The following is a 144,179-nucleotide window of genomic DNA, read 5'->3' as shown; positions in this document are numbered from 1 at the left end:
AAGTCTACTCCTGATCTGTAAGTGAGCCGTCTCTTTAATGGATGTCTAGCCCCAACTCTCCAGTGATGGGATTGGCACTTGGTACTCAAGAGATAACTAAGTGAAAAATCTTTTAATTTGGTAGAGTCGAAGATATCTGAGATGCCCCTGCAGTTTGGTATTCTAAAATGTTCACCATTCTAGATGAGAAGTGGAGAGAGAGAGAGAGAGAGAGAGAGAGAGAGAGAGAGAGAGAGAGAGAGAGAAAGCTCAGGTGGGACTCTTCATCTCTGGCACATTCTTAAATAAGGCCTAGTAGCATCTTCATGGAGTGTGAGGCCCAGAGTTGTTCAATATATAGCTCAGGTCTCTGGGGCTTTGGGGGCTTAATAATCCTCTCACTTCCCTTATTGAAGAATACCTTGACAAACACATACACATTCCCTCCCTCTCCCCCTCTTTCTTTCTGCTTTCTCTCTCTCCCTCCCTCCCTCCATCCCTCCTCCCTCCCTCTCTTCCTCTCCTCTCTCTCTCTCTCTCTCTCTCTCACACACACACACACACACACACACACTCAGAGACATGCACAATGCATTTCTCCCTCCTTTCTGCTTTCTGCCACACACTTCCTCCCTTTCCCCTTTCTATCTGCTTTCTCTCTTTCTTTCTTTCTTCCTCCCCCCACATACACACACACACACACACACACACACACACACACACACACACACTCACTCCCATACACTCAGCCATATCTCCTGTTTCCCAATTGTCCTGACCCGAACACAGCCTCTATGGGGCCTTTCCCCGACCTCTTAGAGTCTGCATGTGTCCTACTTGGAGCCAAGTTTTGAACTCCACAAACAATGTTTGGCTTCACTGAGGGTTTCTTTGAAGAATAAGTTCTTCTGTGTTTAAATAGAACTTTATTTCCAGAAAGCAGGATTGAAGTCCAACTGCTGTAGGCTGGGGCTGCACCCTGAGGACAACAGTCCAAGGAAGTGGAGACAATGAGTAGCAACCCTGGTGCAGCAGAGCGTAGGTATTGGGCCCGGTCAGCAGCAAGAGAGGGGACTCAGGGACAGCTACAGAGGGATCAGGAAAACCCACCGCTGAGAGGCTGAGGAAAGAGCCTACCTAAATCCTTCCCCCAGGTCTGAAGAGCAACATCCAACCTAGGACCTGCTTCCTGAGGCCTGGGTGTCCCATGTGACTCAGGAGAGACTCTCTTTTCCTCACCTTCCCGCCTATTTGCTTAGTTTATTCTGGGGTTGAAGCTGGCTTATGAAACATGCACATCGCAACTTCTAGCAGCTTGGTGGTAAAAGGGAAGTCCTCTGGCTTGGCTAGTGATCAGAGAAAGCTACAATGAATCAGCAGGGACACCCTGGGGCTGACCCAATGTGACTTCTCCCTGCAGCTGTAGGCAGGGTTAAAGTGTGGTGGGAAGGGATGGAGGCGCTGCAAAACCCAGCTCACTGATACTAAACAGGAGACACTGAGATCACCTGCCTTGACCAGTCCTGCCTAGCCACTCCTGGCCTCCCAGCCGTGGGGTGCAGGACTCTGCCACATCCCATTCCCGTTCAATGGTTTCCAATCAAAGCTCAGGGCTAGATTCAGAGTTAATCTTTTGCTGACTCAGAGAGAAATCTATGTGGACACTTTTAAAATAACTCAGTTGTTTTGCAAATAAATCAAACAACCTGGGACCCTTTTCCATTTCCCAAAACTTGAGTTCCCGAGGGCATGAAACATGCAACCTAGCTTTTTAAAAAATCTATCTTTTTCTCTTCCATTAACGCAGAACTCTGGGCAGCCCCCGAGATAAGGAGTAATTAATCTCTTTTCAATAACTAATAGGAGTTCTCAGAAGCAGCTCTGACCAGAGGATCTTCATCGATACTGGCTGTAGGGTCTAGGGAAAGGTCTCTGGCTCCCAGGGCTTTGGTTTCTCACTGATTTTGCACTTGGCCAGTTGCTTCCCTACTGTGCTTCCTGGGATGAGAAATGGGGAAGACCATGCAGATAAGGCCCCAGGCTCTCTGCAAATCAAATATGAGCCTTGGACCTTAAGGAACCACTGTATAGGATTTCACTGAAAGGGTTTCAATAAGATAGAGGGTGTGAGTCAGGGATAGAGTGCTTGCCTAGCAGCGGGGAGATCTGGGTCAGAACCTCAGCACTGAAGAAAGGATCATGCTTTGAAATATTACCAGGAAGGCAGGCAGACAGGCACACAGGCAGGGAGGGAGGGAAGGAAGGTGGAAGGGAGGGAGGGAAGGAGGGAAGGAGGGAAGGAGCAAGAGAGGGAGCTCGGGAGGAGGGAAGAGAGGCAGGCAGGGAGGGAGAGAGGGAGGGAAGGAGGGAGGCAGGGAGGGAACTAGGAAAAAGGGAAGAGAAGCAGGCAGGAATGGAGAGAGGTGGAGGGGCAGGGAGGAAGGGAGGGGAAACCCTTGGCCTTGGCTTCCAGAATAAGTCAGATGGATAGGGGAAGAACATCATTTGTAAATGAGTGCACAGACATCCCATGTGCTCTCAAACTCTGACCATCCATTCTACAGTCAAATCATCCAGTCTTCAGCAGTCCTCGAGGCAAGGCCAATTTGAGGGTTACTTATATCTCACCTTGTTAATCTCAACCTTCAAGCCATTGCTCTATAAAGCATCAACTCTACAATAAACACAACTCTGAATGGTCATTAATAAATATTTATATTTCTGAAAAAAATCAAAACTCACCCAAAGACTTTGTTACACTGAAGATTCTTTGGCCTTTCCCACCCTATTTCTGTTTCAAGTCTCACGTGGAAAATGAGAATGTGGTATTTTCAGAAGATTCCCAACTCTTTATAAGCCCGGAGGTCCTTTCCTACAGACCTTACTCAAGGAACATGACCAAGCTGGGCAGACCCTGGCATAAAAACAGTATACAAGTGATTGAAGAATGAATGACTCCCAGGAGGAACTATCAGGAACACAGGAAACATGAAGAGGAAAGAATGAGGACATGGGTCATGGGGGGCCTAGCCTCAGATTGGCCTACAGACACATCCCTCAGATACAGTCCTCCTGAGTCCAGGAATCTGAGCTCCACACACTGCTCATCTTCTCTACACTGAGGGGAGGAAGCTCAGAAGCCATGAGTATCCCCATGTGCATGTATGGAACCCATATGTGAGCAGTCAACCAGGGGAAACAAGGTCGGTCACATGTTGGGATCCAGATGGAACAATCGGGTGAAGTAAATTTTAAATTGCAGTCTATCAAGTGGATCAGGCTCAGCAGGCTAGGGTTTAATTAGCCATTCAGTCCAGGGTATTCCATTGGTGAAAAATCCACACCAATATATATGAAAGCCAATAAAAGAACATGATATGCTCAGATGAGCACTTATCCAGGAATGCCCATTACCAAGGTTGTTCCCAGACAGGCTGGTGGAGTACTTGTCTAGTTTTCATCAGGCCTTGGATTTAATTCCCAATACCTTAAAAAAGGTTTCAGGACGCAATCATCCACAATCTTGTACAAAATTAAAAGTTCCTCAGCTACACCACTCCAATTCTGAAAGATGCATTTTCTATTCCATTTACATTGGATTTCTTTCTACACCTTTGAGGGAAGCGTTATGGACTAACTTGCCATTTGACTTCCTTCTGCAGTAAGGTGCTCAGCTGTTGACCTCAACTGACCTTTCCTTCCCAATCCCTTCCCTTCATGGCACCTGTCTATGTCAAAATTTCTGGCAATTACACCTATCTGTCTTTCAGAGACCCAGGCATAAATTCCTTGAGGTTAAAGGTCATGTCTAATTATCAGTACACTCCAGTGCCTTCAGAACAAACAATGCTGCAGGCTGTAGCCACAAGGTATACTTTGATAGTTCCATGCAAGCAAAGCTTTTCTAGATTTTCATTCTATTGTATTCTTTGATTAATCAATTGAGAATCTCTTAGGTGATTCTTCAAATGAATATTTATTGAGCACCTCATTGGTTCCCACCTTGACACTAGCTGGGAAGTTTACAAAATGCTGTCAAACAGTCCAAGTAGACTGAGTACTGAAGGTTTTTTCTTGTTTTGAGAAACAATGTTTAACATGCCTGAACCAAGAAAAAGGATAAGATCAGAAGAGAGTACAGTATCAACCAGTCAAGACCATATTCAAGTGCTCATTGTCAAGTCTACACCATAAAAGCTGAGCAACTGCAATAGATTTCCTATTCATGCCAGGTCTGAGCAGTCAGTAATGGCTGCATAGAGAATCATAGCAAGGTTAGTCCTAATCTGAGCTGAGTCAGTTCCCAGATATATTAGCAATGTCTTCCAGGGCAAGGAATGGTGGCGGCCCATTCAGGAGATGGCATACTCTCTGTGGCCAAGAATAGCTCAATAGAAGAGTGTTTTTGCAATCCAGCTAGTGATGGTAAATATAATGCCATTAACAATAAGGATGCCTTTCCAGAAATAAATTGGCTCTTCCCATATTGCCAAATATGCTCAAAAATAAACTGCCAACTTGGTAGAAGCCAAGCAAACTGTCTCCTAGAAATTGTCAAATCAGAGCTCATGCTGAAGGGCTGATGTACCGAAGTCCACCCTGGATAGAGAACATGCAGGGAAACTGGAAAAGGGAGGGGAACTAATCAGAATCAATATAGGTGGGGAAATCTGGGTAAAGGCATCCTAGCATCATCAGTGACTCCCCCAGGCTACTTGGGCATCATGGGTAAAGAATGTTGTGGGACACTGATCTTGCTGTCCCAAGGCTTGTCTGACTCCTGGTTAGGTAGGCTCCAGGTCAAGTAAGAAAACTGATGCATAAGAGAACGCACAGTGGACTTGACACACAAAAGAGGTAAGATTCCAGTATCAGATCTCACATTTTCTCCAGTGCAACTCAGAGCAACAGTGAAGCCCGAGCTTTGTCATGGAGGTACAAAGTCACTGTTTGTGACTTCCACGGAGATTATCTGCTCTTTGAGCCTAGTGTCTATTCTCACACACATTCTACCACCACTACCTTTTAGAGACAGAGTCTCTCTATGTAGCCATGTTAGTCACTTTTTGTTACTATGACAAAATATATGAGCAAATCAACTTTATGGGAAAAAGCATATTTTGGCTCTGTTTTAAGGTTTCAGTCCATGGTCTGCTCTATCCAGACATCAATTGGCCTGCAGTCAGGCAGAGTATCATAGCAGCTGCAGCATGTGACAGAGAAGGCTGGTTGCTTTCTGGAGTCTGGAAGCAGAGAGCCAGAGAAGATGGTGTGGGTAAGACATACTCTCCAAAGCCAGATCCTCAGTGACTTACTTTCTCCAATCAGGCTCCACTTTCCACACCCAATGGCCACTCAATTATGGATCTATCAATGGATCAATCCACTGATTAGGTAAGAGCCCTCATGAACCAGTTGCTTCCCCAAATCCCTATCTTGGTACATTGCACTGAGGACCAAGCTATCAATATATGAGCCTTCTACGGGGACATTTCACATCCAGCCCATAATAGTAGTCCAGGTCCATTTTGAACTTGAACTTGTGTTGCCCAGGCTGCCATGGTAGCCTTGAAAACACACTCCTCCTACCTCAGCCTCCCAAATTACAATCATCCTCCCTAATATTTAGGTCCAAAATTTGAGTGAAACTGATACCCCATTTGTGCCTTCCCCATTCCCATCCAGCACCCAAGCCACTCATTGAAGGCCTCTGATGATTCCTTAAAAGAAGGGTCCAAACTAGTGTCTTGGTAAATAATTAACAATGGGCTCAGTGATCAGTAAAAGTAGTTGCCAGTTCCTACCATGTTGCCTTTGCATGAAATCCTTAAACTTGAAGATGAGAGGCAGTTTTTTGTTTTTTTGTTTTTTTGTTTTTTTTTTTTTTTTTTGGTTTTTGGAGACAGGGTTTCTCTGTGTAGATTTGGAGCCTATCCTGGAGACTAGGCTGGCCTCAAACTCACAGAGATCCACCTGCCTCTGCCTCCCGAGTGCTGGGATTAAAGGCATACGCAACCAACGCCCGGCTAGAAGCAGTTCTTACAAGAGAATCTCTGGCTGGTGTGTAGACAACCCTGAAAATACTGATGCCTCAACCTAGCATCAAAATTATGCTCTGAGTAATAAAGCACATCTCTAGTTAGATATCTCTTCCTGTTTAACACCAACAAACACAGCTCCCTACCATGAGTCATTCAGCACAAGTGTTTGGCTAAAACCAGAGTTCCAGGAAGAGCTGATTTGTATGCCTTACAAAGGATTCCATGAAGCTGATGAAGATAACAGTGAAGGCCTACTGGGAGTGCACACCAGCCCTCAACAAGAGATTTCAGCTTGTCTGTTTAAGAATAAAGAAGAGAAAATCGGGTGTCAGTCAAAGGCTTCTGATCCACGGATTAAACAGTAAAGAACAAAGAGAAGTCTTTGCAGAAATGGCCAATGCTCTGGATAATTTTTACTCGAAAGGTAACTTTTTTAAAGATCCATTTATTTTTGTTTTAAGTATGTGAGTGTGCCTTGCATATACATTTGTGCATTCCATGCATGACTGGTGCCTGCAGAGGCCAGAAAAGGGTATGAGAGCTCTTGGAACTGGAGTTACAGTCAGTTGTGAGCCTCCATGTGGGTGCTGGGAACTGAAACCAGATCCTCTGCAAGAGCAGCCAGAGTTCTTAACCTCTGAGACATCTCTCCAGGCTCCAAAAGTAACTTTCAAAGTGAAACAAATGCACACCCGCCCCCTACACTTATCATTAGATAATAGGTGGGGGCGCATCTACACACCAGCTTTTCAACTGTCCTATTGGCAGATGTTGAAGCTTTTTGAACAAGACACATGTCCCAGCATTACAAGAAGGCTTCACTTCCTGTCTCTCCACAACCAAAGAGATTTTCTGTTGATTTGAGGATTGTATCCATTGCTATACTGCACATCAAAAGCTGTTAAACCTTTGGGATTTAGCAACCAAGTCTGTAAGGCTTCCACTATCTGGAGGGTTTTGACTCATTTCACCTGGATCGTATGTCCAAGGGTGACTGATGTTGACCTACTAGGAAGATCTCAGCTGAGATGAAAGGAAGAATTCAGTCTACTTCAGGTATCAGTTCACAGCCAGCAGGCTAGCCTGAGCAAGATCATAAGGTAGTAGTAAACAGGAAGAAGTCACAAGTCAAGCCGCCCAAGTGCCATCCAAGTTTGTGCATCAAACCCCACTAGCCAAAGCAAGTTGCATGCAGAGCCCTGATTCAGAGTGTGGCAGAGTCACAAGGTAAATGGTGGGAATGGAGATCTTGCCTCTTAATGCAATCAATCTACCAGGAATGTTGTAACGCCTAATTAATAAGGCAGGGAAGGGACTAGGAGGAACCACCATGTGACCACCAATCACTCTTCCCTAAAGCTTTCTTCAAGTCTTGAACACCAATAGGATGAGGGGGAGGGGTTACATTATTTTTTTTCAAGTGAGCTAGCTGAACAGCCCACATTTTCCCAAGGCTGTCCTGCTCTATTCAGAATAAAGACACAGGCAATAGGCCATGCTTGGATGCCTCAGACCATCTGCCAACAAAAACATAAAAAAAATTAATTATGAATGGTGTCTTCCCATGCTGATCATTTATTGTAAAGGATTTCTCCAGCTTGTTTATAATAGTGGTTGCCTAAGGGTGCATGCTGTATAAATTGTCTGATTACAGGATACAGAGAGCTTCTTAATAGGCCTCAGCTGATTAGGAGAAGGGAAAGAAATTAAAGAGGCCATTTCCCTTTAGGTATGCAAATACCTTCCAGAACAAAGGACAAAGATAGGATAGACCCTGGTGAAACCCACCCTCTTTTCTTTCTACCTTGAATTATGTAGCAGGCAGGGAGCAAGCTTCACTGCCTGTGTCAGCTGAGATGTGAATGGCCCAGTAATTGACACAGTACTCATGCCAGAAATGCATGTTACACGTGGATCTACAAGAGCCCCTGGGCAGCCCTGCCATGAATAGCATGGGGCTTGCCACTATCTGGATCGCTTCTGACTTTGCTCTCATTTTACTCTGGCGAAGGGAGTGAACCTCATCTGTGTCTCATTGGTCTTGCTGTCTCTGAATCCAGAGTTCCTTTGCCAGCTTCTGGCAGAGAGGGCTGTAGGAAGGTAGACTGGGAGTCACTGGGATGCAGCATGAGACTGAGGCGTCCTCGCTTCCCAGGCACACATAATTATATCCTCATACACAAATCTCATGGACGTGCAGAGCTGTGCGCACACTTGTATACAATCGCGTGCAATTGCCTGCACTCCCGAGGTTTCCCTTCACCCCTTGAACATGTTCATTGGCAGTTTTAAGGGTACATTTCACCTAACACAGTTGGCTTTTCACACTGAGGGTTCTATGTCTGCAGATTCAAGAGAAACAGATAGAAAATATTAAGAAGAAAACATCTGTTCGGAATATGCAGGACCTTCTGTTCTTAACATGACTGCCTGAATTCTGTAGAAAAACCACCATTCATTCACAAAACATTTATACTATACTACATATTACAAGTTGTCTAGAGTTGATTGACAGTAAATGGGTGGGGGGTGTGAAGGTGTAGCCAGAGGTAAAGTGCACTAAATCCCCAGTACCACATGCACAAAAATAAGTAAATGAAGATAAAGTAGATGGGAGGATACACGTAGCTACAGGCAAATCCTCCACCATTTATACAGGAGACTTGGGTACCTGTTGGTGCTCCATCTATGGGGTTCCTGGAACTCTTCCACAGTCTATAAACATGTGCTGGTCTGCTTTCCATCACTGTGACAAAAAACTTGTGTGAATCAAGTTTTAGAAGGATTTATTCCGACCTACAGTGGCAATGTCTCAGTCTGTGGCCACATGACTCCATTGTCTCTGGGCCCATAGTAAGGAACAACATGATGGAGGGAACACACCGTGGAGCAGAACAGCTTATCTCACAGAAGCTAGGAAGCAGTAGACAAGCGGCTCCAAATCTGCTGAAGTATGACTCCACCTATGCAGTCATGTATCTCTCAGACCAGAGACCACATGATCCCCCCACCCCCAGAGTGCCCCACCTATGAACACTCTGGTAAAACATGAAATTGGGTGGGGAGCATTGAAGACCATAACCAGCATGGAGAAACAGTTATGATTTCACTTCTTCAAGGAGTAAAGACTTCACAAGTTTTCATTTTTAATTAGTCATAAAGATTCAGAAGAAGATGGGGGTAGTGTGGCAATTCTTCAGTCAGGTTCTGTCGTGAGGGGTCCACAGTGAGGGCTCTGCAGAGATAGGGTTCTGCAGTGAGATCTCTAGAGTGACAGCGCTCTACAGTGAAGTCTTCAATGAGGAGTCTATCTACCAGGAAGTAAATGCCCCATGTCCTGGATTGTAGCCACCAATAATAAGTTACCGATAGAAGAAGGGAGATCTTGTTTGTTTAGACTGTTGGGTGTGTGGGTTTTTTTTTTTTTTTTTGGTTTGTTATTGTTGTTTGCTTTGTTTTATTTCAGACAGGGCCTCACACTGTAGCCCTGTCTGGCCTGGAACTCACTATGTAGCCTAAGTCTGCCTGGAATTGAGGAAATCCTCTTACTTCAGCCTTCTGGGTACAGGGAGATCAAACTCTCAGCACTCGCCTGGGTGGGCCTTCCCTGCTCCAAAGTTTAGTAAGCTCACATGCATCCTGTCAACACTTCATCAGAGCTAATTCATTTTCACTTGCTACATATGAATTACCCAGCCCAGCCCCACGGACCCGTACCCCATATGACTTAAACAGCAACCATCCAGGAATCAGGAATCTGGACAGCACTCAGCTGGGTCCCCTGCCTCAGGGACTCTCAGGAAGCTGTAATCACTGTTGACTGAGGCTCCAGCCTCAGCTGCAGGCTCAACAGGGGAAGAAGAGTACGCTTCCAAGCTTACTCCGTGGTTGTTGGCAGGACAAGGTCTTTATAGAGTTTGACAGATAACCACTCACTGTTCCTTCCTTGCCAAGTGATCTTCCTCCCTCAGAGTAGCCACACAAAAAGAACTGGAGAGAAGCCAGCAAGATACAGTAAGAACCTGGCATGATCTAGTCTCTGAAATGGCATAACCACCCTGGCTCTATTTTGTTGATCAGCATCAAGTCAGTGCCCTACCCACATTCAATGGACAGAAGTCACATAAGGACATGTGCACCAGGGGACAGGAGTCACTGGGAATCATGTTAGATAAGTAATGTTCACAAGATCCTTTTTCATCTTTTACTGTTTTAAAAATTCTCAAAACCTTTCAGAGTCTGGGTGGTTGTGCTGCATGACTTTAATCCCAGCATTCAGGAGGCAGAGGCAGGGGGGTCTCTACAAGTTCCAGGCCAGCCTGGTTTACAGCACTAGTTCCATGTCAGCTAGGGTTGTTACACAGAGAAACCCTGCCTTGAAAAACCAAAGCCTAAAACAACAACAACAACAACAAAAAAAAACAAAAAACAAAACAAAACAAAAAAAAACTCTCAAAGGACTGGTCCCTAAAGCTGACTCACGCTGTTGGTCTTGGCAAGCCAGAATCCCTCTTTATACTCTATAAATGATTGATTTGCTCATCACTTGAATACCAATTCAAATGCCACCTTCTTAAAATGAGCATCTTTCAACCACTGTGTAGAAAGTAGACATCTTCAGTCATTAACTTTATATCTCTCTTGATTTGCTTTGGGGGCATTGTGAAAAAAGTCAACTGCCTAGTCACTTGTTTGCCATCAGGCAATGGAGAAACCTGACCTGCATTGTATTCCTGGAGCAGTGCTCATAACAAATACATTACAAATATTTGGTAAATCAGGAATAAGTCAGTGAATCCTGTGTAATATGGCCTGAGTTCCAATGTTCATACAAGTCTTTTAACCTCCCAATGCCTCAGTTTCCCAATATATAAAAGAAGATTGCATGCCCTTCAGACTTCATTTTGCAAAGGAGAAGTTAGGGGTATCTGAAAAAAATGCTAACTTTAGTATATAAACACAACATCTATTTTTTTAAATATGTGGTTACTAGGACCAAAAGTTCTCTTATGAATCCAATCTAAGTACAGCAGAGCTTTAAGGAATCCAGACATGGTGGGAGCCACATATGGTCCCTGGGCTTGGGAGGCTGAAGCAGTAGGATTGAAAGCCCTACACTGATTGTAGTAATACACTGTCAAAAAAAACAAAAACAAAAAAGACGGGGAAAAGTGGGAGATAACTTGATGACAGAATCCAGAATCACTCTGGGACAAAACAAAAACCTCAGTTCTGGTGATGATTTTATCATGGACCATGAAGTTTTAAGCTAAAACAAAAGTTAGAGAACAGATGAACCAATAGTGCCAACTACATTTCACAAGGAAAAATCAAGCCACTGCATCTCAGCAAGAACTTTTTTAGGTGACTTCTAAATCTATACAGAAAGAAAGCTTTTGATGCTACCTAACAGAATTCCCTCCACATGCCGTGGTCCATGGAGCACAGAATGTGTGAGGCTGTGAGTGCTCAGGCAACAGAAGGGGGATAATTCCCACATCTGAAAGTCAGCTTCCTGGTCTGACTGTAGAACATAAATCCTGCATGGATGAATGGATGGAGCCATGGACAATAAGCAAGTGCTATAAAGTGTTGACTGAAGAACCTAGGGATTTGGCATGCAGGTGTTTATTGCAAAGTTTTCCATTGCATAGAGAAGGATATAATAAAATATTAGTCAAAAGGTAAGCTTCAGCATCAAGAGTGTAAGAACTCCAACCCAGTCTCTGTGTGTTCAGACACTTGGGGCTGCAGAGCCCTCCTCCTCAGACTGCTCCATGCCACCATGTTTGCTAGACTGTCACTTAGAGGGTGGTTCACTGAGAAAGCAATTTTCAGAGGCTATGTCTGGAAACTTCTAAGGCTGTCATCTGTGTGAGAGATGTTCCAAAGGCATGACAGGGAAAGAGCAGAGGAAGAGTCAGGGGCCACACTTTTGCATCCATTACTTCGTTTGACCCCAAAGAGAGGGAGGGTGCTAACAAAATGACTATCTTATCACCACGTTGATGCTAGAAGACTCACACAGGACACCGAGGTCATGGATTTGGGATACTGGGCACAAATTTATACACTTTTATTTTCTGTTTTATTAATCAATCAATCAATCAATCAGTTATCTCAGTACTGGGGATTAAATCTTGAACCTTGTATGTGCTTGGTAAATGCTCTATCATCAAGCTGTACCCCCAACCTCTTTTCTGATTTTGTGAGACATGGGTCTCACTGAGTTGCCCACACTGCCTTGAGTTCACCCTTTAGTCCAGGCTTGAGCTTGAAATCCTGCCTTAGCCTCTGAGTGGCTGGGATGACAGACATAGCCCAGGCTCCCTTGGGCCCCCACTTTTAGACTGGAGATACCAGCTAATGCTCTGCTAACCTTTCCCTGGGGAAAGCTGTACATGGTCTAAACTCAAGTCTCTCATCACAGTTCTAAGATGTAGGAACTGTTTTATTTTCCTCATTTCACAGAAGAACTAAAAGCTCAGAGAGGTCAACTACCTTGCCCAAAGTCACACAGCTAGGATTTTAATCTCATCATGGTCCCAAGGCATCTCATTGTGAAGAAAAGGATCTTTGGATTGCATTCACTGTCATTTCCAGGCCTCTAAGACTTAGCTAAATGCCAGTCAAACCACATTCCCTAAGTGCACTTGTATGATGAGTTTCTTAGTTTCTGCAAGCCTAACTTCTGGGAGTGGCTTTCTTTCTTCATCATCAGTACTCTACACATAATGCATTAAAATGACTACTGGCAACATGTATGTTGATAGAATCTATTTGCTCTCAATGGGAAAGTATGTGGCTATGAAAAAAAATGTGAGATTTTTAAAACATTTAACTCGCTATGGGATTATTTCAGCAGTGAATTACATTTGTATTCCCAAAGTAAAAACACTTCAAATGTCTATCTCCTGGTGACCAGATAAATAAAATGGGATCCACTCACAAAATGCAATATTATTTGACAATGAAAAGAAATAAAAACTTGATAGAAACTACAACTGGATGAACTTTGAAAATGGTATGCCATCCAAAGGCCACATGTAGCCTTCTCACCCATTTATAAGACGGACCCAGTCCAATCTACAGAGTCACAAACATTATCAGTGACTGAGGCTGGTGTGCAGGAGAGGTTTGGGACCACTTCCTAGTGCGTATACATTCCAGAAGGACACATTGTACATGGGAGATACAATCATTGCCTTTCATTTATAAAAAGAAAGCATGAAGAAATAAAGCTAAAGGAACCAACAACCTAAAGTCCCCAAGTGGCTCAGAAGGTTACAAAAGTAGGTGGGGTCCAGACAAAGTGTGCATCATGATTCTTTCAACTTTGGCTTTAAAACAAAACCAAGCACTTATATTTTGCTCTTGTTGGAAAAATAACTCTTACATTTCTTTCTTTCATTTAGTCATTTGAAAGTTAAGGATTTAAATACACACACACACACACACACACACACACACACACACACACATATATATATATTCAGCCCTCACTGACCTGGAATTCACCATGTTTGTAGCCAGACTGGTCTCAGTCTGGCTTCGAACTCACAGAAACCCATCTGCCTGGGATTAAAGGCTTGCATGGCTTTTCTACTTTAAAAGCTGAATGAAATGCTTCCCTGTCCTGGGATAGAATCTTCTTGCCAGCTGAAGCTAGAGGACAAGTGATGGTTGCTAATGCTCAGTGCACGTGTAAGTGTAAACAAGCTTCCACCCCTCCCCACCCAGACCAGGCCTTCCCAGAACTGGACCTGCCCTATCCTCTCTCTGCATAGACCCAAAGACACTTGGGGATGGATTCTGAAATTCTTGTTGCTAAAATTAAGCATGTTTTGTATCCAACTTGATGTTCAAGTGTGGGACATAGTGGGAGCTGGGCTGTATCACTCAGGGCATGAGAGCAAAAGGATACACACACACACACACACACACACACACACACACACACACACACACACACACACTCTCACATGGACACATATACACACATGCATACTCATGCATATACATGCACATATGCATACATGCAGACTCATCTATACACAGACATATACACACTATTGATTCTAGTTTTCTCTAATGAACTTGGACTAATTCACTCCAACTCTTTGACCAGAAGTTCTCAGGCTAGTCTGTCAAATGAAGTTCTTGCATGTGACCCCTGGTCCTGGTGTCTATTTCTGGAGCAACTAGAGTACAATCCCAAGTTTCTCTCTGAGAAAGAATGTGATATGGGTTGGGGTGGGCCTTGTGTGCAAATCTGAAAGGTGGTGACAGCATGTGCTCCTGTGTAAGGTCCTTGTGTACCTTGTGTTCATCCCTCAGCTGATCTTCTTGTTTGGGTATCTCTGTGCCACAGGCCCCATGGCCCCACTCCACACATGGGAAAGTGAACCTAGGGCTGACTCAGAGCCTACGCCTTAAATTATCCCTCTGGAGTGCTCGGGGCATCTTCATCTTATGAGAGGCTGACCATCTCAGCTGGATGCAGCTGTTGTGAAGGAAGGACCCACACCTGCCACCCTTTCCCACAATATGCCAGTATTTCTGGTGCCAGGAGCAAGAATTCCTGATTCAAAAAAAAGTGTACCCAAGAGATTGGGGGGGCAGAGAGAGAGAGAGAGAGAGAGAGAGAGAGAGAGAGAGAGAGAGAGAGAGAGAGAGAGAGAGAGAGAGAGAGAGAAGAGGAGGGGGCAAGAAAGAGCTTCAGGAGCCCTTGGAAAGCAAGCAACTTTTGTAAAGCAACATTTTGATGAGTTAAGTGCAAATGAATCAGGGATAATGAGAAACACGTGGGCTAAATTTCCCCTAAAATATACGAGTTTAAAAATTAAGAGGAAAAGTGCTTGGGGAAATGTGTTTTAAGTTTTACCCCAACTGAAAGAAAGCATCCACAAAGCCAGATGTGCTGAGCCCACAAAATGACCAGGCTGTCCACTGTGGGCAGATAGAGCGATAAAGAGCCATCCCTGAGGGGGGCAGCCTGGCCTGAAGCAGGACTTCACCATGGATCTGCTCCAGGCTTCCAGACTGCAAATGGGGGATTTAGAGCCATATTGCTTTTCTTTCATTAATTCGCCATGCAACAGGAAGCACTGCACTCTGGGCATAACACTAATGAATAAATAATACGGTCGTTTGAGAACATGAATTATATTCAGTGATTTTATTAAAGGCCTCTGAGGTCTATATTAATAAGAGGTCTGAGAAGCATAGGAGAAGCGCTGGGGCAAACTCTAAAACACCCATGGTGAGGGACTTAGCTGGTCAGCTTTGAGTGACAATGACAACAGATGACAACAAGGGCCACAGAGCTCATGGCCTGCTGCCAGTTGGGGCAGCCATTCTGCTCTGTAATGACCTGCTGGACACACCAATTCACTTTCCCAACCCCGAAATGACAGCATAGTTCTGTTCCCTCCATGGAAATCAAGGGAGGACACACAGGCTCCTTTACTTGCTCAGAAACAGAGACAAAGTTCCAGCTTTCTTTTGAGTGAACATAATCTTTAGGTAAGAGAAAACATAGTGTTTGGGGGAAGATTGACTTGGTTCTGAAGAAGCAACAGGCATGCCAGTATCTGCTTGGAGACATGAATTATAGAACCATCTCTGGTAACAACAGACCTAGACATTGCCAGAGAGAAGTTTTGATACCTGGCATGAAACTTGGGCCTGGGGTCATGACTGCACTTCCCTCCCCAAGAAGAGTAGAAAAGGGAGACAAAAGAAAGAGGAAGAAGAGGAGAAAAAAAAAGATGTGGGGAAGAGGAAGAGGAAACAAAAGAGGAAATGGAAGAGGAGGAGGAAGAAGAGGAGGGGAGGAAGAGGAACAGGAAAAGAGGAGAGAAGGAAGAGAACAAGAAGGAGGAAGAGAAAGAAGCAGAAAAAGAAAGTGGGTGAAGAGGAAGAAGGGGAGGAAAAGAGGAGGAAGAGAAAGGGTGAGGAAGAGGAGGAGAAAGAGAAGAAGGAACAGCAGAAGGCAGAGAAGAGAAGAAGAAATCCAGGCTTGGTGTGCACATCCATAGTCCAGCACTTGGCAGGCTGAGACAGGTGGATAATAGGCTCAAGGCTAGCCCAACCTGTATAGCAAGACCTATGTAATTAAATAAATAAATAACAAAAGGCCTGTGAGCTACTTGGATACTAATCCTTATCACCTCTCTTCTCCCTACAGTGACCTTCAGGGACATCAGATTCATTCAAGACCCTATGCTGAATGCAGCATGACCCCAAAGCCAAGGGGAACCCCAACACATATACCATGCTACAAGAATATTCAAAACCTGGAGATTTCAGTTGTGATCATCCAGGCCTGGACCAGGGTCCAGACAGAAGAAAACCATGTTTCTAAAAACATGTCCCCCCTTCCCTGAGCAGCATGACTGCATACCTGACCAACCAAGGTCATGGTCATGGGTATGGGGTCTTGAAAAGTTCAAAGGGCAGTTAGTCCAGGTCCTCTCAGTCTGAGTCGACCTAGTAGAAAGTAAAAGGCCTGACTGAGCTGCATTAAGCCAAGAGGAAAAGTTCAAGGTGATAGTTACACCAGTGAGTCCAGCACTCAGAAGCTGAGGCAGGAGGATTGCCAGTCCAAGCCAACATGAGCTACAAAATATGATCCTGTCTTAGAATGAAACAAACAAACCTACAAAACAAATAAACAAAAGCCAAAGCAAGCAAACAAGAAGACCAAAGGAGCGAGAATGACTTGATCCTCAAATTCTTGGGCTGAGCCGTGGTGGTGCATGCCTTTAAGCCCAGCACTCCAGAGGCAGGGGCAGGTGGATCTCTGTGAGTTCGAGGCCATCCTGGTCTACAGAGCAAGTTCCAGGACAGGCTCCAAAGTTACACAGAGAAACTCTGTCTTGAAAAACAAAAACAACAAGATAAAACAAAATAAAATAAAGTAAATGCAAACCTAAGAGTAAGGGGGCAGGGGACATTCGTGTGGAAAGGAGAAGGAAAAAAAATGAGGCTTTTTTTTTTAAAATAGAAATCACCTTCAGCACCTGATTTTTGACAAACAATCCAAATTTATATGCTGGAACAAAGAGAACATCTTCAACAAATGGTGCTGGCATAACTGGATGTGGACATGTAGAAGACTACAGATAGACCCAAGCCTATCGCCCTGCACAAAACTTAAGTCAAAATGGATCAAAGACCTCAACATAAACCCAGCCACAATAACTCTATTAGAAGACAAAGTGGGAAATACCCTTGAATTAATTGGTACAGGAGACTGCTTCCTGAATATTACACCAGTAGCACCGAGATCAACAATTGATAAATGGGACCTCCTGAAACTGAGAAGCTTCTATAAGGCAAAGGACACAGTCAGCAAGACAAAACGGCAGCCCACAGACTGGGAAAAGATATTCACCGTCCCCACATCTGACAGAGGGCTGATCTCTAAAATATACAAAGAACTCAAGAACCTAGTCTCCAAATCACCAAACAATCCAATTAAAAAATGGGGTACAGAACTAAATAGACAATTCTCAATAGAGGAATTTAAAATGGCTGAAAGACACATAAGAAAGTGTTCAAAATCCTTAGCCATCAGGGAAATGCAAATCAAAACAACTCTGAGACACCATCTTACTCCTGTCAGAAAGGCCAAAATCAAAAGCACCAATGACAGTTTATGCTGGAGAGGATGTGGAGAAAGGGGAACACTTCTCCACTGTTGGTGGGAGTGCCAACTTGTACAGCCACTTTGGAAATCAGTATGGCGACTCCTCAAGAAAATGGGAATCAGTCTACCACAAGATCCAGCAATTCCACTCTTAGGCATATACCCAAAAGAAGCACATTCATACAAGGACATCTGTTCAACGATGTTCATAGCAGCATGATTTGTAATAGCCAGAAACTGAAAGCAACCTAGATGCCCCTCTACTGAAGAATGGATAGAGAAAATGTGGTAATTTACACAATGGAGTACTACTCAGCAGAAAAAAACAATGGAATCTTGAAATTTGCAGGAAAATGGATGGAACTTGAAGAAACCATTCTGAGCGAGGTAACCCAATCACAAAAAGACAAACATGATATGTACTCACTCATATGTGGACTTTAGACATAGAGTAAAGGATTACCAGCCTACAATCCACACTGCCAGAGAAGCTAGTAAAAAAGTAGGACCCTTAGAGAGACATACATGGTCCCCTGGAGAAGGGGAGAGGGTCAAGATCTCCTGAGCAAATTGAGAGCACGGGAAGAGGGTGGAGGGAGCTATGAGAATGAGAAGGGAAGAAGAGGAAGAATGCAGAGGTCATGAGGGAGCAGAAAGGTTGAGTCAGGGGAAGAATAGAAGAAAGGGTGTGTGATAGGTAGGGTTTTAGTTGGGGGGGTGGTAGGGGAGGACGAGAGGGAGAAGGGAAGTGGGATTGACATGTAAAACAATCTTGTTTCTAATTCAAATTAAAAAATATGAAAAAAAAAAGAAATCACCTTCAGATTTAGAAGCAAACTCATTCTGTCACTTACCTGACAGGCAAGGCATGTGAGGCTCCTTCTGAGATAGTCTGGGCCCCCATATATCTGGCAGGCTTCAGAAGTGACACAGGTGTGATGTCTGCACTCAGTTATTGAAAGCCATTTGCTGTCACTCTTGGCATCCAATGTAGAGAAAGTGCTGCCTGCAAGTACCTGGATGCAGACACTTGGCTCCCCCAAGTAGAGCAGATTGGGTTGGAGGAGAGCAGCAAGTTCTTAGTAAAGCATGTGCCTCCCTCACAGTGATGATTCAGGGGCTGGGGGCATTTGCAAAATGCCTGAACTGACGTCTCCAGCCTTAAAAATAAAGGAAAACAAAGGCAGTGCTTTCTCATTAAGCAATACAGAGAACTGCCCCCCCCCCCCAGAGTCTCTCCCACTCAATATATGGAAGGGGCTAGGTTCTGTGGGAATGGAATTTTTTCTTATGATGCTTTTTGGGAGTCATTCAAGAGTGCATCCAAATCTTGCTTGTGGGCAGTGCATTCCTGAGCACTTGAAGGGTCTCAGTACTTGATCAACAAGACTTGGGGAATCAAGTTCATCAGAATATCACTTGGTTAAATCATTGCTAAGCAAGCTTTTGTTTATTTTGTTTGTTTGTTTTGTTGTTTTTAAAGATTTTATTTTTATTATGTATACAACATTCTGCTTCCATGTATATCTGCACACCAGAAGAGAGCACCACATCTCATAATGCATGGTTGTGAGCCACCATGTGGTTGCTGGGAATTGAACTCAGGGCCTCTGGAAGAGCAGTCAGTGCTCTTATCCTCTGAGCCATCTCTCCAGCCCTTGTTTTGTTTTGTTATCTGATACAAGGTAGAAACCTATATAACAGTCCTGGCTGTCCTGGAACTCACTCTGTAAACCAGGCTGGCCTTAAACACAGATCCGCCTGCCTCTGCCTCCTGGGTGCCGGGATTAAAGGTGTGTACCACTATCACTGCCTGCGTGGCCCAAGCTTCTTTAGTAGACTTGAGTATTTAAAGAACCTGGGCACTGGTTGGGGTTATTCCTACGAGGACCTGATCACAGTTTTTGTCTTGGGTGTGTGGAGGGGACAGGTGGGAAGTAGTGGTGGAGTATTTCCTGGTCCAAAGACTCCATCTTGGAATCAGAGCCCACATCAGCACATTCTTTCTCTTCCCCTGGTCTTGAGAGGAAATGGTCAACTTAATTACCTTTTGTGGTTGCTGTTTTCTGTTTGTAAACCTCTGATTCCCGAACTGAGTGCACACCTGAATGTCTCAGGCATTTTTTAATAACAATGATAATAGTAATAGTAATTATTTTAAACTCTGGAATCCCATGATGAGTTTATAGCTTCAGAGACCTCTGCCTGAGATTGTGGGACACTATTGGAGCTGCTACCCAACTCAACACCCAGAAACCCTTTCTCTGCCTTGTGCCAATAGAACTATCTTTAACAAACCCTTGTCATCACAGCTTCATAGACTGGGATATAAAAAGTGACCTTTGATGGCTCTATCCCAAAGGGAATTTTGAAGCCTGAAGAAAAGTCAGTATTTTTTTCCACTCTCCAGACCCACATAAGAGCAATTATTGACTTTCCCTATAAACCATTAATTCTATATTTAGGAAACTAAGGGGGGAAAAAAGAAGAAGAAAGAAAACCCACCACAACCTCACACACAACGAAAAAGATGGTAGATTCCCCATGGCTATGCTGGCCAGGAGTGGTGCAGTGGCCTTCTGTGAGGTGTTACCACACTGGGCTTGGATTTTTCTTTGGGAGAGTAGGTGATTTCATTTTTCTTGGATGGAGACTCTGCAGACAGGCTAGAGGTCTGGTATCTTCATCACCTCTGGAGGTGGCGCAGCCTGGACATGCCAAGTCCCACGGATGCCTGCGAGCAGTTTTAAGAGGTTTTGCTTAGCTCCACTTTTATTAGAATGAAAGCTTTGCACAAGTGAGGGGTTTTATAGGAGTTATTTTTAAAGTAATGTGTTTTTATTGGTTTCTGGTAAGATCAGTGAAATCACATGGCATTTTTAAAGAATTTTAAACCGAAAAAAGATGTTCAAAAAACTTGTCTGAAACACAAGAGCTAGGAAAGTCAAAATAAGGTACTTGAACACAAGCAGATTAATCCTAAGATCAAAACAGTGCTGGGGCAGCAGAAGAAAGGACTGAAGGACTGTGTCCAGCCTAGGACAAAGACCAGCTAATTCATTATCTAAGCTGTCACTTACTTCTTGATGATGCAAGGGCACTGGTCTCTCTGCCTCAGTTACCCTTCACAGACCCAGGATTTGTTGTATGTGAAAAGCTCATTAGAAGAGAGAACATGCTGTGGATGCTGATGTTTTAAGACAATAAATCAAAAGACACAGGGAGACCCCAGGCAATAGATAGAGCATGTGCTGGTTTTCAGACAAATCCCAGGAGACCTTGCTGGAATCCCACCTTCAGGACCCTCTACCTTTCTTGAGCCTTCACTATAATCCTGGCTGTCTTTTTTTGATTCCTAAAGTAATACATGCTCACTGTAAAAAAAGTCAGAGACATCTAGCTCAGCTTATAAAAGAGAAGGCCATTCTTCAGACGAGAAAACAACTCTAAAGAGAAGGATGGCTTGCCCATGGTCCCCAGGGAGTTCCTTGGCCTTCTAGACCCAGATACCTTTGTCTTGGGAACTCTACCTGTTCATATAATGTGTCATTCTTATATTTAATAAATGCACGTGTGTACATATTGGCTGTTGGTCTGTTTCTGTGCCTTTTTGTGGTCTGAATATGGGTGTCCCTCTTAAATAATCCTCCTCCTCCTCCTCCTCCTCCTCCTCCTCCTCCTCCTCCTCCTCCTCCTCCTCCTCCTCCTCCTCCTCCTCCTCCTCCCTCCTCCTCCTCCTTCCTCCTCCTTCTCCTCCTCCTCCTCCTTCTTCAGCCTACATGACCTGGAACTCTCTCTGTAGACCAAACTGTCCTTAAACTCAGAAATCTGCCTGCCTCTTCTTCCTGAGTGCTGGAATTAAAGGCTTGTACCACCACCAGGCTCCTTCTAAATTCTTACGTTGCAACCTAACATTCATTGTGATAGAAATAGGGTAATGAAGTCACAGGAGCACCATCCACATGAGACACAGTATCAAGGCACCATCTGAGGAACAGAGAGCAAGTCCTTATCAGAAATGAAGCCTATCAATACCTCAATTCTGAATTTCTCAGTCTCTGCAACTGTGACTGATAAAGTTTCTGTTCTTCATAAGCTGCCCATTCTGAGGCATTTTGTTACAGTAGCCTAAATAAATTAAGATTGCCATAAAAAAACAGAGCTGTGTATACAGCAACCAATACAGTATGTCCATAAGTTCCCTGAAGGAAAGGCAAAGCCTTTGTATTTCTCATACGGTACTATAAGCCAACCCACTAGCATGTACATGGTGCTAGTAAATACATGGATGATTTAATGAACGGATCTCTCTCCAGTGTTCTTTCTGTCAAACTCTTGTGTCTAACAAAAGAATACAACCAGAGCTGTTAATGGGCTATACTGTCTCTAAGGGAAGTCCTCAGACTTCTTCTTAATTACATAAAACATCTGAAGGATAAATACCTTCCTGTCCATTAGAAAGGATGGGATCAAGGCAATAACATCTACTAGGAAGAGAACAGTGATGGTCTTCTGGAGACTCGGGTGCAAATTCTGCCTGCACCACTGTATTTGTGTGCCCTGTGGACTCCCCCCTGCAAAGGTGACAAGGGTTATTACTCATACTGTTCCCCTTACGGGTATAGGGATTAAGTGAGACACTAATTTGGAGAACAAAATTTAGGAATATTATAGGAATACAGAATTCAAAAAGAAGGCACCTCTTTAGTAGATTTCTCTGCTCACCTAGGAGCTATTCAGTGAAGTTCCACCGAAGACAGAAAAATGATTTCATAAAGTATCCATTCACTGCATTAGTCAGCCATGACAAAATACCTGAGGCTGAGAAACGAGATTTATTTAGTTCCATGTTTGGTAGTTTAAGAGAGTATCTCTAGTACTGGTTTAGCTCTGAGGAGGACCCATGATGTCATAATAATAGAGACAGGTTGCCAGAGAGAATGGCCAGGGTTGATCTGGGGTCACTTGAAAAATGACATTAATCCCTTCTGAGAGCCACACCCACAATGAATCAAATACCTGGCTCTACACCCTACCTCTGAAAGGGTCCATTCCTCTCACCTTGTCCACAGTGGACACCAACCTCTCAGCCTAGCACATGAGTCCTTGTGCATGTGCTGTGAAGGCTGTGAAGACGCGAGGCACGCCCTCAGAGGGTCATCCCTGAGCATGGCAGGAGTGAGATGCTGCTCTTTCCAGGATGTGTGGGTGGGTTCCACTCTAGGAAGCTGGTGGTGAAGATGCTAGGGGGGCACTTGGAATCCTCCTCTGCAGCTCTCCTCCCGATACTCTTCCTGCCCCTGCATCCTGTTTCCTGGTAGCCAGGTGGTAATGCCTGGGTGAAGAAAATGTGTCCTGCAGAAATCTATCCTGAGCAAGACAAGAAGGTGCTACAGGACATTTACATGTGACTGTTAATCTGCCTAGTCTTTTTATCTTGCATGTCTGTTTCACTTCAGGGCCTTTCCTTAAAGCCCTAGCCAGTTGTTTCAGTGGTGGCTGGATTTCTGCAATCATAATCCCTAAGAACTAAGGATAGACACCATGTTAAACAGATTTCCAGCTCCAAGAGGTAGAGGAATCTGTGTGTTTGCTTCTCTCCTTGGTACTGATGAAGTAACACTTTCAGGCTCATAGACTGCTAACTAGGCATAGGAAGAACTCCCTCCGGAGGACATGAAGTCCCAGTCATTTCTGGAACAGAGAATGTGTATAGAATCTGAGAGTGGGTCCCAAACACGGATGGAAGGCAGAGCCCTGAGCAACTAGATGCCATTTGTCTGTGGAGAGCAGAGCAGAGCAGAGGTGGGAAGGGGACCAGGGGTAAGGAGGCAGAGTGAGCACACAGAGCATAGGAGCATACCAAGGTCTGCACTGGGTTCCTGAAGTTCACCACGGGGGTGGGGGTAGGGGGGTTGCCTGCTGGTCATCTTGCCAGTGGAGGCTAAAGGCTAAGACAAAAGTTCACATATGTAACTCAAGGGCAGAAGCAAGAGAGCCCCGCCTCAAAAACAATGTAGGAGGAGAGAACTGACTCCCAAGAAGCTATTCTCTGACCTTCACATACACGGTGTGGCAGGTATACCATCCCATACAAATAAAAAGAAAAAACAAGGTATCTATAAGGCATAAGACAAAGCTAGCCATGTCTGTGCCCGCTGGAAGCAAAAGGAAAAATTTAAAAATCATGCTATTCAGAATTTTATACTCAGCAGGAGCTACAACATCTGTAAGTATATGGGGGTGGGGAGCAAAGATGCTTTCAAACATGTAGGACTCAAAAGCTTTTTAATTCATGTACATATTCCAAAGTTTTACTTGACAATACATGCTAACAAACAGAAAACAAAGAGATGATGTCAATGATAGATGGTACTGTCAGAAGCATCTCGTGTGATGGGGTCTATATGGTTCTAACAGGTTCCAGAGGACTCTCAGAATGCTAAAATGAAGCCGACTCTTCATCAGATATCCTCAGGCCCTTGGAGACTCACCTTCCACTATTTTCCCACTCACTCATATCATCTCACCTTGCTTTGTTTTCCAGAGCTGCACCACCACCCTGGGAATTCATGAAGCTGACTCCCACCACAGGACCAGCCTTCACCATCCCTTTGTTTTGTAAGCCCAGAAATAATCTCCCAGATGTAGTTTGGCTAGCTCTGTCTTGTCATTCATGTCTCCTGTCAATGGTGACCTTGGCAAACACTTTCCCCAGCCAGCCAACAAGAGTCTATGCCTTCCTCTTTATGACAGAACTCAAATCTGTTCTCTGGAGAGCTCTTGGAGTCAGTTTCCAGGTAGGTGTGCTTGCTCTGCTCACTCAGCTTCCTAGGAGGGAACAATTTAGAGCAGGCACATGCCCTGTCTTTGTAACATGGAGAGCAGGGCTTGGCACCTGCAGTTACTCAGTAAGAATGACCTCGATAAGCAAACACTCCAACACTGTCTACATTTGCAGTGCTTAGGGAACTCCCTGGATTATGAGGGAAACAACTTGTTTTCAAAGAAATTAGGAGACAAGTTCTCAATTTTGAAATAACTCTGTCAACAACTTAACTTAGTGATGCTCAGTTTATGTTGCGATACAAAATAGTCTAGAAAAGCTAATGGAAGCCATGGTCTTCTCCCCAGGAGGGGAAAAACTGCAGGATTGTCCCATTGAAGAGAAATAAACCTAACTGAGAAAGCCAGGTCTTGTTGTCTCTTCTCAGGTGTAGAATCTAGTGTGTGTGTGTGTGTGTGTGTGTGTGTGTGTGTGTGTGTGTGTATGTGTGTGTGAGACATGGATGCATAAGGACTGCTTGGGAAGAGGCAGGGGATCAGCCTATTGGTGGAGTGAACATGATCAAGGCACATGTATTCAAGTGTCAATGAGCCCAGTGTTCTGAACAGTGCCCACTAGAACATGTACATAAAAGGGTGATCCATGAGTGTGTTCTTTACATGCACACAGATTCTTCGCTGAGGCTGTCACCCACTTTGTGGGACAGGTGCAACCATCTGGATATGGAACAGGCTCAAAGGTGAGTGTTGGTGGAATGGCTACTGATTTTTTTCTCCCCTGGATGGCCCATATCATTTAAGTATATCTGGCTAAGTGGGGGCTGCCTCATGGATCAGAGATGGTGGGACACAGACAGGGGGTGTGAAGAATCACCCACTCCCTGGCAGGGCATGACTGAATTTCTAGACAACTTCACTAGGCTCCAATCTTATCAGATCTCTCCTATCCTCAGTGAGCCTCTCTGAAGAGATGAGCCCATTGAAAAATAATTTACCTTTAAACACATCTGCCCATTGCACCTGGCAATCAGATGCTTGGAGGCAGGTTTCTATTTGTGAGTTAGTACAAAATGCCTGGCTTATAATAAAGTAGATCCTAAGTCTCAGAAGCAAGCCTACATTTTTCCACTAAGATCTATGTGAACACACACACACACACACACACACACACACACACACACACACACACACAATTTAGCCACAATCCTAAGAGAAGCTCCCATGGTTTATTTGGTGCCTTATTTATTGTTTGCCTTTTGCCTTGAGGATGTAGGTTCCTTGCATCAGCAGTAACCATGACCCACTAAGCCTGGCTGAATAGTAAAGGACCAGCTGTGAACAGCTATGTGAGGACTAAACCCAAGTCTAGACCTTGGAGTTACTCACCTAAGATAAACAAATAGAGAGCAAAGGCAGACCAGAAATAGATAATTGTATCAATTCATTGTGATGAATGACCAGAGGCAAATCCCAGCAAAGCTGTTAATGAATATGAAAATGACTTGAGGTGGAAGAGTGCTTTACCAGGAGAATGGTGAGGGAAGCCTTCCTGGAGACAATGGTGTTTAAACAGCAACTAAAGGATGTGCCCTCTAAGATTCCAGGGTTTCAGATGGAGGAACACTGAGTACAAAGACCCTGAGGAGAAAGCTTAGCACAGTCAAGGAGCGGAAGGAGGGTGGCTGTGCCCAGTACCAGTTCAGATGAGAAGCTTGGGGACACTGGCAGGCACTATATCCTGTAGCATAAGACTCTGCATATTGGGGACCACACAGTGCCTTCAAGTAGGACGCAGGCCTTATGTGAAGATCAACCAGGCTTCTGGTGGGACAATGAACTGTAGAGACCTAGGAAACACAGGCCAAGAATCAAAGACTTCCTGGGAAGGGCTGGCCTCAGCCCTGTCCTGTTCATTTATAGGTTGGACTAGTTGTTTTGATATTCAGGCCTTCATTTTCTCATTATTAAAGAAAATGAGAACGTTTAGGGGGGTTAGTATATTTTTATTTGCAATTTGACATATAGTATTTCTTTGTATTTATGGGACATGGTGAGACATTTTAGCACTTGTATCCAGTATGATACACATGTTATTATTATGGCAGCCAAGAGTTCATCAGTTTTTGTGCTGAGAACATTTTAAACCGTATGGCTATTCGAAAATATTCAACTTCTGTCAGCTATGTGACATCACCCTCCTACCCAGCTCCACCTATTAGAGCTATCTTTGAGGACACTTCCAATCATGGCATTCTGTGACCTTCTAACCTTTACTCCTGCCCTTGTCACTTAGCCTCAGAGACAAATACAGACCCCCTCAAATAACAGGGAGGCCACTACATCCTGCCTTCTTGGTGCATCCAAAAGACAGAGACCTACAGCTTGTCAAACAGCAGCTCCTGGCTAGTCTGGTGGACTTTCAACAGATTTGGTTCTTTGTTCCCCTGAGAGTATAAGGCACCCCCAGCATTCCATGTGCCCTATGCCATGAGGATGTGCTTTTTCCAGGCCAGTTCTCCAAATGTGAACCTAGTGATCTGACCTAGGAGGGACAGGCTGGAGCTGGCCTGAATTGAATCTGGCTCTTTCTTGGTCTGCCCCCTGCTTCCTCCTTTCCCTTTCATCTCCCGAAGTGGTCCAGTGAAGAGAGCCTCTCACTGGCTGGGTCAGGTCCCTCGCCCTCCTAACTTCCCTGCTCCCCTCTTGCTCGGACACTTGCTTGTGCAGCTGCTCCATGAAACGACTCGCATACGTCTCTGGCCAGCCCGTTTATTTTTATAAACAATAAATAGGACGACATTCCATGGTGTCCCACTCCGTTAGGCCTTGTTTACAGAGCCATGGAGACAGTGATGGGAGATTGCTGGGGTTTGTACAGATGGCGGCCCACATGTCATAAATCGTGAGCTGGGAGAGAGGGTTTTGTTTCTTTCCTAAGAAATACAAACAACAACAATTTGCTCCCCCCACACCGGTTTTCTTTCCCTCCCCACGGTCACGCGGCATTACCAAGGCCTACAAATCACGGCGGGATGATATTAAGCTGCCTCAATAATGCTCGCGATCCCTTCCGGTGTGTGATTCTTCTTCATTAGAAACGATAGCCCACGTGCCCCAAATCCTCTTTCCCTCACCTCAAAATTTATAGATCACAGTCTCTAAACTAATTGTTAGTTGCACACTAGGCTGCAAGCTGTTCATCTACAGAGCAATTACCTCGGAGGCCTTGATTAAAGGCAGGGATGCAGAAGGGCAGAGCGGGCAGGGTCTCCTGGTACCCACTAACAGGAATGAGGCATGCCCTATCCATCACTAACCATTGTTCAAAGGCCAAGAAGTGACAGGCGGCGGGTGCAGGCTGCTGACTTCCTTTATGACATTGTTGGCCGAAGTAGCTTACAGCTAACACTCTACCAGAAGAGGAGCCATGGCTCAGATCCTCTGCCTTCCTCTCAGGCAGTGGGACTTCCCACAGCTTGTCTATTCACTGAACTTCTGTGAAGGAAAAAAACAAGTGACCCTTTGCAACAAGCCGGGCTCCATGCTTCCTCCACTTCCAGAAGGTTCTCAAAGTCTGGCACCATCCAAGCAAGTGCACAGTTCTCCTCTCCTAGACAAGGTAAAATCTGAAAACCACACTCAGAATTACAGACACTTTCTCACGGTTGCTTGGTGGGGTAAGGAAACTGAGCCTCAGACATAGGTAGAGATTTGCCTGACCTTATACAGCCAGCTAGTGCCAGAATGAGGTGTCTTGACACCATACTCCAGTGCACTACAGCTGAGAAACAGCAATGCCTTGGAACCTGCCCTTTGGAGGCTAAATTTCCTGCCAAAATGTCACAAGAGAGATAGGCTTGCTTGTCTGACCCCCAACTCTAAGTCACTCTAAGATTCACTAGCCATGTGTTGCACTGTGGAAAGTTCTAGTTTAAAGAGTTTCTCCAAGTGCTTACTAAGTAGGAGACATGCATTACTCCAGTATTCCTACAGGTGCTGGTCAGTTAGCTTTTTTGTCAACTTGGAACAGGCCAGAGTCATCTGGCAAGAGAGAACTTCAATGGAGAGTTGCCTTACAGACAATGAGAAATTGTCTTAATGACTGATGTGGAAGGACCTAGCCCACTCTTGGCAGTTGTCCCCTTGGGCAGGAGATCCTGGGTTGTATAAAAAAGCAGGCCAGGCTGTGGTGGCACAAGCCTTTAATCCCAGCACTCAGAAAGCAGAGGCAGATGGATCTCAATGAGTTCTTGGCCAGCCTGGTCTACAAATTGATTTCCAGGACAGCCAGGACTGTTACACAGAGAAACCCTGTCTCAAAAACAAAACAACAAAAGCAGGCTGAGCAAGCCATGAGGAACAAGCCAAACAGTGTTCCTCCATGGCTTCGGCTTCAGTTCCTGTCTTCAGGTTCCTGCCTTGAGTTCTTGCCCTGACTTCCCTCAGTGATGAACAATTGATCAGGATGTGTAAGACAAATAACTCTTTTCTCTCCAAGGTGAATTTGACCATGGTCTTTCTCACAGCAATAGAAAGCCAAACTAAGATGTTGCTCTATCTATCTGGCTTCTGGGATCAGTCCATGACACTGAACTTCAGACAAGGACCCTGCTAGTGGCTAACCAAACCCATTTGCTACTGTCTCCTGCCAGCACCTGAGACTGTGCCTTTTCTAACCAGAAGTAGATGTTCCACTCTTGTGGAGCTGAGGAGAAATGAGGACTAAGCCCTGGAGGAGCAGTTCTCAGCCAGAGAGCTTCCTCCCTCTCCAGTGAATACCTCTGAGCTCATGGGTCTCCCAGAGTTCCCTGTGATATCCACAGACATCCCCTACTCCTTTACACAAAATTACTGGCCACCTTCCCTTCCCTGTTTCAAGTTCTGTTATGGTTAATCTTGTCAACTTGTTTGAGCTGGGAGGAACCTAGGAAGTTAGCAATTCATACCTCTTGCTGTGTCTCAAAGGCGGTTCCAGAGAAGATCACCTCAATATCCCTCAATCCCCCCCATCTCTCTCAACTACCATGATCTGAGCTGTTCTTTCCGTCACAACCTCTCTACTTTAATAAAATAAAGCTTCTGAAACCTTTAACCAAATCAGTCTTCACCTAAGGCAGTAATTCTCAACCTGTGGGTCATGACCCATTTGGGGGGTCATAGACCCCCCAACATCCTGCATGTTAGATATTTACATTAAGATTCGTAACAGTAGCAAAGGTATAGTTATTAAGTAGTAAGGAAATAATTTTACGGTTGGGGGTCACCACAACATGAGAAACTGTATTAAAGGGTGGCAGCATTAGGAAGGTTGAGAACCACTGCCCTAAGGTGCTTTGTTCAGGGATTTTGTCCCAGCCTCCTCACTTCCCTACCAGCCATTCCTGAGATGACAATCTAAATAAATACCTCCTCTTCAAATCCTCATCTCAGGCTCTGCTTCTTATGGTCTCAGACCAATATCAAATCAAGATGCTTCAAAACTGTTTTGTTTCTGGCAAATGACACTGACGCCAGTTTAGCCTCCCTCCACAGCCAGAATTTAAAATTTGGGACAGTGACAATAATCAGGAGTTCTGGCATGTGTATACAGTGTCCCCAAGCATGATCTGGGGACAGCTGACTTCAGTGAACCTGTTGTCTCAACAGTCCTTACTGGGCCCAGCTGCCTACTTTCATGTCAGCAACCTGGCCCCCACAGGGAGTTGAGTTTTTGAACTCCAGATTTTTATACAGTCCTGGGATTTTTTCTAGTCAACTGTGAACAAATCGAATGTTTCCTTGTGATATGAACTTCCTCTCAGAGATTTGGAGATGCCCACCTTTTTCCTCTCTTTTTAATTTCAGGTTTTTGCAATGATTATTCGAATTTTTTTACAGCAAAGGCAATTCCTCTAGGATGTTGGTCAGGCATTCTCAGCACACTTTATCTAGATTAAAGAGGAAACAAACTGAACACCTCCTCTTTTCTCCTCTGTTCACAGTGGACTCTTGTGCATCCCTTGCCCTAGAGTAGATGAACTTTGAAAAATCATGTCATCTTTGCCCCACCTCACATTCCACAGCTATGTGTCTCCATGATCATTTCCCAAGCTGAAATCCATTCTCTTTCTTTTATATGGAAGCATTGCATGGCACTGCCTAGTAATGTAACCCAGCATGCCTTTTTAATCTAAATATGCACTTTAAAACACATGTGTTGGGGCTAGAGGAATGGCTCAGCAGTTAAAAGCACCTGCTACTCTTGCAGAGGACCCAGGTTCAGTTTTCAGCACCCACATGGCAGTTCACAATGGCCTATAGCTCAAGTCCCAGAGGATCAATGCCCTCTTCTGGCCTCTGAAGGAACCAGACATGAACATGGTGCATACACATACACGTCACACATGTATATAGAGACAAAACACCTATAGCATACACATAAAATGACATAATAACAGATGCACATGTGACCTGATGTTACACTATAGCACAGTAAGTACATTGTAATAGAGTATGTTATAGTGCTGAGTTCTATCAACTTAGAAAATTGGGTGTTTACCTGGAAGGGGATGTGACTTCTAGTCCATGGATTTGGATCTTCATCGGTCTCCTTTTGTTTGCCAAAGCCGTAAGTAGTTCAGTCACAGAATAAGAAGCAGGGGCCCATTCTGTTGTATAGGCAACCAGTCTACAACCTCTCCAAAGAGCCAGACATTAGAAAGTTGTGCTTCTGATCATTGTTGCCTGTTGAAGCACAACAGACTACTGGTGGTATTCTGAGGAGCACCTGTTCTTGGAACACCCAGTCACAGGGCCACAGGACCTCCTTATTCATCCTCTGTTGTGACCTCATGAGGAACATACCTTTGCCCTACATCCACTCACTCTGCAGTAGGAGCTCTGCAGGAACAGGAAAACCCAGAGTTGGAGCCACAGCTTCCTCACTTCTGGCCAGCTCCAGCCAATGAGTGAAAGCCTTGAGCAAAGCCCAGGACTGAGGGCTGATATGCTTAGTGGATGATTTCCAAGGAGAAGTTATAATGGGAGCATCAAAGAGCCACCCCAGGATCCTAGCATGGGGTCAGAAGCCTTAGGGACACAGAGACCACCAGCAGACTCTGCAGTGGGAGCCTGAATTTCAAAAGGCACACACTTAGCAGCCCCACAGCCCCACCAGAGAGAAGAGGAGAAAGATGGGCAGGGCCTGAGGAGAAACCTCAGAAATCTGTCAAAAAAAAAAGTGAGAATAGGTCTCAGCTGTCAAGACTTCCTCCTGGGAAGACTAGGGAGACTCACCAAGGAGTCTTACCTCAGGCTAGGCCTCGCCTCTCCCTTCATAACCACTTCAAAGGCTCTCATTGCTCTTAGGAGAAAGTCTCAACTCTTAAATTGGGCCTGATGGGCCTCTCCTAGTCCCTCACTGGCATCCAAATGTCTGACTGGAGAGGGCTGGACCTGGCGCCTTGGTAAGATCCTGGTCCCCGCCTTCCAGGAGCTCACAGAGCTGCAGGAGGGGGAGAAAAATAAGTGACAATTAGGTTATAGAGAAGGCTTGGTAAGGCCTGTGAGAGCTCAGAGGTGAGAAGAAAGGAGTGGCCAGACCCTTGTCATGGGGAAGGGATGGCTTCAAAGGACTCTCAAAACTTCCACAACAGAGGAACAACTAACTCTTCAGAAGACAGGTCTGGGGGAGATTTCAGGTCTGGCATGGAGAATGGCTCGACCCTTTTGATAGAGGCTCTAGACTGCCTAGGATACAAGGAATTCAGTTAGGCATGTGACCATGAGGCACACCCAGGGGCCTGAGTCCACGATATTTAGACCACATTAGTCTTTCTTCACCAGAAGACAGGGGTCTGCTTGTGTCCCTGGAAAATCCAGAGTGTATGTAGCAAAGCCTCAGGCCTTCCTAATACCTCTTGGGCCATCTATCCTCCTTAGCACTGTTATTCAGCCAACATGTCACCACAGGGTGACAAAGATGGCCACCAATACCTTCAAAGATTCAAGTATGAGGTTAACTGTCTGGACAGTCAGTGACCTTTCCCCCATGAGTTTCTGCGTGACATTCTAAGCGAAAGAATCTTACTACTCCCTATTCTGCAGTGTACCTTCCTCTACGCTGTCTTCCACAGCAGGAAAATGCACTATTTTCAGTGGCCATACCTGAGTCCTAGGTGGACTTCTATAATCAGAGGCGGGGCCCCTCCCCCATCTTGTGAAGACTTCGAGTAGTAAGGACTAGCACCCCAGGAAAACTTAGAGTGCTACCGTCACAATGACAACACATGTATTGATGTACTTTCTCCTTCCCCGGGCGAAAGCAGGCCTTCCCTCCAGATGTGCAGTTCCTGCAGAGGACAGCATCCCTCTAGCCGAAAGGTTGGCTGCCTTGACTTTGATGTTCCTCAGTTTCCACACTTTCCTTAGCTCTCCGGCCAGAGCTGCAGGCTTGTCTGTTTTGTCTGGACAAAGTTCTGTATCTCCATCAATAAGACCCACTGTTTTGTTAGTTTTACCAAATAGCAGAAAGTCTGTGCTGCTTTCATGCTCTCTTTTTTTTTAAATCTCCAACAGTCTCAAAGGAACTGTTTTCCAGAATGTTCCTTTCAGTGTGTGCTGTCAGCATCACCCAAAGCCCCTTTCAAACAAAGGCTTGCTGGGGTCTTTGTGGCAACACTCACATTCCCCAGTGAATTTGCTCCCACCTGATAGGGGGCTTATGACTTGCACTTCTTGAAAAAAATGAGACTTTTTTTAATCAAAGGAGTGTGCTGAGCAGCAATTATCACTGGCACTCATAAAATAGGTGTTCAAAGCTCCTGAAATGCCTTGTGCCATGATCTTCCCAACAGTCACTTTGTCTGGGTGATGTCACACAATGTGCCAGACTGCAGAGATATCTATATGTTTCCTGTTCCCTTCCCTCTTTCTTCATTTCTTCATCAAAGACATCTTGCACAGTCCCTTGGTTTGACTATGAAATATGCCCCATAAGCTCACATATCCTGTACTTGATTCCTAACTGGTGGCACTATTTGGAGAAGTTCCAGAAAATTTAGGAGAAATTTTGTTACAGGGATGGAAAAGTAATAGGCATCTGATTGCTTTGCATATTGCAGTGACAAAAGTGACTTAAGGAAAGAAGGGTTTCTTTTGGCTCACAGTTCACAGAAGGCACAGTCTATAATAAGGTTGGGGAGCCATGGTGTCAGGAGCTTGAGGCACATGGTCACATCGTATCCACAGAAGAGAAGCAGCGAATGGTAAATGTTCCTTCTAAGCTATCTTTCCGTCTTTAATGCCTGTGGAATGCCACCACCCACCTTGAGGGTGGGTACTCCCACTTCGGTTAACCAAAATAATAACCCATGAATGACATTGGGGGCTTGTCTCTCTGGGGATTTCAGATTCTATCAAGTTGACAATCAGTGCTAACCACCCCTTGTCAACTCCATACCCAAATGGATTATTTTTAAGCCATGACTTTCCACCCTTGTCCTCATAATTGCATGACCATTTTATAACACAAAAATACATTCCATTGGGGCTTTTACAATTCCAGTACTACTTCCAAGTTCATCTGTGATGTAAAGCCACCTGTGAACTCTGAGCTCCTGTAAAATAAAAAGTGTGTTATGTACTTCCAGTATACAGTGGCACAGAGGTAAAGAAGGGAGCTCAGCAAGGGGAAATCAGGCCAAACCAAGATCAAAACCTAATAGCACAACAACCAAATCCTGCAGTTCCATGTCTGGCATGTGGGCCTCCTGATGGAGTCACCTAGGTTCCAAAGGGATTAGGTAGCCCCACCCCTACATTTCTGCTGCCTGACACACTCATACATAATCACTCTCTTAGGTTGGCACCACTTTGAACCTATAGCTTTTCTCAATGGAGAACCCATGCTGTGGCATCTGTAACATCCTGGGATTTCCAATGCAATTTAGGCTTCACCTTCACAGCCTCATATTATGTACTCTCAGAGCCTCATATGTGGGGATCCCTTCTGTAGTGTGGCCTCAGCTGCTCTCTGAAACCACGGAGCAAGACTCCATGACACCCCCCTGCCTCGAGCTTATATATTTGGCACCTGCAAAATCAGTATTATGTAGATTATACTAATAGAATAATCCTGGTAGCTTTTCCTGGAAGTTGTCTCTAGGTGATTCCAGATCAAGTCCATGAACAACACTAACCATAGCAGATACTAAAAAGATAGGCTAGTATTTATTTCTCTCTTTTTTCTTTGAGATAAGATCTCAAATGTCTTTCATACCCACACAGCTAGTGTGTGTGTGGTGTGTGTGTGTGTGTGTGTGTGTGTGTGTGTGTGTGTGTGTGTGTGTGTGTGGCATTTTCAGAAAATATTAGCATTTTCATCCGTGAAGTGTTAAGATTCCATTCCACTTCATCCAATCACTTGAGGCCCCAGATGGAACTAAAAGGTAAAATGGGGGTGAATTTTCTCTTGTCCAAACTTGGACAATTGGCTTCACCTGCTCTGGATCTTCTGTGCCTCCAGATCTTGGACTTTCTGACTGAGGGACATAGAATATCAGCCCCTCTGGCACACCTGCTCCCTTCGGATATGGGACAAAGACTGGTCTATCTTCAACCACTCTTCTGGTTGCTATTTGAGAAGAGCAGACTGTGGGACTTCTTAACGCCTGTCAGGAAATTATTATAATAATTCTCCTCAGACAGAGGAACCAATAGGTGTGTAGGTGATAATAGATAGATAGATAGATAGATAGATAGATAGATAGATAGAAGATAGATGATAACTAGCCAGACAGATATATAGAGGATAGATAGATGGACAGACAGGTGATAGATGGAAGATAGATAATAGATATGTGATAGATAGATAGATGATAGGTAGATATATGATTGACAGATGATAGTAGATGGATAGATAGATAGATAGATAGATAGATAGATAGATGACAGATAGGTAGTAGATGATTGATGATAGCTAGATAGATAGGTGATGCTAGATAGATGATAGGTAGATAGATAGTAGAAAATAAATAGATGATTGATTGATAGATAATTGGTAGATAAATGATAGATAATTGATAGATAAATAGAAGATAGATAGATAGATAGATAGATAGATAGATAGATAGATAGATAGGAAAGATATCTGTATTAGTTTCTTTTCTCATTGCTTCAACCAAATACCCAACAAGAAGCAACTTAAGGGAGGAAGGGCTTAGTTGGGTTCACATTTCAGGGCAGTGGGGTGGGTACAGCCCATCATAGCAAGGCCTGCACAGGAGGGTGAGTCAACTAGTCACATCATATCTGCATCAGGAAGCAGGGAGATGAAGGGTAGTGTTCAGCTGCCGTTCTCCTTTGTTCAGTCCTGGACTCCAGCCTGTGAAATAGCACTGGTCACATTCAGGGTTAGCCTCCCCTCTTCAGGAAACACCCTCACACACAGACCCTGATTCTAACCCGGCAACATAACAATGAAGATTAGCCACCACAATGCCCTATGGATTTTGTCACTGTGAGGAACCTTAGTAGAGGTGTCAAACATCAGCCACATTCTACTGGGCAGTTAAACATCCAGTCAGGGTTGCAGAAGGCAGCTGCTACAGTTTAGACATAAAAGCACATGCGGTAAAGGCTTGGTCTCCAAGGTGGTGTAATAGGGACATAATGAAGCCTTTAAGACATGGGGCACCTTGGAAAGGCTTTCCGTTATTGGGGACATGCCCTTGAAGAAGTCTCAGAACACTAGCCTCTGCCTCTTCCTTTCCCTTACTTCCTAGCTATGAGCTGAGCCATTTTGCTCCATCATGAATCTGTGCCATGGTGCCTTGCTTTGCATAAGCCCTAAAACACAGGCCCTGTGACTGTAGCCTAGGAACTCCAAAAGCCTGAGGCAAAGATACCTCTTCTCTCTATATGTCCATTGCCTCAAGCATGTCATTGTTCACTCTTAATTGTTTACCTGTCACATGGTGTTGTCCATTTCTCTCAAAAGGCATTTGCAGCAATTTTTCCTATTTTTTGCTCCTGGCACTGAAGTCCTATTACAAGAGAAATTTCCAGGGGCCTTGCCACTATGTTCAGATCTTGCTTGGATGTGGATAGCTATAGATAGTTTGTGTAATCTCTCTGCACCTATTTCTAGGGTGTATGAAGGAGTTCCTCCCAAAGTCTATCCCACTGGGTCATGTGATCATCTAAAGAGAACCTTCCACAGGCCCTGGCACAGACATGATGCAAAGAAAGCTGCTGCTCCATTCCTTCTTTGTCAGACAACACAGTCATGATCACAAAGTCACTTTGAAAATGCAAGCAGCAAGCCAGAGCCAGTTATCAATGCAATAATAGTGATGGCCAAAGAGTTCGCCATAGGAACTCCCTCCACAATCTTCCTAAAGCATTTTGGTTGGTGTTTGGAGGCTACTACCATTCTGGTTACCAGAGAGAGCATTAAGGAGCAGCTGAGGAAAACATAACCCATTAGCTAGACAGCTCTGAGCATGGACGGCAATGGCATCCCGTTCCAGTTGGAAAGAGGCCACAAGCTGGTCATGGAGGAAAGCACTATTAGCAATAATTGCACACACACACACACACACACACACACACACACACACACACACACACACGTGTGTGTGTGTGTGTGTGTGTGTGCATGTGCATGCAGGCTTTCCACAAATAAATCTATCTACTTCTTTATTTTTCTTTGTTTTGGGGAAATAGTCATCAGCCAGCAGAGAAGGTGCCCTGAGTATGCGTTGGCCATTCACACCATGCAGCTGGATCTATTTGTAGCTAAAATCACAGCATGGATTTCAGTACAGCCCCTCTGCCTTCTCCAGTCTGACTGAGAACTGAGTCAGGATATAGGGTAACTAGAATTTTCAGAAGCCTTTTGCTATCAGGGCTCATGTCTGACTCCAGCCCTCATCTCTGCTATTTGGGATTTTAGAAATCAGAAGCTCATGCCCTGTCAGTTTCTAATGAATAAGACAAACCTGGAAACAACAACAACAACAAAAAAAATGAGGTGCTAGTGACATCATGCCCCAAATCCAGCCTTCTAACACATAGAACAAGGTGGCTCTAAAGACACCAGCATAGTGTAAAACTAAGTGTGAGCATGGGCAGATGAGTGTGTGTGTGTGTGTGTGTGTGTGTGTGTGTGTGTGTGTGTGTAGGCTTATGCAGATGTGAATATGTGTGCACTCACCCTCTCATGTGCATGTGCACTGGGAAAGAGTCTTCTTGAGATGTCTGTAGGTGAGGGAGTGTGGAGATGCTGAGTGCCCACAGCTATCCAGAGACCCATGCAGAGGGGAAGGAATGCCAAGGCCCTTTCCAAATCTCTAATGTCTTCCTCAGCACAGTTTACACTGCAGATAAAAGCCACCTGATGACCAGCATCTCTTCTGGCTCTGTGACCTCTTGTGAGTTCCTTGAGAGGGAGAGAAGCAGGAGTGCAGGGAGGCAGGTGGCGAGATGCACCACTCCTCACGCACTTCTCCACCTTCCTCCCTGCATGGGGCGCAGTGTTTGTATAGAAATGGAGGTTAAGAAAGACAGCCTTTCAGGGCACCAGACAGAGGGCCTTTCCAGTACCCAGCTTCCCCAGAGGAGGGTCCACCCCCTGTTGGGATTTGAATCACAACTTTTCAGAAACAATCTCCCTAGTGCATCTGAGACCATTGTTATGTAGCTTTGGCTGGCTCAAAACCTACAAGGTGACCTCAAACTCATAGATATTCTCTTACCTCTACCTCCCACGAGCTGAGAATGTACCACCATTGTCTGGCTTAGGAGCAAATATATATATATATATATATAATTATATATATATATATATATATAATTTAGTTACTTATCAAATATCTTTAATGCTAACAGGTTTTTACAACTCCTTTTGGATTTCATAAATACACAATCATATTAGCAAAATAATAGTATTTATTTTCCAACATTCATATCAATTTCCTATTCTCCCCTCATTGCTTTCACTGGACTCTTTGAAGCAATGACTTATTTTGACTTTAGAGACAGCATTAGTACTTATAAGTAAAACATTTGTTATTAGCTTTTGATATTCTATCTTATACAAGTAATTTCTAACTTACTGTTTTGTCAGATCCCACTAAAAACATATACACTAATAGAATGTTTTGTCTTTCATTTAAAAACCTTTATTTTGGCTGGAGAGATGATGGCTCAGAGGTTAAGAGCACTGGCTGTTGTTCCAAAGGTCCTGAGTTCAATTCCCAGCAACCACATGGTAGCTCACAACCATCTGTAATGAGATCTGGTATCCTCTTTTCTGGCATGAAAAGACACATGCAGGCAGAAAACTTTATACATAATAAATAAAAAAATAAAATTAAAAAAACGTATATTTTGAAATAATTCTAAACTTGCAGGTATAATATGCAAAGTGATACAGATATAATATCCAAAAATAATATGAAGAGTTTCACCATACTCTCCTCAGATTCCCAAACACTGACTTTCTTCCTCTGTGCATATAAGCACGTATGGAAAATTAAGATTCCTAAAATAGTCCAAACTGTCTTTACCTTCATTTATATCTTCTAAAATATTGAAATTCTCTTCGGTAATCATAATTGTAAAACTTAAATGGACATTATCTGTCTATAGAGAAATTGCTAACATTTGCTCTTCACGTGGCAGATTGATGGCTTTGCTGAGGCAGGGCTGCAGCTGCACAGCTGCATGAGACCGGTGTCTACAGTTCACCCGACTTGGAACTTCTGCATCCAGTCAAAGGTGACACTGCGATGTTCTTTTGGTCAGTTTCAACAAGTCTGAGTGTATATAGGCCTTTTATTTATTTTGTTCCACAGGGTCTCACGTAGGTCAGGCTGACCTCATTGTAACCACCCAGGGATGATCCTCCTGACTCCACTTCTTGCAAGAGTGTGACAATGTACACCCGCTGCCTGCATTTGAAGTTAAGGACCCATGTAACTCAGGCTGGTGTTTAACTTGTAGCTGAGGATGACCCTCAGTTCCTGATCTTCCTGTGATCATCTCCCAGGGCTGGTAGGCAGGAACTGAGGCAGAGACCATAGAGGAATGCTGACTCCTAGCTCGGTTCCCCTGGCTGCTCAGAAACTTTTATTAAGTAGTCTAGGTCCACATGCCCAGGAATAGCACTGCCTGCAGGAGGGGGGACTACAGGTCAACCAGAGGCAGGCAGTTCCACAATTCCTCAATTGATGTCCCCCTCTCCCGGGTGACCATAGTTTGCCTCAAGTTGACAAAACTAACCAGCATATGCATAAACGTAGTTTAATTGAAAACTTTAATTAAGGGGTAGAGAGATGGTTCAATGGTAAAGAGCTTGTTGTGCAAGAATGAAGGACTACGTTCAGCACCTAGCATGAACATGAAAACCTCAGTGTGGTGGCACATGCTTGCAACCCCAGCACTAGGAAGGGAGACAGTCAGCTCAGCCCCAAACTCCAGTGAGAGACCCTGATTCATAGACAGAAACAAGGCACCAGTGGGAAGGCTAGGCAGGTAAAGGCGTCTGTCTCCAAGACTGGGAACTACATGATGGAAGGAGAGACTTGTCCACTTTAAGCTGTCGTCTGACCTCCACACACATGTCATAACATACAATTCCTCCCCCTCTCCACACAGAAAATAAGTAAAAATGTGACTATTATCATCATCATTAAACCCAAGGTAGACGGCTACTGAGGAAGAACACCTATGTCTGACCTCTGAGTTCTACACACACACACACACACAAACAAAAGCACACACACACACACACACACACACACACACACGCACGCACACACACACGCACACGCGTACATGTGTGCACACATACATTAGTGCAGTGGGAACTACTTTTTAAATAATTATCTGCAGTGATCAGTTTTGGGTGACAACTTGACTGACTGAGAAATGCCAGGAGCTCATGAAGCTGCCCCTGCATGTGTCTGTGGTGATGCTTCCAGAGATCATTAGCTCACGAGGACTCTGACTGTGTCAGTCCTTGACTCCTGGGAGGGACAGTGGTTGAGGCTGTTGGAGGAAGTGGTCCCCTGGGAGGGTGTCCCTAGGTTCTGCCTGTTTCCTGCACCATTCTTGTCTACTATGAAGTGACACACTCTGCTCTTGTTCCTACCGCTATAGTGTTCTGCTCAGGCACAGAGAGCCTAACAACCGCAGACCAAGCTCTCTGAAACCACAAGCTAAAGAAAATCCCTCTTTGACTTCTTTCTATCACAGCAATGAAAAAAGCACTTGGTAAGCTACCCGGAATCCCAAATCAGCACCGCATTCCCTCAAAACACTTTTCATTGCCTCAGTGAGGGGCCATGAGGGACACCAGTCATCAGAACCTAGACAGCCAGCTTAAGAATGTTTTTGACAAGTTGTCAACTTCCTGCTGTACCAGACTGCTCTTCTAGCTAATTTGCTCTGCTTCCAGCCCAAGGAAAGACAATCCTACTTACCTACATGATGTCATGGTCCTCCATTACAGCCACTTACGTCAGGGTATTTGTTTGACCCTAAAAGAGCCAAGCTATTGGTGGCCAATGAGCACTAACATGTTTTACTGCCTGACAATTTTGAAAAGTTGAGGGAATTTTGAACTGAGCCAAAAAAGCATAGAACCCTAGAAACCGGTTCCAAGTTTTCAGGAATGAAGCCCCCTCACTGCCTTATGTCCCCCCTTCTCAAGTCCTGTTTACGTAAGTCTGTTGATTCAAACCAGAAGGCAATGGCAAACTTTCGATGGCCCAGCCAGGTGCGGCTTGTTAGGGATTCAAGTTCTCCTTCCAGGTCTGGAGAGCTATAGTGCTGCTGTTAAAACGAAAATGTTAAAGACCATAAGCAGCAGAGCCAGGTTCTGGCCACAGAGACCAAGAAACCCAGAGTCACAGAGTCCACCTGTGGCCAGGACCTAGAAGAGAAAACCTACAGAAGGATACTCCTCCCTCTGACCCTGGCTGACTCAGTTTTAAAACTTACGTGTATATAACTCTCTATATATAAAATCCATATGTGTGTATATCCCGTATATATCATCCATATATATAATATCCATATACATGTTTATATACATATATAAATACTCCTTCCAGTGCCTACATATATATTTACATGAGTAAAAAGTTGTCTGTCATCACTCAATCCCTGTCTTTATTACTGTTCCATTTGTATGTTATCCCTATATGGTTTCATATAGCATTATGAGTTTTCTTTTAAAATCTGGACAAGATCTGTTGAATGACCCTCACCACCCACTTTCTGGCTACACACTGAAGACCACCATGTTTGGCAGCACTGACTGGGCTAACAAGTGAAGCATTAAAAACCAAAGCAGGCCCTCTGGATAGAAACAGAGAAGCCTACACGCACCCTCCTGCTCCATCTCTGGTGGGATATAGAGATCATAGGAGGGCAGAAGCCAGGAGAAGTACAACAGACCCAGGAGGCAGTGACCAGCATATGCACACAGCTCAATGGATCTTCTCACTATGAGCCTCCAGTGAAGCCAGCACCCAAGAAGCACCTCTGGCCTATATCCAGACACTGCTTCGACACCATCAACACAAGGTCAAAATAATACCAGACATTAGCTATTCCCGTATCTGAATGCTGTGTGCATCAAATTCTATAGGCTGAGCTATGAGTCTGACTTCTGCTTGGTCAACCCTCAACCTCAACCTTGATATAACTGGTCTATTCATCTTCCTTGCTGCATTGTAGTCCACTGTACAGCTTAACCTCATTGAACTCTCTGCCTTAGGTGATTGCATGGCTGTGGCTTGGGGCTGTAAGCACTGCTCTAACGAATATTCATTTCTGCTCAGTGTCTACTCAGCAGGAGCTAGATGACATATGACATATGCAGAGATGCAGATTTGGGGAGTGTTAGCCAAGTAGTTTGCAGGCCAGTTCTGAAAAAAATAAACACAGTGATAGATTCTCTTTCCTATATTCAACATGAACATAGTCTATGGGAATTCCTCTGGGCATTAAAAATAAACAATCTAACAGCCATAATTATTCTACCCAAGAAAAGAGTTGTGAGAAAATCAGACCTCTTTCCAGACACTAAATAGGAAAGCTTGGAGAAAGCTTATTCCTAGTTTGCCACTTTAAAATGGAAACATGCCATCTGGGGACACCCAGGAGACTGCAAGTGTCTCAGATCCTCGACTCCAGCCTGTTCCCAAACCTCTCCCTTTCTGTTTTCAGGCTGTGGATGTGTTTTTTTTTTCAGTCAACATCTGTAAGCATCAGATTTGAGGCGCTGTCTAGAGAAGGCCTGGGAGCATGGCTTCCTAATTCCAACCCACCAGGCTTTGAGGCTGACGCCCTAAGGCAGGCATTCTGTGCAGGACTTCACTTCTTGATCCCAGGATCTTCATCTGAGAAGTGGGTACAAGAATGACCCCTCGCCCCTTTGCCCCTCACCTTACCAGATGAGAAAGCTGATCCTAGGGGGTCACAAGAGTTGGGGAGCTGATCCTGCCCCTTACCAGTTGCAGCACTCAGGAGAGCCAGTCCTGCCCCTCACCCAGGCAGCATAATAGGCCTGACCCTGTTGATGGGGGTACCAGGTGATCTGGCCCCACCCTTCATCTGCCATATGGTGGAGTGGGCCAATGAGAGATGCCCTCCCCCACCACCATCCGTTGCCTGTGGCAGATATGAGAGCCGTCCCTGAGGTCACAAGTGAAACCAGCTGGCCCTGCTCCTCTCCAGCTACAGCACTGGGAGAAGAGTCCCTGCACTTTGTCCAGGTAGCACAGTAGAGCTGACCCTGTTGGTGGGGGTGTAGGTGAACCAGCACTGAGGGTTTAAGAGCGGGGGAGCTGACCCTGCCTCCCCCTCATACGTCATGTGTGGCAATGGTGACAGAAAGATGCCCTATTCCCTGTACCACTTGCCACCTGTGACAAACAGGCAAGCTGGCCATGGGGGCATGAAAAAGGAAGAATTGGTCCTACCCCTCACCAACTGCAGCTCTTGGGAGAGCAGGCCCTACACCTCGCCTGGGCGAAACAGTAGAGCTGGCCCTGGTATTGTGGGTGAGGTTGAGCCAGACCCGAGGGCATGAGAGCAGTAGAACTGGCCCCACTCCCTGCTGTCTGTTGCATTAGCCGAGGCAGTGCTGGAGAACTTACCCAGGTGGCAACAGTGAGGGAAAGCTAGGGGCTGACCATCCCAGCTACCACCCAGGCCCTGAGCCAGAGCTGAGTTAGCCCACCCCAACAGCCACCTCATCTACGAACTTCTGGAGCACATGAAGGGGCTGGATATGCAGATCCAAAACTGCAGGATCTCCACGACACAGGACAACAACTGTATATCCCAGAGGAGCCCCAGGGAGGGCCCAGTATCAATAGTATAGCAGAAGCCAAAGGCCTGGAACCAGAACAAGGATTCATCGCAGTGAATTGCATTGTAAAGGTGAATGGACTAAAGGGTAAACTGTGTGACTCACTGGGCCACAATTATAGCTTCCATGCCAAGATTTTGTTTGATTTGGTTTTTCTTTTAAGTTTTGTTTTATTTGTGGGTGGGGGATTGCAAGGGCAGAGGGTAGATACGAAGGAATGGGGATATATATGGGATTGGGATGCATGATGGGAAATCCACAACGAATCAATAAAAGAAACGGCATCATATCCTGAGAAATACCCAAAAGATGGGCTGAGATGCCAGGATGGGGATTAGCTACATCAATTCCAACATCCACACAATTAGCCATTACTCCCATTTGTTTGCTGTCAGATGAGGGGTGACCCTGGGTGGCCTCCTTTTCCTCCTAGCCAGCCACAAGCCTTCACTTCCCCACCCCCAGCTCTCAGCAGTAGCAGCAGCACCCTGAAGGCCAGCTCTGGAGTCGCACTGCACTGAGCCTGCTAATCTTCCCCCCTCAGATGTGGTTAAACTAGGGATGGGACAACAAGCCGGGGACGGCCTCCTCAGAACACAGGACAGCAGAGCTGAGCTCCCTGAAGCCGGCAGCCAGAAGCAAACAGGAAACAAATTAGTTTAATCGTGGAATGTAAACCAGCATGGGCAGGGAGGCTCGGAAGAGCCATGCAAAGAGAGCTTGTTGCCACTTCTCACGCAGTTAGCACAGGAATCAATGTCAGAGTCAAGGACCGTGGAGAAGACACTGCACAGCCTGTCGGGCCCCCAGAATGTAATGTCAGGTGCTGTGGTCCACTTTGGGGCAAGGGGATGGAACGTGTGCCCAGATGTGTCATGAAAGCTAGGATGCTTGGGAGTCCTGCAGTAGGGCTCAGTGAAGGGACATTGAGTGTTAGGGCTGCAGGTTTATAGTTCGCAGGTCTGTGTGGGGAAGGCAACAGTGGCTAGGTGGGCGGCCATCTTTAAACAGGACTCTCAGCTGTGTCAGCCATTTGACATGGCCATTTAGTGCAGTTTCATTTGTCTAATGAGGGTGATCGTGGACAAGATTTGTTCCAGCTGCAAAGACAGGACCACAGTAGGTCTTTCTTTCTTTCTTTCTTTCTTTCTTTCTTTCTTTCTTTCTTTCTTTCTTTCTTTCTTTTTTTCTTTCATCTACTTCCCCCCTGCTTCGTACACTGAGAAGTCAAGCACAAATGAATGGAGCAGGCTAATTCCTTTGTGGATTTTCCTTATCCATTCATCTACTCACCAACAAACACTGGTTGCTGTGGGTGTGTGCAGTGCTGTGTGCATAGCAGTTAGGCAGAACCTGACTTAAATTTTATTAAAGAACTTTAATAGAAGATAAGCATAGACCGTTCATAAGGCTTCTTTTAGTCCAATGGGAGAAATGGACATTAAATGGCCTGAGTGTTCTTTACAGCTAAGCAACAGTAAGCAAGAAAGAGTGAGAGCCGTCCTGGAGGAGGATTCACTGACTTTCCACAGAGGTAGAGAGATGCTCTGTGCTAGCGTCTGAGCTGGCCCCACCCAAGTGATTAACTGTGGTGGCAGGAACTTGAATAACTCAAAACTCACCTTCCCTTAAGAAATCCAGCTTCAGTGTCCACCTCAGGAGGGCCAGCAGCTCCAAGGCCTCTGGGCCTTTCCTCACATCACAGGCTGACCCCACCACATTGGGAATTGCAGCTGTCAGCTGGTGAAGCTGTATAGAGGAGCAGAGGGAGACAGGGCATGAGCCTTGTCTGGGTTTTTATATGAAGAGGGGAGAGGGGCACACAAACTGGCAACAGACTCTAGCCTAATTGGCCAGATCAGCAGAGAAAAGACTAAGGTAACAAATAGAAAAACTGTTAGGGACAGCTGCAGGTCAGCCACGTCACCAGGTATCTGCCCCAGGGAATTTCCTATGTAAACTGGCCTCAGGACAAAGTCAAATTGCTCCTAGTCTCAGGGTATGTTCTGGTGGTATCTGTAATCCAGGAAGCCTCTGGAATGCCCGGTCAGTAGATGCTCAGGCATCCGGGTTACTACAGCTCAGCTTCAGCTATGTGAATCTTCCGGAATCTTCAGGCTCTAGACAACATCTAACATACATGGCATAAAGGCTGCTTCGGTCATTCTCATGCAGTATTGTTTAGAGACAGACAAGAAAAATAAAGGCCTCACGTGTTCCACACAGATGCAGAACCCAAGTGCCCAGAGAGCCAACTGTGGTACAAACTGAGTGACTGAAAGACAGAGCTGTAGGGACCCACAGCCTGAGGCTGGAAGTCTGAGAGGGGTGTCAGACAGAAGTAGCCTTCCAGGACTCAAAGGAGAAGTTGGGTTGGCCTCTTGTTGGCTTCTGGTGCTTGCTGGGTTGGCCAGTTTTGGTGTTCTTTGGCATGTAGAAACTCCACCTTGGCGTCTGTTCTTATGAGGAAGTGAGAAAAATCCCCCATTCTGTAAGGAGGCAGCCAGGTATATTACCACCCTCATGACCTCATTTAACCTTGCCACCTCTGTGAAGACACTGGCTCCAGATGAGGTGGCATTAGGAAACGTTCACACACTAGGACGCCAGCATCTCTTGGGACAGGGACTGTGAAGAAGATGCAGCTCAGCCACAAAGCCTTCTGAGTTCTAAAAGGATCGGGAGTCCTTCCCCAGCAAGTCCTGCCCCACCTCCAGTGACTATAGGCATTTGGTCTGTGGACCTGAAACGGCAGCCACACCCCTTTGGGTGTGGCTTCAGGCAGATGAAAGGAGCTTGAGGTGTGGCTTTCCTTTGTGTGCTCTTTTGGTGGATCAGCGGATCTGGTAGGAAAAGCAGGGAAACACTCAGGCAGTTCTTTGTATTTTTCGGTGCAACTGTCCCCAATAAATATCCATTTATCATTTATCTTGAGTCTAGTGATATAATTAATTGCATCCTTGCCTTCAAGTGCCAGCACTAGGGAACCTGAAACAGGAGGATCTAAAGTTCAAGACTAACACAGCAAGCCCTGTCTCAAAAACCCATGACTAGAGATGTAGTTCAGGGGTAGAGCATTTGCCCAGCATGCACAAGGCCCTGGGTTCCATCCCCAGCACCAATAGAAAATAGAAAAGGTAAAAAGTAAACAAAATCTGCTGCAGAACCCTAAGACTGTGAGCCCCAGGGTACTTCAGTTTGGAGTTTGGGCCGGGGGGGGGGGTGTGTTATTGAGTTGGTAGGACTGTCAAAGGTTGAGGCTTAAAGGAAAGTGATGGGTTCTTGGGAGTTCAAGTGATGTTGCCTCTTGGGAGTGGGTTGGGTCTCACAGGACTGGCTAGCTCCTATGAGAGCCTTGTCACAGGACTTGGAGCCTGGCCTTCCCTGCTCCCTCTTCCTGTTCACACTTAGGCTCTTTCTTCCAGAAACTGCTCTCCTATGGCCAAGGCCATGCTGTAGATGTTCTTTCTATCCACAGGGATCACAAGTCCAATAAGGGTCCTTATAAACTATTCACATTCAGGCATCTTGTTACAGCAATGTGAAGACATAAGGACATTCACATCAGGAAGTACTCCATGGCTGGCTCAGAATAAGGATTCAATACACAGGTACACAGGTACCATGGGTGATGATTCCAGGCACTGTATGTCTATGGCAGAAGCCTGGGTCCATCCAAAAAGGGAAGATGAGGATCAACCAGAGAGACCATGGGTATATATATAGTGCTCAAGCCTGCCCATGTCCTTGAGGTGATAGTTTCAGGTGAGTTCACAGGATGGATGTGGCCCAAGACCCATTGGGGTTCCTCATGTTCCAAAGCCACTGTCTCTAGGTTGAGAGGGACTCTCACCTACAGTCCCCACATCTGTGGTAGCCATACAAGCAAGGAAAACATGAAGGCACTCCACCCTAGCTCAGCAGTCCCTTCTCTCTGGGCTGCAATGGAGGAATGTTGGTCACCTACCCTCCCGAGGTCACTTGTTCCAACCCTAGTTGTTCGGTTTCCCTGCTGGGGTGTTTTCAGTAAATTACCAGGTTTGAGGGGGCCGGGGCGGGGGCGGGAGGTGGGGGCTTATTGTTCTTCCAGGACATCTCTCTTTGTCAAAAAACAAAAACTTGTTGTAAATGGCACTCTTTTAGGTTTACCATGCAGACAGACTAATTGTATCTTTTAATCTGGGTCAGACTGCTCTTGCTTATTACAAATTGGCTCTGACTCCCACAGAGAAGGGAATGTGAGGAGCTTTAGCCAAGAATGCAGAGGCAGCTTTACCTGCAGACCTGCTGGTGTTCATGTTCCTGGGGGATGCTCCAGGATGCAGGGCAAACCCCAGCAGCAGGTTCTGGCTGCTTGCAGGGACCTTAAGTCAGCAGGCCTCCCTTCTGCAGCTGGACATAGGCCAGAGATGGTGATTAGATTACACTTTCCAAAGGAGCCAGTGCCACCCCCACCCCCACCCCACCCCTGGGGCCTGTTTGTTAAAACTGGACTACCTTACTGGGAAAGGGGTCTAGGGACTTTTGCTGGATTGGGTGAACCTTAAATGAAGTCTAAAGAATTCTTATGACATCGACTAGAGAGATGGCATGATGAGGCCACACAAACAAAGACATGTTGGCAGTCACTCGAACCTGGAATAGTTGAGGAAAGCCCTTGCTAATGTCTTAATCTGAATCCAGTGGAAGCAATGTGGGCTCTGACCTCTAGAATTTTAAGAGAATAAATACATTACTGTTGTTATCATCAGTCAGACATGAAGTTTCTGAGGCTCCCTTAGGAACTCAGTGTATAGGGGCACTCTGGTTGGTGGCTCTTAGTACCCAAAGAGGACCTCCCAACATAAAGTGTTGTAGAAAGAATGGCCTTTGAAGAGGTATTACCCCTTTCCACTTGAGCTCTAGCTTCTGTTTCAGCACTGTCCAGCTGTGTGTCCTTGGACCAATGGTTTAACTTCTCTGAAGGTAGTTTTCATTACCAAGGCAGTAACCATACCTTGTCACTGTGTTGTTTGAGGGTTACAGGAGAACACACGTATAACCGAAACCTAGGCATCCAGCTGCCTCCCAGTGTAGATAATCTGGTTTTGTTTTTTCAATTTCTGTTGTCTGCTGACTTTCTGGAAGTTGATTTTTCAGCATTCTAGAGCTTTCCTCGGGTGCTGTAAATTGTGTTCGTTCATATATTATATAAAAACAAATATTTTCCAAAAAACTCCAAATGCTATCTATGAATTTCACGAACTTGGATCATTGAGGACTAATTTCTCGTAAGCTCCAAACACTTGGCAAACTTGAGGCAGAGGCAGGAGGGTCAGAAGGAATTTGGTTCACCTTATCCACCAAGGAAGTCATTTTGACAAGGGCATCAGTGAGTTAGTTAGCTTCACAGAAGCAGGCTGGTCATTCTCAGCTGAGAAGATGGTGTTTTCAGGGACTCCCTGTGACTGCCTGCCTTCTAAAAAACACCACAGAGTCCCACATTGACTTATCTCTTTGTTGAGCAGAGGATCAGTAACCAGCAGTCCTCAGCTAGAGGGTTAAGAACCTAGAAATGCTCTGAAAAGAACATCCATGTGACTAACAATCACAGTACCTGTGTGCTGCTAGAATCCAGGACATTTCCATCATCATCATCATCATCATTATCATCATCTGCCTCTTAGATTACAGATGAACTGACTTGCAGACGAAATCTCCCATCCCCGAGGTCCCCTTTACACCCTATAAACTCCCGAGCCCCCAGCACCAGATGCACACACTCTGCATCCCTTGGAGAGACTGGGTCCTTCAGTTGTTATGACTGAAGACTGGTTCTGTCTCTGGAGATTCCTATCTGCTTTCCCTTATGTCCTAGTCACCTCCATCAGTCCCCATCTAACAGCAGCCGCTAGTGCATCAGTACAGTTAGAATCACAATCTGGTACTGGCTTCCCCAGAAGGACACACTGGGCTTTGTCTTGTAAGGAAATTGCTGTGTTTCTCCCTTGGCTCTCCCTAATCCAAGTCTGTCTTCTGGGTGAACCACTTTGACAGGGCAGATCTGACATAACTAACTTCCAGTGGGAATGAACTGGACAAACTGGAGTGGCTGTGCGTGCATACATGTGCACATGTGTGGGTGTGGTTGTTTACATTATTTATTTATTTTTTTGCTAAAAACTAATGGAGTCAATGACCACAGATTGTAAAACACTCCAGACTTAGCTAGCTGTGCTGTCATCTACTTCAGTTCTGGAAGGTTGTTGATCTGAGAAGTTCACTAAGGAAATGTGGGAAGGGCTAGCTTCCCAGCGGGGGATGCAAGGTTCAGGAACATTTCTGATATCTGTCATCTCTCAGCACAGAACTACGGTCAGAGTAAAGTTACTCTGCAACATGTTCATGATGGAACTGCACAAATGCTCACAGCCTATGGCGGTTCTCTCCTGTGGGGAACACTGTGGATGATGACCAGGTAGACCATGCCTCTCCAGTTTCATGCTAGGGACATAGGGTCATAGTTCTACTTGAGGATCTGTTATTTCCAAAGCCCCCCAAAAGAAAAATTTCCAAGGAATGAACCATGTCATTTGTCAATAACAACAAACTATCCAGGGTCCTGTGGCAATGAGCTCCTCCCAGGGATGCTGGCTCTATGGGACTCCATCCCGCTGTTTCTGTCTGCTGTTTCTGTCTGCCAGTAATCTTGCATTAGATTAGGGAGGGAAGAAGACAAAAACAGGAGGAGGGAGAAGGGAGGGATTCACACTACCATCCAGACCTATGTGTCTGCCACTGTCCATCTCCTGTTTCTCCAGCCATCTCCGAGCCAGCCTTTGGGAATTGTACTTCACAAGTGAGTGATAAAGCCATTTTATCAAGGAAACAGACATAATAGATGCAAGGTGTCAAATCCACATTCAACCTGGCTGAAGAACACCGCCTTCCCCATCAGTCACATCCAGGCTCCAGCCACCACCACCCTAGCAATAGGCTTGTGTGTGTGTGGGGGGGTGTTGAGTCACATTGAAATGCTGTCAACCATAATATCTCACAGGACGATGCCCACCATGGGAACACACCTGACAGTGTGGGTAGGTACTGAGAACTCTGGTCCTTCCTCTTGCTTCTGGTTCAGGGCTCAACTGACAAAGTGGTTCAGCAGCCAGGACCCTCCCTGGCTAACCCCAAAAAGCTGAAGCACACTTGCCCCCATGCACAGAGGTGACACTCTTAGAAGTATATAGAGCCTTTAGGGGTGGGACCTGGCTGGCAGAAGGGTGTCACTGGAAGTGAGCCAGCTCTTGGTGTCTGCTACACAGTTTACCACCTGTCATGATGTGAATAGAGGAAACTCCCTCACACATCCCTGCTGGGTAATGCTCTGCCCAGGCACATTGGGCCAAGTGAGCACAGCTGAGCCCCTTGAAATCATGGGCTAAAATAAGCCTTTCTTCCCTTAAGTATTTCTGTCTCAGTGATGCTAAAGTAGTAAACACACAAACTAAGCCTGGAACCACTAAGGAGATAATGCATGGAAGCAGACAAGGTGACCATGCTCTAGCAGACCCACCAGCCATCAAATTGGACTAGACATCATGAGTGCTTTGGAAACAGTACTGAAGAGATAAACAAATCTAAAGACATGAATGGGAAAACCGAGATGATGGCTACAGCTAGGGAAAGGGGGAGGCAGGGGCTAGACAAAAGATCTTGTAAGTATGTCTTTTCTTTCTCTCCTGCTGTCCCCCCATACCTCCAAAGGCAAGTGCTCTACCACTGAGCTACATCCCCTCTGTTTTGAGACAGGGCCCCATAAACAGTCCAAGCCAGCTAGCCTCAAACCCTTAAGCCTCCTGCCTCAGCCTCCCCAGGGCAGTGATTACAGACAGACCTGTGCCTCATGCCCCATCTATTTTCTATCCTATACTTATACTGGGTATTCTAATATTTATGAAAATACTTTCTATGGCTTTTCTAATGCTGGATATATGCCAATAATACATTTTTAAGAGGCAGAGCAGGGATACTTCCTGTAGGAATTGTCCCTGGGTGTAGTGGGGAGGCTACAGAGGGGCTGAGGGAAGCATCTAATTTTCTACCACTTGGTGAGAGATGCTACAGTTGATCCTTCCAGCCACCAGCCACAGGCAGCAATGTCTGAGAGCAGCTGGCTGCAGCCTCCCAGGGAACCACCCATGGGCAAGACAGAGAGACTACTTGGGAAGTCGTGCTTCCTCAGGGTGAAGGATGGGACCGTTCCATCTCTGTCAGCTGCTCAGAGAAGGAAGTGCTATAGAGAGACAGATTAGATCATCTATTATCAAGGAGGCAAAGACAGACTGAGGAGGAACCTGCAGCTTGCCAATTATCAGAGTCTGTAGGGAAGGCTGCCTGGCTTTCCCCTCCCTGTCCACTGAGCCCATCCTCTCCAGAGAGCATAGAACAAGAGCCAGTTCCTCAGAACCGGCCTGATGAGGGGGCATGGTAAGAAGACATTGCCCAAGACAGGGGGCTGATCCTCTGCTCAGGCCAGAGAGGGAGGAACAGGACAGATGCCTCCCATGGTTGTTGTCATCATCTCATCAAATGCTTACTCTCAGCTGAGAATTTGGCTAAGAGTTCCATCCATTCCCTTCCTTTGACTTCTAGCAGCATCTTTACAAGAAAAGGAAACTGAGGCAGACAGAAACAAGTCATCACCTAGACTTTTTTCCTTAAGTGGCCTCCTCCAACATGCGGCCTCTACTTCGTTGTTGACCTGTTGATGAGGCTTCATCAGGCATCAGCATTGCAGATGAGGAGAGGGGGTGTGGTCCAGTGCTACCACAGGCTTTGGTGGGCCCTGCCCAGGGAGACAAATGGTACCCAGCCAGGCTGTCTCTGAATGGGGAGGTCCCAGGGCCTTGCCTTCAGGCACAGTTCTACAACAGGTCCTGGAGCTCAACATTGCTCAGAACTCTGGGTTTTCATGACTGTGGATCTCTGAGAAGAGACACCTGAGCCTCCCAAGGCCTGTAGTCCCTGGGATCCTTGATCCAGAGACACTCCTGCTGCATCCCTCTGCAAATGGCCAGCCACACCTCACCAGCTACAGTGGGGCCCTGAACCTACCATCCTCCAAACCCCTCACTTTACCACCTCATCTGGGAATCATTTCTTTTTTTTTAATTCTTAAAGTTATTTTTATCTAGAATGTTGGGGACACATGTGTCAAAGCACATGTGTGGAGCTGGGAGAACAATGGGTCTTTCTCTCCATGTAGGCCTGAGGATAGAATTTATGTCATCAGACATGGCAACAAGGACCCTAAAGCAACCCTAATCTACTTACAGATTTGACACACAAAGTCTTGGGCTATAATACAAGGTTCTTTCTGGTGGGAACTGGAGTTTTGGAGAGGAGAAGAATAGAGTAACATTCAAGGGAACCCCACCCCCTGCTTGTAAATCCCACCTCATTTACCACCCCTAGGAAGATGGCAACAGTCTGTTCCTCACTCTCTGAACCCCAGATCCTGGATTATCCCCCAGGGAGAGGACTTTTGCAGGTAAAGCCAGGAATACACTTGAGATAGATCCCAGGTGGCCACCTCCAGTTAACATAGCCTATAAACGTGAATGGCATGGTGTTAGCGGGCAGCATGAAGAACCATTTGCTTAACAAAAAAAAGGAACCATTATGATTTTAAAACATTTGCAGTGTCCAAGCAGAAGGACCTGCATATATTTCCAGCAACTTTCCTACTTCATCCTGCAGTTCATAGCCATAAGACAAGGGAATTATACTATGTATGAAAGGAAGCTTTGACGGTGATGTCCTCCCTGGTTCCACTTACACAGTGTTTATGTATGAAAAAAAAATTGCAGAAGTTGTTCCATGCACCCTTAGCACAAAGCTATCATGGTTCTAACAATCACTTCCCCCATCCAGCTCCTTGGTGCCTTGCATTCAACAGTGTCTAATTTATCACTTGTAGGCCATGATCTAATCAACATCTGACCCAAAGTGGGTGCTAGACATTAGTTTGTAGGCTGAATGCCTGACTCCGGTTAAGAAAGTATATGGAGAAGCAGAAACAGCAGGCACACAGCCCGAATGTTTAGAATTGACTTCAACAACCCATGCACTGACTCTCCAATAGAAACCCACCAGTTGCCCCTTAGAGGTTTCCAATCAGGAATGGGCCAGCTACACACCTGATAGCTGGATGGAAGATATATAATGATTCAAGGGAAGCCTAGCACTGGGCATCCAGCACTAGACCCATTTGCCTGAAGGATTCTACAGTTTAAGAAAAAGTGACTCTGGACTTAGGACTTCAGGGGAGCCTGGGATCCATTCAGGCACCAATGTGCCCTCAGTGTTCCACCCACTGACTGCTTGCTTTCTCCCAGTATTTCCTTAGCACCATCGTCTGATTTCACAGAGCCTAGAGCTCTTCTTCCTGCAGCCAGGGACCTCTTGCCACAGGGGTATGTGTAAAACATTGACCCAGCATAGACCAAGTGAGCCTGGCTTCTGGGAACCAGATGCTTTTCTGGAGTCCTGTGGAAACGAGTGGACAGACACCAGCCAGATCAGCTTCATGAAGCAGGAGTCTCACTAGGCTGGCTTTCCCCTCCCGGCCAAGCTAGAACTTGATAGGTGGGCCTGAACTCTGTGGTCTTAAGAAAATGGAGCTGAAAACACTTAACCTTGACTCAAAAACAGAAGCAATAAATGAGGGGGGCGGCTGTGGCAAGATACTAGAAGACAACAGGAAGACTTGTTGGGCTATGACAAAGTTCTCCATGGAGAAGCTGGCCTCAGAGCCCAGGCTGAAACCACTGAGTCATTGTCTGAGCTCTGCCCCATGGAAACGCCCCTCACTGAGATTTTTTCCCACTTGTCCCCCAAAGCCCAATACCTGAAAGCTTTCTCTTCCCCCATCAAGGGAAACATGGTGCAAGCTCTTGGAGTATCCTGAGAGATGGCTAATTCTAACATTCCTCTAGCTGCTAGTGCCACTGGGAAATTTGTGTTAGCATGCTGGCCGTCCTCCTGACTGCTGTGCTGAGAGCCTGAGTCAGGTGTTGGTAGGAGCCAGAGAGGCAGAAGCAAACGAAGACAGCATGCACTTGGTTTGTAGCTCTCCTGAGCATTGCAGGAAAGTGCATGTTGATCTACAGCACAGTGGCATGATGGTTAATCTGAATTAGTCAATTTGATTAGATTTAGAAATGTCTGGATTAGTAGAGTACACACTTAATTTTGTGGCCAAAGACAAGTAGATCATGTGGGCCCTCATGTAATAAATGGATTCATCTATGGATGGATTATTACTATGATAAATGGTGGGGCCTTTTTAGAGTAAGTAGGTTAGTGAGAGAATGTTCTATGTCCCTTGGTCCCTTCCTGTATCCCCTCTCCTCTGCTTCCTGCCCTCCATGAGGTGATGATCAGCCTCTGCAACAGGCTCCTGCTACCATGACTGTCGTCTTCCCTGAGGGCCCAGAAACAACAGAGCTAACTACAATGGCCTCAGCCTTCGGAAACTGTGAGCTGAGGTAAATCTCTCCTTCCCCAAAGTGTTAGACATTTTGTCAAAGCAACAAGCAAGGTGCCTAATTTATTGCCTTCTAGCAGAGCTCAGTTCCTTCATGAAAACATTCAGGGAGGCCTGTGGGAAACAGTGTTCTAAGATTTTTTTTTAAAAAGTGTGCATGGGATGGATGGGAGCAGAGAGTTTCACACTCAGCCAAGGAGTCCATCTTGATGGCTGTGCTCTGGTTTTGTTTTTGTTTTTGTTTTTTTCCCAGACCTGGATCTTGGGATGACACAGGCTGACTGCTGGCTCTGCTATTCAGGCACATGGAAGGGAGTTCTGCTTCTTCAGAGTAGTTTTAACTATGGAAATTTCTCAGATACAATCAGAAGTGTGGAGGACAGTCTGGTGAGCCCCCGTACCTCTTCCTTGGCTTCAACAGTCATTAGCTAGGGGCCATTCTCTTTTCATCTCTAGCCCCACCCATCCCACTCTACCCCAGATGACTTTGAAGAGAACCCAGACCTCGTATATCTTGGAGATGCTCAGATTGCAGGGCCTTCCAAGAGCTGGAGATCCCATTCTCTTAGGGAAGAAAGACATCCCATCTGTTATTACCATGCATTGTTCAGCAAGGGGGATCTGGCACATCCTCTTCCACAGGCGTGGCCCACTTTCCTCACTCCACCTAGACTTTGCTTCTCAGAGGAAGGAAATTACACTGTGCTGATTCTTGTCTGGGATGGTTGAAATGCTACCTGCTAGGACATCTCCACTACTACTCTGTTTACCATCTTCCTCCGTGTCTGCCCACCCACTACTCTGTCTACAGCCTTGGTTCCTGACATGGTCATCTCCTTCTACCTGATCTAGCATGCCACTTTCCCAGCATCCCAAGACACACAGAAGGTTCAAAGTGCAGCATGTTCCTGCTAAACTCCTTTTCCCATTGCATAATCCCAATGGAACCTTCTCTGCCCTGAGTGCTGCACTTCCAAGATGGTACAGATGCACAAACGGAAAGAGGCATTTGGCTGCTAACATAAACATGGGCTGACCTTGTTCTTTCAAACAGTTTCTTATCTCTGCCTAGCAATACTCCTTGAATAAGTAATAAATGCCAAAGAAAGTTATGAAGGGGAAAAAACCTAACAAAGATTATTATTATTACTTAAAGAGCCAGGAAAAGATAGCCAGGCTCTTCCACAGTTATGGCAGCTTCTTTCGCAGCTGTGGGGTATATTAAAGCCAGGGGCCGGGGGAGGGAAGACAGTGTGTATTTCAAAGCTGCCTGCTGCAGGAACCAAACTTGAAGGGGGGTGTTGTGTGGAATATGCCAAGTGTTTGAAGTGGACAAGATTTGTAGCATGTTGCCTTGATGCCTGTACATACTTAATAACAGATGTTTGGTCTCTCTAGACAGATAATTGTCCTGCTGTAAGGTTGACTTGACCTGCCTGAGCGTCCAGCTTCGAGCGCCACAGCAATAACAAACGATCGGAGCGCCTCTTTTTTTGCTGGGAGAATGCTCAGCCACGCTTCCTTTTAAGCACATAATTACTCGGCAGCGACCGAGGCCCATACATCGCCCTCTCCTAATGGCCACACAGCCATTCGGCCATAATTTATGAGGACAGGGTTCAAAGTTTTAATAATATTTGGATAATATCATTGCCCACACGTCGGTGGTGCTGTGATGGATAGAAGGAGGAAGAGCTTATTTCGATTCCATGCATGACAGTGCGCCCGTTAACAACTGGGTACCCAGCGTGGCCTTTATGGAAACTGCCACCAGGCCATCAGCTCATGAATTATAGATCTGGGTATGTGGGATTATAAACAGCGGTGGGGATCACACAGGGACGCTGCTCATGAGGCACTGTCCTGTTAGCGCCTCTTCCTTATGCAGATAAATGAATTGCAGGGCATACCAAAACGGCGTGAATAAACCCTTAGTGGATAACATATTAGCACATCAACATAAAAACCCGGTGCAGGGGCCTGCTTGGAGATATTTATGTTTATACTCTCTGCTCAAGTGGCTTCCTGGTTTTTGGCTTCTTATCACTCACCTCATAATTCCCACATCCTAACAGCACCTCTGGGCACATTTCTTGGATGCTCTGCGGAGCCTGTTGACTTTTGTACACAGTTCGCTCAGAGGCATGCCTTTTGGGAAGGCAGATGGGTAAAAGCTGCTCGTCAAGTTTAAGGCAGTCTTAAGATTGCTTTGGGGAAATCATGATGCGCACTCAAGACACAGGCTCAGTTCTGGCCAGTGCTGGAAGTGTTGGCATCTGCATCTCCAGGAGCAGAAGGAAGAGGCAAGCTGTGAGCTAGAGATGGCCAGGCTCTGCTCACACATTAGGAGAGCAGGTGGCAAAAGTGAAATGCAAATAGGGAAGGGACTCCCCCACGACTGTAAGACTTTGTTGCCAAGCCAAGATTCCCAGCTCTTGAGAGCTGCCTTATCTGGCCTGAATTTTTCTCTCCCCAAAATGTAAACACCCAACAGCTCCAAATGATAGTGTTAAGACTCTGACAAGGCTTGCCAACTTCCTCCTGTTAATCTAGACTTGACTCACCCTGAACTTTGACAAGCCTCGCGTGCCATAAGCCATCCTTAAATTTGCACACTCGATATCCATTTAATCTGAAGGATTTATTTGGAAAGAAGAGCAATTATAGCCGCACCTCAGAATAACTGGGAAACATGGGTTTAAATCTCTTTAAGGAGCTCTCTGGAGTTGCTAAATAGCTCCCCACACTCAGGTTCTAATTCCAAGCCATCATTGACTTGGGCCTTGGTGTAGAGGCAGGAATGCCTTAGGGTGTATCTCACTCATGTTGGGGGACGGTTCTGTCCTTTGAGGTCCTGTGCAAAAGTACTTTGTTTCCACAACCCCAGGAAAGTAGGTGAAGGCAGAGGCCAGCAACATTTATCCAGCCTCCACCGGCAAAAATAATGACTTTGGAAAAGTCACAATTTTAGCACATGCATATAATCATATAACCATTGTCATGGAAGCTTTCTGTGAATGATGGTATAACATGTTTATAATGTGGGAGACTGAGGCACAAAATGGCTACATGTGTCATTAGGAACCAGGGTCTTTGGGAAGTGATAAAGGTTAGATGAGCTCATGAGATGGCTTCCTAGGATGACATGAGTAGTTTTATAAGAAGATCCACCTGTATCTGCCAAGTGATGCTGCCATGCACTGATGCAAGGCAATGCCCTCACCAGATGCCAAGCAGACATCAGTGCCCTGCCTTTAGACTTGCCAGTCCACAGACCATAAGCCAAAGAAACATCTGCTTTTTATAAATCACCTAGTCTCTGAAGTCATATAATAGCAGAAAAAAAAAAAGAAAAAAAATCTGACCAAAACAATAACCCAACAGAGTAGCTGCTAGCATTTTGTCCACTTTGCAGACAGGGAATCAAACAGCAGAGAAGGCATTTATCTTACCTTTGGTCATGAAGCAGGTTAGTCAGGAATCACTGATGAGCCTGGAACAGCCCCAGCCTTTGTTTCCTAGTAGGAAATCATATTCCTAAATGCCTCGGCAAATATGTCAGAGATTGAAATCCTGAAAGTGGTACAATGGCTGATGAGAGAGCAGGCTGTGCTGGCGGCCAAAAGACATCAGGCATGATTGGAAGCAAAACAGAAAGGGGTCCAGGGTCTCTGACAACCACATGTTACTGAAGATCACTCACAGAGTTCTCACCCCCACACACCCCATCCCCCCAAGGGAAGTGAGAATTGAGGAAAAGACAGCACTTCACATGGAGACAGTGGAGGCAGTAGGACATCCCTGGCCTCTCTACCCTGCCTCATATCAAGGCCTGGGGAGAAGAGCAGATCTGAGACCCAGAATTAGTTGCCATGGACCCCTTTAAGACTACTGGCCTCCAGGACTATGACTGCCTATGAGCAGAGCCATGGACTCAAGTGGGGGAACTGAGGTCTGGAGAGAGAATTGCCTTTTCCAAAGACACACAGAAAACAAAGAAGAGATGCAGTACTCCAATCCAGATCCCTGACACTCAACAAGTACTGAGCACCCAGCGCCAGTCCCTGGCACTTTCTAGAAGCCAGGAACAAGCGGCAATGAAGACACGGTCCTTGCTTTCACAGAATGTTAGTCTGGTCATGGAGAAAGACACTCAACAAGTGTTTGTGGCAAGTAGATCACTTAGCACTGTAATAAAGATGTTCTGAGACTCCCAGAGAGTGGATTTCCAACTAACTCCAACATGCTTCCACTTCTGAAAGCTCCAAAGGCCAGGAAGGCATCCTGTAGTGGAGGAAGTTGCTATGAAACCTCTCAGGCAAATCTGTGTAATGTGTAGCATTCTACAGTTTCTTATTGGGGATCTTGAATCCCGGCTCTCTGAATTGCATCTGCTTCCCCTCTCCTCCAACCCAAATGTTAAGGACTGGTGGAGACAGCAAGGGAAGGGTATGGGGTGGGACTAATTCCTTTTCTCATTACAGGATCCAGATACATGACAAGAAACAACATAGGGAAGAAGAGTTTCTTTGAGCTTATAATTTGAGGGGATACACCCCACTGTGTATGAGAAAAGCATAATAGCAAGAATGTGGGGCAACTTGTCACATGCACAAATACAGCAAGTCAGATAGGTCTGAGAGTCCTCAAAGCCTGCCCTGAGGATCCACTTTCTTTAGCAAGGCCTTAAGTCTCCCCCTTCCCACCCCCAAGGGAAGGCTTCAAACACAGAGCTTACAGGGGACATTTCTCATTGAAACCACAAGGGAGGTTTGTCAAAGTCTTGGGACATAAAGTGTTTCATGCTTTCTGTTGAAGAGCTCATGGACCTTTCACAAGAAACAATAAAATCAACTGACCAGTCAAAAATATCTGTGGGAATACTCCCATCTCACTAATGAAAGAAATAGAATAGTTTTGTGAGCTATGCCAGATGGAGGGCCTTGGCTCTCAGAGAAGAAATACCAGCCCATGCTAAGTCAGCCGTCAAAGGCAAGGGTAGTGTCTCAGGGTTTCTATTGCTCTGGTGAAATACCATTACAAAAAGCAACTGGGGGAGGAAAGGGTTTATTTCATCTTACAACTTATACACAAGTCATTGATGGAAGCCAGGGCAGGAACCTGGAAATAGGAATCAGAGCAGAAGCTGTGGAGGAACAGTGCTTGTTGCCTTGCTCTCCCTGACATGCTCAGCCTGCTTTCTTATACGACCCAGGAACATCTACCCAGAAGTGGAGCAACTCACGATAGACAATCTGTGGCCTCCTCCATCAATTACTAATTAAGAAAATGCATCACAATCTTGGGTCATGTGAACCAAGACTGGCCAATTAGTTTGACCAAAGTCAAAACAATTGACCAAGATAAGCATCTGACTCTTACCTACCTGACTCAAGTCACACGATTATCTTGGTCAATTATTTTGACTTAGGTTCAAATTAATTGGCTAGGCTTGGTCACATGATCGCTAGACTGGAAGAGAGTGGAGTGAATGGTGACTCCATTGGAATGACAGGCAATGGAAGCAGAAGAGGGTGGAGGTCCCAGTCTGCTGAGCCCTGCCCATGCTATCTCTGATATCGGCAAAATGTGTTAGATGTCATTATTAACCCAGAAAGGAGGCATCAGGGATTTCCTCATCAACTGCAACAAGGCTCAGCCCCTCTTCAGCATTGTGGATAAGCGCCAAAGGCACTTGGGGTTATGGAATGGAGAAAGGCCTTTGCCACAGCCTCCTGCTCATGAACCTAGTTTCTCCAGAATGAGGACATGTTGTGTTCTATCACTCAGTGAGTGAATTCTTGCCTTCAAAGGGCTCACAGTTCAGTGAATGTACAGATCACCTGAAAAACCTCTGGAAGGTTGTTAGGATAGCTTGCCTGAAATTACACAACAAGGTACCATCACTATAGTTTTAGGGTATGAAATAGACATGGAGGCTGAACTGGAGGATGTCATGGTGGTACTGGAGGTGATGGTGATGATAGTGTCAAGTTTTTGATGCTGGTAAGGATGATAGAATTGCAGGTGGTGGTGTGAAGGTGGTGATGGTGGTGTAAGTGTTGACAGTAGTGGTGATGATGCTGTAAGATGGTAGTATAGGAGTTGATATTGGTGATGATGATAGTGTTGAGCTTTTGATGATGGCAATGGTGACAGTCTTCGAGATGGTGGTAGTGGAGGTGATGGTGGTGCAAAAGGGGGTGATAATGGTAATGAAAGAGCTGACGGCAGTGAGGATAGAACTGAAGGTGATGGTAGTGAAGGTCATGGTATAGATGGCAATGTTGATATGATGGTGCTAGGTAAGGAAGAGATGGTAACGGACCAACAGCTTTCACGGAACATTCTAGTCTGAGGCAGTATTTTCTATTTGATGGGAGAACATTCAGAGTAGACCAGGCACAAGATTTGAGCAGGGTCAATTTCTATTTACAACAATTGGAAAAAACTGGTATATTTTAGAGTCTGACTCATATTAGCTGATGCTATAAAGAGAATTTATTGACTCATACCTGCATGGTTCAAGAGTGAGAAAAAAGGCCTCAAGCATAGCTGGATCCCAGAGCTCAGGCAACTATGAGAATACCAAGTTTGCTTTCTTCACCATGAGCTTTATTTTTAGACATAATCTCTGCACTGGATGGCAAAGACGGTCTCTAGCAACTGTCACAGTTTTTGTCAATTTGACACAAACCTAGACATAACCTAGGAAGAGGAAATCTCAACTGGGGGATTGTCAGCATGAATTGCTGTGGTGGCATGTCTGTGTGGGCATTTTCTTGATTACTGATTAATGTGGGAGGGCCTAGCCCATTGTGGGTAGTGTCATTCCTAGGCAAGTGGGCCTACAGTGGATAAGAAAGGGAAGCAAGCCAGTAAGCAGCATTTCTCTAATGTAGACTTCAGTACCTGCCTCCAGGTTTCTGCCCTGAGTTCCTATCCCGGCGTCCCTCAGTGATGAATGGTGACCTGGGAATTTTAAGATGAAATATAAAATAAATACTCCCCATCCCCAACTCAATTGGTTATGGTCAGTGTTTTATCTCAATAGAGAAGCAAACTAAGGCAGGAACTTCCGGCTTATTTGGTTTGTATGCCTGGATATTCTGAAGAAAGGCGAGACTGTTGACCAAACATGATTCCTAGACTGGAAGAGGATAAGGTGAAGGATGCCCCATTGGACTGACCGGGAATGGAAGCAGAAGAAGCTAATTCCTAAGGGAATTTTGTAATACTTTTCTATAAGTGATGAGTAAAGGGCTAGAAGCAACTAGGAAGAAAAGTGTGGCTTAAGGAAAGAGCTAGGGGCAGCTGACTAGAAACAATCGTATCTTTACTAAAATTGCCTCTATTCATATGTGTATGGGGTGAGAGTAAACATCTACACTCCCTGTCAGTGGTGAGTTCCAGGTCATTCTATCTTTTGTTCTTTTGCTGCATGGCAGTATAGCAGAGAAGGCAGCCATCCTGATCGAATCCTACCTCTTCCAAGCAGAGGGCTCTCAGTTGTAAGGAACCAGGTGGCTGTAAACTAGACCTCACTCCTCCCTGACACCTACTGGCTACCACAGAGTATCCACTGTTACTACAACTGCTTGTGCTGGCTAGTTTTATGTCAACTTGACACAACCTAGAGTCATTTGAAAAGAAGGAACCTCAATTGAGAAAATGTCCCCACCAGATTGATCTTGGAAGCTCCAGTTCTAACGATGTCACTTGCTTACCAGTGTTGTGCCAAACATATCAGAAGCCAGACAATAGCTGCTTACTGAAATGATTTTGTTTTACATACAGATTGAACATCTCCAATAAGAAAAGAATCCAAAAATCCCAAACCCCTTTTTGAGATTGATAAGATGCCCCAAGTGGAAAATTCCACACCTGATATCATGGATGTGTCAGGGTCACAGTAAAAGTGCACTGAAAACATTGTATGAAATATTTATAGGCTGTGTGTGTACGGTATGTTTGACACAGAAACTCGGTGTTCAGACTTGGCTGTGGTTTCTCAAGTATCTCATGAAGTATATACAAATATTCCCAACCCACAAATGTCCATTATCCAAAGCACTTTTAATGGAAGCCTTTTGGATAAGGGGGTCTTTGTCTGCTGTTACTGTGTTTAAGCTTAGAATGAAATAGTCTGGGAGAGAGGGTCTCTACCTGGGAGTACATCAGAAATCATCTGGAGGACCATTTCAAGCACTGGTTACTTCCTGATCAACAGGCTGGGGAGACCAATGCGAACTATTTCTAGCAAGCACCTAGGTGATATGGACCTTGCTTATTCAGAGACCCCACAGTTCTCAAATACTGCCTTCCCATTTAGGAAGGGAGAGGGAAAAGCCAGGAAATCCCAGCTCCTCTTCCTCCAGTCTTGCTCCCCCTAATGTGCAGGGCCAAACTTGGGGCCTCAAGGAAAGCAGCTCTGGGGAGGACCCTACTGGGTGGGGATGTGTCCTGGGGGGTGAGGGCTCCTGTTTGGCCAACAAACAGAAGGGGCTAAATCCCCAAGCTGAATTCAGGGCAGGGCTGCCTGTGTAAACAGGCTTTGTCTCTCCATGGATTAAGGCTGAGCTGGGGCTGGACTTTTTTTTTTTCTCTTTCCCTCTTTTTTTTTTTTTTTTTAAGTGCTGAGAAAAGCCATTAAGGGATTAACACCCCGATTTATGAAAATGGAGGATGATAAAGGAACAATGGGGTGACAGCATTGTGTAAACGACATTGATTCATTTCAGAGACAGGGCTGTTAACTGGGAGAAATGGAGAAATAAATGGAACAATGAGGAGATGCTTTTACCAGCTTGTCATTAATTAGCCCAGAGTACAATTGTTTTATTGTCCTTTTTGAAAAATACAAAATTGGTAGGAAAATACAAGCACTGAGTAGATCGATGGCTGGGTGTCTCGGCTGACATCTGCTCTCCTCTCTTGAAGCTTTGCCTCCCGGAAGTGGCTTTAGAAGGGCAGAAAAGGCACTTTCTCCTAGCAGAAGGGTCTGTGGAAATTGGGGTAAAATGCCACCCCCATAAGGACACCCCGATCTTCTTAGTAATGGAAAGCAGCATGGAAGTCAGAGACCAAAAACCCTTTCTCCCTCCAGAGGGACTGGAGGGAACCACGTGGAAGAGGGCAGAGGGACAAGGAGCCTGAGGGATGGGAGGAAGACTTCAGGGCCAGCGAGGCTTACACCACGGTCCCCACCTGATGGATGACTTGGCTCCCACAGCTCTCCAGATCAGGATAAAGCTCTCCCCTCCCTGCCAGTTATCTCCAACCAGGCGCTATGGTCTGCCAATGCTGCCCACCTGGGATGCAGATAATAAAAAATGTTCTCCAGACAGCCAGCTGCATGTTAGATGGAGTGCCCAACCACATGGCCAGCCATGCTTTGGGACAAAGGATATATCTCTGCCCTGATTGAAACAAGACTTGTGGGCCAGGGGCAGTTCCTGTTAGCATGAGGCAAAGGTGTGAAAGACTGACAGGCATGGAAATGAACTGGGCAGCTCTCAGCATTGCTATGAGAAGCTCTGATAGGTAAGGTACAACGTGGGCCAACAGGCTTGTGCTGGCCCAGTGGCTAGACAGGTACAGTGTGGAGAAGGGAGCCAGGCTACCTGAATGATAGCTCTGTCATATGCTACTTGTAAATCAGGGCACCACATCTGGATGCTGCCCCACCAGTCAGAGAAGAGTTGGCTGACTGCACCATTTTAAGAAATAATCTAGTGATCCCACAAAGAGTTAATATCACTTATGAAGAAATGGAGCTCAGGGAACCAGCTTGCACCACAAGGAAACTGTAAACAGCTTTCCCATTGTTCTTGCCTGCTCTGACTACTGGCCATTGTTTGGCCTTTAATCTGGAAACCCTACAGATACAAACATAGCTATCTTTATAGCATTGTGTCCTTACAGTTCAAGATCAAACAATGCATTGCTATGTCTCCAAACTTTACATTGCTATAAAGATGGCTTTATCCAGGAAGACTCTATACATACATCTTGCCTATAAATGCTGACCAATCATAGACTTTTATGCATTCATGCCACACATCCAGCCTCTCCTATGTGCCAGGCACTGCTCTGGAGCAAAATACACAGTAATAATGAACACAATGTGAGCTCCACCCCACCCCCGTGGCCCTGAGGAATTTACATTGCCTGGTGAAAAAACAAACAGGTAGTCAGAGAAATGGTCACCACAGTCAATACTGAAATCATTGAACAAAATGAAAAAGGGGAGCCAGTGGGGAGTGGGGGCTGAGGACTACTTTAGAAAGAGGGCTGGGATCAGTTGAGAAGGGAAATGACCTGGCTGCAGGGGTGAGTCTAAGAGGAGGCCAAACCATGGTTGAGGTCTTGAGGTAGGCACATAGGGGGTAGGTATGAGGCACAGAAAGAGCCAATGAGGCTGGAACAGTAAGGAAAAGGAGAATAAAGTCCAACACAAGGTCTAAGAGGGGAGAAGAAGGGATGAAGCTAGGCTGGGCCTGTGGACTGGGACCTAGGAAGGGCACTGACTGTCTAGAAGGTAGTGGACACAGAGACTAGGAGAGCAAAGCAGCGTGGTGTGTGGCAGGAGCTACAATTGCTTCCTTGGACAGAATGCCACCATTGCGTGCATTTCCTGTCCCCAATGGGGTGCTAACGGTGATGATGATATATATATATATATATATATATATACATATATATATATATAATTATATATATATATATGTATATATATATGCGCATTAACACAAATATGGAAATATGCAGTATACCTAAGTTGTTAAAGAAGATTTTTTGTTTTTATATTTGAACAGGTAAAAAGCATCTGTTAACTTTGCAAGTTCATTTGGACTGTACAACCAAACTGCTATCCATGCCATATGGAAGAATGACATGAGAACTCTGAAGCCAACAAGATTTATCATGTCTCATCCAGTCTTGGAGGTGTTCCTATAGTAGAAGGATCAGCGTGTATGTCGCCTGTCCTGCAGTCTTTCTTGATTTCTTTCTTCAGTCTGTAGCCAAGATTTTGAGGTCCCCCTCAAATTTGATCTTCATTATTTTTAAGAGAACCATAACTTTTTGTTTCCTGTATAATCAAAGGGATAACCTCTCCCCGGATACAACACATTTCCTAACTTCCATTTTGAAGCCAAGACATCTCTCAAGTATACAGGCTAGTTTGAATCAGCAGTCCCAATCATAATCCAGGGTCTTTCAGCAGCTGTTGTTCAATCAACAGCAATCAAGAATTTAAAGTTAACAAAACACCACACAGGATCCAGATGCCCTGGATATTTTCCATTTTTAAGTGACCTTTTTCTTTTATATTAACTTACTCTCTTTTTCAAGACTTTATTTTTTAAAACTACTTATTATGGCTGTCTATACCATTTTTTTACTGTACCCGTTTAAAGGTTTTCTCTGCATACTTGCAGCCTTCTCTGATCACATACTGCACAGCTCCTAGCATGGCACTAGCTGGCTCAAGCCTGCAGGCAGCAGCTGGAAGCTGTGTAGGTATACTGTGGCCTGCAGGACAAGGAAGACATCTGTTTTTATGTTTGTGTGTTTGAACATTTTTTAAAGCTTTCTCAGGTCCTATGTGGAAATACGTGCCCACATGTTGGGTGCCATATATAATGAGTCTTTTTTGTCCTCTCAACCAGCTCCCAAATAATGACATAGAGATTTCTTATTAATTAGGAAAGCTTGGACTATAGCTTGGGCTTGTTCCTAACTAGCTCTTATAACTTAAATTAACCCATTCATAGTAATCTGTGTTCTATCACGTGGCATTACCTCTCTTCCATTTGCATCTTCTGTTTCCTCTCTGTATCTCCTCAAATCTTCTGCTAGCGTAGATTCCTCCTCTTCTTCCTTTTCTTTCCCTGGAAATACCATTTATACTTTCTGCCTAGCTATTGGTCATTTGGCTTTTTATTGCAACAATTACAGCAATACATCTTCACACTGTGTACAAATATCCCACAACCGCCCACATTCTGAACCTTGGAAAAAGCATACTCTACTTCCCTCAATAAAAGATAAAAACAACCACGTTGAGTCTCAGTAAACCTCAAGTACATTAGTTTGGTTTAAAAGTGAGAGGCTTTGGAAAGAGCTACTGCAGGGAGGAGCCTTCTAGAAAACAACTAACTGATGGGCATGCCAACTACCTTCAGATCTTCTCCATGACAAGTCCTTACTCAAGGAAAAATAAACTCCTCACACAGTGAAAGAGAATGACTATCAGATGACATACCTAATGCCTACTGTGTGTTCTCTTGGTCCCTTCTCTCTCCTACAAGTGTTTTATTCTCTAAAATTACCCACAGCCATCTGCTTTCCCCCATGAAGACATTATTTAAACCTCAATCTGCTTCTTCTCCAAGCCTCCTATTTCACACAGTTCCATACACATTATCAGTAGTACATTTGAATGCTTTTTCGTCTGCTAGACACTCTACTGTCCATTTATTTCAGCAGAGTTAAATATTGAACCTCTAGAAGAAACTTTCTAACTTCCTTGCAGCAAATTTCCCCCTCCTAGGATCCCTTGCAGCTAAAACAGAAACATGTGACCTATGGTTCACTAGTCAGAAGCATCCATCCCAGGGTGTTTTGTTGTTGTTTTCTGGATCCTCGAGATACAAAAAGGATAGAACTGGGAAATACTGAAGGATGGCAGTGTGTGGGAAAGAACACAAGCAGCAAGGTCATCCCAGTGAGGTTAGCTGTACATGTTGACCATAAGAGTGTTCTCCTCTACCAATTCTTCTTGTAAGATGATAAGCATCCCTTGGACCTCTGCCCCCAGAGTGGACTTCTCAGATCTCTTTGTGGCATGGCGCCTCCCATAACCTTTGACTAATTTCTCTCCTGCTTATGTCAGCCATTCTGTTTCTTGTGGTTCCTTACAGGAAACAAGTCTCGGGGATACAGTGGTACAGGACAGAAGCACTGTTTGAAGTTCTGGAAGGACTTGAGTTTCAACACTTTGAGATTATAGACTCAATGAGAAAGTCTTTCACCAATGGGCATTGGGACCCTGCAATGGGTATTGAGAGAATGGACCTCATTCCAAGACAAGATAGATCATACACAGCCCATGCTGTCATGAAAGCTTTGATAAATCAGTTTTGCCAACTATTATCTCACTAAGGGTCTGCCTGTAGTCCTCAGGGAAGAATGAGAGGCAAGAGGAGGTGTGTAACAACAAGGAGAAAGGAAGAAAATCTGGACCGTGGCACAGTCTCTTCATTCGGCTCCAACCCTGTACTGTGTGAAGGTACAGAAGGATGTGGCAAGGCTAGCCTGGCCTTGCCTGGGAAAGGCCACCAGAGGGACAGAAGGCCAGAACCAGGCTTCCCATACGTCAATGGTCGGTAATAATCAAGAAGCAGGAATCTTTGACTCTAAATGCTGTTTTGCAGCATCAGAGGCCTCATAAACTCACACTGGGATCACAGGCATGTGTATTCATGGGTCAAGCCTTCCTTGAAGATTACAAAACTTGCATAGAAATGGCCTGGCAAAGAGGTCAAAGCCTTGGTGAGCACCAAAATTACAGTAGTTGCCAAAGGCAGGTTCTGTGAAGTCCTGCAAACTAGGATTCATTTCTAGAAAATTCCCAGGAGATGCTGAAAACCACAGGCCAAAGAAACCATTCAGCTTCCTTGTCTGTCAGATGAGGTCATGGACTCTGTTCCCCAAGGGGAGCCTCTAGATTGTCACATTCATGGATGAGAAAGTGCTGTGCACCGAACCTGACCAGGGATGCAGGAGTCCTTCACAGTCATGCTGAAGAAAGCTTCTTGGTGTTAGGTTCACAATGGCTAAATAACACAAGCAATGTGTCTCTGCAGCTCCTGCAATGCACTCGTCACTGCTGAGAACACAGGAGAACTTTCCATACTTCCCTTACCTCACAACAGCACCTATTGCTCCCATTTGCTTTCCTTTTCCACACAAGGCTACAGAGGAAATTGGCCCTAAGCCCTGAAGGGGCCACTCGAGTGGGCACATTCCAGGGACTAAACTTCTCCCAACATGCCCTAGGCCTCTTCCTCTCAGGATCTCCACTCCCTCATCCCCCTCCCCCCACCCGTGGTGGACTGAGAACCAGTTGTATCCTTGGTGACCCTGGCATTCTGACCATAGTTGTTGGATCAAAGGCTGACCTCTGACCTAAACTGGTCCAATTAGCATCTCTCTCCTGGGAGTTTTGATCCACTGCTGAGAGGCAGCAGCTGAGTCATATGTGTGGACCCTTGAAGGCCACTAGGGAAAGTGAAAGAGAGTGAAGAACCCCCCCCCCACACACACACAGAGTAGATACAAGGACCAGAATGTTCTAGAAAGTCTACATTTCCGTTTCCATAAGTTTGCTGAGGCTCACTACCATGGTCAATTTTTGTATAGGATAGAATTCATGGACAGCAATGTAGTGAGCTTCAGAAAACTCCAAGAAGCAGGAATCAGAAGAGAAACATTTGATGAAGTATTAAGTCACAGAGGGAGCATGTTGGCCACTTTTAAGACCTCTGTCCTTAGCCTCCTGACATTAATGCATGTGCTTGTGTATATATGTGTATGTGTATATGTATATAAAGAATTTAAAATCTTAAAGTAACATGCTTTATATAAAATTTAAAGTTAAAAATAAAGGACTCTGAGACATACATGGTCCCCTGGAGAAGGGGAAAGGGACAAGATCTCCTGAGCAAACTGGGAGCATTGGGGGAGGGGGAGGGACCTAGGAGAATGAAAAGGGAGAAGAGGAGGGGTGAAGAGGACATGAGGGAGCAGGAAGGTTGAGTCAGGGGAGGAATAGAGGAGAGCAAGTAAGAGATACCATAATAGAGGGAGACATTATAGGTTTAAAGAGAAGTCAGGCACTAAGGAAATGTCCAGAGATCTACAAGGATGACACCAACTAATAATCTAAGCAACAGAGGAAAGGCTACCTTAAATGCCCTCCCCTGATAATGAGACTGATGACTAACTTATATGCCATCCTAGAGCCTTCATCCAGCAGCTGATGGAAGTAGAAGCAGACACCCACAGCTAACACTGAACTGAACTGGAATCCCATTACAGAGAAGGAGGAGTAACGAGCAAAGAGGTCAAAACCAGGCTGGTGAAACCCACAGAAATAGCTGACCTGAACAAGAGGGAGCTCATGATCCCCAGACTGATAGCTGGGAAACCAGCATAGGACTGATCCAGACCCTATGAACATGGGTGTCAGTGAGGAGGCCTTGGAAGTCTATGGAGCCTCTGGTAGTGGATCAGTACTTATCCCTAGCATAGGAATGGACTTTGGGAGCCCATTCCACATAGAGGGATACTCCCTGAGCCTAGACACACGGGGGAGGGCCTAGGCCCTGCACCAAAGGATATGACAGACTCTGAACCCCCCCACGGAAGGACTCACCCTCCCTGGGGAGCAGAAAGGAGATGGGATAGGTGGGGTGTTAGTGGGGGGGAGAGGAGGAGGGAAGGGAGAGGGACCTGGGATTGACATATAAAACAATCTTGTTTCTAATTTAAGTAGAAAATGGAAAAAAATAATACAAAAATAGACAATTTTTTTTGAGATAGGTCTTTCTGTGTAACAGCCCTGGCTGTCCTGGAACTTGCTTTGTAGATCAGGCTGGCTTCAAACTCACAGAGAATCAACTGCCTCTGCCTCCAGAGTGCTGGGATTAAAGGCATGGGCCACTATCAATAGTCATAAACAAATTTTTTAATTAATTCTTATATTACTTGTGTCTCATTATAAATAAAAATAAAAACCCACTTATTTCTTTTTTAAGATTTTATTTATGTATTTATTATGTATACATTTGCCTGCATGTCAGAAGAGGGAAGAAGGCACCAGATCTCATTATAGATGGTTGTGAGCCACCATGTGGTTGCTGGGAATTGAACTTATGACCTCTGGAAGAGCAGCCAATGCTCTTAACCTCTGAGCCATCTCTCCAGCCCAAACCTGTTTATTTTTAATGACCCCAATTTAATAAGATTTAGTCACATTGCTAGAAAGCCTTAAGATCTTTCTGATTTTCCAGAATCCTGGCTAATTTAGTGACTGAAATAACGTGGTCATGAATTCACCCTCACTTCTCTATATTCAGTCATTTTCTAGGAAAAACAGAATCATCCTGCAGCTCCAGGCTTCCTGTGCTGATAGTGATGTGAGTACAAGGGCTCTGGTTTCACACTGTAACACAAGTTGACCAAAGTAGGAGGGACTCTTAGCTGGTCCTCCAAAAACCCTGGAGTTTGCTCTCATTAGTCCAAAGTAGGCACATGCCCATCTTTGAACCAATCATTGTGAATAGAAAGATGGGACATACTACTTAGATTAGACAATCAGGACCCTCCCTGGTAACAGAGGGGTGGAGTCTGCCCTCTGACATTTTCATAATTGAAACTAGAAGAAAGGAATATTCACAGAGACTCAAGTACCTTTGATGGGAGCAGGAAGCAAAGGGGGTCTTAAAGGCACCCAACATAAGGACACTGTGACCTATAGCTTTGATAAATACCCTTCTTTTGCTTCAACTTTCTTAGGCAGTTTTAAACTTGTGAGCAAAGTCCTCACACAGATATGAACCTCACTCTTCACCTTCACACCTTTACATTCCTGGGCAGCTCATAGAGGGCTCTTGGCAAGACAGAGAGAAAAGAGAGGAAAATACAATCTTGTTCCAGATGCTGGAGAGAGGCTCACACAGATGTAGTCAAGATCCTGGTCTCCACAAAGAAAAAAAAGCAATACAAATGTAGTTTCTGAGACATTGATGCACAGCTGTTTGCTCCCACATTGAAATATTCCATTCTTCGGGGAAGCTCTTTTAGACAGAAAGAAAACAACTTAAAATCGGAAGTCCCTGAAACTGACCAGATTCACTAGGCTTCTTCCTCTCTACAAGAAAACAACAAAGACTACTCAGAGTCGCTCTGAGACAAGCCAAGCTACAGAGAAGACTCTGAAACACGATCAGCTGCCTGGAAGAAGGAGAAACTAGCTGAGCTGCCTTGAAGAGGTTCAGACCAACTGAGGCACTGGGCAAGGACACTCTTCCCTGCAGGTTGTGTGATGTGCTCCAGGTTTCCAGTTTTTGTGAGCTGTCATCTGAACTGTCATCCATGCTGGGGTGGGCTTTGATGATGCCGCTGTTTTTGAGTCAGTTTTGCTCCTGTAAGTAACCCCCTCCTCCATATTACTTTAAGTCACTCCAATAAACTCATTGGTTCACCAAGTTGGACTTTGGTCAGCACCCTTACTTTGGTCTGTTGAGGACCCCTATCTGGGGTGAGTAGACTTTGTATGTTGTGTCTTCCTGGGAAGCATCAGTCACAGAACAGATCAATATCAGACTGGAAACAAATGATCCTAAGTAAAACTGTGAGAATTAGAAGAAACCTTTAATAGCACAAACCTGCATATTCATTAACCTTCATCTGTGATAAACCACTTCTGTGAAGATCCTGTAACTTGACTCAGAGTGAAGGAGCTCGAGTAATGGTGGTCCACAAGACTGTTTTGTTCTCTAGATTCCTTTTATTCATAAAATATTCACAGAGGGAAAACCTTCAAATTCTAACTCAATGAAGATCATGAATACCATTTCAGAGCTACCATAAATGACTAAGCTGCAAATGATGCTGTCCAACGTGGGTGGAATTGGAAACAAAATGGCAGAGAAAACAGTCCAGTGTCCTTTGGGAGATGCTGAATCACCAATAGGCGCAATGACATGAGGAACACTTATAGGAAGAATATAGACAGCAAGAATCTAGTGCAAAAGCCATCTGAAAGAAGCAGCCACATCCTACAGTGATGATTTAGAAGTACCCTCCTCCATGTATTTCTCCTTTGGGTTTCTGAAACAGAAATACATGGTTCAAATGAAAGTCAGACATGGTAGCACATGCCTATAGACTTGAACTCAGCACTCAGCAGACCAAGGAAGGAAGATCTTGAGTTTGAGACCTGCATGTGATATATAGCAAGACCCTACCAAAAATGAAGAAGAGGAGGAAAAGAAGGAAGAAGACGAAAAGGAACAGAAGCAAGGGGAGGAACAGAAGGAAAAAGAAAAAAGGAGGAGGAGGAGGAGGAGGAGGAAGAAATTAAAAATAAAAAATCCTGAATCCATATCTTAATCTGAGTGTGCTTACAATCAACTTTTTAAAAAATTCTTATAAGGGAACACCGTGTGATGTGTATTACCTTATCAACATCTTGAACTTGATAGAGACACCTCAGTTCAGGCCTTATAACTCAGATGTTTGGCAGCTGACTACCTGATTGTTACTTTGGCCACCTTCCTGCCCCATATCCGCTTTTTTTTCTTTCTTCTCCTCCTGTGTACATATCATTGTGTGATGCTTAATGTTCAAGCATACCCACTGGCCAGGATACTACAGTCACCATTCTGTCCAACAGGGTGGGGGTGCTTTACAAACAGTTTTACAACAGTACAAATGCTAATATCTGCAAACTATATTTGTTGCCGAACATCCTATTTTATCCTCCAAGAATCTAAGACCTATAAAACAAAACATATCAACCAATTTTAAACACATTCTCATTTACTGATAGGCACCGATTTGTCTGATGCAAATGGGGGAACAGTTCAAATAAACAAATGCTTAGTGATGTCCAATGAAGTGTAAACAAGATCCAAATAAATGAGTAGGCACATTGGCTTCCTGCTCTGCCTTTGCTTCCTTATTAGTTCATTTTGAGCGATGCCTTCAGTGCCTCCATTTGGATAGGATTCATCAGCCTTTCAGTGCTGGCTATTTCTAGAAATTAATGCCAGAATTAATTCTAGAAACATGTTAAAGCATGTTCGTGACTCTCAGCAAATCCTCTTTCTTGTTCATGGTTTATCGTTCCATTACGTCATAATTATCATACAGCTATAGCGTAAATACACGGTTATTTCCATCCCTCCGTCCAGATGGTCGGTTACACGATAATTACAGTATGTTTGTACTTACTGGGTTTAATTACCAGATAATCAGGAAGAACATGCAAATTGCTAGGTTGTAACACAGTACATTGAACCAAGTAAAACCTGTGTATTGCATAAGTAAACAAGCTCTTACAGGCGACTGTGCCACTAACCTGTGACGACAAGAAGGCTTGAGGCTGCTTCTCATGCATTGTGTGGGTTAGCATTACATTCCTTGACCTTGGATTAATGTCCAGATTACAAGGAAATGTAATGAGAGAGACATTCATGTTGCCACGCCTATGTGGGGACAATGGGAACCTAGCCACAGGAGTGGCCAAGCAAGGTGCCAACTCGTGGCTCTGGTATCCATTCCAGAGACACCTGCAAGCATGTGTTCTCAGCCCAACTGTGTACCTGCCCAAATGCTGGCAAAGAGACTGTGAAATCCCAACCAAACGCTCTTCTCCTGCTCTAGGCAGAGGCCAGCTCACAGTCCTCACACTGTTTGCACCCAGCCACCAGTAATTTCCCCCCATTCACCAAGGGAAACTGCTTTGATGAGTGTTTTAGGATTACCATCAGGCAACGGATGCACATTGGTTAGTGGCCTCCATAGCATGTATCCCTGCTTTCCCTTTCTTGGTTTCTACTCAAAAGTGTTCTGGAGGAGTCAATTTCTGTCATTCCAGGAGACACCAGACTTTCCCATCGTCTCATTCCTTCCCCGTAGCCACGGTCATTGACAGGAAGCAGGGCAGAAGCCACCTAAGTCAGTTTTACAATAAAAGAATTTTCAGAAATGCCAGAAGCAAGGTATTTCCCTCTTCTTTTCTGGATTCAATAATGAGATCTGAAGTCCCCAAGGCTACTTCAAAGTCACTTTTCAGTCATAGGAAGAAAGCCGGCCTTTAGTGAGATCGCCCAGTCTCAGCTTGAACCCTTCATGGATAATTTCCAAGCACCGGTATGAACAACAACCTGTCTTGCTTATTCCACTTTGAGTTGCTGCTTTCTAGTACTGACAGCTGTGAGCACAATACCTTTAAAGTTGCCAAGCATCTCTGCTTGGCTTACCACTGAAAATCCTCTATCAGTTTGCTTTGATTTTTTATTTCATTTTGTTTTGAGAAAAGGTTTTACTGTATAACCCAGACTCAGGGTTCCCCAGCCCCAGCCTCCTGGGTGTTGGGCTCACAGAAAGACACCATCCTGTCTGACCCTTCAAGGCTTTTGCATGGAATCTTCTGTCCCACTCCTGGGCATGAGCAAACTTCAGCTCTGACCCACCATCTTGGAAGCTTACATATTAACTGCCTTCTTTGTTGACAGATGAGGAAAGAGGTCTCATACTTGAGGAAGGAGCAGGTAGGATGGGATGGGGCAGGACTTCGAAGGGCCTTGCTTTTCTTCCATGATGTCTAGAAGGGACAGTGTGAGTGAGTGCTCCTTGAGGTTGCTCAAAGTCATTGACCAGGATGGGCAGAATCCAAAGCACAGTGAAGAAGACAAGTTACATAAACCCAAAGGACAAAGGAGGGCCATGCCAGAGAGCTCGGCTCAGACTGTAAGGATCTCTTGCATCTATGGGTGAAGACTGGCTTAGGTGGCTCTGAGTGATGGCCCTGTCTATCTGCCTGCTTCAGAATCAAGGTTGGAAGTGTGGATGCTCTTTCCTCACCCACAAACTCATCAGACCACTAGCCAGAGAGAGCCATAAACCATCCAGGACATCAAATTAAAGAGACAGGGGACTCCCATGGCTCTATTCCTCTGGAAGAACTTTAAGGTATGGAAGGAGTATAGAAGATACAGGAGAGAAATTTAATGAAGTCTCATTTGGGGGAAACTTCTTGTCAGAGAAGTCAAAGGTTCTGAAGCCTGTCTGGGAGGGACCCTGGGGAGCATCAAGAGCATTGTCAAGGGAAGGAGCCCTGGGGCACAGTCAAGAGCATTGTCAAGGGACAGGAGCCCTGGGGTGCACTCTAGAGCATTGTCAAGGGACAGGAGCCCTGGGGTGCACTCTAGAGCATTGTCAAGGGACAGGAGCCCTGGGGTGCACTCTAGAGCATTGTCAAGGGACAGGAGGCTTGGGTGCAGTCTAGAGCATTGTCAAGGGACAGGAGGCTTGGGTGCACTCTAGAGCATTGTCAAGGGACAGGAGGCTTGGGTGCAGTCTAGAGCATTGTCAAGGGACAGGAGCCCTGGGGTGCACTCTAGAGCATTGTCAAGGGACAGGAGACTTGGGTGCAGTCTAGAGCATTGTCAAGGGACAGGAGCCCTGGGGTGCACTCTAGAGCATTGTCAAGGGACAGGAGGCTTGGGTGCAGTCTAGAGCATTGTCAAGGGACAGGAGTCTATAGATCTGGGAACTGGGAGGAGTCTGAAGCAGGAGAGAGATCTGGATAGAGAAGGCAAGCAGAGTCACAGCCCCAGGCCCAGGCAGCAGTTTGCAACTCGCTTACCTGGAGGCCACTTGCACAGGCAGACCACTCAGCAGTCAGCTTTGCCTTTTAGGAGGTAATTGCCCATGCTTGCTCTGTGATTGGTTTCACTGCATTCCAAAGGTCTTTGGGGAGATAAAGGAAAAAGGGGACTATGTGGAGGGTAGCATTTGTATATGATGTTAATATTTTCTTATTACTGAAATGCCATCACATGGAGATATTCTTTGTTCTTTCAATGGCTTCAGAATGCTTCTCTTTGTGATACATCCATAGCTATTGATCTGTTCCTGCCTATCTGTGGAAAATCCCAGAAAAAAATACTAGGAAACTCAGTTTTCATCATAAGTTGCTTAAAATGTAAGAGTATATGAATATTACAAACATCTTTCTGGTCTATAATGTATCACAGTGAGATGAATAAAGCAATCCCCTTGTCTCCAAAACACCAAAAATCAAAAAGAAAAGCCAAAAAAAAAAAAGAAAAGAAAAGAAAGAAGGATCAATATCAACACATCATCAAAGATCTGTGTGGGCAGCACCGCCCTGCAGCCCAGCTACTTGGGAGGTTGAGACAGGAGGACCTCAATTTCTTGACCTTGCCCAGGCTACAATTAGTTCAAGACCAGATTGAGAATCTCAACAAGATCTGGACTCAAATTTTGAAAAGCTCTCGGGTAGAGTGCTTGCCTAGTGTGTTGGCTATTCTTGGTTGTTTACATCTGGAATTAGCTAAAATCCAAATGAGTGGACATTCCTGTAAGGGATTTTTTCTTAATTAAATCATTTGAAGTGTGAAGACCCACTTCCAATCTGTATCTTTAAGGTGGGAAGATCCACCTCTAGTCTGGGCCATACATTCTGCTGACAGCCTATATAAAAGATACTGAAGAAGGAAGCTGACTTTCTCTTCGACTGCTTGCTCTTGCTCTGGCTGACAAGTCCATTCCTTCATTGGCATTACAGCCTGTCTCTTTAGGATTCCAGTGTTTACTGAAGAGCAGCTTAGACATCCAGTCTCATGGACTGAACAACTACTAGATTCTCAAAACTTGTTTGCAGACAGCCATTGGACCACAGGCTGTAAGCCATTCTAATAAACCCCCTTTTTATACTCTCTCTCTCTCTCTCTCTCTCTCTCTCTCTCTCTCTCTCTCTCTCTCTCTCTCATACATATCCATTCTGTAAATTCAGTTCCTCTAGAGAACTGACTACCACACTTAGTATACTCTCCAGTTTTAGGCACTGAAACAAAAATAAATAACCTGAACCTCCTTCCTATAACCCCAAACCTCTTTCTGGTGACCCCAAGTGGAGCAAGGCACATTCCATGGCCTCAGATACATTTAGACAGCATCAGCCTCTTCACAGAGCTCTGATGTGCAAGACACCCTTGAAACACTCAATAAACCTTTTCAGGAAGCCCTTTCTCAGCATAGGAGGGGGTTGCAAAATTGAGCATTTCCCAGACTCTAGTCATCAGGCACAGTTACTTCCCTCTGGCCAGGATGCTTCCCCTATGCAGACAGATGTGCAGTCATCTCTTCTGGTACTATAAAGCTTTAGTGGAACATTAGTCCACAATGCTATCCAAAAAGAACAACACATCTCACATCAGATGACCACAACTATACATGCAGCTGTATTCTTATGGCCCAAGACAGATGACAAAGGAAGACAAGAAAAATACCTTTGTGCCACGAACTGTTGGTGTTAATATGTTTTGGGTTTATTGATATGGTCCCCTTAGCTCCTACCTTTTCTATTTTTTAATGTGACTACTAATAGTAGAGATTATTGATATGAAATAAGACAAAGTTGGCAACCACTTACTGAGATTATAATGTGCCGTGATAAAAACTAGTCACCTGAAGTAAATTATCTTAATATTCACAATGGCCTGTGAGACACAAGACATTATGCTCCCATTCTACAGAAGAGAAAAGTGCAGGCTAGACAGCCACACAGAGGCTGCAACCACAGTGAAGGTTTGAACTCAGGGCACCTGACACAAGCCAATACAGCACATTTGGCTAAGGGAAGACATCCTTAGGAATTATGGACACAGATCTCCATCCATTTGCTTTGGTGAAGCTCTGCACAGGACAAATGGCCATCTGTTTCCCTGCATTTCTTTTTGGTGAACTCCCAGTGGAGAACCAGGACACCACGCCACAGCACTGAGCCAAGTTAGGCCCCATCACCTGGGCCAAGTTCTCATTGAAATGTGTGTGTTGGGAGGGGTGGGGCTAATGATTATTTTCAGTCCTGGTTCCTGATTATTTGGTTTAGGTTTTGCACAATTAATTAGGAGCCTAAATTAATGCGAAGGGAAACACGTGTCCAGCTGGTCCTCCAGATGTTCATGGAGAGAAGCTCTCCAATTTGCACAGCGTAGCAGTGTAAACACGACATGGGGAAGCTGGAAGCTGGTGCTGTACACTCTCCACCCTGCACTCCTGGTGGGGAGGCTCCCTGGGCTGGATGGGCAACTGCTGCTACACAGGTCTGCAAAGATGCCAGGTGGCAGTGCCAAGAGGTTGCCACGGTCACACTGGCTCACCTGGGTCCTAAGCAAGAGCGGAAGAAGGAAAGCCAAGCTGCAGATGAGGAGGAGAGGAGAGTGAGGAGCCGATCTCTGAGGAGCGGAGGGTGAGGGGTGTCCTTAGAGACTTGGGCATCCTATAAAGCCCCATCACCTTATGATTCTCTTCCTCTTCTCCCCATAATCCATGAGTTCCTTCTGTTAACATAGTGACAAAGCTCACCTACCTCCCCAGGTTTCCTTCTATTTGAGATGATGAGATGGAATGATTAGAAGTGGGGGTTCACAGAGGCCACTCAGCATCTCTCCATCTCACCTCCCTTCTTTTGTCTCTGTGCACAGAAACCATGGAGAAATGGGCAACACTTGAAAGGACAGACAATACGGAGGTGGGTGTCCTCCTCTGAGAGTTGTTCCCTTCATCTGATGCCGGTTCCCCAGCCCTACACTGGGCCAGGAACTGCTACTATAGCTTCACTGGGTCATTGACACCAATGCCAAAATTCTGTGTGTCAGCATAAGGTGCTCTCCCCTGCAAGGGAAAGAGATGCTGGCGGTGAAGACAGGATGGCCCTCCATGATGAAAGTGAAAAGGTAAGGCGAGACATAAAAGGCTTCAGTGGGTAGTACAGTTTCTCTGAGATTACTGTAAATGTCACAGGCTTGGAGACCCTGGGAGTAGACCTGCAATGAGTGCTGGACCAAACAGAGATAACTGGAAGCTAGTGTTTAGTGGGTACTCAGTCCCCATTCAGCATTAGAAAGTTCTAGACAAAGGTGATAGCTGGTTACAATGGGAATTTAAATAATGCTACTTAACTTACACTTTAAAGTGGCTAAAATGTTAAAAACTTATGTTATGGATGTTTTACCATTATGAAAAATAGAGCACCCCCCTGAGGTAAAGCCAGCTGCCAGACAGTCTTCTGAATGTGGGCAGGGTGCTTTCCCCCTCTGTAAATGGCCTGCCCTCTGTGTGCTCCTCCCTCACTAAATTTAGACACCAGTAGTTTTTGCAGTATTCATTCATAAATATTAATGGTGGTCTAGCCCAGCAGTTCTCAACCTGTAGGCTACGACCCCTTGGGTTTGAATGACCCTTTCAATGGGTCACCTAAGACCATCAGATAATAGAGATATTTACATTATGATTCACAACAGTGGCAAAATTACAGTTAGAAACTAGCAATGATAATAATTTTTGGTTGGGGCCACTGCAATGTAAGGAACTGTATTAAAGGGTTTCGGCATTAGATGCTGGGACTGTGGGGGGAGGGGCAATCTGCCCTATAGGACTCTTCACTCAGCTTTCACTTTGCTGGCATTTATGGGTGGAGAAAGGAGTCTTTTAAATGTCCCCGTTTAGTTTGGAAGTGAGTATTTAGATGTTTATAATGAAAGAAATACTCTAAAACTTCTTGATCTGTTTTAATTGTGCATGATAGGGTTCTTATTAGTGAGTACTAATTGTACAAAATAATGGGTTTAATTATGACAGTATCATACATGTATGTAATGCACTTCGATCAGCCCCCACATCATTCCCCCTTCCTATTCCCTGGTAGTTCCCTTCTAGTTACATGGGCTTAAATCTAGGCTCCGCATATGAGAGAAAATATGACATTCGTCCTTCTGCACCTGGCTTATTTCACTGAGCATGGTGGTCTCCACTTCATCTGTTTTTCTGCTATTACATGCCTTTTTTTCTTCCTCATGGGAGGAATAATGCTATGTTGTGTATATCTGCTATACTTTCTTTATCCATTTATCCATTGATAGGAACATAGTCTATCCCATGAGTTGGCTATAATGAACAGGGCTGCAAAAATATTACAATTAAAATTTTGATAAACATTCATTAATGAAGATAGCTTTGAGCTATACTGACATATTAATGTTTTATAATCTGTGCAGATGGGACGCGTTTCTACTCCAGCTTCTTCCAGCAAGGTTTTGTAGATTCCTTACATAGTCTTTTCACATTCTTGGCTAAATTAACTCCTAAGTATTAAATGATTCTTTAATGTTCTTTATTAATATATATTAATTATACATAAAAATGGATTTTGCACATGACGGTGGTAGCACATGCCTTTAATCCCAGCACTTGGGAGGCAAAGGCAGGTGCATCTCTGTGAGTTGCGGGCCAACCTGGTTTATAGAGTGAGTTCAGGAACAGCCAGGGCTACACAGAGAAACCCTGTCTCAAAAAATGGATTTTACTATCATATTTTCAACATACACATATTGTATTTCTATCATGTTCTCCCCATTCACCTTTTCTTGTTTCCCTCATATCTCTCCCCTCCTCTTTAAATTTTTTTTTTACTTTGTTTTTTGAGACACAGTCTCTCTCTACAGGCTGTCCTGGAATTGAAAGAGATCTCCCTGCCTCTGCCTCTTGAGTTCTGGGATGAAAAGTCTGTTCCACCATGCCTGGCCTTCCCACACATCCCATCGAATTCTCATTCTTTTCAACTATAGAACTGCCAACAATTGTCATATTTTTGTCTTTGTCTTTTAAATAACTCAATGGGTTTCATTGGAGTTATTTGCAGGATCTTAGGTGAGAGTTTGTTTGCATGAACATGGATACCTTACCAGGAGCTACATAACCAAAACCATAATTCACATTACCCAACTAACCACTAAGTACATACAAATCCTCAGGGAGGAGTGGACCCAATAAGCCACCTCTCACTCCATGACAGGATGTTGACAGGTCCAGTTGTATACAGATCTTGTGCATGTAATCACAGCTGCCATTGTAAGTTCAAGAGTGCAACAACCTAGCCTGGAGAGATGGCCCAGAATAGTAGAGAGCACTTACTGCTCTTGCACAGGCCTCAGCATGGCAACTCAGAGTGATCTGTAATTCTAGTTCTAGAATCTGACACCCTCTTCTAGACTCCAAGGGCACCAGGTATAAACATAGAGTACACATACATACATGTAGGTAAACATTCATACACATAAAAAAATAAATAGATCTTGTTTAAAGGAGTGCAACCACTCTGTCATACCTACAAGTCCATGTTCTACATGAATCTTACCCTTCCTCTAGTTCTTACATTCTTTCCGCCCCTTCTTCCTTGATAGTCTCTGAGCCTTGGCAAAAATAATAATACAGATGTCTGCCGGCTGAGCATTCAATAGTCACTTATTCTCCTCACTTTGACCAGCTATTAGTCTCAACAGTTACAGCTAACATCTGAAAAGGCAGGTTTCTCCTGATTATTTTGAAAGCAATTCAGCTGGCCTATCATTTCCATTTAACAAAATGACAACAGTAGTGTCTGAGGTCATAGTGAAAAGACACTATGACCACAGCAACTCTTATAAAGGAAAACATTTAATTGGTGACTTATGCAACAGGAAGTGAACTGAGACACTGGGCATGGCTTAAGCATATATGAGACCTCAAAACCTGACTCCACAGTGATAAACTTCCTCCAACAAGGCCATATCTACTCCAATAAAGCCACACCTCCCATTAATGCCACTATCTTTAGGGACCTTTTTCTTTCAAACCTCCACAAGTAGCCTCCCCACAAGGGCCTATGGCCTCTCTAACAGCAGGAGTAGGCTTAATTCCTATCAGAAGGTAGTTGATACCTTCATAACAGACTTGCCACTATCACATCTTACTTGGCACCATTTGTTGAAGAGGCTATCTTTTCTCCAGTGTGTATTTTTTGGATTCTTTATAAAAGAAATCATGTGGCTGTGGCTATGTTGGTATATATCCATGTTCTCTGTTCTGGTCCATTGATCTGTGTTGTCTACCTTGTGCCAGTACCATTCTGTTTTCACATGCAGACTCTTAGCAAAATTTGAATCCAAGTATGGTAATACTTCCTGTGTTGTTCTTTTTGTTCAAGATTATTTGGCTATCTAGGATCTTTGTGTTTCCATTTGAGTTTTAGGATTTTTCCCACATTTCTGTGAAGAATAGTGTCACAGTTTTCTTAGGGATTGATCTGAATCTGTACACAGCTCTGGTAAGACAGACATTTTCACAATATTGAACATGAGAGGGCTTTTAATCTTCTAGTGTCTTCCTCAATTTCCTTCTGCATTGGTTTAAAGTTTTCACTGTATATGCTTTCACTTCCTTGGGGAAGGTTAGTCCAAGATTTTGAGTGCTCATTCATTGATTTGTGTTGAGGTTATTGTGAATGAGATGGCTCTCCTTACTTCTTTCTCAGTGTTCTTAGCATTGCTGCATGGAAAGATTACTCGTTTTTGTATGTTGATTTTGCTAAAAATGTCATTCAATTCTTAGAGATTTCTTGTGGATTATTTATGTTTTCTTATGTGTAGACATACACCACCTACAAAATGGCAACAACAAAAAATGGTATTTTAATTTCTCCTGTTCCTATTTGTATCCCTTCGATTCCCTTTTTGTCTTATTGCTATAGCTAGAACTCAAGACCCATACTGAGTAAGGTTGGAGGAAGTGGACACCTTTGCTTGATCATCATCTTACTGGACATGAATTGGGTTTTTACCCCCACTTAGCTTGATGTTGCCTATAGGTTGGCTGTATATAGGCTTTATTGTGTTGAGACATATTCCCTCCATTCCTAGCCTCTCCATGGCTTTTATCACAAAGGGATGCCAACTTGATTATGGTCAATGATTTTGTTTTGTTTTGTTTTGTTTTGTTTTTGTTTTTTGAGATAGGGTTTCTCTGTGTAGCTTTGGAGCCTATCCTGACACTCGCTCTGGAGAGGCTTCTGCCTGCCTCTGCCTCTGCCTCCTGAGAGCTAGGATTAAAGGTGTGCGCCACCAACGCCCGGCTTGGTCAATGATCTTTTTGATGTGCTCGTGAATTCCATTTGAGATTGGTCTATAGTTTTGTTTTGTTGTAATTGTGTTTCTATCTTGTTTTTGATACCAAGGTAATACTACTGGCTTTTAAAAAGAACTTGGAAGTATTACTTCCTTTTCTATTTATGAAATAATTAGAGAAAGAAATTCATCTTTATTTAGGGAGGACAGGAGGTAGAAGGAAACTGGGATTGTCATGTAAAACAATCTTGTTTCTAATTCAAATAAAAAATCTGAGAAGAAAAATAAATAAATAAATAAATAAATAAATAAATAATTTATCCAAAAAAAGGTTCAATAGAATTCTTTAATGAATCCATCTGAGAAATTATTTTATTACTATTTCAGTTTTCATTGCTTGATATAGGTAAGTTTGTATTATTTGTCTCATCTTAGTTTAACTTTGGTAGGTCATGTGCATCTAGAAATTCATCCATTTATTTTAGATCTTCCAAGTTAGTGTAATATAATCTTTTAACACATGTCCCTATGGTTTTCTGAATTTCATTGTTATCTGTTTGTAATGTCTCCCCTTTGATCTATTATGTTATTAGTATAGGTTTCTTATTTCTTTTGGTTGGTTTTGTTTTGTGCCAATTTTGTTTGTCTTTTAAACAAACCAACTCTTTGTTCTATTGATTTTTTGCATTATTTTATAATTTCTATTTTATTAATTTCTACCCTAATCTTAATTATTTTTATATCTACTGCTTTGGGGGTTGGCTTCTTCTTGTTTATCCAAGGGTTAAAGTGTATTAAGCCATTTATTTGAGACTTCTCCATGTTGTTTTGTTATGTTTTAAGTATCTAGGCACAGCTATGAACACGTCTCTTAACACATCTTTCATTGTATTTTGCTACTTTGGTATATTGTTTCTTTATGTTCCTTCAGTTCTAAGAGTATTTTTATTTCTTCTTGATTTATCCAAGGAACCATTCATTATTCAGCAAAGGTCTTGTTTAATCTTTGTGACTGTGGATTTTCTATAGCTTCCCATGATCTTGATTCCAAGCTTTATTTAGTTGTGATCAGGTAGGTTATATGAAGTTATTTCAATATTCATGTATTTTTCTGAGACTTGGTTTATGTCGTATGTATTTTAGAGAACATCCCATAGACTCCTCAGAAGGGTGTGTATTCTGTTGTGGTTTGGATGGAATGTTCTCTAGATGTCTATTAAGTCCATTTGAACTCTGATGTCATTTAATTACAATGTTTCTCTGTTTAATTTTTGTCTGGATGACCTTTCCACTAATTAATATGGAGGACTGAAGTCTCCACTATTGCTTTGTTAAGGTTAATCTGTGGCTTTACATCTTGTAGTGTTTGTTTTATGAAACTGGACATGGCAGTAGTCAATACATAGATGTTTAGAGTTATAATTTCTTCTTGCTGCGTTAATCATGTATGAAATGAAGTTTTTGTCTGATATAGTTTATTACACTATAACATTGACATATATTTACTCATTCCATTTGCTTAGAATACCATAGGATAGTGTCTACCTTTGATTTTAAGGTATATTTTGGGGAGACAGCAAATAAATGGATCCTGCTTTTAAATTCAATTTACTAGTCTGTGTTTAAATTATTGGGTAATCAATGAATATTCAGAGTTAATCTTGGAAAGTTTGTATTGATTACTGTCATTTTGTTTGTTTGTCCAAACATTTTATAATGTTTGGTGTTTTCCTGATTCTCAGTTGCTTTAACCAATGTTCTACACTTTCTTTTCCTCTGTAGCCTCTTGGATGTGTTCATCAATCTCTTCAGTCTGAAGAATTTCTTTTACTATATTCTGTAGAGCTGACTTGGTGGTCATAAATTCCTTTAGCCTGCTTTCATCATGGAATGTTATTCTTTCTCCATTATATGACAAATACCCTTGATGTGTACAGTAGTTAGGGCTGCTAGATATGGTCTTCAGAACTTGAAACACACCATTCCCTGCCCTTTTGTTCTTTAAAGTTTCTATTGGGAAATCAGCTGTCGTTGTTAGGGCCCTGCCTTTATGTGTGATTTGTCATTACATTTTTGCAACTCTCAATAACTTTTCTTTGTTCTCCATACTTAGTGTTATAACTATAACATGGGGAGTTTCTTTCTAGTCCTTCCTGTTTGGTGCACTACATGCCTCTTTTCTTGGAAGGGATTCTCTTTCTCTGGATTTGAGGAAATTTCGGCTATAATTGTATTGAAAATATTTTCTACGCCTTTGGCATGTAATTCTTTCTTTATTCCTATCATTCATAGTTCTAATCTATTCATGGTGCTTCTAAGGTCTTGCATGTTACATTAAGATGTTTGTTTGATTGTTTTTATTTATGCCTGTCCTTTTCTGAATGTCCCAAATTTTCTACCTTGTCTTCAACCTTTGACACTCTGTCCTCCCCATGTTCCTATTTATTGATAAGCCCTTCTACAGAGGCTTTTATTTGATTTAATGACTGTTTTCATCCCCAGTATCATTTCAGTTTGGTTTTTTTTTTCAGTCTGTATTTCCATCTCTTTATAGAATTCCATGTTCATATCCTGTATTACTGTTCTTATTTCACTTAGCTGTTTGTGTTCTCTTAGAGTTAACTCAAGAGTTTTCTCATTGACTCAATTTCGTTTAACATATTTTGGCTCATCCTTCGAATTCTTCATTTTGAAGTATCGTCAAAGTCACTGTCCTTGGTGACCATGACTGAGGCGCTGGCAGGTTTTTATGGAAACAAGTCATCTTAGTTTTTCATGCTACTTGAGTTTTTGCATCAGCACTGTGTTTTGGGAGTCAAGCCCTTTGTTAGTCTTGTTGGTTTGGGGGTCTTTATTTGTTTTTGTCATCTTGCTGTTGATAGTGTTTGCAGTGTTTAAGAGGGACTGAGTTATAGTAGGAATGAGGTATTGTTTTCCTCTAGTACACTGGCTTTCAGGGCAACAAGCTGTATCCCCATCCTCCTCTGAAAGTAAAATACTGTCTGCATCAAGTGTTATGAGCCAAGAATAAACTAGAGTAATGGCAATCACATCTAAAGTGTTTATCATTATAGGGAGTAAAGGAACATTGGAGGTACTTGATGTATTAATACATACATTTTTGGTGTATGAGTGGAAAGTAAGTGAATAGAAAAGGGAAGATAAAATGTAGTGAGACTATAAGTAGTGAGTTGGTAGAAACTGGAGGTGAAGAACATAAATAGAAGCAGGTACTTACACATAAACAAGAATGGGAGAAGAGGGGGTTTGAGCTAAAAAAGATGGACTGAAAGGAGGCAAACAGATGCAACAGAACCGGCTCTCAGAGATCCTGCTAACCGGGCCAGGCTACAGAAAAGGAAAAGAAAGGGGAGAATAAAGAGAGAGCAGAGTGGCAATACATGATAAGAACGCAATAGGACCAAACGAGCCTGATACATTAAATGTTAAATAAAGGTAGAGCATGTGGAATGAGAGATCTGGGGGTGGACTGGAAGCATGTGATACGAATACTGACTGGCCTGGGTGCTGGATTCTGTCTAGATTCTCTCCTGTTTCTCCCCCAGCTCCTGGAACCTTGTCTAACCACTGGGAGTTCCTCGGCCATGGGTGGTCCTGCTTGCCCCCCTATTACACAATTTTTGATGTTATTATGAATTCTTTTCATACTTTTTAGACTGTTCACAGCTAGTGCATGCAAACACAAATGATTTCCTGGTGCTCATTTCCTGCCCCGCTGTGTTACTGAGTCACTTCTTAGTTCTAACATCTGGTTTGTTCTGTGGCTCTTTTTCTGTCTTCTCTAAGTGTGAGAGCACATCTGCAAACAGCGATAATTCTACTGCCTCCTGTCCAATCAGGATGCTTTGTATTACTCCTTATGGGCTAATGGCTTTTTCTAGTAGCCACAATATCCTCTTAAATAGAAACTGTAGAGGTAACCCTAACCCTAACCCCTATCTGTCTTTTTTATCTTTTACAGGGAAAATCATCATCATTTTGCTGCTTAATCTAAAATCTGAAGTCAGCCATGACCTTATGATGTCAACAGTTTCTTTCTATTCTTAGCCTGCTCAGTGTCTGTCAGGAGGGGGTGTTGGTTTTGTGAAATGCATCATTGCATCAGCTAAGGTAATAGAGTGCTTTTTTACCCCTTTGTTCTTTTTCATGTTGTTTTTCTCTGCTTTATATTTTTGTATTGAAATTCTTTGAGAAATGCTTTATATATTTTGTTGGAAATTCTTCAAGTGTATCATACATTGTATTTTGATGATATTCATCCCCCTATCTCCTTTCAGATCTACCCCCCACCCATACCTACCCAACTTTGTGTCCTTAATGTTTTCTGGTTGGTTGGTTTTTAAGTCATTAGTTCTGCCTATGTACTCTTGGGTAAGTGGCCATCCCCTGGAGTGTGTTAGATCTACCCTAGACCACACCCTTAAAGAATGCCAACTCTCTCTCTCTCTCTCTCTCTCTCTCTCTCTCTCTCTCTCTCTCCTGGCAGTTGTCAGTTTCCAATAGCGCCTCAGCCAGGGTGAGCCTTCGTGACCACCTACCAGACCCACCCTTGGATTTTGTCTGGCTTCAGCTTACACAGGTATTGTGCATGCTGTCACAACCACTGTCAATTATATGTGCAACTGGCCCTATTACATGGACATCCAGTGACCCACAAGGAAACAGTGTTTTCCAGACACAATACTAGCACCTCTGTCTCTTAGAATCTTTCTGCCCTTCTTCTACAGTGCTCCTGAGCCTTGGGAGAAAAGGATATGTTATAGATATCCCATTTAGGACTAAGCACTGTACGGTCTCTTATTCTCTGCACATTGAACACTTGTGGGTCTCTGTGTTAATCACCGTCTACTGCAAAAAGAAGCTTCTGTGATAGGGTTTGAGAGATGCACTAATATATGGGCATAAGAAGAATTCATTAGGAGTTAATTTAATACTATGTCCTATTATCAGAGTACTAATAGGTTGTCTCCTGGGACCTATGACCTTTCTATCCACAGTTTTCTCTGCTAAATAATTGTTCAAATTATGGATTCCAATTTGTGGAATGAACTAAAATCCATTCATAAAGTGGTTGGTTACTCTCATGTCATTCATGCCATTAGTTATATATTGCCAGGGAAGTAATTATTGTAGTTTGCAAGGTTCACAGATGGATTAGATTAATGATTACTTTTCTCCTTCAGTAGCAAGCATAATACATTCAAGCATTATGAAAGCTAGTACTAGAAACAAGGATTCCAGGTAAATACTAGCTTGATTTCTCTATGTTCTATGACTCACATATGTGTTGCCTTCAGCAACAGGGTCTTCCCATCGTGTTCTGAAGGGTAACCAAGAGCAAAGGCAATAATAGCCTGTAATATTTGGAGGTCCATGGAACCTGTCTTACTTAGGGTTTCTATTGCTGTTAAAAGACACCATGATCTCAGCTACTTCTATATAAGAAAACATTTAATTGGGGCTGGCTTACAGTTCAGAGGTTTAGTCCACTATCCTCATGACCAGAAACATGGCAGTATGCAGGCAGACATGGGGTGCTGGAGAAGGAGCTGATAGTTAATACATCTTGATTCGAAGGGAACAGAAATTGAACTGAGACACTGTGTGTATAGTTTAGGCAAAGGAGACCTCAAAGCCCACCTCCACAGTGACATACTTTCTCCAACAAGGTCACATCTCCTTATAATGTCATTCCCTATGAGTTTATCAGGTCCAATTACATACAAACTACCACAGTATTTCACTGGCCAATAATCCCAATAAGAGTAACTGATTCTTGCCATGGAGCTTTCATTTGGTATTTTACATTCTGATGGTTTTCACATGTTTGCTACCCTTACATTTCAGTAATGAACCCCACTTAGTCATGGTATATTATTGTATATTATTGTATATTATTATTTTAGTGCTGTGGAATCAGGTTTGCTGTATTTCCTTGAGGATCAGTAGTCATGAGGGATGCAATTTTAAGTGTTGTGTAATTTCTTTGTTTGGTTTCAGTTTTATCAGGTTAATACAGGCCTCACTGACTAAGGAAATAGTCTCCTCTCTTGAATTTATTGGAAGAAACCGAAGAAGGAGGAATGATGCCAATGATGTCCGGTTGACAGGATCTAGAATCATTTCAGTGAATAACCTCGAGGCATTGCTGTGAGAGGCCATCTAAATCAGGGTAACTGAGGTGAAAAGACCCATCATAACTGAGGGGCACCACCTCATGGGGGGCCCTGGGCTGCATAAAAAGGAAAAATCCAGCTAAGCATCAGCACTGGCTGCTGTTTCCTGACGGTGGATGTGAGGGCCCTCCTTTGCTGCCATGATGGACTGCGTCATCTGCAGCTCTGAGCCAAATTAAACCCTTCCTTCCTGAAGTGGCTATCAAACAACAAGAAAAGTCATCAGTATATGTGGCTGTTGATTAATCTTCCGGTCGATTGAATTCACCAACAAAACCATTTGGAGAAAGGTTTTTCTCTATTCGGGGGTTTTATTACTGACAACCCTCTCCCTAGCTATAGGTCTTTTCTCAATTTCTTCCTTATCAGCCTAAATTGGGTATATGCTTCTGTTTAGAATTTGTCTATTTCATCAAATTTTAAGAAAACAATTGTTCTCAGTATTGTCTGTCATTTTTATTTCTATAAAACCAATAGTAATATGACTATATTCATTTTTAAAAAATTGTGGTAATGCATTTTCACTTTTTCTCAGCTAGCTTAGTAAATCTTTTCAAACAATCAACTTTTGGTTTCATTGGTTTGTCTTTTTTGTATTCTGTTATTATCAATTTAACTGCCTTAGATCTTTCAGTTTGTGTGTGTGTCTACATATATCATGAGTCTCTGATGAACAGTACATAGTTAGGCCATGTATTTGAAACCATTTTCCCAATGTGCACCTTTCTTTGAGAAGTTTAATATATTAACATTTAAAATAATAATTGAGAAATAATATATTTCTGCCATTTGATTTGATTTCTCTAGTAGCTATTTGTCTTGCATCTCCCTTGTAGCTTCCTTTGAATTTTAGGGGACTGTAGTTCTAATGTTTTTTTGCTTACTTGATATTTTAATGACATATTTTCACTGTCCTATCTCCTTTTGATTATATTCTACAGGTTGTTTGCACACATGTGACTAACATGGAAGTTAGGCTCAACATCTAAATATGCAACAATCTACTTGAATTAACACCGAATTAACTCCAGTCCCAAAAACTGCATTCAAAAGCTGCACAGTTGTAGAGCACCATCTTTGTCCCTAGTTATTAATGTGTCTTTGCATGTTGTATAATAATCACCACATTTATGATTATTCTGTTCATCTTTTGAGTCCTATAAAACGAGACATAGAATTACATACTAAAATAACAAAGTTTTACTTGTGGTTGCCTGAGATGCATGTGTGTGGAGGGCTTTTATCTGGAACAGGATCTTAGAACATGGCTCAGGCAGGTCTTGTATTCAGTGCCCTCCTGCCTCTGCCTCCCAAGCACTGAGGTCACAGACATTTCACAGCCATGCCCGGGTTTAATGGTTGTCTTCATATTTACTCAAATATTCATAAGAGGTTTTTTTTTTTTGGTTTTTTGAGACACGGTTTCTCTGTGTAGCTTTGGAGACTATCCTGGCACTCACTCTGGAGACCAGGCAGGCCTCACGCTCACAGAGATCCGCCTGCTTCTGCCTGCCGAATGCTGGGATTAAAGGTGTACTCCACCAACGCCCAGCCATAAGAGATCTTTATATACAGCTTTGAGTTACTCAACAGTCCCTTTCATTTCAGTCTGAAGGACTCCAAGCAGCATGTGTCTAGAGCAAAGTGTTACAGATCTCTGTCTCCTAGGCATGAATGACATGGCTGCTGCTGTCCTGAGATCAGAAAGCTGTGTTTAGCATTGTGTGACACTCACTCAATTGGCACAAGATTGCCCCTCATGGAGAGAAGCAGAGCTCTTGAGGCATCACACTAGCAATACAGAAAGCATGTTACATCAGCTCACAGGACAGCACACTATAAATGCAGAAGGCATGTACCAGGGGCTCACAGGGTGGCACACTAGCAGTGCAGAAGGCATGCACCAGGGGCTCACAGCACAGCACAGTTAGCAGCAACCCAGTGGTTCATGAGGCTTGTAGAATACTTGCATGAGGTTTCAACTGGCAAGAGCTTGTGAAGCACATGAAGCTCCATCTCTCTCCATGGATAAATAAGTAGTTAGCAATTAATGGCCACAAAGATGGGGTTTTTTTTTTGAGAGAGAGAGTATAATAACCCATAAGTTACCTTAGTTAAATTTGTTGATTCATCAAACTAAACTTGGGTAGAACATTTTCTTTGGTCTGTCTTTAATGCCCTATTTTCTGTAAATGTTTGTTTATGTGTCCTCGGGGAAAGTTAGTACCAACCCCAACAAGAACATGACACACCCAAAGATGAATTTGAAAGAAGAACTTGCCTTGTCTCTACTGTTGGATAAAAAAGTGTACAACTAGGGCTTCTTTGAAAGAGGAATACTGGTTTTAGCAATTCGACAGGAAAAGTCACTAAATAATCAGACTGAAGAGGGAGAGCGCAGGAGAGAAATTATAGACGATAACTCTCAGAGCTGACCTTTACATGAAGAGAAATTAAAAGATCTATGATTCAGCTTGCAGAAAGGGCCAAGTACAGGAAACTATGGTGATCAGAGAATACTTGGCCTCTGAACTGTTTCTGAATTAGGAAACGTTTTAAGGTGTGTGTGTGCGTGTGTGTGTGTGTGTGTGTGTGTGTGTGTGTGTGTGAATGTGCGTGCCCCTCTGTGTGTGTATATATGTGTGTGCGCCCCTCTGTATGTGTGTGCCCTTCTGTGTGTGTGTGCCTGTTTGCCTGTATATTGGGTCATATATGCCACAGCACACAAAGAAGTCAGAGGCCAACTTGTGAGAGTCAGCTCTCTTCTACTATCAAGTGAGTTCTGGGAATGGAACCTATCATGGGGCTTGAGGACAGGAACTTTTACCCACTGAGTCATCTCACTGGGATGGGAAAGATTTCTAAATAAGAAATGAAAGATCCTTGCACAGACTGCAATGAACAGTTTCATCTATTACCACCTGCTGAAGTCCCCTTGCGTATGAGAAGGGACAAGCATTACTGAAGAACCAGGTACAAGAGAAGTAGTGTTTGATGCTTATAGGGCTGTGATCATGGGAGAACTGAAAAATAAGCTGATTGGCCAGCATCTTGGGACCCTGATATGAAGCTTCGGTGGCTCTACTGAGCCTTGTTGTGGGCTAATATGCTTTATAAGGTCAGAGACTCCTGGCAGATCTGAATGGCTTACATCACTGTGTAAGGGTTAGTAAGTGTCTTAGGGTTTGCATTGCTGTGGAGAGACACCATGACCACGCAACTTTTATAAAGGAAAACATTTAATTGGTGCTGGCTTATAGTTCAGAGGTTTAGTCCATCGTCATCATGGTCAGAAACATGGCAGCATGCAGGCAGACATGGTGCTGAAGGAGCTGAGAGCTCTACATCTTGAGTCACAGGCAGCAGAAAGAGAGCCTGTCATGTGGGCATGACTTGAGCATAGGAGACCTCAAAGCCTGCTTCCACAGTGACACACTTCCTCCAACAGGGCCACACCTCCTAAGAGAGCCACTCCCAATGGGTCAAGCATTCAAGAATGTGAATCTCTGGAGGCCATAGCTATTCAAACCACCACAGTAAGGTACTAGATCATTGAATGGAAGATGAGGAAAGGGGATAGCAGAAAAAGTGCCTGTCCAGTTCATTCAAATGTAGCAAGATTCGTGCTGGGTCAAAGTCCTCCAGGAAGTTTAATAGAAAGCCAAATGTCCTGGGATGAGCTTCTGGAAGGCTTTAGGGCCTGAGCAACTGGCCACCAAAGGAGTAAATGACAGAATGAAAAAGACCAAGCTTGCCCCAAGGGTGGACAGTTCTCTCCCTCTTCAGCACAGCTACGTACCTTTCTTCTTGAAAGAAATTATCCTGGGGTGGAGACTTCACCCTGATTGGAGCCGTTTCTAGAGAGGTGGGAGCCATGGTGACAGCCAGAGCCTGTCAGACCCCAGGAACTAATTCCAGCAGAGCATGGCTTTGTTCCCCTTGGCCTTGTGCCAGGCCAAGTAGCGAAAGCTATCCCTGCCAAGTCTGTGAGGAGTAGGAAGATGCCTGGCAGCCCCAAGGCAGAACTCCAGAATGAGCAGGCCAGATGGGTCATGAAGAACATTGTCTAGCATCCTGGTCTTATACTCCATACACCTTTTAAGGAAACAAATTGATACAAGAGATGAAGTCTTTTATGCTTTCTTGGCCCTTACATTTTACGTTAGTTACATAGTATCCCCTTAGCCTCTGAAGACCAATTGACATTTATTTGAAATGGGCCAATGAGCTCACTAAGATCCTGCCTACTCTCTGTAAAAAGGTTTCATTATGTAATACTATCTTCTTTAAAAAAATATTTTATTAATTCTATAAGAATTCCATACAATATATTTTATTTATATTCATCCCCAACTATTCCCCTGTAGTGTTAACTCTTGGATGTCTTATAGATCTTGGGAAACATCTACAAGAACATTTTTTTTTAAATTGAAGGATTTGAATAAAGCACATGACACTGTGTGGCAGAAGGTACTTTCTAGGAGCCACAAGACTGTTAGGGGGAAATCCCAGTGCCTGGGTTCCCTACTGACATAAGCTAATGACTAGAGAAGACCCTGAAGCCACAAACCAGAAAGACTATTGTCACTACTGTCAACTGAATGGCAGAACTAGGTAATAAGACCTGTTGCTAAAGACATCCCATGCTTGGGTTGAAAGAGGTGAAGATGTCAAGCTAGGGGACAGTGAGGTGGCTAAGTATGTAAAGGCGCTTGCTTCTAAGCCTGAAAACCTGAGGTCCATCTTTGGACCCCACATGGTAAAAGAAGAACATAACTCCAGGACAATGTCCTGAAGCTTCCACACATGTGCATCTACACACACACACACACACACATACACATAACAGAGAGATGTAATTTTTTAAAATGAAAGAAATCAAGCTGGGATTAAGGTGGACATTTCCTCCCTGATGACTGGCTTGGCTAGTGCCAAAGGCCACTTATGTAGACAGCCAATAGGGATTTGTAACCAATAGTCCTTCTCAGCTGTGGACCTGAGTGCTGCACCATCAACATTCCAGATGAAACATGATCACTTGTGCAAAACTGGCACAATAGTTACAGGTGCAACCAACTGCTTTCTGGATTTAAGGCCTACCCAACAGAAAAAACTCATGTCTGGTACTATAAACTAGGGCAAAAGTCCTTGGTTTAAGAGGTAATAAACCCTAAAGGAAAGCAATTGCTATTGTTTTCTTGAGTGGATGTGACACACCTATCAAATTTCCTTCTAAACACTTGTGATTTTCCCGTAGATTATTGTTCCTGTTGTCCCTGATCACACTGACTTTTTTTGGAGAGGGAAGCAGTTACAGCAGAGATTGCAAGGAGGTCAAAGTGTTAAGATTACCTGATTATTGAATGTTCAGCCCTAGATGGAGCCTCTATATCACTCTCTCAGCCTCACCAAACACTGCAGAAGGGGAACAAAAAGAATGTTAAGAGCTAGGGAAGGGGTAGAATGGGTTTTTATCCTCAGAGCATAACAAGACTATCTTAGTTAGGGTTTCCATTGCTGTGAATCGACACCATGGCCAAGGCAACTCTTATGAAGGAAAACATTTCATTGAAGAGGCAGCTTACAGTTTCAATGGTTTAGTCCTTAATCATCATGATAGTGAACATGATGCCATACAGGCAGACATGGTACTGGCGAAGGAGCTGTTATATGTTACTATGCAGGCACCAGGAAGTAGACTGAGACTCTGGGTGGTATCTGAAGTATACACGAGACCTTAAAGCCTGCCTCCACAGTGGCACACTTCCTCCATCAAGACCATACCTACTTTAACAAGGCCACACCTCTTAATAAGTAATGCCTCTCCCTTTGGGGGCCATTTTCTTTCAACCACCACAGTGACTGTTGCTTTTTAAATCAGAGTGAGACTGTCACAAGATTGAGCCTACTAACATTCCCTCATGGAGGGTAGGGTGGGCTCAGAAGATGCATGAGGCTTTACACAAGTAGCTCACAAAGGGGCACATTAGGGGCTACAGAGAACTCGTGAGGTGGCTCATGAGATACACAAAACTTAACCCAGCCTACCAAGGATGTTGGAGTTAGCAATTACCAGGCAGGGTAGGGACTCTTCTTTAGTGGTACAGCCACCTGCAAGTTACCCATGCTTCTGTGGGTAACTTTCCTCCATGCTTCCATAAATGACCCCAGTTAAACTCATTGGTTCACCAAGCTAGACTTGAATAGAAACTTTAATTGGGTGGTTACTGGTGCCCTGTCTGTGGAAAACAGACACTCATTCATGTCCCCCAGGAAAAGCAAACACAATTATTCATCAGCTTCTGTTCATCTGGAGATGTCTTACTTGCTCCTCCCTCATCTCCACCCCACCCCTGTATAGTTTTGTAGATACAAATTTCTTGGCCAATGGGTCTTGTTGATGGTATAGTGGTGATGGTGGTAGTTTGTATAGTACCTTAAAGATATTGCTCCATGGCCCTGCAACCTCCTGATTTTCCATTGAGCACCCAGTTCAACTGAGAATCCTTTACCTGAGGCAAATCCTTCCTCTTGCATTGCTTTGGAGAGTCTCTTTGTCATCCAGCAGTGCGATTATGTACCTTGAAGTGAGTCTCTTTGGGCTTATCTTACTAGGAGGTTAACAAATTTTAAAGTTTTTATATCCAGTTATTCAAATTTGGAAGGCATTCAGTTATCTTCTGTTTAAAGAATTATTTGATATTTGTATGTGTTTATATATGTGTGCATTGGCACCTGTGGAGATCGGAAGAGAGTTAATGAATCCACTAGAGCTGGATTACGAGCAGTTGTGAGCTTCCTGGCATGCGCACTGGGAGCCAAACTCAGATCCTGTGCAAGAAGAGTGAGCACTCTTAACTGAGAAGCCATATCTCCAACCCAATTCTTTATTCAAATGAGCTCACTCTCCCTTTCTCTCTCTCTTCTTCTAGGACTCCCAACATGGCATTATTTTAAGTCTTTTTCTAGTAAATATGAAGTCTCTGTTTCATCAAGAACAGCTTGGATCACTTTATTGCTGTGTTGTCCTGTACATAGTCTGACTCAGTTGTTGAAAAATCAGATACTTGATAAAAAATAATTAAAAAAAACCCATGGCAGCCAACCTTTGCAAAATAATTAACAAAGGATATCTTTCATTAATTTTCTAAGTTAGGGGACCAGAGGAGAAATCTTAAAATCTTCTCAGGTCCTCTCTGACCATATGTTTTCAGCACTGTATGTAAACTTTATTCTTTTCTTTCAATTTACTGTGTGTGTGTGTGTGTGTGTGTGTGTGTGTGTGTGTGTGTGTGTGTGTGTGTGTGTGTATAAATATGTATGAGTGCCTACAGAGGCCAGAAGAGGGCATTAGATCCCTGGAGGTAGAGTTACAGACAGTTGTGAGTTGCCTAAGATGGGTAATGAAAATTGAATTTAAGTCCACTGTTAAGAGCAGCAAGTGTTCTTAACCACTGAGCCATTTTTCAACCACTGTGTGAACCCTTTCCAATGCTTCCCTTAAATTTTCACCCCAGCTTCTCCTTAGATGACACTGCATTTCCACCAACAATTTCTTGCCCTGAGTCTGAGGACTGGCTCGCCATGCAGCATGCTGCTTCTCACCTGAGACCTGCCTTAGGCAAAACAAGAGCTGTCCTTCAGAAAATCCCCCAGAGAGGCTAGCAGTAGCAAGAAAGAACTCTGTTCTCTCTTTGTTTGGTTTTGGCTTTGGTTATGGTTTTTTGAGACAGGGTCTCTATATAGCCCTGGCTGTCATGGAACTTGCTCTGTAGACAAGGCTTACCTAGAACTCACAGAGATCTGCCTGTCTCTACCTCCTGAGTGCTGGGATTAAAGGTGTATGCCACCATAACCCAGCCAAGAACTCTGTTCTTTCCAGTTCAGAGAAAGAGAAGGAACTGGAAACCAGTATGCCACCTTCTCCAGACCCATCTCTCCCTCACGTGGTACTTGCCTGTGCATGTAATAGTGTCCTGAACTCATTTTGTAAGAGAACAAAGCCACTTGCACCAAGATGGTGACACTGAAGATGGACAAATGAGCTAGTTTGAGATTTAAGTCATATAGTCGACACTTTCCATAGACCAAAGAAGCTGTAATGTTGACCACATTGTATAACAACCTAATATTTTGGAAGTAAGTTGGGACTCGGGACTTGCTGGTTAATTAGCTGCAGAGTGCTAATGAAAGGGAAGGAGTGGAGATGGTTTTGTGAGCTTTTCTGAGTAAGGAGGGCTGCCTGCTCAGCACAGAAGGAGCCCAGTGGCCCCACTTCCCCAGCTTGCCTTTTTCTCAATTCCTCTCTCTCCCCCATCTTTAACTTTTCAAGGGACACAATTACCACGGGCTACATGTTTACTATTAAACATGCATTTCTTCCACCTGGCTCCCTGTCTGACGTTTTAATGGTTTTGCTGGCTTAGCTTTCATGGGCAGGACACACGGAAAGAACACACTTTCAGCGCACAGTTTGAAGTCCTTGCACACTCCCTCGATGTTAATGCCATAGCAACGAGCCCTTAACTTTTTATTTCTCTGAGCCCGACCCTCATCTGGAAGGGTTCTGGGCCACATTCTCAAGCACTTTGGTGCCGATTATCGTGAGGCTCCTGAGTTTATGGAGGGAAGGCTAGGAACGCATGCTGGAGTCTATGCTCAAATTACTATCCTAAATGACTCCATGGGGGGTTTCCTTCAGGGGTCACTGAAAGCCAGAGTGGAATGTTTTTCCTTCTCCGATTTATCCCAGGCCTTGGGGCACAAGCACCATAAATGCAGGTAATGTGTTTAATAGCCAGATTCTCTTGGCTCATTTTCCCCCTCTCCCGACCCCCAGTGACAGTCATGAAACTTCACAAAACTGGCTGGGGACACACTTTGCACTGCCCTATTTCTGCCAAGGCCAAGAGATTCAGGTGGCTGAGTGGAGTGAAAGGATGACCTAAAGCTCAGGACCCTTTTGGTCTGTGGCTCAGCCAGACACATGTGATTGTCAGTCCAGGAAGGAGGTCCAAGCTGCAAAGCACTGTCCTTAGGTAATAAGTTCCCCATTCCTGGATGTCCAAGCAGCATCCAGACTAGCATGACAAAGGCACTTGCTACCGGAGATTTGTGCTTCTGATGGGAAACCGAACTAGACTATACCCCCCCTCATGTGTCACTTTTGCTTTCCGTAGTTTCAGTTACCCATGATCAAATTTCAAATGGAAAATTCTAGAAGGAAAAATCTCACAAGTTTTAAGTTGCATGCCTTTCTGAGAAGTAGGAGGAAATCTTGCTCCTGCCTGCTAGTCATGAATCATCCTCTGGCTAGCTATCCTTGCTATATCTAGGCTAGCCACGTGGTCATCTAGTTCATGCATCCACTATGAGAACATCTCAGCACTTGTGTTCAAGTGGCCCTTACATGGAGCATAAGGCTGTGTCACTTCATTTCATCATGTGGGCATCCGATTGGGCAGAAGAAGGAAATCTATAGTGCAGCGGGAGGGGCAGGGAGCACATTCACACAGCTTGGATTATCATGCATTGCTGTGGCTGTTCTGACTTATTAGTTACTCTTTCCCATGTTTAACCAGTAGACTTCATCATAGGGATATGCAGACTATTTGGAGCTCCATTCTCTCATCGTTTCATGCATGCACCAAGGTCCTAAGCTGGATTTTCCCCAAGCCAGTCATGGGGAAAATATTTTAATATTGGTACTCTGGAGGCAGAGGCAGGTAGATCTCTGTGAGTTCAAGGTCAGCCTGATCTACACAAATTAAATTCCAAGTCAATCAGGACTACATACATAGTGAGATTCCCCCTTCTGCCCCGCCCACACACACAAAAAGTTGTCCAAAAGAAGGGGACAAATATAGAAACCATAAAGCTAATAACAAATGGGCACTGGAGAGATGGCTCAGTGGTTAAGAGTACTGGCTGCTCTTCCATAGGACCCAGGTTCAATTCCCAGAACCCACATGGTAGTTCACAACTGTCTGTGACTCCATTTCCAGGGGATCTGACACCCTTATACAAATATATATGCAGGCAAAAGCCCTAATTCACACTAAATAAATTTTTAAAAAGCTGGCCAGGAGTTGGTAGTGCACGCCTTTAATCCCAGCACTCGGGAGACAGAGCCAGGCAGATCTCTGTGAGTTCGATGCCAGCCTGGTCTCCAGAGCAAGTGCCAGGATAGGCTCCAAAGCTGCACAGAGAAACCCTGTCTCGGGGGGGAAAAAAAGCTAATAACAAACTTGTTCTGAGATTAAATGCTTTATTATTTTCTTCCAGAACTTATTATCAGTGGGAGCTAGTCTGAAGGATACAGCAATGACCAGGAGGTACACACGAATCATGCCCGAGAGGAGCATCACTCTGGTAAAGTGACAGTGACACATAAGTCATTTCCAGCAAGGTAATAACCATATCTGTGGCCATGGAATGTTCAGCCAAGATCTTTGAGCAGACGCTTGCAGGCCCTCTAAGTTCAAACATCCCTTTACAGGTGATCCTACTCAAGTCCAAGTTTGCATAAGCTGCCAGCATTGGCAGCTGCTACCTGTAGTTCAAGGTCTATACTTTTGAGAGCTTGTTTGGAGGTTCTAGCAGGAGAGCACAGCTACTTGTATACCCTTGACCAAAGATCGGTCCTCCTCTATTCAGGGAAGGTTGTCCTCTTCCACCGACCAACCGAGATCGCGCAGCTCCAGGAGGGACGCATATGGAACGGTGAGAGAGGAGGGGACACCCGCCTAGCCAGCCAGATCAGCCCAATCAGCCCTGGCGATCAGTGGGGTGACAGATGTTGCAGCCAGATCACCCTCACATCCCAAGGTCTATACTCTTACCTGTCTCTGCTTAAGATTGCTACAAGGCTGAGTGAGTGTGCAGGCTTTGATAGCCATGTCTCACGCACCAACCCTCAGAACACAGAGCATAGAGCGCAATTGAAACTGTAGACAGGCTACCTGCCCTGGGCAGATGTGAGATTCAGTTGCAAACAAAAAAGAGTTGTCCTGGAAGCAGGAACAGGAAGCCAGGGAGGGACTTAGATGTGACATCTGAGCTGTGTGCTTTTCAAAACCTGGGTCTCGACTGTGTGTGTTTTAAGTCTCTTTGCCTCTCTGGCTCTTCATCTGCCACAGTGCTTTCTCATACAATTTCTATAGAAAGTTCTAGTGTTCTGTATTGTTGGCACCCAAAACATACTGTAGGATTTAGTGCTGTGGGGCTTTTGAGCTTATGGAACGTATATAGTGTGGCTAAGATCTAGAATTTTAATTTCAGCAAGTTAATGATTTAAAGTTTAAGTAGCCTCATGTGGATGGTGAGTACCATATTGAGCAGCACAGCTCTAGCCTGGTAGGAAGAGGGATGCTCTGTCTGTTTGCATCAGTACCCTAAGAGAGAACATCACAATATCTGTGTGCATTTTGCCTCAAGACCTGCCTTGAAGTAATACAGCAGCGAGAAACAAGGCACACACCCCAGCTTTGGCCTGTCTGGTTGCGAGGCTCTGAATAAAACCCTCAGTGCCTCCTCTGTCAGCTGTGGATAGTAATAGTTTCCCAATTTACAAGGTTGTTTAAGAACTGAATGAGACAGTAGACAGTGACTGTCTGATGTGACTGCGCAGGGCCCGACCCTGACAGAGCTGTTAATGGGGCAGCATACGTCTGCATCCTCAGATTACAGCAAGTCCCCAGCACCTGAAGCTTGACCATTTTCTTGATTCAAAAGCCAATGACAGTTCAGACTCCAAAGTCAAAGGAGATCCTATGTGAGCAAAGAATGGTCCATGTTTCCACAAGTCTCAGGAGCATCCTCCTTCGCAGTGCCTGAGGAGAGAGGAGAGCATTTCCTCCCGTGCCATCCCCACCCAGACTCCTGTGCCCAAGAGAAGAAAGTTATTCTTGACATTTTAGACTCACCGAGAAGCTTGGATCAACAAGATAGGCTCTGGGTTGGACAGTCAATATTTGCATCCAGTTTTTAAGGTTGATAAAATGCACACAGGCCTGAGAGAGAACACAGACTTCCTTATCATTTCCTTGCATTTGAGATGGAAACTTCCTCGGAATACAGGAATACTTTCTTAGGTTGCTTTGGATTCAGCTTAGTGTAGTGGCTGCTATTGGGTGCCCATATATGAGCAGTGTCCTCTTTGGATTTGATTTGGACAAGGGCGGGGGTGGTTCTTTAAATATGTTTTCAGCTCTGAGAGTTCAACGTTCACCGCTACCTTTGCTTTTCAAATTAATAATGTGACAGGTGATTAAACAGCATGTTCAAAACTCAAACACCTCCCTTGGCGGAGCAGGTGGCCACAATGAGTGCCCTGTGCTGGATAGATACAAGGATGAACTGTAGTGGCCGCCTTCTGAGGAAGCTGATGCTGCATGTTGCTGGGTAATGGTACCCTGTAGGAAGCCAGCTTTTGCCGACAGATCTCCAGCTTTTCAAAGCAATACCAATCTGAATTTTTTTTTAAGGTCAACATTTTTAAAGCTTGGCTCAAAAGACTGTAGGCAAAGCCAACAACCTGTTTAGGATGAGCTCTGTCCTCCCTACCAATCCAGGGCCACATAAGGAGATCTGATCCTAAACTAACCACAGAATGTCACCTTTAAAAGAAATTTGGGTGTCAAAGTTTAGTCCTCTTGTTGTTATTGTTGTTGTTTTACTGTAACTCTTTCCCCTAAAAATCAATATTATAACCTTTGGCCCAAAATGATGAAGTCCGAGCTGAGCAGAAAACCCAAAGCAAACAAGAGTCCTGCTATTTCTGGGAGTCAGTGCCCCTGTGTAAAGAGTGACATTTCAGCGCTCCATGTTGTTTATTTCAACTTTCCAGGTAGCTGGACCCCAAAGTCTCAAGTTATCATCAATTCCTGGGCAGCCAAATTGTCAGACCTTTCCTGTGGCTGAATCACAGAGTGGCTTTCCCAGAACTGTTAGGAGACCAATGCGCAGGAGGGGGACATGGCTTCCTACCAAAATGGTCCTAGAAATGGAGGGCATTGAGCAGTTGCTCCACAGGAGCCTACCTGTGCCCTTCCTTCCTAGAGGCCATTTCAATCTATGATGTATGGCTAGGTCTGTTTCTTTGTTTACTGCCCACATTCTACAAACTAACAAAGTGGATGCTTCAAGAGACCAGAAGCCTTGCCCACCTTGTCCAAAGCTGAGTTCTAGTTCTCACAACTTCTGAAGGTTGCTGTTCCACAGGGGGACAGTACCCAGCAACACTGTCATACCCTCTCAAAGTTGGACATTTCGATTCATCCTTGAGTCTACACAGCACCATCCTTTCAGTGCTGCCATCTGCTTGGCCACTGGAGGTGCTTTTAGATAGTTTTCATCTGTGTGGTTCTCAGCCCCAGAGATGAGGAATGCTAGCATTTGATGAATCATTATCAAGGTTGTATTGCAGTGTCTCCAGAACCAGAAAGTCCATGGCTTCCTAAAGCAGCCCTGATGGTTTTCTGGAGGTCTTTGTCAAATAGATTACTCTTGAAACACAGATCTGAGCCCAGACGATTTACATCAGGACTGGGGTTATCTCATAGGGTCACAAATACTGAGTCTGCATCCTCCGCCAAGTCACAGCCTCCAGCTCACAATCACTGTGTCTCTGAATTTTCTGAGTTTTTTTTTTTTTTTAGTCAAGGTCAAACATGTTTATTCTTCATTCAGTCTCCTAAAAGCAGACAGTGTTACCCAGGGGTAGGAGAGAAGCAGAAAGTGAACAAGAGACAGCAGCTAGGAAGTCTCAAACACAGCATACAGCTGACAGTGCTGCCAGCATTCTTGCTTTCAACGTGTGTTTTAAAGCCAGATGGTCTGGCTTTCCAAAATGTGACTTTCTCCGTCATGTCTGGATGCACACATTAAAGAAAACAAGCTTATATCCTTGGTCCCAGCCACATTTCCCTGTGAATGTGTTCATTAGCTATGTGCTAAGAGAACATCTTGACCCTTGTCACTCCTAGGATCCTAGACTCTGTGGAGAACATCAGGTACCATATGCATGAGAGAGAGAGAGAGAGAGAGAGAGAGAGAGAGAGAGAGAGAGAGAGAGAGAGAGAGAGAGAGAGTTTGGTTATAAAGATGGGTTTTTCTTCTAAAAACATGTCTCTGAAAATACTTCTAAAAGGTAAAGAGCCAATGACCCAGATCAACACCATCCCAAATAACCCAAATAACCCTTGATGTCTGGAAGATAATGAATCTTAAGAAGAAAGAATGAATCTTATGCTTCTCTTGCTTCTGAGGATACCCTGTTGGTTATCTGGCAGTGCTGAATGGAGTGAAGAACAGCAAACCTAGCAATGTCCTTCAGGTGCCTGGCCACAGCTTACATATCTAGCCAGGCCCCATAAACTAATTACTCACCAAGACTTCACTGAAGAGATCTGGGACCCTGAGATAGGCAGGTTCAAAACGCCAGTAAGCCAGAGGAGTACATGTGCCCCGGTACATAGCTAGCTACATTTTTATGGTGTAGAATGAAAACTGCATATTCAGTTGGAGACTACAAATGCTTGAATACTAGGTTATTTTTTCCCTAAAATTACTTACTGGATAAAACAAAGGGCTCTCAATTTACAAGAGATTCTCTCAAATACTTCATTTTGGACAAACAGTGCTAGTTTAGGAGAACTGAAGCCTAAAATCACTTCAACTAAGAAAGGTCACCAGGCACAAGCACTAAGGGAAAACACTTAAGAGAGAGGCTCTTCTTGGGGGTATGAACTTACCAGAGTAAGTTCTGAATGCTGTCTTATATAGGGCTTTAAATGACTGGTTCAGAAAGCCAGGAGCAAGTCATTAGTGCTGGGCTCATGGATGCACTTGTGCATGAGGATACAGATGCCAGCGGTGGCAGCACCGTTCCAAACTAAGAGAGGCAGTCACTAGGCACAAAGGAGAACCTTTTTAATAGGAATAAAAGTTGTGATCTGACAGGAAAACACAACTATAAACATGTATAAAAGCCCAAAGAGAAACCCTAGAATGTATGAGGCAATAACTGACAAAATTGAAGAGAAAACAGGCAACATAATAATAATAATAATAATAATAATAATAATAATAATAATAATAGCTATGTTTTCTTCTACCAGGATCCTCCAACATGGGCCACATTCACACCAAGGCTGTGAAATTACACCAGCACTGTGAAGAAGGCAGCCTGGATCACCATCAGGAAGTACTACACATACCCTGTCAAGAAGTTCCACGACAAGCTAGCAGGCAATGCCACGCAGCTGAAGAAACGAATTCAGATAGGTTCTGGGAGCACTAGCTCAATTAAGTTGCAGGAAAGGGAGAGAGGGGTAAGGATAATTATATTCCCGGGTTCTCAACCCTGGGTCAGGAGATCACTGAGGTAGAGCCTAACACTAAGGAAATGCTGAAACTTCTGGATTTCCACAGCCTCTCCCACCTGTAGGTCACTCAACCTACAGTTGAAATGAATTTCAAAACACTATGTGGAACCATCCGAATCTGTTCTGTAATGTTTTCAATAACTCTGAGGACAGCTAAAAATAATAAGATTATATTTGTCTTTCTGTTTTTGGATTACCTCACTCAGGATGGTTTTTTTTTTTTTCTAGTTTTGTACATTTGCCTGCAAATTTTAGGATATCATTGTTTCTTACCACTGAATAGTACTCCATTGTGTAAAGGCACCACATTTTCTTTATCCATTCCTCCATTGAGAGGCATCTAGGTTGTCCCCAAGATCTGGCTATTACAAACAATGCTGCTATGACCATAATTGGGCAAATGTCTTTGTGGTGTGAATATGCCTCCTTTGGGTATATGCTCAACAGTGGTGTTGAGGTAGGTTGATCCCTAATTTTCTGAGAAATCACCATACTGATTTCCACAGCAGCTGTACAAGTTTGCACTCCCACCAGCAACGGAGAAGTGTTCCCCTTTCTCCACATCCTTTCTAGCATAAGCTGTCATTGGCGTTTTTGATCTTAGCCATTCTGATCAGTGTAAGATGGAATCTCAGAGTGGTTTTGATTTGCATTTCCTTGATAACTAAGAATCTTGAGCATTTCTTTAAGTGTCTTTCTGACAGTTGAGATTGTTCTGTTGAAAATTCTCTGTTTAGATCTATACCCCAGTTTTTAATATAGTATGTACTCACTCATAAGTGGATACCAGACATAAAGAAAAAGATACCCAGCCTACAATCCATAATCCCAAAGAAATCAGAACTCTCTTCCAGAAACAGATGGAAGCAGATGCAGAAATTGACAACTAACCATTGGGCCAACCTACTGGAGTACAACTGAAGTGAGGGAGGAGTGATAATATGAACAAAGGAGTCAAGATGATGATGGGGAAACCCACAGAATCAGCTGACCCGAGCTACTGAGAGATCACTGACTCAGGTCTGATAAATGGAGAACCTGCATAAGACCAAACTAGATTCCCTTAATATGGGTGGCAATGGTGTGGCTGGGACCCACTGACAGTGGGTCAAGATCTACCTCTAATAAACAAACTGACTTAGTGTAGCCCATTCTATATGGAGAGATACCTTGCTCAGTCTAGACACCGGGGTGTGGGGGTGGAGAGGTGCCTTGGTCCTGCCTTAACGAGATGATGGGACAGACTTAGTAGTCTTCCTAGAGTAGAACTTACCCTCTCCATGGAGCAGATGGGAGGTGAGGGGGGATGGGGGAAGCAGGAGAAGAGGTGGGAGAGGGAACAGGGATTAGAATGTAAAAAATAAATTAATAAAATATCAAAGCGAAAAAGAGAAAGACAGAGATCAAATAAAACCAAATGGTGGAAAAAATAACAGAGAAAAATCAATTAAATCAAAGGTTGGTTCTTTGAAGAGATCAACCAACTTGCCAATCCTTTAGCCAGACTATCAAGAAAAGAGAGAAAAGATTCAAATGTTAGAGTCAAGAATGGAACAGTGATGCTTGCTCCTTCCCTTCCAAGAAAACTACAGCACCCATCTTTCCACAGATACTAGCTGATTCTAAAGTTTAAGCACAAAGGTAAAATCATAGTAGCAAATAATCTTTTTAAAAATTATTTATTTTCAATTTATGTACATTGGTATTTTTCTGCATGCATGTCTGTATGAGAGCATCGGATCCCCTGGAACAGGAGTCACAGACAGCTGGAAGAGCAGCTAGTGCTCTTAACTGTTGAGCTATCTCTCCAGTCCCTGCCAATAATCTTAAAAAGAAAGGACAGAAAGGAAGGACTGATACTCCTTTGCTCCAAGAAATCACAGGTGTCAGAATGGCTGTGTGTCCATCTTTGATTCCTATCAGCTTTCAACACATATTCTCCCAGTTCCCATATGAATCTGAGCAGACTTACTGTAGGAAAGCATTGCATTCTGTAACTGTCTACTTCTTGAAGACTCAGATAAGATCTTTCCCTCTCATATCCCTGGGACTTAGTAGAATGCCCAATGACAAAGAATCACTAATATTTTGGATAGAGAGATCGAGGATACATGAGTGAACAGGTAAACGATGACTTTGGAGTAATTAGCCTTTGTACAATGGATGAAACAGTGATTTCCTAGATTGCTAACCCAGGAAAAGAAAAAAACACTCAACTAAAAACCCATCTCAAACTCCTCCATGTACCCCTTTCTAGCTAGTATGATGTTGTTACCATCAATATCAAGGGGAACATTTCGGTTATAATAAATGAACATCGGTCTTACTTAGATTTTCTATTGTTGTGAAGAGACACCATGACCATGGCACTATTATAAAGGAAAACATTTAATTGGTGCTGTTTTACAGTTCAGAGCTTAGTCCATTGTCATCATGGTGGGACGTATAGTGGCACACAAGCAGACATGGTGCTGGAGAGGTAGCTGACAGTCTTGCATCTTGGTCTGCAGGAAACAGGAAGGAGTCTGTCTACAGGAAGCATAGCTGGAGCATAGGAGACCTCAAAATGTAGCCCCACAATGTTACATTTCCTCCGACAAAGCCATATCTACTTCAATAAAGCCATACCTCCTAATTAATAGTGCTACTCCCTATGAGATTATGGGGCCAATTACATTCAAACTACTGAAGCATCTAAGTGTCCTCTGAATATTAGGTTCTGTTATCCTAAGAGGAAGTAGGTTTGTCCAACCTTGTCCGGTACACTTTGTGGAATTAGCCCTTTATCTCAACAGCCAATTTAGTAGAACTCTTCATCAAATCTTTCAAAATATCCTAACCAGCAGTATCTGAACACTGTTAGCCCATCTGGCTAACTCCTAGCACAACTCAAGTCCCCTTTTGTAAGAAGTTTACACAGCGCCCCATCAGTACTCATAGTGTATTTTTGGGCAAAGATAATTTAATCTTCCAACACTGTCACCCTGTAAACTTGACCTAAATTTAATTTCTTCCTTTTTTTTCAGGTGGTGGGGTGGTTGAGACAGGGTTTCTGTGTGTAGCCCTGGCTGTCCTGAAACATGCTCTGCAGACCAGGCTGACTTCAATCTAACAGAGATCTGCCTGGGCCTTCCTCCTGGGTGCTGGGATTAAAGGTGAGGGCCACCATCATCCAGCTTAAATTTCAGTTATTTTATTTCTATCAGAAAGGGACATTATAGGAGCTTGTGGAGTGCCTAGAGTTTGATAGCCATGTGGGTAGCAGAGAAGGCATGGTAATTTCTCCTGGTCATCAATATCACCGTGCCACAGAGAGGGGACTCATAGCTCATCCCTGATTCGCCATTTCTAAGATATTCTTGTCCAAAATTAGATTCACTCTTGGAGATTTTAACACAGAAAATGGCTTACTCTAATTTTGGAATTTTAAGTCTTTTTTTTTTTTTTTTTTTTTTACTCAGACACTCATTTTCTCATGCTGAATTCAGTCATAAGAGGGCTGAGTTCCACACAGCGCCTAGGAGGAAAGAGCAATACCATGGTTTATCACTTGTTCACGGATTCCCAAAATTACTTAATTTTCTGACTACTGAGTCAACAGCGTACTTTGTAGGATAATTTTTTTCCTAGAAATGATGAAGATCACCCAGACCCCCAACTCTGACATTGCGGGGGCAGGGATGAGGTGGGGCGTAAACCTTATTAAGGAAAGGCAAATCAGACTTATGAAACGTTTTCCCACTAGTCTCCTAGGACTCATTTTTATTATTCTAGAAATGTTGTAGCTAAAATCATCTGTATCTTCAATGTACTTTTTGAAGTACCACTTTATAGTAATTCTACAGGGAGTTTTCTTTTAATTACCATTTTAAAAAACTTAAAAAAAAAAAACTGAAACTTCAATGCAAAATAGGATTAGGATTTATCTTTTCCCTAGTTTGATGTTTTTGCATGGAAAGACAGAATTGGACACTTAAGGAGAGAAGAAACATGGCTTTTTTCTGTGGCCATGAGACAGCCTGGCCATGGAAATGTCCCCTGAAAGGATGCTTCTGTATGGATTTGGCTGCTGCCACTGGCACATTTTAGGGTGTTTTTATTTTGTTTCAGTTCTGGAGTTTGAAACCAGAGTCCATGCCAGGCAAAAACTGTAGCACATTCCCAGCCATATCTATGAGAGAATTTTGGCTAGAGAATCTCACTGTAGGAAGCCAGGTGAGCTAACCAGCACACTCCAATGCTCTCTCCAATGCCTGGTACACATTAACGAGGGACTGAAATGCCTGGCTCCCTGGGAAGTAAAGGGACCGAAGATTAATTGGCACCATCAGTAGGATCACCCAGAAACATAAAGGAGCAGAGATCTGGAAGCCCAGTGATACTGGCACTGCCTTCCCAGAATCTCAGGGGATGCATCCTGTCCCACGTTTAATCCATTGCCCCTTCTGTGCTAGACTATTTTTTTAATCAGATGGGGTCTTGTGAATCACAGGGCCCTTGTGAACACTCAACGAAGCTAAGGATGGCCCTGAGCTTCTGACCCTTCTAGGTCTTCCTTCTGAATATAAGTATAGACATGTACACAATGCCTGGAACCTTCAAGGAGTGGCAGCGTTCAATTAGAATTTAATAGGAAGATGTTTTTTTCTGCTACTTATTTTTCTATTATCTCCTTTTGTCCAGATTGATTTCTACCTATAAATGAATAAAAATTCATTTTCAAAAAATGCATAAAATAAATTTAGTATATCAGGAGGAAAATACTAAGTACCTAAGAGTCTAAGAGGTTCCTGGGCATGACAAAAATCCTAAGAAAAACACACACACATGACTTAAGTGTATTAAGGAAAATTCTAACCAGCCACCCATAATTTGGTTAGGAAATGGCGCCAAGATTCATGTGGTTAAGGTTTGGTCACCTACTGGTGATGCTATTTTGGGAAGTAATGGAACCTTTGAAAAAGTAAGGTATAGCAGAGGGAAGTGGGCCACTGCAGCCATGCCTTTAAAGACTATACCTAGGACCAAATCCTCTCTCCATCCCTCCACAACACACCTCTTCCCAGACATCTTGGAGCGAACATCTCTGCTCGGCCACATTCCGCACCGCTGTTACGCTGTTTCCACTTTCTGTAGCAATGGGACCAGTAGACAGTGGACTCAGACCTATAAAACCATGAGGCCAAATCAATCCTTCCTCCTTTTGAATTGCTTCTCCCGGGCATTTAATATGAGGATGAGAGTCTGATGAGCACACCTACCAGTGAAGGACTAAGGCCAAGTACAAGATCATCTGCTTGTTCAGTTCATGAGGCCAACTCCCAGACAGTGAGATAGAAGGAATATGGTGTCCAGTCCTGATAAGCACAGTGAAGCCCTAGTGATAGAGTAGGGAGACAAAAGAACAGGCCCTGGGGGTTTTAAATCTGGCCAACAGGGACCCCATTTTGGGAGTCTGTCTGTGGGATTAATTCTGCTTCGGGAGGCAGCACTCAGCTGCAAAAACAGCCAAACTCTAGATTTCAGGCTCTTTTCTTTTTGCAGCAATCTACCCATGACTCCAATAAAAACAGCTCAGGTCAGGCCTTGGCTCAGTGTCAGTCTCCAGGGGAGAGCCTTGAAAGATGTGTGTATGAACTGCTTCAATGCAGGGCATCTCTGAGCACTGGCAGAGATTGGGCATCAAGGAAGAGCTACAAGGCTACTTGGGACTAATAATCTTCAGCATCCTGCTCTCTCAATGGATGTTTGGGTTCTAGTTGGCAGTGCCACCCCAGGGAGGAAACAGGGATCAAAGCAGAGATTCTGAAATCTGACAGTGTGGAGATTTTGAAGCAGAGAACACATTATTGTGGGAAGTCACAAGGTGCACCATAGGCTATGTTGGAGTCCTTCTGTCTGTACTCTAATGTGGCTCCTTCCCACACCCAACCCCAGAGGCTGCCAAGTGCCTTCTAGGAAGCAAAGTCATTTCGAGTTGCAAATAACTGGATAAAAATGTCCTAAGAGGTTCTCGCACAATGTAAAGAGTCTGTAGATGAGAAAGGTATTTCACCTTGGCACTAAAGGATGCAAGAACCGAAGACATTGAATAGACAGTGAGTTTACACTGCAGGCTTCTGGTTATACCAAGAGCCTGCCACACAGTAGGGGCCCAGTGTGCTTTTACTGAGGTCACCAGAGATGCCATGGGCAGGCAGTAACCCTCCCTTGGTTCCTTCTCTTCACTTGTTAGCAAAGCCCAGGCTACCATTTGTATCCAAAGACTCCCTGACAGTCTCTAAGACTCAAATGGATAAAGTCTAGGCCAGCTTCCTGTAACAACAGCTTTAAAAAGTTTCAATTCTACCCATCCAATTAGAAACATGGTCAATGATGCATGCCAGGGAAATAACTAGTAAGCTGTGGGGGAACTTGGGAGTGTCACACGCTGTTTAAATGTAGAGAAGAAGGGAAATCAATGTGGCTGCTGCACTGGATGGCTGTAGTTTGTGTTCTACATGAATCATCTTAGTATATTACTCTAGCTGCTTTGGGCTAGAGGGGTGCAATATGGTTCCTCATTATAAATGTGGACTTTTATAAATGTGTAAGGATTGAGTCATGTGAGAATCTACTTGGCTCAAAGAAAGTCAAGTCTGATAGAAACAAAGGAGGGAAGAGAAGGAAGGATTTTAAAAAGATGAGATGAAGAAAAGAAAAGCTGGGAAGTGGTGGCACACGACTTTAATCCCAGCACCTGGGAGGCAGAGGCAGACAGATCCCTTGTCCTGTCTGATAGACAAATCTGAAACAGATGCTCTGTTCTGACTGAACCCCAAAGGGAAGGCTGCTCTTTCTTTGGTCTCTTCCCTTCTTCTCGCATTCTTTGCATATTAAGTTTTATTGATTCATTTCACGTGCATATGTGTGCATACTTGTGGTAGAGGGTTTGCCATAGCACTCCTGTGAGGGTCAAAGAACAACATTAGGAGTTAGTTCTCATCTTCCACAGTGCAGGTCCCAGGGATCAAACTTGGATTGTCAAGCTTGGCAGAAAATGACTTTACCTGTCTCCTCAAATTTGTATCTTAGGTTCTGTTTTGGGGTAACCCAATCATGGCTCTGAGGTCTTCTGAATACTGCTATGGATGTTAGCACTGGAACCAGAGCTTTTTTCATATTAAGGACATGCTCCAGTCTGAATGTGCATGTGCCCTGTCCCGAATATTGCTTTTATATCCATAAATGCTCTTCCAAGAACGAATACTTAGGGTGTTTCAAGGGTCAAAATCCAGCAACCTTTACCAAGCCATCTTCTCGGACAAGATAGGTATGCCCTTTGCCACCCATTGGCTTTTACAGCCTGAAAGACACTTGGTGAGCCAAGCAAAAGGCACTGATGGGCAGCTCTCTAAAGGCAGTTCAAAAGGCAGTGTGAGGTCACCCTGCAGCCAGAGAGTCATGTATAGTCACAGGTGAACCATAACTAATGCTGGACCTGGCATTGTTAAAACAGCCCTTGATAGGGGCAGGCCAGCATATAATGAGCACACTGGTGGGCTGATGGTCTAGGAACGTCAAGCCATGTTCCCAGTGGTTGATTTGGGAATCTCTACCGCTACGCTATCCTGGCACTCTTCAAATCAGAAGAGAAAATGCCTCTGGGGCTCACCCTGCTCCCACTAGGGTAACAGATTGTCATCTGTGGTCAGAAGTCTTTTCTGGGAGATGCCACCAGTGTTTAGAATCCAATACTGCCTCTGGCTCTGTGCTGCCATTATCGGAATCCATACTCTGTAGCAGTTCTAAGGATGTCACCATCTTCCCAGGCTGAATTCGGACATCCCTGTACCCCTCCTCCCCCATATTAGCTTGGTATCCAAATGCGACTAGAAGTCTAGAGAGACTCCCAGTGATCAATGACAACTCCGGTCAAAGCCACCCAGACAGGACACACACTCACGGCTCCTTGATATAAAAGGTGTTTTATTTCTCATTCCTTCATTTTTGTCACTGAAAGAATGCTTACCGTGTGTGGATTAATTAAAGTGTAAACATTAAATATTGATTGATGCATTATCAGCATGGAGCAGTAGCCTCCCGACAGATTGATTCCTGCCGTGATTTATTGTCATATTCGAGGAGTCATCACACTTGATAACCAAGAGGGACCACCTGCCTCCCACACCATGCTGTCTCCCTCCTTTCTCTTTTTCCCCACTACCTCCTCTTATTCTTCCAGGTGACATCTGAGTTCCAGTAACTAAAACATCTTTATCCTACTGCCGAGAAAAAAGAGCCTGTGGCCCGACATTTGTTTTGTGTGTCTGTATACCTGTGTAGGTCTCCCAGGCAATTATCAAATCAATTGATGCCACGGAACACAAAAATGAACAAACCTGTGATCTTCTAGAGGGGATTTCTGGTTAACGAACTCACCCCTACAGTGTTGTGTAGTATACAATATTGAGTAAATTGCAGGTACAAAGAGAACAAAATAATACAAAGGAAAAGAAAGCTCCGGGTGTCTATCTTCTTGCTTCTCTGTGGAACTAGACAGAGGAGGGCAACAGAACGTTTCATAGTTATGACAGGCTATAAGTCTCTAAAGGGATGAATCAGCAGACCATGTTTTATCAGGCTGACTTGCATGAAACTGCTGTTTTTATAGGTTGAGAAATGATCAAATATTGACAATTTCATAAGACTCAAAATTATATACTTAAGCTCCCTTCTGAAACAGAGTATCCTGGTCTGTCTATTATGTCTTCAGTATGAAAATGGCACAAAGGCCAATCATAGTCATTCTGGTATAGCTTATGTGTGCACAAACCTTTACTAATTTCCTATGAAAAAACCAGTGAGGTACCCACTGTTGTTTTATCAAAAACCTAACCTACTAAACTGAACCAAACAAGGCTTCATTCAAGTGGCCAGCAAGTCAGATGAGCCTCCATCTGAACACCTATCCTTGGAGCGAAGCCCTAGACACCCAGGGCCTGATGCACAGCTGACGATGCATGTGGACCAATCTTGGGGGAGCTGGAATCTTCCCGGTACCTAGGTATTACTTCTTGGCAGTAGGGAAGGCCAGACCAGCACCCTGACCAAGACGGGCAACAGAGAAGGGTTCGACTTCCTCTCTGAGATGCTATAAACAGGGTCCCAGAGTCAGGACCTATTGAGAGAGAGGAAAACAGGAAGTATCGGCTCCAGCCAGGAGGCTCTACTCAGCACCTCAGATTATCAGAATCACTACTGAAATCAACCAGAGGAGAAAGCCAGCTCTTTGTTCCCTTTGCCTTTCCTGCTGGTAACTTAGGATCCTGCATGTCACACGTAAGGCTCCAGGCCCTGTCTGTGTTGCTCCCAAATCATATAGGTCAGATCACCCAATGTCTTCCATCCTTTTCCTTTTACTGAGATAAAATGCCCTGGCAAAGGCAACTTAAGGGAGAAAGAATTTGTTCTGGCTCACAGTTCAAGGACATACAGTCCAGCACAAACAGAAAACAGAACAATGACTATTCATGCTCAGCTGTCTTCTTTTTTTTACACAGTCCAGGATCCTAGCTCAAGAATGATGCACCCATAGTGGGTGGGTCTTCCTACTGCCATTAGCCTGATCAAAATAATCCCCTTCAGAGACCCATCTTCTGGATGCCTCTAGATTTCATCAAGATGACAACTGAGATGAACCATCATACCCAGAAAGGAAAAGAATGAGCCCTGCTTTCTCTAGGACCACCCCCTTAACCTACACCTTCCACCTTCTTTAACTGATGCTTTTCCAGAATGCCCTAGATAAAGTAAATTACGATTAGCTACTCTTGAGTGGCCATGTCTTTAACAGAACTTCATTTTCTGCAAAGTGGCAGCTACTGACTAGTAGAAAATGTACTAGTTTTCAGCATTCAGAAAATCCCCTGCTGTAAACACACTCCACTGTTGTGACCTATCTATGAAAAAGTAGGTGAAAATGTCTTTCTTCTTCATGTGTGTGTGTGTGTGTGTGTGTGTTTGTGTGTGTGTTTGTGTGTGTGTGTGTGTGTGTGTGTGCACGCGCTTATGTTTCAGAGGTGGGGGGTACCAGTGCTTGTTCTTTGGCCTCTTGCATTGAATGTTGGGGTCATCTTTTTTCAGTGCCCTATATGATGAGCACACTGAGGCTATAAGCTGCCCCCCTGGATAATACTTTAGCCAAAATCACAAGTTCTGGTATATGGTATCACTCATTTATAGTTGGTTTCTCTTCACTTCTCAAAGCAAGAGCTAATTGGAAAGATGGTTTGAAATTTCTGAGAAAGCATTTTCTAGAAACACCATCTCTTGTGAGTTCTAAAATTAGCTGAACTTCCTAACACTGTCCTTTTCGAATTAATTTCATAACTTTTATATTTCAAAACTACAGTAGACTCAACTGTTCTGTAAGGCAGAGCTGGTGTCAACAGCAGACTAGATGAGCAAAGTCCACAGTTCTGTTCAGTCACAGAGCTGAGCAGACACATATTAAAGCCCCTGGTCTCCTGACAAGGTTCATTTTCCCAAAAATATTTTCCTTAATATCTAGTGTGTGCTAAGGACTGTTCCAGTCACTGTGGAAACAGTAATACATAAGAGACTAAAACCCCTGTTCTCATGGGTGTTTGCTTATAGAGCTGTTTTTCAGTGAGATCAAATGTGTGAACACAGGACAGGGGGACAGGAGAGGAGCTTGGGATGCCAAAGATCTGATTCTTCGAGGAGTGGCAGCCAACTCCTGCATTGGTGGAGCAGATCTCTGTCTGCAGGAGTCTAGGAAATTGTGGCAAGCCTTTCCCATCAACTCCTGGGAGAGAGCTCAAATAATGGGAGAGGTGGCACACACTACTCCCTTCTGGAGACCTCCAAAGTCCTCTCCCACGATACAAGGCCTTTCTCCCCTGGAACCCTTCTGTGTCAGGCAGAGTACTAATCTGGTCCAGCTGGTATCTCTTTCTACTTTATCCTGACCTAGTCATACCCAAGGTTGGCATCTCAGGTTGGTGGAGGAGTGACCTCCCTCCAAGACCTATTGGGGCTAATTCTAGGATCCAGATGATTTGTGTTTGGTTTTGCTATTAGAATCAGAAGGCAAAATTGATGAAGAATCTGGAAGTCATTGGTCTACCATCCTCTGCTGACTAAATATGCAAAGGTTTTGTTTTGCTTCAGTTTGAGTTCTTCAGGGCTCGGGGTCTTAGAGAGCAAACACTGGGCCTCATACATGACAGACAAGTTCCCTACCACTCAGCTGCAGCCTAAACCTTCACGAACAAGTCTTCTCTCAATTGTGTCACCATCATCACAGTCATCGTCTTCATCAGCTCATAAAGAGGCAATCATCAACTAGCCTTGGTGGTACATGTCTGTGGCCCCAGCATTTGTGAGACTGGGGCAAGAAGATCAAGAGTTTGAGACCAGCCTAGGCTACAAAGCAACTTTGTCTCAAAAAACAACTAAGAGACACATAATAATCACTTCACTGCTCCCATTTGAGTAGCCAAGAACTGTAACAAACACATTGGCACCATTGTATCTTTATATAGGCTAGAGGTTAAGAGCAGGGACTCAGGAGCAGATCCTCTATGTTTATTACAGCAGCTGTGTGAGGGTGGTGCTGGGCTTGCTTTCTTATCTAGTACTACTCAGGAGCCAAGTACCAATCAGGGCTAAAGCCAGGTCTGCTCCTACACAAATGTGTCCTAGACAGAGCCTTGAGTAAGGAATTGTGACATATTTTGTCTGGCTAGATTTCTGTAACTCAGACCCATGGATGATAACAAATGAGCCTGGAAAGTTGATTTGATAGTGAAAGCAAAGAGGAAGAAATCAGATTTACCAACACATCATGATCTGGGGTAAGCTTGTTAATGAGGAAGATCTAAGGAGACTAGAGATTAGGTTTTGTTGCTTCAGAAAACTCCCTGCCCATGAGGTCTCAGGACTTGGGGGGAAATGGGAACTGGGGTCTCAGCAGCTCAGCCCGAGATAGGAAGCTGAATGCCTGAAAGTAGTTGAGGTCATACTCAAGGGAGAGGGCAGCAAGAGAGAGAAGGGAGAGCCAAGCAAAGCTGTGGTCATCAGTATAGCCTAAGCCTGGCCTGATGGAAATTAAGACCCCCAAAGTGCTCCTTGGATTACCTCTCCAGCTAGGGCCAGCTGTGTACTGCGGGTCACATCTCAACTATGAGTCTAATTCTCTAAGGAAAGTGGCACTCTGAGCCTCTGGAGCTGCTGGATCAGGCTTCAGTATTAATATGCACACAGAACTCTAGTGTGAAAGCAAGTTCCATCTGCAGCATGCCTGTGCCGAACCACTAACCCTGCAATTGCTGGTTTCTGGTGATGGTCAAAGACTATCCCTTAGTCAAAGACTATTCCTTAGTTGTCTGCATCTAGTGTGCCCATCACTCCATGCATACCACTGTGCTCACATCACTGTTCAGCAGGGTTTCTTGGTGAGAAACCCTTGCAGGAAAGAACAGGAAATATCTCATTCTCTCAGTCTGTTTATCAAAGGAGATCTCCTAGCCTAACACCCCATAAATACACTGGGTGATTTGAGGTCTTATTTTCAAAGGTTGCCCCATCTTTATTCTCAATTCCACCTTAATAAGAGAACTCAGTTTCTATCTATCCCATGAGAGAGTATTCAAGTGACCCTCAGATTGCGACACTCTTACAAAACCACACACACACACACACACACACACACACACACACACACACACACACACACAAAGCCAACTCATTTCTGACCTGGGAAGACAGAATGGAGACAGCGGCATTCTGAACTCTGGTGCTAGTGGGTTCTAAAGTACCGTCCAAATGGCTCAAGGATGATTTTAGCCACAAGATGTGGGAGGTTTACTTGTGCAGACAATACAGACATCACCCTGGGACAGTGGTTCCCGCATATCAGGAGGAATGTCTCTGACATCCACCGTCACTTCCCTGGAGATATATTTCAGACTAACGCACTGTAAGTCAAAGTGCAAATGCATTTATTAAAAAGATTCCTGGGAGGCAGGATAGCAGACACTGCCATCTCACATGGGGGCCAAGGCCCCTTTAACACCCACATTAATTTGCAAACAAAGAGATGCAAGAAAGTCATGCCTGTGTGGCCAAGGACCCCAGAGCCCTGTCAGGGCGGGGGGTCAGGGGAGAGAGTGCAGAGGCCCTTTGACCAGAAGGCCAGTGGAGCTGTATGGAACAAGCCCTATGGAAAGCCACAGCACTGGCAAATGCTGCCCCCTTTTTGACTGGGGGAGGGGGATTATCATTGACGAGGAAGAGCATTAGATATTCTGTTTAATAGACACCTCACCAGCCAAGCAAACACCATATTCCCACCACCGAGACTTGAATCTATTGTAAAAGTTTACCTGGTGTTCCGAAATGAGGGTCAGGAAGAAAAACCTTTGTTGTTTCTTCTTATGATGTAGTTTTCCCATTTTTTAAATCAACAAGTACAAACGACTCCCTCATGCTGGTATATGATTTCCTAAAATTATATGTGAGGACTTTATAAAAGTTTGAAAGAAAGAAACAGTTTTTAAGTTTGCCAAATGCTCACCATTCAAATCAGGCTTTTTTTTTTTTTTAAATAATCCCTTTAAGTTAAATATCTTTGGTAATAAAGGCAAATTAGGGAACAATAAATTATAACTTCTAGACTGACCGGTGACTGATTATAGATATTATAATTAAGTCCGGTTTCCTACACAAGGCATTTATCTTAATAATCATCCCATCCATTAGCATATCTTAAAGGGGTTTCACAAAGCAGGCTGTGGCAATTGTAGAGACCTCTGAGCTCCTCCCTAGGGTATGAAAGACTATGAAATCAAAAGAGATGAAATTACTTTAAAATGAAGTTTGGGTTAAATATAAGTTGAGAAACTCAGATTATAGTCATAAAACCCTAACTTTAAAATATTTATCCTAAATACCCCCTCCGGCCAGCAGCAGCACGAAGAGACTTCACTTCCTAGAAATCTACAGTTTCCACAAATCTGTTCAAAGTTGCTGTGACCCTGCCGGACTTGGACTGTGTCATGGAAAGTGCAGCCATTGCTGGAACTTTACAGAGGAACTCAGGTTTTTTCTGAAAGTCCTGACCTTGTTCCATGACAAACTGCAAGAAGGACCAATGGTTGACAGTGACAGTGAGAGGAAAATAAGTTATTTCCTTGTCCCTGCTCACTTTAAAAGTGAATGACTTCTCCGATCCAACATCAGCCAGACTCTTCAGGATATGAATAAAGCAGAGACAGCCTATGTCATGCCGGCTTTCTCTGGAGCGTATTTCCGCCAGCTTACTTTAAGAGTCTGCTTCTTAGAATAGCTGGGGAGGTCAGGGTTGCTTTGAAAGATCCTCGGAAAAGGCCCAAATTGCTGCCTGCAGCATCTTCGTGCTACAAAGCCCATAGGAGCCTCCTCTTTCATGGAGACTCCAGAGCGAGCAGTTAAGGCTTTTGATACAGCTGGTGATACAATTCTTGCCGTCTCTGGTAATTGTCCAAGGCACATGGGCAAGGCGCACCAGCAAAGGCACCGGGAAGGTCAGTCTGCAATAGAGCATGCCCTGATTTTATCCAGGAGATTGATGCACAAATCACCTTGATTTCGATTTGGCACAGGGTTATAAAATGCACTTGCAATCACTGATACCACGGAAGATCGGGCCCAAGCATGGGACACTGTATTTTATATCCCTGATAGAGTTTTCCTAATACAACCATAAATCAGCCCAGAAAGCAGGGACTAGGTCCATGTTAACAGACAGGGAGAAATCTAGGAACATTACCAGAGACAGTCTTGGAACCTGGGGCAAGCTTAAAATTGTTTCAAAGCCACTTAGACATACCCTTCAGGAGACAGCCCACAGTAGGAGGAGGTCAGCGAGGAGCATGGAACATAAGACTAGCCAATAAGAAGGCAACACACGCAGCCACGCATGCGCAGAAATCCCTGCGTTTTAGGTAGAGACTACAAAATCTTGGCAGGGGAAAAAAGAAGAACTACAGATACTAAGCAAAGCGACCCTCACATACACATTTAGAAATACACATTGATATGTGGAGAAGAGAGTAAAGCGTGCCTAGCAAGACGGGAGAAATATTTAGCAGTCCAAAGAGAAAATCAACTTGCAAAATAACTCCTCTCAGGAGCTGCAGCTAGAGGAGGGGATGTTCCGACGTTGTCTCTTTGACAGGTTCCCACAGAATATTTGCATTAGATTCAGATCTTCCAGGAAAATAAATACTTCGATGTCTCTTCTCCAACTCTCTGTGCCAGCAGCCATGGACTTTATAAACCATTTCCTAACGAATCCAGAATGGGAACGCCAACTGGGAGTCTCCAACGCAGTATCAGAAATAAAGCAGGGGGTCGACTTCGGCTGGACATACGGGTCTCAGCTCGGCCCCAGATTCCACCTAGGAAAACTGCTTTCCAGACCTCCTTCCCCTCAGATTATTGCCCCCCCCACCCATGAACATCCAAACCAGCAAGCTCCTTTGCCAGCTCTGAAGGGCAAAGAAGACAGGCATCAGAACACTCAGTGGGACTACAGAGAGACAGAAAGTAGAGGTGAAAGTCACCATTGGCATTATTTCTCCCTGTATTATTCAAGGCTTCTCCTTAACCTAAGGCCAGTAAGAAAACCATCCCTCTGCTGGGGTCGGGGGTAGGGTAGAAGAAGGATGGTACAAATTTCTCCCAAAAGAAGAGAGACACCAACAGATAGGACTAGACAGTTCCAGCTTGAAGACAAGCTGCTTCCAGCCAAAGGTTCATTTAATCATTTGTAGACTCCCGAATTTCTTTTCCTGAATGGCATATAAGAACAGGGAGATTGGGGCTGAAATTGAAGAAAGGGGAGAGACCCAACCCTCTAACCTAAGTGTGAGACCTGGCGTTGAGCGAAATGGGCCAAGCTGTGGGGATTCTTGTACCAGATCCCCATTCTATGGTTTACCTTTTCCATTAATTAGAGTGGGAAAACATTCATCACTTTTTGGGGGGAGGGGATTCGAGACAAGGTTTCTCTGTGGCTTTGTAGGCTGTCCTGGAACTAGCTCTTGTAGACCAGGCTGGTGTCAAACTCACAGAGATCGGCCTGCCTCTGCCTCCTGAGTGCTGGGATTAAAGGCGTGTGCACCACCACCACCCAGCCTACATCATTTATTTTTAAAAAGCCATCCTTTCTCTAGCCATACTTTATCAAATAGGAAGATAACTTTTTAAATGAAAAATGCAGGGAGTGCACAGGGAGGACAGCAGTGCAGGGAGTGCTCAGGGGAGGACAGCAGTACAGGGCATTCACAGAGGAGGACAGCAGTGCAGGGAGTGCTCAAGGGAGGACAGCAGTGCAGGGCGTACACAGAGGAGGTTAGGTTTCTGGTATCTGGCTCCTTATATCCAAATTAGCTGACTAGCAATTTTATACAATGTGAAACACAAACAAAACAAAAAATATGAGACCAAAAGGAAGTTCCCAGCCACCTTTGCCCAAGGTCAGATGGCAATTTTAAGTAACATAAAAATAGAAACAAAGAGCTTGCTGGTGGTGTTGCACACCTTTAATCCCAGCACTCAGGAGGCAGAGGCAGGTGGATCTCTGAGTTTGAGAAGTGAGTTCTAGGACAGCCAAAGCTGTTACACAAAGAAACCCTGTCTCAACACACACACACACACACACACACACATACACACACACTGCGGGGGGGGGGGGCAGGGAGAATGAAACAAAGTAGAAATTAATGCTCTTCCAAAAGGCCCACCCCTTGGGAATAAGAGCTGTGTGCCAGCTCAGAGACTGGACTTCCCCACCTGATATTTTGTGTACACAGGAATTTTGCCCCAAAGAAGAGTCTTTTTACCAGCACTGAGATGACCGAGTGAATGGACAGATGGACCCTCCCTGGGCTATGCCTGCCTACAAAAGAATACTGAGAGGATGTAAAAGAGCTGTTGGTGTTGAGCAGGTCCAGATGGATCCTTCCCCAGCCCTATGCTGTCTCCTGCCTTCTGCTTCCCAGGAAGCAAGAAAGCTGTGTAATTCCAGCCAGAAAGCTGGCCCTTTTGTAAAACATGGAGCTAGAGAAGGAAGGTGTCCAGGCAAAGGGAGGCAGTGGCAGCCAGGAAGCACAAATAAGTCAGCTGACCCTGGACACTCTCAACACAGAGTAGCTTTTACTGGAGTCCTTCCTTTTGTCCTCTTCATCTTGATCCCTGGGGATCTAATTGAACCATGGTTGTCCTTCATCATTGTGAGTCTTGGAAGAGAAACTTCCTCAGCTTTCTCACTGGAGAAAATGGGATGACCTTATGGGCACAGTGACATACTGATGACCTGCTGGACCTTCTGGGCCTCTCTGTGAGACGGGGAGATGCTGGGATGTGTTGCAGGATATTTGATTGCACTGTGTGAAGATGTGTCTGTCCTTCCTCATCTGCCTACGGCACCTTCTGATTGGTTTAGTAAAGAGCTGAATGGCCAATAGCTAGTCAGTAGAGGATAGGTGGGACTTCCAGGAAGAGATAGGAACTCTGGGAAGAATATGAGAGGTGAGAGATTCACCAGCCAGATACAAAGTAGGATGTAAGGTGCTGAGGAGAGTTAATGAAGTACATGGCAGAATATAGATTAATATAAATGAGTTAATTTAAGTTTTAAGACCTAGTTGGAAACAAGACTAAACTAAGGCCAAGCTTTCATACTTAATAAGAAGTCTCCATGTCATTATTTGAGTGCTGGAAATCCAAAGAAAGTCTGAGTACAGGGATGACTCCACCCACATCTCCACCCACAAAGGGGGGTAGAAGTTGTTTCCGTGGGTGCTATGAAGATGAGACCCACTAATGAAACAATGCTTGTGAAAATTTTGAGCCCAGTGCCCGGACACAGCAAAGCCCAAATGCAAAGGAACTTTGGTTAAATACTTGAGCTAAATCAAGTACTTCAAAGCTGGAGTGTAACTCAGTGGTAGAGTGGTTACTTTGAATGTGCCAGGCTCTGGGTTCCATGCCCAAGATCTACAAGGGGTGGGAGTGCAGTCCTTGTGTTGGAACACACTTTTTAATCCTGATACTCTAGAGCAGAAACTCTCAACCTTCCTAATGTGACCCTTTAATAGAGTTCCTCATGTTGTGGTGACCCCCAACCATAAAATTATTTTCATTGCTATTTCAACTGAAGTCTTGCTGCTGTTATGAATCTCAACGTAAATAATTTTGAAGATAGAGGTTAGTCAAAGGTGTAGCCACCCACAAGCTGAGAACCACTGCTCTAGAGGCTGAAGGTGGAGCCTGGGTTACAGAATGAGCTCAAGGCCAGCCTGGACAAATTAGTAAGATCTTATCTTAAAATAAAAAGTAAAAAGAGAGCTAGGGATATAACTCAGTGGCAGAGTGATTACTTGGAATGAATGAGGTCCTAGGTTCAGTCCCCAGGACCACCAAAAAGCAGACCAGGAGCCTGTCATCCTTGAAAGTCATAAAAGCATCCTTAGGAGGGCTTTTCATAGACCCAAGAGGACCCGCAGCCCTCATCACCCTTGAACACTACAGCTGGCAGGCTGGTAAAGGGAACCAGAAGAAATGAGAAGAAAGAGGGGGCAGGGAAACCACATATACTGCAATCCCTCCCCACGGATGACATCCAGTGACAAGTGTTGGCCATCAGGGAGGGCAGCAGAAGCTTTATAAAAGCAATCAGGTGACGTTCAAGGCTGGAGTATATGGAAACCTGAATGCCTGTATCTCACTTGTGCTGTAAGATCAAACTATTCTTTAAAGAAAAAAAAATTTAAGTCTTAGGAAAGAAGCAAAATCTCAGAGTGTCAGGCTGGCAGTGTTTATGAATAGCCAGCAGGTACTAGTATGACAAGAGTCTCACAGGTGGGCTCCAGACAGGAAAACAAACCTGAGTCAATGGTGGCCAGAGGCATAACCTCCAGCAGGGTAGTGATGACCCTGGTAGGCCAAAGTCCTGTGTTAACCTAACAGTTATGATCTCTGTTGGTTCAGTATCTAAGCATGATTAAATTCATGCATTGGACGTTGTAAGTGGACATTAGCAAATCCAACCCTTTAATCCGAGTTCTGCAGCATCCTTTCTGGATACTGCATTTGGGCTCCTCTGCTTTTGTTCCTGTGTTCATCATCTGGAGGACTGGTGTAGGTGGGGACCATGCAGGCCCTGTGTTCTACTCACCCTAGACCCCTCCACCAGTCTAGGACCAGCAGCCACGCCTTGCTTTTTCCCATTACTGTCTTTTGCTGCACACTCCTGCATAACTCAGTGTGTGTGTGTGTGTGTGTGTGTGTGTGTGTGTGTGTGTGTGTGTGTGTGTCTTGCTCTTCCTCTGGTATCTGCCTGCCCCTCTCATCCCTGTGTCTGTCCCCACCCCCAACTCTGCAGACACTGTTCTTGATAATTATCATTTATTGATTTCTCCTGCTGTCTGTTGCCCTGACACCATGTTCTTCATCTTAGTTCAGCCACCATGTGGTCCATCACAGCCTGTACTTCCCGGGAGGCAGCATGCTCTGTGTGCCCAGCCAGGAAGAACTCCAAAGCATGTAGGCAGGTTCCTCTCCACCTTCACCCACAACCCCCACACCATCCCTGTGGCCTCAGGCTGAGTGTGGAAAGATCACAGGCCAGATACCTGAGGCTGTGCATGCTCGCAAATCCCATTCAGGGAGGCTTAGTACTCACTACAAATGAGGCCCAGAGACACATGGGCTTGCCTGAGATCACACAGCTATCCAGTGTTGGAGCCGAGATCAGACCTCAATAGTGCACATAGACCCCCAAAGTTACCCATGGCAAACTAAATTGATTTGGGGAGCAGCAAAGGGGCAGAGGTGCTAGTGTGAACCAGTGTGCCTCAAGACAGCATGACCTGCCGCAGGCAGATAGCACGCCCACTGCCTTCCCTGAAAGAAGGTCCCCAGCCAGCTGTTGCAGGAGACAACCTGGCTCCTGGGCTGCTTACTTCTCACCATAAACAGGAAGGCCATAAAAGGGGCCCCATTTGCTCAGACCCTCAGGGGCTTCTCTCTCCTCCTCTTCTTCCGGCTCCTCCCCCAGTTTGTGTCCCCAGGCAGAAGAGCAATTGTTTCCCTGAGAAAGTTCTTTTCTCCCTAGTGCCCCTCTGCTTCAAGGCAAATGTCAGTGTCAGCAGGAAAGTTCAACTGTTACAGTCACCCTGAATTAGGGACAGGACTGGATACCCATGCCCAGTCTAGAACCCAGGGACAGGTGACAGTGACAGATGGGTAGTGCCTTCCCCATTCTTTATTAACCCCTCCTGTTTTTAAACTACTCAATCTACAAAAAGGACTCACTTCCTGAAAACAGAAAGCCACAATTCTGAGAAGCCCCTGGAGGGCTGGTGATGTGACCCAGTCAGGGAGTTCTAGCCTAGGACATACAATAGAAACCAGGTCCTGGCCTGGGGCAGTGATGCATGCCTGTGATGCTTGCCTGAGTGCTGACCCGGGAGGTAGAGACAGGGTAGCCAGGGATATGTGAGACTCAACCTCATAAATAAATAAATAAATAAATAAATAAATAAATAACAAATAAATACCTTGAGAGAAAGGGACCATGGTATTAAGAGGTGATGTTTAAGTATGGCATCCCCGCTGGGTGGTATTGCTCCCCCTCCCTCCACCTTTAATCCCATCACTCTGGAGGTAGAGGCAGGAGGATTTCTGTGAGTTCAAGGCTGGCCTGGTTTACAGAGGGAGTTCCAGGACAGATTCCAAAGTTACACAGAAAAACCTGTCTCAAATAAATTTTAAAAAAAGAAAAAGGAAAAAGAAAAAGGAAAACTGGATCCCTAGTTGCTGGATTCCTCCACCACCGATGCAATAAACCAAATCAAACAAATTAATAAATCCAGATTTAATAAACAGGGCAATGCTAAACAGAACATTCTGGGGTGGCCCTCAGGAAGGCAGGGAACAGAATATGAGGAGGGCACACATGACAGATCTATAGTCCCCATTATCTCGGGGGAGGAGCTATGATGGTAGGCTTTCTGAGGGGAGCAGGGTCTGGGGAGAGTGATGGGCTTCCACCTAATCATCCCAGACCCTTTAGGTAAATGGGCGCCAGAGGCTTCCATCAGAATAATGATGAGAAAAAAAGCTGCTTTTTTTTTTTTTTTTTTGGTTTTTTTTTTTTTTTTTTTTTTGGTTTTTCCAGACAGGGTTTCCCTGTGTAGCTTTGGAGCCTGTCCTGGAACTAGCTCTTGTAGACCAGCCTGGTTTCTAACTCACAGAGATCCGCCTGCCCCTGCCTCCCCAGTGCTGGGATTAAAGGCGTGCACCACCACCGCCCGGCTCAAAGAATGTCCTTGATAACATTCTTGCAATAAAAAAATAAATAAAAATAATAATAAACAGGAAGGGCCACAGGGTTGCCCTTTGGCAATCATAATTGCATGGTTTAAGTTTCTGCCAATACCAGCAGCAAAGAACCTTGCTCTGCTGCTTATATAACCAATTTTCCAAATATCCTTACTCACAACTTTCCTGCAAATGGCCCACATACAACACCATTTAAAGTCACCTGTGCTTTGGGACACTGAGGGGACCACATGAGGTCAGGGGTTCTTAGTATGCATTGATGTCCTGTCACTGTAACTCTTCAGGCTGTACATTAGAGCCATAAGTACTGGTCACTCTCACTGCTCCCCAAGAATTAGTGGAGCCCCACTAGGTCAATGCTAAGTCAGATAGAAACACTGTGGTGCCAGGAGGGGTATAATAAGGAGCACCCAGCCTCCCTTTGGCAGGAGGAAACTTGCAGTTTTCAGGAGGCCATGTTTAGTGACAGCCTCATTTCTCTTTGGTATAGTCTATCCCAAGTCCACAAATTCACAGCAGTATTAGTAAAGCTTCTGGACCCCATCCTAGGGGACACTGGTACATCTTCAGGGACTGTGAGTGAGGAAAACAACACTTCTGAGAGTTCAAAATTCAGGGTGTGGCTGAGTCCTTGGAAAGGTTTCTCATCCCCTCCACCCCAGTCTAGGAATGTTCTTATCCCTGTCTCCTGCCCTTCCTAGGCATTGAACATGCCACCGTGGCCCTCCAGCCCTGCAAAGCCTCTTCAGATCCCAAGTGGCTCCCTCCTTGTCCATCTCTGCCTGGACTATGTCACAGTGTGGGCTAGTCACCAGCCTCAGTTTCAGCATTTTGTCTGAGGCAGGGGTTGTAAGGTCTGTCTTCACCTACAAGCACACTGTCTTCATCTACAGCAATCCACAGTAATCTCTACGTAACAATGTAACAATCTGGCGGGAGATCGGGAAAGAACTGGAGAGATGGCTCCGTGCATAAAGAGATGGACCTCTTAGTGGAGAGATGGCTCAGTGGCTGCTCTTCCAGAGGACCTGGGTTCAATTCCCCATACTCACATGACAACTCACAACTGTCTATAACTCCAGCTCCAGGGGATCCAAGCCCCTAACACAGACATCAATGCACACAAAATAAAAATAAATCATTAAAAAGAAAAACCTGGGAGTTTCATTCTAAAGTCTAGATTTATGATTTCTATTTTAAAAGGAAAAAAATCAGAAGATCCAATGGGACCAGAAGAGCCCCAACATCCCTTTTTTTACAACCCTTGTCTGGAACAGAGTGGCACTGTTCAGGTGAGACCAGCCCTTTCAGTTTGCTAAAGTCCTAACCATTCCTTAATGTCACTGGGAAATTAAGACACTAGGCCATTTCCCCCAGCTCCACCACTAACTAGTTGTGGGATCTGGGCCAGTTACTAAACATCTTGTTGTCTTGATGTTCTCAATTAGAAAACAATAACAACAGTATTCACTCTGCCTGTATGAGTTAGATGACTCATGATTCAAGTCTGAGGACCTGTGTTTGATTTCCAGAACCCATACAAAGAAGCTGAGTGCATCGGTGCCTACTCCTGTACTCCCAGTACCAGGAAGGACGCAGGAAGATCCCTTGGGATTGCTAGCCAGTCAGTCCAGCTGAATCATCAAACTCCAGATTTGGTGAAATCTTGTCTCAAAGAAATTAGGTGAATGGTTCAGAAGTTAAGAGTGTTGGCTGCTCTTCTAGAGGACTTGGGTTCAATTCTCAGCACCCAAGTGGCAGCTCACAATTGTCTGTAACTCCAGTTTCAGGGGACCTGACACCCTCACACAGACATGCATGCAGACAAAACACCAGTGCACATAAAATAAAAATAAATTAATTTTTTAAGAAAGAAATTAGGTAGAGAACCATTGAGGAAGACATTTGCTATCAACCTCTGGCCTACACACACACATATACACAGAGACAGAGAGACAGGGAGTTTATGTGTGTTGGATCTTGGTCTGTGACCTTGAATTAATCTCCACTTCTCCATGACAGAAGTGAGGAGGAAGCTATATTGGAGGATGCCATGTATGCATGGTGGTGAGACTTCTGGTGTTCTCAGAGAAAGCCAGACCCAAGAAACGTGCCAACACCAGTCAGGGAAGGCAGGTGGCCTGCAGATACTGCTCCTCTCAGAGTCTTCCCCAGTTCACCCTAATCAAGCATCCCAGCAGTGTACTTCCAGCCTACCCAGCCCCACCCCTACATGTTGCCCCCAGCTCCCAGCTAGGAGGCTTTTTCCTAACAAGCTTTTCTGGTCAGATGTCAGCTGAAGACAAGGCCTCTCTGACAAGGCAGTTAGATTTTTTTTTTCCTACCTCTTTTACAAGCTCCAAACAGCAATCTTGCCAAATGCTCATGGTTTTCCTATTTGAATGCAAAAGAGAGTGGAGAAAACCCCTAATCCCACAACACACAGAGAAGCTTCATTCAAGACCGCCCAGTATCTGTTTCCTGACTTAGTGTCTTGGGCGAGCCCTTCCATCTAGCCAATCCCCCATAGAAAGGGACAGGTAGCATCCTGACACTTGCCCAGCCCATATCTGAAAGCTGTGGTAGACGGAAGGATTCTGCCACACTGAAAATCCTGTAAAACCAGCATGGTGGCATGCACCTGTCATCCCCACTACTCATGAGGTAGAGGCAGGAGAAGCATAAGTTCAAGGCCAGCCTCAGTTCCAGACCACCTAGGTTGCAGGAATTCATGTCTGAAAAACAATAAAAATAAAATAATATATACCTGGTAAGATGGCTCAGCAGGTAAAAGTTCTTGTGACAAAAGCCCAATGACCCAAGTTCGATTCCAGAGCGCATATAAAGACAAAAGGAGGAAAGCATCTCCACAAAGTTGTTCTCTGGCCTCCACGTGCACACTGTGGCATGTGTGCCCCCCATATAAGTAAAATGAAGCTTTAAAAAATTAAATAAAAACAAAAATCCCCCTGATTATAGAAGGTAAAGAAGACTGCCTTCCTCCTCACCAAGTTCCCTCTGCTTTCAAAACCAGAGAGGGAATACCTAACTTCACTGGATTAAGTCACCCTACCCAGACACTGGCCACCTTCTAAAGTCCATTTCAGTGCTTGATTTACATGCACAAAATCCTTTCCCCCATTGCTAGATGATTGCTAGAGGATCAGTGGGCAGATGACGTGAACGCTGGGAATAATCTGGGGAAAGGCATAAGTCAGAGCTGCAGTGGAACTGAGTCCAACAACATGAGAATCTCTCACCCTACAGAGAATGGCCCATGATTCAAAACTTACTACTTATTTCTAACGTTCAAGGCTAAATTACAGTTTGGTTGTCTCTGGAATTTCTTATGTTTGGATTGTGGTTGACTGTGAGTAACAGAATCCAATAGAGCAAAATCATAGATGACCCAGCCATAGTCTGCTAGTGTGCCCTCCCTGGAGCCAGATTTGCTTTGCCTTGGGTTAAAATGGAAAGGCCAGTGTAGGGCCACAGAGGGAGAAGGGCACTCAGGTGAAGTAGTCCTGATCCTGGCATCTGACCTCTGTCCCTGAGACAGAGCATCTCAGTGGCACCTGCAGGCAGAGAGGAACCCTCTTCTTGACCATGACAAACAGCCTTCCCCTACTATCATTTCTTCCTTCTGGGCTAGCCCTGACAGCCTTTCACAACTGCCGAAGGACACACCATTAATACAGGCTAGAGTCCATGGGCAGATGGGACGGGAATTTCCGTCTCCTCTGCGTAAACTCTAAAACAATGCCCATCTACCACTCTGTGTTGGATTTTAAAGTGTGGTCTGTAATTAGGCCTGTAATCCTAGCACTAAAGAGACCAAAACAATAGCTTGAGAGTTTGGGACCAGCCTGGGCTATAAAGTAAAAGGGAGAAGAAAAGATTTTCTTACCAAGTGGAGTGGTGCTTGCCTTCAGTTCCAACACTGGAGAGGCATATGACAAATCACTGAGTTTAAGACCAGCCTCATCTACATAGTAGATTCCATGTTCATCAAGCCCACATTGTGAAATCTGGCCTCAAAACCAAAGGGTAAAAGGAGGAGTGTTTTCCCTTTGAGAATCCTTGACCATCTTTTGGAGAAACGGCAAGTATGTTTGTCGATATGAAAATAAAGTGTGGCCTCAGGTGTAGCCTCACCCTTGCTCGATGAGAGTGAGTACCATGCAAATAGCTCTGCAAACTTACCAAAGGACTCAAAGAAAAGCAGGACTTACAGGGCTTGTGTTTCGGAGCACTTTACCACTGGAGTCAAATGTCTGTCAAAGACTTTTGAAGCCCAAGTTTGACTTTGAACACCCTCAAGAGGCTGTACAGCACACACCACTGAGTGCCTATAAACAGCCCTGGGTTTTTCCTGCACGCTTCTAGCTATCCAGTTCAATATCACCACGGCGCCTAAAAGGTTTGTAATATAGATATTAAATATATCCATATCATCACTTCAGTGAGAGTGAGAGCCAGAGCAGCTGGGCTTTTCCTCTGGGGTCTTCACAGCTATTTGCTGCTGACATACACTATTAAAAATAAACCTACCCAGAGGAACTAGTCATTTTACGTGGTATGAGGACTAATGTTATCTTTTAGTAGCTGCAGAGATTTGCCCACTGTAGGGGCCCCAGATGATGGAAACATGATCGTGTGAGAATATCTTTGCACAGACAGGACAGCTTCCATCATCTGCAGCATGTCATGTAGATGCATATTTAAGCCTCACACCACTGAGCAAACATTGATGCCTTCAGCAGAATAAAACCATCAATGCCTCAGATGATAAGGAGTGCCATTCTCTTCTGGGGCTTCAGAAAGGCTGCACATGAAACAGGAGGCCTAGTTCTGCGATGTGAAAGGAGGCTGTAGGAAGACACTCTCCACCTACCGGCCAGAACATGCCGGGCTCGGACACACCAACCTACAGATCAGTCAGGAAGTCAAGTTCAGCCAGTTTTAGGAAGCTGAAATTCCAAGAGAGACACAGCTAAGATATGATAAAACCAGGCTAGTTACTCAGGAAGCTGAGGGGTGGAAGGATCACAAGTTCAAGACTAGCTCAGACAGTGTGAGCTCAAAGCCAGTAAAACCTACTGACCATATTTTAAAATTTAATAAAAGAAAGAAAGGAAGGAAGGAAGGAAGGAAGAAAAATTTTAAGGGCTGGGACTAGAGTCCAGTGATAGAACATTTCCCTAGCATGTGAGAAGCCCTGGGTTAAAATTGCCAGTACTACAAACAACTAAATAAGAAAGAGAGAGTGAAGGCAAAACCAGGATATGACCCCAAAGTCAAACAATGTCATCAGTCTGTCAATTCCATGGAGGCCAATTGAAAGCAAGGATCCTGAGACACAGGTAGATGAGCCCATGTCACCCTCACTCACTGTTTGTGGGGCAGGTCTCAGTAGCCTCCTCACTGCACCATAGGACAGAGAAATCTCCTCTCTCCTAGTCATCCACTGGTTCAGATGGCTTTTGTCTTCATCCACTAATACATTCCCCAAGCTTCTGCAGACTCACAACACAAAACGAAGAAAAAGGAAAAAGAGTAAAGGACTGAGCTGTGTATTTGGGATACCCCTGCGATCAGGAAGCAAGGTTGGGGGAATTGAGATTTGCTGGCCAGCCTAGGAGGCATATAAAACATGCCTCAAGGCCGGGCGTTGGTGGCACACGCCTTTAATCCCAGCACTTGGGAGGCAGAGGCAGGCAGATCTCTGTGAGTTCGAGGCCAGCCTGGTCTCCAGAGCGAGTGCCAGGATAAGCTCCAAAGCTACACAGAGAAACCCTGTCTCGAAAAAAAAAAAGCCTCAAAATAAACAAACAAACAAACAAATAAATAAATAAATAAATAAATAAATAAATAGGAGGGACAGCATTGTCTCTGGCCCCAAGCTGAATGTGCACATGCAGGCCCTCAAGGTTTGTTGAGAGCTAAATGCCTACACCAAGGGGGCAGCTCCTGGCTGGGTAAAAGTCATACTGTGAGATATGCACACAGGGTTAGGTAGCCCTTTGTGTTATATTGTTTTAAAGAGCAGGAGTAGAAAGAGAGAGAAGACAGAAAGAGAGAGAGAGACTTGGTTTGACTTTAGGTGGGACCATATTTATTACATTGAGGGGCATTTTTGTCACTCACATGTGCAGATGGCCAAAATGCCTACAGAGGAAGATGGGTGGAGGCCCCTTATAGGGGTAGGAATGACTTCCAAGTCTGCAAGAGAAGCTGGGAAGTGTAGTTCTTCAGCAGGAAACTATCATTTCTAAGTCTGAAAGGATATTCAAATTCGGGGCAGGGGTGCTATAGCTGCTTTCAACTGAGGAGGGTCTATATCTAGGTCCATCGAAGAAGGAGGGTGTCCTCTAGCCATGTCTTAAACTTGATCTGCTGGATGATTCAAATGATCCTTGTCCCGTACTCCTGCAGAAAACTGGAAAATAATCGTTAGAGCACTGAAAGCAGGCGATTTGATTACAGAGCAAAACAGATTTTCTAGGAAGGTTCAGGGGCTGGGAAGAACAAAGGTGGGAGAAGTGGGCATAGAGTTGATTCAGGGAGACAATGACTGGTCCCATTGCCAGGACTGTAGCACCAGATGAGCCAGCAGATGTGACAGGGAGCTAGCTAGCTACAGGGCATCAAAGGAAGGGAACAGGAAAAACTAGAGAACTGATCTAAAGAATTGTATCTGGCCTGGGGTGAACTGGATGAAAGTCCCTTTTAGCCAGTTTCACCATGGCATCTAAAAGGTCTGTTGCAGATCTATCAGGAGCAAATGGAGTATTGTAGGGTGAGTGTTACTGGGACAGCTTGTGTGGAACATTCTGTTCAGAAAGTGAAACACTTAAAAGACAGGGTGACAGAATAGGTGTAAGGTAATGAAGAGGAAAGGGCGATCCAGGGGAGGAGTCAGAGCAGGAGGGAACCAGAAGGAAGTTTTGTCTGGTCCCTGTGTCTTTAGGTCCAATCTCAAACCAGTTAAGATTTGTTGGTGTGGAAACAGGATTGTTCAAGGAGGGCACAGATCCCATCCTTAGCAGGAGTCAGATCTGGTCCTATAACCTTTGAATACTGCAGCAGTCATGGCGTCCAGCTGTTCCGGAAGGATGGTACGCTGATCTGAGCCGGCGAGACAAAGAGTGTAATTGAGGCAAAGGAGGCTTCAGTCCAGCTGTTTCAGTTCTGAGTCCCCAAAACAATGTCCAGAGTGGCAAGAAGAGCGATGAATCGGATGGTCCAGAGCCCAATAGTCCTCTTGTAGAGGTCATCCAAACTGCTCTTAGGGGCCTGGGGGTGGGGGACATCAACTTCTCAATAACTGCTTCAAGGCTGACAGAAGGGCAATGAGGGGAACAGCAGTTAGTATCTCAGAAGAGGGACCATCCAAGTGGCTATGATAGAACTAACAGTCGACAAAGATCCAGAACATAAGCCAGGAGATAATAACTGTACAATTTTGTAGGGCACATTAAGAGACAGAGTTGTATGAGGAAAACTTTTACATCATTATTAACATGAATTAAACACAACTGTCCAAGTGGCTGGACCATGTGCCAGAGTTGTGTAGAAGGACAAGGTGACTAAATAGCTGTTTGAACATCAGTCTCCTGCATGAGGAACAAGCACCCGGAAGCCTTGTAAAAGAAATCAAAGTCAGGATCTAAGCTAGGTGATGGTGGCACACACCTTTAATCCCAACACTTGGGAGGCAGAGGCAGGCGGATCTCTGTGAGTTTGAGAACAACCTGGTCTACAAGAGCTACTTCCAGGACAGCCTCCAAAGCCACAGAGAAACCCTGTCTCAGAAAAAAAACAAAAAACAAAAAAAAAAGTCATGATCCAATGGTTGAATCTGAACAGAAAGTGTCTAAGTGGTACTCCTTGCTTTCAAGTGTGATGAATTTCGTATATTTGTTCCAAATATTAACAACAGCAGCTATTATTTAATGAACAAACATCATATCTCAAATTAAACAAAATTTTTGGTTAGAAAAAACTTGACAAGGTAAAATTTTAAAAATTAGGGCTATTACCTTAAAAGACGATATCCAGTATTTGAAAACATGATAATACATATTTTAACATAGATTGTTACAGTTATATTCCAAGATTATATAGTGAATATATTTTATACTGTCAGGCTGTGTAAAGAGACAATTTAATTCTAAGTTGTATTCCCCAGAAAGAAATGATTTCCAATTTAAAAACTATACTCCCAGAGACAGTGTCTGACTTGTCAAGAGTAAGTGATTCATTTTACAAAGTTTTGTAAAATTAACCCTATTAACAGAAACCAAAAAAAAAAAAAAAAAAAAACCCTCTACATTCTCACTCCATACACTGAACCAAGAGATGAAAGCAGTCAGTCACATCAAATCTGTAACAATTTACATGTAACATGGACCGAATTAACAAAGAAGGCTAAAGCCAACCAACCCTCTACTCCTTCTGCAGAAGGACGAATCTCTAGGTTAAAGTGAATTGTGGGGTTTGTGGTGGATGGGGCCTCCGATCAGGTTACCATTCCATCTCATAGAGTTACCTAAATCAGTTTAGATATCAGAAGTTGAAAGTTCACAATTTGGGCCAGAAGTGGCCATTTGTCCAATGTGTATCGAGGACAGATTTTGACTCAGAGCTGAACAAGTGATCCAGAGATGAGGTCTGCTAAATGGAGTTTGGGAGTTTAGATCAGCCTGCAGCCAGTCTGAGGGTACTTTGGGTGGAGAATTTGGAAGCCATAGCTGGGCCCAGGGCCAAGGTAAAAACAGAGGTCTACAGCTAGCTGTTTAGAGCGTCCTCTGAGTTCTGGGAAGACCAAGCACATCTGGAACATTAAATGTGAGTTCCCAACTACTACAGTTCCAGAGTTAAGGAGCTTCGGGGCTGCTGGAAAGTTGTCAGAGTTTTCAGCTGAACAGTAGTCTGGCAACCAGTCCTTTCCCCAAGTGCACACAGCAGGAAGAAGTGGCAACAGAGATTAACCCGCCCCTTCCAACAAGTTCCCTGCCCTCCCCCCATGGTGATGCTGGATCAGTAGGTTGTGCCAGGTCTTCTCCAGTCACAACACTGTCACTCTAGGAAGAGGGCACCTATTAAAGACAGAACATTGAAATGGCTCTCCTCTCTTGGCCTGCTTGGCCCCATGCACCTCTAAGGTACAGTTTCCAAAACTTCATCAAACCTGGAGCCACTGAAATTCTATCTTCAGAAAATTAGGGGTACCCAAGTTGATATTAAAAATGAAAATTGGGGCTCAGCAGTTAAGAACACTGGCTGGTCTTTCAGAGGATTGGGGTTCAATTCCCAGCATCCACATGGTGTCTCATAACCATCTGTAACTCCAGCCCCAGGGAACCTAATGACCTCTTCTGTCTTCAGAGAGCACGGTATGAACATGGTGCACAGTACAGACACACATTCAGGCAAACACTCATACACATAAAATGAAATTTCAAAACAATGTTCTTAAATGTCATTTGTATGAGGCGCCCTGCAGAGGGGATGAAGCATATGCAGAGAGGTCTCTAGAACTAGTACTGGAGCAGGCCTGGGGTGATGGCGTGCACCTCTGGCTAAGCTGCACAGCTGCTCTGGTGGGATTCGGCAGCATGAGCCTTTCCAGCCCATTTTTACCTGATGCATTAGCATATCCTTATGATATCTGTTATCCTAATTACATCTATTTTCCAGGTATAGACAGACATACCCCCGAGTTGGGGTGCCCATTAGCAAATCACACGGGCCTCTGCAGCTGTGTTTTGATTAGCAGAAAAGGGTTCTTTGGCATCAGAGAACTGAAATCACCTTTTAGGGTATGACAAGCTCAGCCAAGCATCTCACAAGTGAAAATCAGAGGTTTTTCTAAGGCAGGAATGAGAACCACCGGGAGGAATTAAAAGGAGAACAGCCCTTAATGGTTTCAGCTGTGAGAGCTCAGACACCATGGCATCCAGCAAACAGCACAGCAGGAAGTCCAGGAGCTCATCCCACCAACATGGGCTCCCCAGCATGATTCTAGAAGAATGACAAGGAGGGCCTCAGGGACCACCCAAAGCCACAACCTGTATAGGAAGGGCTCCAGCAGTCAGGCTGTAGGCAAGCAGATGCCAAGGATGCTTGCAGGATGGAACCCAAGCATACATTCATTTCCACAAGCTCCAATGACTTTGCACATCCTCTGCAAATCATTATACAAATCACTCCAACTTCTCTTTGTACCCAAGCTCCTTTTAGATGTTATTTCCAGGCTCTATAGTGGACTTCCAAGCCCCTCCCCCGCCTCAATCTTTCTACTCACCAGAAGACTGAGTCTGAAGATGTGGCTCACACCTTACTAGGAAAGAGAATCCTTTGTAATGAAAAACAGCATTCTTGGCATTCTCTTAAGTTCTCCCTAGGTGACACTCAATCAGGTACCCAAACAAAAGTAAAATATTATCCATGGGATGTAGTAGAGCCAAGACACACCTACAGGAGGGAATCCTGTCTTTGTTCTTTCATTACTATGGCAAGCTTTCCTGGATGAAGGAAAGGCCATGTCAGGTGCAGGGTGGGGCAAAGCTTGGTGATCTGAAAATGCACCTCGAAGATCCCGGCTTTGGTTTTCTTTACTAGTATTCATTGAGGACTTGCTATTTCCAGGGGCTCTTCTTTACAGCTGATGTGGCAAGGAGACAATTCCCATTTGCACTCAGGGGAGCTAGAACTGGAAGAGAGCAGTTTTCCTGAAGAGGCATCTGAGCCACTTCCCTGTGGTCCTGGAGCCAGCTGTGCTAGAGCTGATGATGAGCTGCCCAGGCAGGGGACCAGCACTCCAGAGATTAGAGAGAACTACAAATGAGTTAGGCTAGCTAAGGTGGCAAAGTATAGCTGATATGAAGTGAGCTAGAAGGAAACCATAAGCAGCCTGTAAGGGGTTTGGGGGCAGTCTCCTTTATGCTATACCTAAGCTTATGTGTTGTTATTATTATTATCAACATCGTCATCGACATCATCATCACTGTTGTTTAGTTTAGATGATGCCAGAATCCCACACTTAGATTTTATCAAGTGTTCAGCTCACCTGGAAGACTTACTTGCTCAAGCTCCCAGAAATGCTACTGGTGTAGCCTGGAAACCTGCCTTTCTATAAGTTCCCATGTGATGTACACGCCTTTAATTCCAGTACTCTGCAGACAGAGATAGGCGGATCTCTGTGAGTTCAAGACCAGTCTGGTCTACAGAGTGAGTCCAGGATAGCCAAGGCTACACAGAGAAACCCTGTCAAAAAAGAAAAACAAAACAAAAAATTGTCTAACCATTCAAACCAGACCTTCCTTCCTTCGGGGGCCTGGTAGAGGCAGCATCTCTGCAATCTACATTAACTCTGTAAATTTAACACACACTCAATTGTTCATCCATTCATTCATTCAGCAAGTCTTTACCCAGAATCCACTCTGACTGTGGCAGCAGGAAACTGTGGTCTTATTCTTACAATGGGCTCACTTCTCAGCTCCTTCCCCAGCTTGCTGAGTGACTCAGCACATCCCTGTCCTTCCTAGAAACCCAGTGGAACCAGTGGAGCACAGTGTGAACATGAAGTGCTGGGGCTGCAAAGTCTCTTCATGGATATATGGAAACATGGGCTCTGCACACAAGGATAAACTTGCTTAGGGTCACATGATATGCGACTGGCAGAGCTGTATAGATGCTCTCTGAAACTTCAGAGACCTGGCCTCCTGACCTCCTGCACTTGTCTTCTCCCCGATCTGTCTCTCTCCCCTGATCCTCTGGTTACTGCACAGAATGAGGCTGTCTACTTGGAATGCATGGAGCTCTAGAAAGCCAATACAACCACTGCAAAGTTGCTGATGTCTTGGGACATTTCCATTTACTCTCCACAATATGATGACATTCTAGGGAGCAACACTTTCAGTTGTAAGGCCCAGGCCAGGAACAGAAGTACAAGAAGCCTGAGACTATTATGCAAATGGAGGCCACCTCTTCCTTGGATTTCCTGGCTGTCCCTCGTGGCACATGTTCCGTAGGTGCATATATAGCTAATGTCTTTGGAAATTCAAAAGAGCCAACCTTTCAAAATCCAAGCAACCATCATGCATCTCTCTTGAGCACATTTCTTTCTGCCCTGAAGGGAGAGCCTTTAGGTATTCCTTCACTGGCCTCCACTTATGCCATTCAAGGAGAACTGCATTCCAGAGAAGAGTTGATTCTTACACAGTCCTGACCTAGGGGAGTTCACACAGATACAGTTGCCACAAAGCAGAGTATGACAGTAGATATCCTTATCGACCTGGTGGTATGGCTCTGACTTGCATACCCATCTGTATCCTGACCTTTCTATGGCCTTTCTGTTGGTAGATAAGATGTGGTAACCAGATGCACAGCTCTGAAGCCATTGTTCACTGGAAGACCCTACACCTTTCTCAGAAAATCCTCTAGGGTGAGAGGTGAGAGAACAGATTTTCAGGATCCCTGAAGACAACAGCAAAGCCAAATCCACAAATGACCAGGGAGATTCCCTTCCCTGCTGCTACCACAGATGCCCCTCCCCAGCACCAGATGATGGTGGCTCAGTAGGACTGTGCCCAGGACTTCTTGTCTAGGAATTGCCCTACAGGGTCATCCAGAGAGTCACCTGTAAGCTCACTGTAGCTTCCGGGCTGGGGTGGGAGCAAGACCACACAGAGCAGAGACACCTTTCAGGAATCCAGGGAATTAAGATGAAAGGGGCATCCAATACATCTGAGTGAGGCATGGGTTATTCTGTGTGGCCCATTTCCCTTCAGGAGTCGGGAAATCACATGTGGAAGAAAGAAGAATGCAAAGACAAGCCATGTCGTGTACTACTGCAACCCCTCCCTCTCCTCTCCATCGCCTTTATAGGACATGCAGTTTAGAGTTCTGTTCCAGCACCAGTGGTAAAGCAGGTTCGTGAATGGTGATCACAAGTCCCACTTCTAGCCAACGAGACTCAAGGAGATGCTCATGGGAGGCATCTGAGAAAGTTTTCCATGTGCTTTAAAGCCAGCATCAAAATATACTCTGGCTTTCCCCAGAGGAACATGACAAACACACAGGAACCCTGAAGATCAGAACTACCCCCAACCTAAACAGGCCCCTGAGATCACACCTACATCCCTGGATTCAGGAACCCCAGGTACTTGAGGCACTAAATTTCCATCAGTTAATCCCTCAACTATTGCTGTACTGCCAGCTGGCCTGCTCCACCCAGCACATTCTCTAATCAGAGATACAGCCTCGGTTAGTAGTCAAATATAAGAATCCTGAATGCAAGCCCAGCTCTGCCACTTGTTTGCTGTATGAAACTGGGCGATGTACCAACCCTTCTGAACATCTATTTATTAATCTGTACAAGAGGAACATGCAGGTTATTGTGAAGGTGTTTACCCATTTGGACCACCTTAGTCTCCCAGTCTCTGAAATTCCTCTTAGAGATTGCCTAGGGGCATACAATCCTGGCAAAGGACAGCCTGCCTACCACTAGGGACAAGCAACAGAGAAGACCTCCTTCCCAGCCAGGGGGCAAGTCTTGCTGCATGCTCAGCCTATCTTGCTTGAAGGCAGCATGGAGAAAGCTATAAGCCTAATTGATTATAGCAACAAGGGTGGACACACCTATCAGTAGTCAGGGAGGCAAAGGAGCAGATCTTCTGAGGGCAGACCCAAGACCATCTCCGGAGAAGAAACTACAGCACACCTGGCTCTCTGGGCTTCTCGAGTACCCGCTCCTTTCAGAGCCTTGTCCTCCATCCATCTGACAGATCTAGACACCCCCAACACCCTTCCAATAAAGCTCCTCTTCTTGTGACAGTGAGTCAGCTTCTGCTGCTGACAGCCAAGGATGCTGACAGATACGGGGCTTCCTTTGCAGGCTGTTGCCAAGCTTTACTGTGGTCACATTTGTAAAGCATTCCCTGAATGGTTGGCACTAGATCAGGCTCAGGACAAGTTAACTATTGAGGTGGTTTCAGGCTCCCATGGCCCCAGGAAGGAATTGCCGGAGTCAAACATGGGTTTTTGTTCCCCAAAAGGGTACCCAGAATCCTGGCTATCTAACTAATAACTTCTATACTTAGATGTTGGCTGCACTGGGTCTCCCATTTGCCATACTCCCTGTAAATTGGCAATGTTGGATGAACACAACAATATGGAGACTTAGACCTTCCAAAACCAACATCAAACAAACAGGAATATTGAATGATGACAGAGGCATAACTGTCTCTTTCTTGGCATATCAAAGTTTGGCATAGCAAATCAGAGCTTGCTAGTCTTCATAGTAAAAATGAGTTTGCAGTCTCAGGACACACAGCCAATGGTAGCACAACAAAGCCAGAGAGAGCGAGGGCAGAGGTCCAAGGCCAGCTCTCCAGGACAAACAACCATCTCAGAGACATAGCTGTAATTGCTTGGCTGGGCCTCTTTGTCACCACTCATGCTTGGGAGTGAGTAGCTACCTTAGGGTTTTTATTGCTGTGAAGAGACACCATGACCACCGCAACTCTTATAAAGGAAAAACATTTAATTTGGGTGACTTAACTTTCAGAGGTTTAGCCCATTATCATCATGGCAGGACACGGCAGACATAGTGCTGGAGAAGGAGAGAGTTCTACATTTTTATTGGAAGGCAAAAGGAAGTGAACTGTGATGATGGGCATAACTTGATCACAGGAGACCTCAAAGCCCACACCAACAGTGGCACACTTCCTCCAACAAGGCCACACCTCCTAACAGTGCCACTTCCTATGAGCTTATGGGGGCCAATTACATTCAAACTACCACACCAGCTGAGCCTGTTTCTTACCTGACTGAGGTAAGAGGTAAGATATTTGGCTATATTTTGCCGTCATCACCACCTCCATCCACATCACCATTGCTATCAACATCATTACCATCATCAGCATTTTCTCCTCCTTCCTGTTATCAAGTTATATGAGCTAAACATTTTATACTTTAGTTCATTGAATCCTTAGAGGAAGGTTATGTGGAGCTAAGGTCGTCACTCAGTAGGGGAATGCTGGCTTAGCAGGCATGAAATCCTAGATACAAACCCCCTGCATCACAGAAGAAGGAGGAGGAGGAGACCAACTAAATAAAGGCAGATATTATTATTATTTTAATCAATAAACTGATGGGAGGGAAAACAGGGGGAACTTGAATGACCCAAGGTCATGTAGCCAAAGGTAAGGGGGTCATGTTCAGCCCCCAGACTCTTAGCAGAACCCTTAGCCACACAGCTATAACTCATCCATGCCATTGGCCCCACCCCTGGCATCCCCTTAACATTCTGAGGCTGATTTCGGCCTGTCCTATCCTACTCACTACAGATCTTTTTCCACAGCTGTCACAGATACACAAAAGAACTTTTGCCAAAGTGCCTTTGTGTTTTTATTTATAAGATACATTTTATGCCCAGGTTACGGCTGGTGGCAGATCCTGTCTCCTCTACATTATAAAGTCTTATGTAAACACCATGAAAACGTCCCCTGGTGCTTATGGCAATCTATTGATCATAACTATTTAATCTCATGTGCAAACCCACAGGCTGGGTACACCCTGCAGTTTGGCCTGCAGGTCTGAGATTATAAATCTCTGCTTATATACCAGTACTGGAAGCCAAGAAGGATTATTTATGAATGAGATTCTAGGGGCATTCTGTCCCAGATTATTTGCTTTCAATCCTATTTTATAGAGGTCCAATGGGTCAATGTTGGGAAAATGAATCTCAGCCATACAGCCTCAATGGGGGAAAAATACAGAAGCAGCATTCGCCTTGCCGGATGGTCTCTGTGCAGCCCAGGCTACACTGTGTTCTGGAGCTAGGCACTGTGACACTGGGTGGGACAGCTGTAGGGATGATGAGACTTGCATTCACCCCAGAGAGCAGCTGCAGCCCACAGTGTCATGGCTGCTCGAGCCAGCATGACATGCTCGAGCCTCTGACTTTTTACTACTCCTGTCTTCTGGGAGGAGGCGGAGCACAGATCAATAAGATGCTCCGACAGAGGTGCCTGCAGCATGGCCATTTCTCAGGCAAGACACTGATGGCACCTATCACTAGCAATAAAAGGCCACTGGAGACGGAATGGAGGCCCGTCCATTGCAGACCTGTCCAACCCTCTCTGATAAACATCTCCTGAACAGGCCTGCAGCAAAGAAACCATTTCAGGAGGAAACATGCCCTGCCTCCTCTGAGGACTGATGCATGTGTACCTGTAGACAGTGTACGACAGAACGCTCCAGCACAGTCTGTGGTGAATACTAGCTCCAGGGAAGCTGGGAAGGTGTTTTGAAGCCTGTATGCTATTGAGAGATCTATTCCAAACTAAATTATTTAAAGGAAGCCACACCTTGTCAATCCTTCCTCAAGTTTTTTGTTTTGTTTTTGTTGTTATTGAGGGGGAGGGGTCAAACTAGTTGCTTAGAGTACTATTTTTTTTTTTGTTACTTTCTCCTGGGATCGATAAAATAAAGTGACTGGTCTAGACGTTGCAACCAGAGTGGGTCTAGGTAGACTGTCCCAAATTCTGGGTGAATACCCCTTACCAATCTCAGTCAGAAAAGATAGACAGTAACCAAAACAGTAATGTCCAATTTTACAGTAGCACAAACATACAACCAAAGGAGTCCTTTTCTCGCCTCCACCTGACCCATACTGCATGAGAAGGAGAATGTGGAGCACTATGTACACAAGATCCTACAAAAGGCCGCTAGTCAGGATGAGGGGACAGGAAAGCCCCTCACTGGCCTTGAATTTACACTAAAAAGGATACAAATTGGGAAATTAAAATGAAAACTTTCATTCACCAGCCAGCTCAAAGAACCTGCAAGAGACTTCAAGGCAGAAATGGAAAGCATTTCCTGTAGTATGAACCACTTAAGCCAAAAGGCTGTTCTGCCCAGCCTGGCTAACACTGGCCTGCCTGCATAGCTTGTTTTTATGAAGCTATGCTGTGCTCTGAAGGTGGTAAGCAACTTCCCCAGTCTCAGACCTTGAAGAACCGCTAGCACTCACCAATTGTAACTATGAAAAAGATCTCCAGGTATTAT

Source organism: Cricetulus griseus, chromosome 3 (assembly GCF_003668045.3).
Source record: "Cricetulus griseus strain 17A/GY chromosome 3, alternate assembly CriGri-PICRH-1.0, whole genome shotgun sequence".
Taxonomy (NCBI): domain Eukaryota; kingdom Metazoa; phylum Chordata; class Mammalia; order Rodentia; family Cricetidae; genus Cricetulus; species Cricetulus griseus.
The sequence above is the reverse complement of the archived record's forward strand: the minus strand, read 5'-3'. Positions refer to the sequence as shown.